Here is a 129,987-nt window from a genome sequence, read left to right on the forward strand (position 1 = left end):
TTGTCGAAGATTAGTTGACCATAGAGTTGAGGGTCTATTTCTGGGCTCTCTATTCTGTTCCATTGATCTATGTGTCTATTTTTGTGAGAGTGCCATGCTATCTTCATGATGACAGCTTTGTAATAGAGCTTGAAGTCCGGAATTGTGATGCCACCAACTTTGGCTTTCTTTTTCAATATTCCTTTGGCTATTTGAGGTCTTTTCTGGTTCCATATAAATTTTAGGATTATTTGTTTCATTTCTTTGAAAAAAATGGGTGGGATTTTGATAGGTATTGCATTAAATGTGTAGATTGCTTTAGGTAGCATAGACATTTTCACAATATTTGTTCTTCCAATCCAGGAACATGGAACATTTTTCCATTTCTTTGTGTCTTCCTCAATTTCTTTCATGAGTACTTTATAGTTTTCTGAGTATAGATTCTAAGCTTCTTTGGTTAGGTTTGTTCCTAGGTATCTTATAGTTTGGGGTGCAATTGTAAATGGGATTGACTCCTTAATTTCTCTTTCTTCTATCTTGTTGTTCATGTAGAGAAATGCAACTGATTTCTGTGCATTGATTTTACATACTGACACTTTACTGAATACCTGTACAAGTTCTAGCAGTTTTGGAGTGGATTCTTTTGGGTTTTCCACATATAGTATCATATCGTCTGCGAAGAGTGATAATTTGACTTCTACTTTGCCGATTTGGATGCCTTTAATTTCCTTTTGTTGTCTGATTGCTGAGGCTAGGACTTCTAATACTATGTTGAATAGCAATGGTGATAATGGACATCCCTGCCATGTTCCTGACCTTAGCGGAAAAGCTTTCAGTTTTTCTCCTTTGAGAATGATATTTGCGGTGGGTTTTTCATAGATGGCTTTGATAATATTGAGGTATGTGCCCTCTATCCCTACACTTTGAAGAGTTTTAATCAGGAAAAGATGTGTACAGCAACCTTTCTTGATCAAAACTCTTCAAAGTGTAGGAATAGAGGGCACATACCTCAATATCATCAAAGCCATCTATGAAAAACCCACAGCGAATATCATTCTCAATGGGGAAAAACTGAAAGCTCTTCCCCTAAGGTCAGGAACATGGCAGGGCTGCTCACTATCACCACAGCTATTTAGCAAGGTACTAGAAGTCCTAGCCTCAGCAATTAGACAACAAAAAGAAGTAAAAGGCATCCAAATCAGCAAAGAAGAAGTCAAACTATCACTCTTTGTAGATGATATGATACTTAACGTGGAAGACCCAAAAGACTCCACTCCAAAATTGCTAGAACTCATACAGGAATTCAGTAAAGTGTCAGGATATAAAATCAATGCACAGAAATCAATTACATTTCTATACACCAATAACGAGACAGAAAAAAGAGAAATTAGGGAGTCCATCCCATTTACAATTACACCCCAAACCATATGATGCCAAGGAATAAATCTAACCAAAGAGACAAAGAATCTGTACTCAGAAAATAGAGTACTAATGAAAGAAATTGAGGAAGACACAAAGAAATGGAAAAACATTCTATGCTCATGGATTGGAAGAACAAATATTGTGAAAATGTCTATGGTACCTAGGGTGATCTACACATTTAATGCAATTCCTATCAAAATACCATCAACTTTTTTCAAAGAAATGGAACAAATAATCCTAAAATTTATATGGAACTGTAAAAGACCCTGAATAACCAAAGAAATGTTGAAAAAGAAAGCCTAGGTTGGTGGCATCACAATACTAGACTTCAAGCTCTATTACAAAGCTGTCATCATCAAGACAATATGGTACTGGCACAAAAACAGACACATAGATCAATGGAACAAAATAGAGAGCCCAGAAATGGACCCTCAACTCTATGGCCAACTATCTTTGACAAAGCAGGAAAGAATGTCCCATGGAAAAAAGACATTCAACAAATGGTGTTGGAAAATTGGACAGTCACATGCAGAAGAATGAAACTGGACCATTTCCTTACAACATACACAAAATAGACTTCAAACTGATGAAATGCCTCCATATGGGAAAGGAATCCATCAAAATCCTTGAGGAGAACACTGGCAGCAACCTCTTCAACCTCAGCCATAGCAACTTCTTCCTAGAAACATTGCCAAAAACAAGGGAAACAAGGGCAAAATGAACTATTGGGACTTCATCAAGATAAAAAGCTTTTGCACAGGGGCGTCTGGGTGGCTCAGTGGGTTAAAGCCTCTGCCTTTGGCTTGGGTCATGATCCCAGGTCGTGGAATCGAGCCCCACATTGGGCTCTCTGCTCGGCAGGGAGCCTGCTTCCTCCTCTCTCTCTCTGCCTGCCTCTCTGCCTAATGTGATCTCTGTCTGTCAAATAAATAAATAAAATCTTTAAAAAAAAAAAGTTAAAAAAAAAAAAAGCTTTTGCACAGCAAAGGAAACAGTCTACAAAACCAAAAGACAACTGACAGAATCGGAGAAGATATTTGCAAATGACATATCACATAAAGGGCTAGTATCCAAAATCTATAAAGAACTTATCAAACTCAACACCCAAGGAACAAATAATCCATCAAGAAATGGGCAGAAGACATGAACAGACATTTCTGCAAAGAAGACATCCAGATGGCCAACAGACACATGAAAAAGTGCTCCACATCAGTCAGCATCAGGCAAATACAAATCAAAACCACATTAAGATACCCCCTCACACTAGACAGAATGGCTAAAATTAACAAGTCAGGAAACGACAAGTGTTGGCAAGGATGCAGAGAAAGGGAATCCCTCCTACACAGCTGGTGGGAATGCAAGCTGGAGCAGTCACTCTGGAAAACAGCATGGAGGTTCCTCAGAAAGTTGAAAATAGAGCTACCCTATGACCCAGCAATTGCACTACTGTGTATTTACCCCAGAGATACAAATGTAGTGATCCGAAGGGACATGTGCACCTGAATGTTTATAGCAGCAATGTCCACAATAGCCAAACTATGGAAAGAGTCTAGATGTCGATCAACAGATGAATGAATAAAGAAGATATTTTATATATAAGATATTTTAAATATATTTTACATATATAAAATATATAATATAAATAAAATATAATAAATGTGTAAAATATAGATAGCATATATAATATATAAATACAATATATAAAGAATATATAATATATAAAGTAATTATATATAGGTAATATAATATATATAATATTTCCCACTATATATAATGGAATAGTATGCAGCCATCAAAACCCCCAAATCTTGGCATTTACAACAATGCGGATGCAACTAGTGGGTATCACGCTAAGTGAAATAAGTCAATCAGAAAAAGACAATTATCATATGATCTCACTGATATGAGGAATTTGAGAAACAAGACAGAGGATCGTATGGGAACAGAGGGAAAAATGAAACAAGATGAAACCAGAGAGGGAGACAAACCATAAGAGACTCTTAACCTCAGGAAACAAACTGAGGGTTGCTGGTGGGGGGTGGGGTGGGAGGGATGGGGTGGCGGGGTGATGGACATTGGGGAGGGTATGTGCTATGATGAATGTTGTTAATTGTGTAAGACACAGATCTGTGCCCCCGAAACAAATAATACATTATATGTTAATAAAAAAAATGAAGCCATAAGATGTTGCAAAGAGATAGACACATATGTCAAAAAGTACAAAGAAATGTATGGGCGTGATAAATACTTTCTGGGTAGGAGTTAATCTACCAATGATTGTTGTAATAAGAAAAGCACTGAAGCAGAGTTCAACTACACTGGTAAAGTTTTATTTCTTAAACAGAGTTGTAAGACTATGACTATTCATTGTTTTTCTTTTTGCCTTTTTGTGCAAAGTAAATATTCACAGATAAATAGAATGAATGTTGCATGTCATTTTCACAAGATTTTTTAAAAAAGTAATCTCTGCACCAACATGGGGCTTGAACTCACAACCCCAAGATCAAGCCAGATGTTCTAATGACTGAGCCAGCCAGGTACTCTTTTCACAAGAATTTTAAAAGAAATAATATTACAAGATTATGTAAATAGGTATGTTTTACAATTATCCTGGAGTAGGGAAAGTGTTGGGGAGATCATGGAAAAGAAGTAACAGCTGTTTGGAGAGCCTGGGTGACTCAGTCATTAAGCATCAGCCTGGGTCATTAAGCATCAGCTTGGGTCATTATCCCAGGGTCCTGGGATGGAGCTCCATACAGGGCTCCCTGCTCAGTGGGGAGCCTGCTTCTCCCTCTCCAGCTCCCCTTTGCTTGTCTTACCTCTCTCCCTGTCTCTCTCTATCATAAATAAATAAAATCTTTAAAAAAGAGAGAAAAAAAAAACAATTGCTGGTTGACCCATGTGCTGGACCCAGGCCCTGAGGTGGGGGCCTCCTCACCACCCATCTGCCCCCCTTGAAATGTGGGTTCCATTTACTATTTTTGCTCCCAGAGACTGATCCAAGGACCCAGGCTTGACATAATGATGTGGTGTTAAGAACACCTGACAGGGGGCTCCTGGGTGGCTCAGTGGGTTAAAGCCTCTGCCTTCAGCTTGGGTCATGATCCCAGGGTCCTGGGATCGAGCTCTGCATCGGGCTGTCTGCTCCGTGGAGAGCCTGCTTCCTCCTCTCTCTCTCTGCCTGCCTCTCTGCCTACTTGTGATCTCTGTCTGTCAAATAAATAAATAAAATCTTAAAAAAAAAAAAAAAAAAAAAAAAAGGACACCTGACAGTATATGTTACTGAACCTGGTTAAAACTTCTTTTTATAAACTTTTATGATTTGGTGGGCTGATGTGGGGATTCATTCCTCTTGTTGCCACCCAAGGAAGACTTTCATGTGTGTTCCCTTTGTTTATCAAACTGCTGCCTACCAGCGGTCAATGCCTCAAGCTTTAAGGTAATTAGTGTGTCACAAAACTTGGTGTGGAAGTAAGATGGGCTAATGGGAGAAAGCTCCATGTCTTCTAAAACTGTTTATAATACCAAAGGCTCAACACAGGATGGTATGAATACTCGAAAAAAAAATTATTAAAATCAAAAAAGATGATAAAACCCTCAGTGTGTATTTCAATTAAGCCTAAAAAAAACCATTAAAAATTTAAGAATATAATACTTTGATATTGTATATCCCAATTATTTGTTTACCTGAGTTAAGATTTATTAAACATTCTGATTATACAATTAATAAATTTTAGATAGTGGACTTTCTTGATTATTGATCTTTGGTTTTATGTTCTGTAACTCTGAAATAGTGGATTTATTCTCCTTGCATTTTCATGGCCAACACACACAGAGTAAAAATCATACTAAGTAAATTTTTAAAAAAATATGTTATGTATTTATTTGGCAGAGAGAGAGCACAATCAGGGGGAGCAGCAGGCAGAGAGAAAATCAGGGTCCCTGCTGAGCAAGGATCCTGATGCTGGGCTTGACTCCAGGACCCTGAGATCATGACCCAAGCTGAAGGCAGATGTCTAACTGGCTGAGTCCCCCAGGCACCCAGGCATCTTCTATTTTTGTACTCACTTGGCTATTCCTTTAAAAAATAAAGCTTATTTTTTCTATTATTCTACCAAAAATACATCATCATTCTTTAACAGAAAGTTGTTGAAAATGTATTCCAAATTACCATAATATGTCTTAAAAAGGCATCAAGGAAATATGACTACCTCCCTGAAGCAACAAAAATCCAAGTTTTGACATCAAAAGGCAAATAGTCAAAAAGAGTAGAGTATTAAGTTGCACAATAAATACATTTCCACCAAAGATGACTCCCTTTAGTTTTGCCACTCAGTGGACAAATTTTAAGTGTACACCTAGACTCATAATTCTAGGAGAGAGAAAATCATTTTTAGTTCCAGGACACAGCATCCAATCAGTCCAAAACACAGAAGTTGGGAAGTCAGCTTGGTCCATGGATGGGTAAGTGACCTAAGTTGGCAAACTGGACTGACCAGAAGGACCTTTATAAAATGTTACGAGAAAAGGATTTCTTCTTTTCCTTCTACAGAATAATAAGGACTCTGGGGATATTTCAACTCTAAGAGGAAACAGCTTAAGGCTAAGGCTAAAAAACATCTTATTTCAAAGACATCTTTATTTGCCCTCCAGTGATGCTTGTAAAAAGAAACAAAACAAACAAAAACCACATGTCACCTAGTTTCCTGGAGTGGTATGCCTCTTCTTTCTCTCCCTGCACTCCCAGTGGATGGGGGAGGTGTGGCCTCTCAGATTATAGCTGGGAAACTCCCACGGTTTTTTTTTTTTTTTTTTTTTTTTTTTTTTTTTTTTTTTTTACCAACAGAAAGGTGATACTCCAAAAAAAGAAAACTATTGATGGATCTAAATACATTAAATTAAAATGTTTTTTCCCTCTATGTCAGAAAGTCTGCAACATTAACTAGGGGCTAATATGCTTGCTGTTAAAAAGAATGCTTACAAATAAATATCTTAAGATATTTAAGAGTATTAAGTTGCACAATAAATACATTTATTGTGCAACAATAAATACATTATTTAAGATATCTTAAATATCTTAAGACTGCCCATTTAAGTAAAAATAAGTAAAGCATAAATAGGCATTTACCACAAAGGAAATATGATTGACCCACACTAAAAGTCAAATGAAGATAACATAAAATGTAGATTTTTCATCTAAAAAAATAACAAAATAATAATGATGATGATAAAAATCTAGAGAAAAGGAATTTTCAGAAGAATTGCAATTTTCATTTCTTAACTCTTCGTAAGGGCAATTTGACAAGAGACATCCAGGGTGTTAAGAGTCAATTTCCACTTTTGGAAATCTAACATGAAGACGTAAAGGTTGCTCATAATAGCTTTGTTGATTGCAAAACAAAAACAAAAACAGAATGAAACAAAAACCAAAAAGGTTATGATCTCAGTGATTAGGGAGCAAAAGGCAAGCTAAAGGCAAAGCACACGACTGCAGCACAAAAATTGCAAACCCCTCTGGGGGTGCGGGGTCAGAGAGAGTGGCCATATGTGTGACGTTCCTCAGGCACTCCTGGCTGCCTAAGAACAAAGGAAAGGAAAAAGCAAGTGGTTAACTGATAGAGATCACAGTCTCCATCAGTTTGCAACTGTCTTAATGATTTACCAAAAAAAAAAAAGCAATCTCCAGAAACCTATCGACTCAATTTTCTGGAGTCCTAACATCAACCTCCTCTCCATAGGACAGAAAAATCTTATATAATGAGTCACTCCTCACAACCCCAGTGCCGGTCTTTCTGCCCAGGAGTCCTGTCTCTGTGTTTTAATAAAGCCACCATTTTGTACAAAGTTGTCTTAAGAAAACTGTCTTGACCATGGGCTCCGAACTCTACCACTCCAAACCACATCATTCTGGCAGCCAACGTGGGGCTGAAACTTCTCATCTAGACTCTTAATTGCAGTGCAAACTTGGTGAGTAATTTTGCCTTTACTTTCATTTGAACCCTCATTTCAACCTGTCTTTTCATGTGTCCAAGTGGATGAGTTTTAAGTTCTGCTTTGGTGCTCAGCAGAGTCTGCTTCTGTTTCTCCCTCTGCCCCTCCCTCTGCTCATATACTTTCTCTCGTGCTCTCTCTCTCAAAAAAAAAAAAAAAAAGTTTGTACAGGAATTACTTTTACAAATAAAAGTGGACATATGGCCAATGTTTCCTGCCCACACTCTTGTTTTCTAATAATCCTTTTAACTTTTTTTTTTAAAAGATCTTATTTATTTATTTGACAGACAGAGATCACAAGTAGGCAGAGAAGCAGGCAGAAAGAGAGGAGGAAGCAGGCTCCCTGCTGAGCAGAGAGTCTGATTTGGGGCTCAATCCCAGGACCCTGGGATCATGACCTGAGCCGAAGGCAGAGGCTTTAGCCCACTGAACCACTCAGGTACCCCTAATCCTTTTAACTTTTAACCATAGTCTGATTTGGGACTAATAGCTTGTTTTCAGAATTTATCATTATTTCTTTGTAGATGATTCCTGTTCAAGATATGTATCAAATTAAGACACTGACAGATTGTCATTGTGGAATAAATGTACGTGCAATCAGATTGGTCAATTTTACCCAATAGGAATGTTTATATATCAAATACGTAATCGTATCAAATATGTAATCATTCTTAATAATCTCAAAAAGCTATGTGTCCTAACATTTAACTACAGTTTTTTTTTTAAAATATTATATTTATTTGCAAGAGTGAGAGAGAGGGAGGAGAGAGCACGTGCTGGGGAGTAGGAAGGGGCAGAGGCAAAGGAAGAGGCAGACTCCCCACTGAGGAGGGAGCCCAATGTGGGGCCTGACCCCAGGACCCTGGGGTCATGACCTGATCTGAAGGCAGATGATTAACCAACTGAGCCACCCAGGAACCCTTAACCACAATTTCTTGTAGCTTTTTTTTTTTTTTTTTTTTAAGATTTATTTATTTGAGAGAAAGGAAATCCCAAGCAGATTCGCTTCAGAACTCAGAGCCCAACTCTGACCCAATCCTACCACTATGAAACCACGACCTGAGCCACAACCAAGGGTTGGATGCTTAACCAACTGAGCCACTCAGGCATTCAGGTACCCCTCTTACAGCTTTTATTGTCTTTTTCAAAGTATATAGTACAGGCAGGACCATCTAACTTGCTCTTCTCTCTTTTGATATCTTTTACTTAAATCCATTTTTATTTTTAGAATTTATTTATTTAGTAAAGATTTTATTTATTCGTTTGAGAGAGAGATTGAAAAAGAGCACACAAGCAGGGGGAGGGGCAGAGAGAAGCAGGCTTCCTGCTGAGTGGCATGCCAGATCCCAGAAACTGGAGATCATGGCCTGAGTCAAAGTCAGATGCTTCACCGACTCAGCCACCTGGATGCCCCAAATTACTTCTTCTTTCAAGAAAGACTGGGGCAAAAAATCAAAAGGCCAACAGTGACAAAAACTTTCACTATTCCTCTGCCAGTCATTGTCCTTCCACACCAAAGAACATCTGGAAAACATCCGCACATCCTTTGGTGTTTAAAAACTGATACAGCTGACCAAAGTCCATGTGGTTTCCTCTGGCTCCATTAACACTGAACACTTTTTCTTCAAAACTTGAAAATTTTCTTTGTCTTTCTATTTTGTCATTTGTACCATCAAAAGGAATGTCTTCTCGATGGCGAATTAAAATTCTCTTCCAGTTTAATTTTCTGAGTCTGAAAAGAAATTTTCAAAGTAGTCACACTGAAAATATGTTCTGTCTTCTAGTGCATTGAGAATAGAAGTTATAAAACAGACTTAGCAATGCCTTTTCCCAGAAGTAAAGATATTTACTTTTATGTCAAATTAATTTTAATCAAATATGATGCTGGTCAGGATCCTATCCCTAAACTTATTCATTGCTACTGCCTCAAATCAGCATTTTACAAATGTGAAAACTGCTTTATCTCAAACTCCCAAAGGGACTTCTTAGAAACTCATTTAGGATGTCAGTACAGAAATGAGAAGATGAGAAACCCCTTTGTTTCACAAGGTATGTACAGCTTATCACATCACTAAGAATCCAATCCATGGAAATGAAGGGGATCGTAACATCTTGGACAAGGGCCCAAATAAACAGCTATTTACAGGACATCTCCTGTGTGCACCATGTCAGGGAAGGGGGTGATGCTGATCATATGTGAATTCTATTTTATCCATCGACTTGAGACTGAATCCCCCATAAGGTACAACACGAGGGACATACTAATTGCCAAATCTCTAGTATCTTGTTTACTAATAAAATTATTGACACAGCATACAACATTTGTGAAAGCAAACCTTGACCAGAATTCTTCACAGGCACTTTGTGGACCTTCCACACAAACAACACCAGGTTTCCCAGGCATGCTAAATCCTGATAGGGAAAGCTCCTTTGCCCACTCTAGAATATTCTTTCTTTTACACTTGTTGTAGATATGATGGCTATAGATCCACAGTCTTGTGAAAATCAGATCAACTGGATGGAATGTACTTCCTGGAGCAGGGGAAGGCATGGGGTCTCTGCTCATATAGCCAGAAGCATGTTCTCTAACCCACTCTGTGGCATTCAATATACAGACATCTCCAAGACAATTCTTTTGCAGGTATGCAGTCAGATCTGCGTTCAGCTGAGTCTGCTGGGATCTACTTAGTGATACTGATCTGATGGAAGAGATAAGGAATAAAAAATGAAGTCAATTTTCTCAGAACAGAGAACAGACTCAAGCCTTGCTTTTATTCTCAGGTTAATTTTAACGTCGATGTTGGCCAATTTCTGTCACATACCTGACAGTAATTTCAGGCAGAACTTCGGGGTATTGAAAGGGAAGAATACAGGCCAGAGAAAACATCACCTGATTAAAAAAAGAGAGAGAGAAGAAGAAAATGCCCTACGTGGTGTTTTAAGTCGACAGGCTTTCAGTTCTCCAAAAAGCAAAGTGAATTACCGTTGTTTCCTCAGATACATCTAGTTTCACATTGATAGTAAAGTAAACTTTCGAAGATCGTCCCTCAGTCGTCCTCTTTTCAATACAATCTTTCAGTTCCGCTAAAGCCAGCTGGTCATTCACTATGAGCTCGTTCTCACCAGGGAACATACTGGCTAGCAGGTCTAACTCAGAGAGCTGAGCCTCTGCCTGTTCAATCTCAATCATTTTTGGATATCCGTAAATTTCTAAGGAGGTAAGCATAAGAGAGATAATTTGCAAATAGAACCTAGGGAGAACTCAATAGATCAATATAGGTCTTTATTGAAAGTGGGTTTGATTTCTTCATAAAATGTGAAATTTAAATGAGTGTTAATATACTAAGGATCCAAACTATGGATCATAAAGTGAAAGTCATAAAACTATAATATTAACCAGGCATCAAATTCCTCTGTATCTGGATAGTTGACCTGGAATCTTGAGCTATCACAATGAACAATTTCACTGAAGTAAACTAATTATATAGTCAAAAGCCATATCAGTGATATAGCCAGGAGAGAGGCTATGACTGGTTACTTTGAAAACCTAGAATGAACAGAATAAGTAAGAGAATTTTGTGGATGGCTAATATTTTTCTCTTAATGTTAGTGTTTATTTGTTTTTAAAAAGCAGAAGAATGTGAAGAAGAGAAAATATGCTAACAATCTCACAGCTCAAGTAACCTGTGTTGTATTAAAAGTACTAGGTTATAAAATTCAAGTGGTAGAAGGTTAAAAAATGAAGATATAGGGGCCCCTGGGTGGCTCAGTGGGCTAAAGCCTCTGCCTTCGGCTCAGGTCGTGATCCCAGGGTCCTGGGATTGAGCCCCGCATCGGGCTCTCTGCTCAGCAGGGAGCCTGCTTCCCCCCACCCTCTGCCTACTTGTCATCTCTATCTGTCAAATAAATAAATAAAATCTTTAAAAAAAAAATGAAGATATAGTTTCAGCTGGTGATCTCTTCCCCTACTTTCCTAAGCTTCCCATCCAAGTTGAAGAGTTTAGGTATTACAGTAATGTAAAATATTTTAGGCATTATACACATGCATAAATGGAAAATATATGGTGGTATAGTGTTTATGTATATGTCAAGAGTGAGATATATAATCAAAATGTATCTGCAGAGATCATATAAACATATCTTTTTTCCCTACTTCTTCCCTTCCAAATATATATCAAAGAACTATTCATTGTCAGTACATAGTGATTTATCTCATTCTTTCTAGTGGTTGACTGTCATACTGAATCATGTCAATAGGTCATAATTTACTGCATTCTTTGCCTACTGATGGGCACCTGGGTTATTTACACACATTTGATATTATAAACATTTATTTAATAGATGTTCTTAATAAAAGCTCACTGAAATTTTTTAAAGATAGGTTTTTTTTTTAAAGTTTTTTAAGTTTTATTTACTTTTTTTAAAAAAAAGATTTTATTTATTTATTTGACAAGTAGGCAGAGGGTGGGGGGAAGCAGGCTCCCTGCTGAGCAGAGAGCTTGATGCAGGGCTAGATCCTAGGACCCTGAGATCATGACCTGAGTTGAAGGCAGAGGCTTAACCCACTAAGCCACCCACGCACCCCTATGATACATGTTTTAAAATCTTTGTCGGGGGCCCCTGGCTGGCTCAGTAAGAAGAGCATGCAATTCCTGATCACAGGGTCACGAGTTCAAGCCCCACATTGGCTGTAGTGATTACTTTAAAAAAATAAAATAAAATAAAATCTTTTGTCAGATAATCTTGCCATCTCTGTCATCCTGGCATTGGCATCTATGTCTTTTTCATTTAGTTTAAGACTTTCTTTCTTTTTGGTATGATGATGATTTTTTAAATTTATTTAATCTGGACATTTTAGGTATTATAAGACTCTGAAAAATATTCAAATCTTCCATTTTAGCATACTTCTTCTGAAACCCTGCTTCAGAAGGGAGAAAAAGGGGAGCTTCTGCCTTGGAGGGGTGGAAGTGCCTCCTTATTGTTACGCATGTGGCCTCCACTAACAGTACATTGATGCATCACTTTGTTAATGTTAGGTGTTGGTGAAAGTTGGACTCCCCACTAGACTTTTTGGACATCACTCCAGAAGGGTGAAGGTGGGATGTCTTGTTACTGCTGCATCAGAGGGGAAATACGGGCTCCCCAAGTGGTCTGACATGGATCTGACATGGGTTTGACACTAAACCCTGGTAAGGTCCTCATTCTCACCCAGCAGAGAGGAAAGTCCTAGATCCCTAATCACATTTTTTTTATATACCATCCTGACAAGGAGTGGGCACTGAAGTGGTTATTACAGCTCAGAGAAAGTGGAATCTAGGTGCACTTTGCTGGTGTCGTAGGGAAGAGGCCACAGTGTTTTCTTTGGTATTTACCCGATGTAGCACGTTTATTATTTAAGTGATTTCCATCTTGCTCAGCTGCACATTTCTTGGTACTTTAGCTAGAGAGAGCAGGGTTTTTTTTAAGGCTTTTCAATTTGTTTGGTCTGTACCCTTGATATTTCTTGGTTGCTGCTTCTTTAATCAAGTCTCAGGTATTTGAGGCAAAAAAGAATAACCAAGGATGTCACCATTGTGTCCTTCCTTGGCTCCCAAGGTCCCCTGGTTTTTCTGCTTTCCTCTTCACTTTTCAGAGTCTTTTGTGTTTGTTTTATAGTGTCCAGGATCCTTAGTTGTACTTAGCTGGAAAATCAGGAAAAATACATCTACTCTGTTCCAAAAGTGGAAGTCCCTCCTACACAATATTTTTAACTTACTAAATTAGTATGTATGTGCAAACGCACACATACACACACAGATATACATATACACACAAAGATGGTTAACATCTAATAATTGTTATAGAAGAAAAACTTGGTATAAGGAAAGCTGATCTAATTCTGTGAAACTGATCTAAAGAAAAAATCAGACAGTATATAAAAAAGGTGTTTATAAGGATATTCATTGCTCATTATCTACAATAAAAAAATCAGACATGACCTAAACATTCAACAATAGATGAGTTAAATAAATATATATCTAAACAGAATATTATGAGATCATTAAAAAGTACATATTAACATGGATATTCATGATACAATAGTTACCTTAAAAAAGTAGATTGTAAAAGAATATAAATAGGTATGATCATATTATTCATTGTTATATCATTATACACACATGAAAAAAGTCAGAAAGGGAATTCACCAAATTAGTTTGTTAAATGTGGGTAGAAGGAAGAAAGGAAGGACTGACTAATTTATACGCTTCTTTATTGTATGAAGTTTTAGGATTACTATATAGTGTTTCTGAAATTAGAAAAAAAGGAGTTACACATCTGAAAAGAAAAACAGAGCTCAGTCCCATTGCTCCAAAGGAAACATGTCTTACCTTCTCAAAGAGAATTTACTCTGTGAAATCAAACACTATTATCTTGGTTAATGGCGTCTTCATAGAATTCCTTCTCATCTTTGGGCAAATGTTTATTGAGTAAATACTGTATGTAGAGCTTCATGCTTCATTCCTTCGCGGAGCTTTCTAATTAGTTTGAGGATCAGGATTTATTACCTAGTAAGATATAGAACAATGCAGATAAAAAAGGCTAAATGTGTTAAATGGCTAGTGTTAAATGACTAGTATAGGCATTATTGTGGGGATTAAGAGAAGTACATGTCAATGAAATGGGCTATCAGGAAAGAGTTAAGGAAGGAGACAGGATCTGAGTTGGATCTTTCTCCAAAAAAATTTTTTTTAAAGTTTTATTTAAGTAATCTCTACACCCAATGTGGGTCTCAAACTCATGACCCTAAGATCAACAGTTACATGCTTTCCCAATTGAGCCAGCCAGGTGACCCTGAGTTGAGCCCTAAATATAGGCTAAGACTTAGACAAGTGGAGAAGGAAGCATAGTGGGGACAGAAGAAAGGTCTGTAAGGCAGGAAAGCACCTGAAAAATAGTGTAGACCTGAACCTGTCCCTTCCTCACAATCCTGAATACAAAGGCCTAATTCAGGGGCTCATTATTTGGACCATTTTCTTTTCTGCTAGTTACTTATTTGTCCCCTAAACACATTCTTTTTTTTTTTTTTTTAAAGATTTTATTTATTTATTTGACAGACAGAGATCACAAGTAGGCAGAGAGGCAGGCAGAGAGAGAGGAGGAAGCAGGCTCCCTGCTGAGCAGAGAGCCCGATGCAGGACTCGATCCCAGGACCCTGAGATCATGACCTGAGCCGAAGGCAGCGGCTTAACCCACTGAGCCACCCAGGCGCCCCCCCTAAACACATTCTTGGTCCTTCTTTTCCTTGCTCTAGACTCTAAAAAACTGACCTCTGCAGCCTATACCACCCCACTCTTTTTTCTTGTGGTTAGTTTCAGCTAATACTCTGGCAGGAAAGGAGAGGATGGGAGGAGAAAGAAGCCAGGGTATTTCTTCACTACATCTTTCCTGTTTTGGTGGGATTCTGACAATGGTCATGACTCCTGAAGACCATAGCTTTTGTGGGCCGCCCTTCTTCCTCAGCTCCAGCAAATCTTCCAGGCCTAGGGGCAATAATGCACCTCTGTCAACAGTCCCTTCATTATGCAATCTCTTCAAAATTTCAGAGTTGAGTGCATATCTATTTCCTTCTAGAACCGTGACTCCTCTTACCTGGACATTGCCTCCATCAACTCATGCTCCATATTGTCATTACACATACTGTATGCAGTGTCTAAAAGAGGTCTATAAAGACATGCAAGAGGGCACCAACTATTTATTAGGAATATGTTCTCATAATCCGTGATTGGGTAAGAATGTTGCAGTCTGAAAGGAGTTTGGGTGTGTTAGGTTTCCCTTAGTTGAAGGCAAACTAGCTGAAGACCCTGGCACAGCTACTTAGTGGAGTGAATTTATCCCAGTTCATGATCTGGCTGCTAGTTTCACAGATTGGTAGCCCAAAATGCCAACATATTTAGAGTGGACCCAGTTCACAAAGGCTGCCTTGGATGATTCATTATCAAGCCTTCTGAGAACATGTCCTCCCTTTATTACATCTTCTTTACTCCATCCAAATACAGTTGGATCATTTCTTTAATATTAGAAAATGGTATTTGGTCAACAATTTAGCAAGTTCACTGTATGGTAGTTTTAAAGAATAACAATTCTACTTAAATGGAAATGTATGTTAGTCACAAGTGACAGATCAATAACTGTATTAGGTCCTATCAAGAACACATTAAGGAGATGGGATCAGGAGGGAGGCAAACCATAAGAGTCTTAATTTCACAAAACAAACTGAGAGTTGCTGGGGAGAGGGGGTCAGGAGAAGGTGGTGGGGTTATGGACATTGGGGAGAGTATGTGCTATGGTGAGTGCTGTGAAATGTGTAAACCTGGCGATTCACAGACCTGTACCCCTGGGGAAAAAAATACATTAGATGTATATAAAAAATTAAAAAATTAATTAAAAAATAATTTTTAAAAAAGAACACATTAAGGACTATGAGAATGACTAAATGTGGTGGGGGTGTTGAGTTCATTACAATTAACTGGATAAGCAATCAGGAAAATAGGAAGCACTCTTACATGCATTGGCTGTCTCCACAGACCGGAGTATAAATCAATGCCAACACACCATTCCTAATCCCAGTGCTTTTTCAACTGAAGTCATTAAAACATTGTTTATCAAGGCATCAGTGCCATGCTGGGGAAAAAAAAAATTACACAGAGCACTTGTGTGCTCAAATAAGTTCTTGAATGCTGAATGACACAAAGTTTAACAGGTTTCTTCAGGGTAACAGCTGGCCATCCCATTGTCCTGACTAGTATTTATCTTAAACAAAAATAACCCCATCTAGACAGTAAATTATATGGGCACACTTTTAGCATGTGGCTTCTCAAAGTCTTTATTGTTACATACCAATAGGGACTGTGAATTTCTAGGAAGTTTTAGTATGCTGAGTATCCCAAACCTATTTGACCCCAGATTTCTTCCCCCCAACTGAAGATTAGCTCTCTTCTACACAGAACAGATCAGGAATCCCTGCTTTGTCATCTAGTCATCCTAAGATAAATAGTTTAAATATTACCAATGCTACCCATCATCTCTGAGTTTTTTTAAAAAAACTGCTAGAGCTGCAAACACTTCTCCCTTCCTTAAACACAATGTTTTCTTTACTAGCCAGTCACTTCATGTAATTTTATATCCTATTTTCATTTGACATCCTTAACATATATTTGCTCTGTTATTAAAAAGAAAATTCGGGGTGCCTGGGTGGCTCAGTTGGTTAAGCAACTGCCTTTGGCTCAGGTCATGATCCCAGAGTTCTGGAATGAAGTTCCACATTGGGCTACCAGCTCCACAGGGAGTCTGCTTCCTCCTCTGACCTTCTCCCCTCTCATGCTCTCTCTTTCTCTCAAATAAATAAATGAAATCTTTAAAAAAAAAATCCATGTAAGTATTCAAAATCCCTGAACTCATTGGAGTTCCATGAATATCTTTTCTAGTCTTTTATTTTTATTTTTTTTAAGATTTTATTTCTTTACTTGAGAGAGAGCATGAATGAGGAGAAGGTCAGAGAGAGAAGCAGACTCCCCATGGAGCTGGGAGTCCGATGCGGGACTCGATCCTGGGACTCCAGGATCATGACCTGAGCCGAAGGCAGTCGTCCAACCAACTGAGCCACCCAGGCGTCCTCTTTTCTAGTCTTTTAAAGTTGAGGTTAGTTATTAGAGGTTATTAGATGGCGAGATGGTTATTAGAGAAAGTGAATTTATTTTGTATTTTTATCCTAGTGGTTTAAGTATGTACTCTGCTACTTAGACTGCCAACATGCACTTAACAACTGTGTGACCTTAGGCAGGTGGCTTAATTTCTCTGTGCCTCAGTCTCCCCATCTTTAAAATGGGGAGGATAGGGTCGCTGTGAGGACTAAATGATGGTGTGTGCTTGGCAACAGAGTACTGTAAAAGTGGTTGCTGTTCTTATATTCATCCACAAATATGTCTTGAGCACCTATTGTGTATCAAGCATTGTCCTTCACACTAAGACTCTAACAATGATCAAAAATCATAAAAAAAAAAATCTCAAAAATCACACACATAAAATGCCTTTTCCAAGCAAGAAGAACAGCAAGTTCAAAGGCCTTGTGGCAGGGAAGTGCTAGACCAGGTGCTGGAGCCGACTAAGCATGGGGCAAAATTTTAGGAGGCAAGGTTAGAGAGGAAATGTGGGGCAGTTTAAGTTAGGACTCAGAGAGCACGGCCAGGCTTTGGATTTTATTCTGTCCGATATGGAAGACCACCGCAGTGGTCTTACTTACCAGTAAGTTTCATCCAGAGATTTGACTTACTTATGAGACCAGTAAGTCTCATCCAGAGAATGAATCCAAGGCATTAAGAGACTGGAAGGATGGGTTTGGCATTTAGGTAGGGAAGATGGTGGACACCTGAAGCCTGATTTTAGAAATACTACGTAATGAAGTGTTATTAAGACATCTATCTCCTCAATAGAGATGTTCAGTAGACAGATGGATGTACAATTATGCAATTTATGAGGTATATGGCTGGAGATGTAATTTTGGGAGTAACCAACATATATTTAAAGGCATGTTTGTTTTGTCACTTACTGAGTGAGTGAAGCTGGGAGAAAGTCCCACTGAATTTGGAGGTCTGGAAGATGAAACAGTGCCAGCAAACAAGTCTGGGGCCAAGCAACCTGGATGCGAACAACTGCGGGAACGATGCTACAGGTGTATCATTTACTTGTCCAACTTTTTTCCTAGATAAGATTTCAATGCAAAAACCAAACCAAAACAAAAACCCCGGAAGAGAATCTTCGGACTCAAGATTTCAGGGTAAGCTGTACGAATGTAGAATGGAAACTGAGTTTCCTAAGTGGAATCATTCTTTTCTCCTCGCAGATTCTTACTTGACAGAGCACAGCGGCTTCAGGCGGCACAAGCCCTGACACTGTGCAAGTCGCAGACCACTGCCGGAACCTTACGCACCGGCGCCGTCGCCCCTAACAACTGACTGGGGCGGGGGGTGGTGGTGAGCGCGCGAAGGGAAGGTCCCGACTGCGGGCGGGGTCAGGAGCAGCCGGAGCCGGCTCTATCCAATGAGCAGTGTAGCGCGTGGGGCCGCGACGTCGCCGAGCTCCCGGAGGGGGCCACGGGCCTGGACCACGCGGGAAATCCTCGGTTCGGCTGGGCAGCGGTAGGCTGAAGACTCACCTGGGCCATGGACCCCCTCAGTGCGAAACCCTGGATTTTCTGGCTGCACGGACAGCTCAGGTCTCATCCAGCGGGAGCCTGGATGAGCGTTCCTCTGCTAGGCAATCCGAAGCCTACGCGGCCCAAGGGAAGTGAGACAACGTCCTCTTGGCTTGGCGCATGCGCACGCGGGGCCCTATGCCCCGGAAGCCCATTGGTCCCGGCTGTTTGGTCCTGGCCGGTGCTCGGCGGCCGGAATTCCCGGCGATGCTATGTACCTCTCAGTCGCAGACTTCAAATTCCACTCTATTGGCATTTCTCAGCTGCTGCCACTGCCATGGAGAAGTATCAGACGGCACTGGTTCCCGGGTCAAGGAATGGTCCATTAAAGTAACGCTCCTCAAATACAAACATGGGTAGGAATCGTTCGGTTTTATGTAGCTTGGGATTAAGTATGTAAGAGTGGGGTTCCCTATTCTGCGTTTCTGCTATCTTCCCACACGACAGGGATTCTTCTGGCCCCTAAATAGCAAGGCGTTAGGGAGAGGTGAGCCTGGATGGTGGTGGTGGTGACTTTAGGAAATACTGTGTCATTGCATAGAAATATGTCTCTGATAATAAAAGGGCAGTTTGAAGGCGAATCCACCATGAAAGTAATTTAGATTTTTTTTCTTCACAAACTAAATATAGGGAATGCACTTTTTCTTTATGTTACATATTCATTTTAAAAATCTCAAGATTTTTTTGTGAACATATTTATTGGTATAAGGTATCAATAACTTGCACAACTTTTTTTTATGAAAATAAGATTAGTACATACATTTTCATAGCTGCATCTTTGAGATGCTGTTTTGTGGACATTTTTCAATGTTATTACTCTTTTTTCTTCAACTTTAAAAACAGATTTTATTTATTTATTTGAGAGAGAAAAAGAGAGCACAAGGTGGGGGAGTGGCAGGCAGAGGGAGAAGCAGGCTTCCCGCCAAGCAGGGAGCTGGATGTGGGACTCAAGCTCAAGACCCTGGCATCATGACCCTAGCTGAAGCAGACACTTAACCAACTGAGCCACCCAAGCGCCCCCTTTTTCCCCAATTTTTATGAGACATTTCAAGCATGCAGTAAAGTTGAGATAATTTTACAGTAAAGTAGTGAAGAGACTCTCAAGGGAGGTGATTTTGCTCCTCAGGGGACATTTGGTAATGTCTGAAGACATTTTCAATTGTCACAACTGGAACGGTGCTTCTGGCATCTAATGGATAGGGTCCAGGGAAGCTGCTTAACTTTCTTCAATGCTGAAGATATCCCCCTACAGCAAAGAATTTGCTGAGAAACTGATGTTGTCATGATTCTAGACACTATCGTAACCTTTTATTCTACCAGTTCTGTTTTATATTAATCCATTCATCCTAAACAGTCCATCTGTTTTGATGCATTTCAAAGCAATTGCACACATTGGCATACTTCTCCTTAAGTACTTCATCCTGAATAACATTAAGATTCAAATGTTTGATTTTTAATTTTGAGGTAAAAATGAAATGCACATCTTTAATGTATATTTGCTGAGTTTTGACAAATGCATACACCCGTGTGGCTTAAATCCTATTAAGATATAGAACATTACTACCATCCTAGAAGTTCCTTCATGCTCCTTCTCAGTCAGTCCCCACCCAAATCCCCAAGAGGCAACCACTTTTGATTTTTTCCTGCCATAATTAGTTGTGCCTGTTCATATCCATGGAATTACATAGTATGTACTTTTGTGTAAGTCTTCTTCCACTATAGTATTTTTTTTTTTTTTTAGATTTTGTTTATTTGACAGACAGAGAACACAAGTAGGCAGACAGGCAGGCCGAGAGAGGGGGAAGCAGGCTCCCTGCGGGGCTCTATCCCAGGACCCTGGGATCATGACCTAAGCTGAAGGCAGAGGTTTTAAGCCACTGAGCCACCAGGCGCCCCTATGATATTTTACAGATGCATCCCTGTTCTTATGCCTTACAGTTTCTTTTTATTGCTTAGAATCCCATTTTATGAGTATACCACAGTTTTCCTATTATTTTGTTAAAAATGTGGGCTGTTTCTAGTTTCTGGCCATTATGAGTAAGGCTACTCTTGCAAACTTTTTCATTTCTAATGACTGTCCTTTAATAAGTATGTGGTAAGCATTTACTATGTTCCAGATATTTCTGAGTACTAGAGATAGCCATAACCAAGATAAACGAGATGTCCCATTTACATTTGTATGTTTCTGTGTATGTATGGGTGTGTGTGTGGGGGGGGGGGGATATATAGGTAAATTTGAAAGAAAAATACTAGATAGTGGTAATTGCTGGGTAGTGACATAAAATAAAGTGATGGGAGTGATCAGGTGGTTCTATAACCTAGATTGCCCAATTTCTCAATGAGAAAGCGACTCTTAAGTTGTAAACAGAATTACAATAAAATAGCAACCACAGAAGATAGTGGCAGCAGCATTCTAGGCAGAGGAAGCAAGTGGTACAGTGTCCCTAAGGCTGCGTTTGAGAATAGAAGAAGAAAAAAGCCTGTGTGCTGAGTGAAGAAAGTTAAAAAATTCTATCAGCGGTAAAGAGCAGAAGAGTCAAATGCAACTCTTGTTACTCTGGCCAGTTTGATAGGTCAGGATGCCACTTTCTTAATCTACTTTTCTCTGATTACTAATAAGATGAACATTTCTTCCTGTCTCTTATGACCAGTTGTCCTTTTATTGTGAATTACTTGTTCATATCCCCTATTTTTCTGCTGGCGCTTGCATACCCCCCTCCCCCCGCCCCCGCACCAAGCGATTGTTGTGTCTTCTGTAAAAGACTAAACTCCAGGGTAGCGAGCCGGTGTTCATTTAATTCACTGCACAGGAGGCGCGGCACTTACGTATTTTTAACAAACGCGTAGCAAATGCTTGAAAATTTTACCTTCCGTTGGCAAGGTTAAATTCAAGACAATTACGTACTGAGCATTTAGAAGGCGATTGGGCAGAATAAGGGGAACTGCGTGAAATGTAAATGTTACCGTCCTAGCCTGCCTTCAGATGTAACGTGAATAAGGAAACCCATCAAGGAGACTCCAATACTCTGACCATCACCAGGTGCTCATGCTTCCGAAGCATTTAAACCACTCCATAATTACACCAGAGTGAGGAAAACAGCCAGCCAGGTTCTTCCAGATGGCTGTCCGAACTTCCGGAAGGAATTGCGCGCAAGCGCCGATGCAATAGCGTCAGCGCCGAAGGCTCCTGGGACTAAGCCGCCTCCCATCATGCCACGTACCGGAAGTTGTTGCTTTCTAGGGGTCAGTCTGGCTTGAGCTCTGTCGCTCTCTCTCCGTCACCGGGAGGAAGACAGAGCTGGCTGGCCAGCCCACAGGCTCATTAGGGGATGCAGTCATGGGCGCTGTCGCCGTGGGTGAGTTCTGTTCCCGCTGACTCGGAGTCACCGCTCGCATCACTTCCTGCGTTTTGAGAGCCCGAATTTCCTGCCTTGACCTGGTTCTCTTCTCGAAGGGTCCTCTTCCTTAAGCACGTTACCCGGCCTCGGCCCGGTACCGCGTTCTCATTGGCTTCATGTCCTGTCAGTTCCAGGAGCTGGCCAATGAGTTGTCGGTGCTGGCGCCCCGATCGACCCCGGGACCCGAAAGCTCCCCCGTGGGTGCCGAGCAGTTGGAAGGGAAGGGGAGGTGTGGCGGGCGCCGCGCGGCCAGGAGCACCCTACAGGTGGGGTTTGCTGCCGCATCCGTGTGGTGGTTCGCAGGAAAGGCAGGATTTGTCATCTCAACGATTCGGTGACCCTAGGGTAGGTCCGATGTACGGCAAACTTGAAAGCCATATTTAAGATCTGCTGACAAAGTTTTATAAACGCTTCCATTTTTAATGGAATCGGGCAGGCATGGGAGGACTGGGAGGGGGAGGGAGCTGTATTACTATGCGAACCGGCAAGACCAGCTTGGATTTAAATTTTGTGTGGAGTCCTGTAAAGGGTAATTTGGTTGAGAAGCTGACTCTCATGTGAACTCACCTGAAAAACTTAATAGGTTTATTGATGTTTTATAGCTGATGGTACTTGACACTCTTTTTTCTAGGTTTATTTGATGGCCTTTATAGCGGCTAATGATTTATGGTAACGCTTTCCAAAGCTTTGAAGTTTCCTCTCACCGGAGTAGTTTACAGTTGTCAAGTTGGTCTTTGGTGTCGGGGCTACCGCAGTCCTCAAACCAGATTTGCTAATGCTGTCTTCACTACTGGAGACGTCTAAATTCTTTACCTTTTTGTTTTTCACCGGAACCTGTTTGCTTCATTCTTAGGTGTACCTACCTATGCACCTTATAATCGTCTTTTATATCTCAGGTACTATGCTCTTTTTCTGTTTCAGTGCAAGCAGTATTTCTTGGGAAGTATTATTATATGTACTAACACTGTATTGGATGCTTTAGGCAATTCAGAAGCGATGCCTAAAACCATTTCTTTCTCCTAGAACTTTAGATTCCAGATAGAGAAATAACACGTGTCCAGGTCAAAGATTTAAGAAGCAGCCCATGGGATTAGGGGACAAAAGCAAAAGCGCACGTTATAAAGGTTGGGAAACTTAAGTTGAGAGGTTTATTTATAGTAGAATGGTTGCCTAAGGCTTCATTGAAATGAATATCTTGGAGAAATGGTAAGATTTTGCTAGAGGAGAGAACATCCTAGCTAGAAATCAAAGTCTTAGAGGTGGGGCCACAGTGTTTTGGAGAGACTGGTTTGACGGGAAGGCAGAGAGTGGTGGTCTTGGAACTGAAAAATCTGTGTTTTAATTCCATCTCAGCCACTCTGTGATCTTTGGTCATTTTGTTTCTGAGTTTTTTCCTTTAGCAAAACGCTCCATTTAAAGGGTTGTGTAAAATCAAATAAGATAATGTTTATGAAATGGCTTTGGAGATTAAAAAAAAAAAAACGTGGTATAAGTAAACTTTACTGGTTCTTTGCTGAGAAGTAATGAGAATCAGGATTACCAGAGTACTGAGGACAATTTTTAAGGGACTGTAAGTGCACAGGTCAGAAGCATAGATATGATGAAAATGGTATTATTAGATGTATCTGGTACTGGAATGCAGCACAGATTACAGGGAGTTGGATTGAGGCAAGAGCTTGGGTACTGTTTCCTCCCCCCCTTAAAATCTCTAATTCTAGAGAAGATAAATTATTTAACATGTTATTTTAAGGGGATGAAATGTATGTAAAAAGTACCCTAGTTTTATATATGCCTGTATACTTTGTGTTGTTTTTGTTGTTAGTTAATTCGTTTATTTTGTAAACATGGAACCGTGTTAAATTTTAGATGATCCTTGGAAAGTTTACCTATTACTAGATGTGGCACTTCATATAAACCTTTTTGAATTAACTAACTAAACAAGTAAGAGCTAAAAGAGGAATATTTCTAAGACCTTAGCCACGACAGGATAACAGCTAAGTATCAGAATTAATTGGGAAGTGTTTTCAAAACCTGTCTCCCAGGTCCTGCTTTCCACTTAATGTAATCAGAATTTTAATAAACATCCCAGGTAAAATAATTACTATAGTCATTCAGGTGATTTTGACACCAAGTTATTTGATGTGAAGTACAGATTTTCAGAATCATTATTATTTAAAGTTAGGTAGATCTGTATGTACCTTCAGCACTTTTAATATATTCAAATTTTGAATTGTTAACTAAGGAGATGAAGGTTTGATGTGCAGCTAGATTTGTTATAGTCTTCCAAACTGATTTTGGCAGTAATATAATAATGTGAACAGTTGAGAATGCAGTTGTTATAAATTCTCAGTTAGCTAATACCCAGAGGGAATCCTGGTATGGAAAATGTGGAACAGTGGATCACTTTTTATATTTGGCTTTGAAATTTGTAAATTTTCTAACTCCCTTTAGTAGATTATCTTCAGAATTATTTCATATTTTTCTTGGAGAAATTATCAATTTGATTTGCATAGACTGCAAAGTTAAGAAAGATAGCTTAGGGGAACGTGATATTATTCTGTTTCAAAATGCCACCACCACTCCACATTCATGTAATGAAAAGCTGAATTCCTGGTAGTATAAAGTGCTGAGACTTTTAAAGATCTGTATAAGAAGACACAGATTCTTTCCTGACTCTTACACTTATTGCAAAACTCTTAATCTTACTAAGAATCAGTTTTCTAAGCTATGAAAAACAGGAGTAACACTTTCCTGTCTACTTCAGAATTCTTACTGAAAACTGGATGATATTTGTGAATGGTCTTTGTAAATTATAAAGTGTGATAGACGTAAAATATGTGGCTTAGTTACTATCGCCTAGAAAAATATAAAACATACTCTTTTTTTTTTTTGTCAAGCTAACTTTATCTTGTTTTCTAGATTGTTATTTTGTGTCAGTAAGTAATCCATAAAGTGCCAACATGGGAAAGAAACGGACAAAGGGAAAAACTGTTCCAATTGATGATTCTTCTGAATCTTTAGGTATATTTTACCAATTGAATCTTTAAAGTTATGTTTATATCCCTAAATGGACATATTTTAATATGTACAAATGGGATCAAAGTGTACATTATTGTTCTTTAATTTGCATTTTAACTTAATGTTTTTATTTACATGTCATTTAATCGTCTTGATGTTCTTAATGACATGATACTCCATTGATATAAAGGACCATGGGAACATATTTCATAATTTGGTAATTCCCCACTGTTAACACAAATTTAGGTAATCTTTAACTTTTCAGTGATATGAATGGAATGATAGTAAACATTTTTGTAGCTAAATCTCTTTGCACATCCAACTATCTTTTTAGTACAGATTTTACAAGTAGAATTGCAGAAATAAATGGCATAAATATTTTCAAGGCTCTTTTGCTTCCATAAAAATGCCCTTCAAATTTTTTTTACTAACAGGCCCCCTACCAGTGAAATAAAGAGCCCATTTCCCTTAACATTATCAACACTGGCTGGTATCATTTGTAAACATCTGCTGATTGTGTAGTTGAAAAAGAGTATTTTCTTTTTTTAGTTTGTGTTTCTTTAACTACCTGTTGAGATTTAGTAGTTTTTTATATGATCTCATTAGTTTTTATTTTCTCTGGGTGCAGGTTGAGTTCATTGTACAAAAGCTAAATGTGCCACTTGACTGGTTTCTGAACCTCTTGGGTCCCTGAAACAACTGAGGTGTTTTAGAGTGACTTGCAAAGCCCTTTACTGATCTGGTCCCAACAGGGTTTTCGGGCTCAGGTCCTGCTGTTCGTTTTTACACACGTGTGAGATGACAGTCTGAGGAGACAGTATGCACTTTGATATTTTATACCCTCATACTTTTGTTCATGGGATACGGCCTTTTCAGTTGTTCAGTCCCTGAGTTTATAGTTTATTAAGTGTGAGCTTTGAGGTCAGGAAGACCTGAGTCCAAATTCTGGCATAGCCATTCTGTAGTTATGTGATCTTGTGCACTAAATCTTAGTTTTCGCATCTGTCAGTGGGGATAGTAGTGTCTTTCTTTTAGGGGGATGTGAGAATTAAATGAGATCATGTATGCAAAAACATTTAGCACAGTGTCAAATTCATAGTAAGTGCTTAATATCAGAAAGCTTTCTCACTATAAATAAGGCTGTACAGATGTTACCTAGTCTAGGTAACCTTCATTGATTTTAGCCCTTTGTGTACTGCTATAGCACATTTTGGAGATACTGTTTTTGTTTGTTTTAACATTTTGGAGATTCTTATACATTTATTTATTTATTTATCTGCTTCTGCCAGAATACTACTCAAAGAGAGGAACTGTGGCTTGGTCTTTTTTAGGTTTTCTGACCCCATCACAGTGCTGGGTTTGCAATGGTTGTATTGTTGACTTAACAAAAGACCTCTTCATGAACCTTTTAAGATAAAGAGAATAATAATATGATAAAGGCCTTAATTGAAAGGAAACAGATAAATGAATTGAAGTGAATTTGGGAAGGTGATGTTTATACCTGGGACTTCAAAAAGCCAAAATTTAAAATTTGTATAGAATCTCTTTCTCACATCATCATAATATTCAAGTGTCAAACAGAAATTTAAACTTTCAGATTATCTAACAGTTTGTTTATAAATTCATTTTTGAAGTTCAGATGAAGGGTAGGTTTTGAGTTTAACTTCAGAAAGCCATTTTTATCTCACATACTCCTTTATTATTTGTTTTAATAGAACCTATGTGCAGACACATTAGAAAAGGATTGGAACAAGGTAATTTGAAAAGGGCTTTATTGAATGTGGAATGGAATATTTGCCAAGATTGTAAGACGGACAATAAAATAAAAGATAAATCTGAAGAAGAAACGGAAGAAAACCCTTCAATTTGGCTATGTCTTAAATGTGGGCATCAGGTATGCTTCGGTTTTGATCAATATGGGATTTTATAAAACTCTTTGAATTTATTTAGAAGGTGTTAGTAAAACCACAGTTTGGGTGAGTAGGCTGCCAGCTGGTTTAGGTCCTTTTTCCTGGAGAACAGATTGGGGACTGAGGTCTGTGTATATATGGTTTATTGGATAGTGTTCTCAAGTACCACAACCAGGAAGAGAGTTAGGGAGGCAAGATTAAGCAGAGGGAGAAGTTGAAGTAAGAGCCAGTACTATGGGGCCTCAGCTGATCCCATAATGAATTCTGGCCTTCAGAGGTGTCCTGAACTGAGTGAAGGGGCCAGGCCTTTGTACTTGTGCATGGACTAAACACTGGCTGTAGGATGCTGCTGGGGAGGGGAACTGACCTTGGGCAAGGCAGCTTCGTTACACTGAGGATAATTCCTGGGGATGGATAGATTGAGCTGTGAGCTGTCAGTAGGCCACGTTCGTGGCAGCTGGGGGAGTGAGTACCTGGGTTTTGGCATGGATGGTATCTAGGGGCAGAACAGCTCACAGTATTGCCATGGTACCAAAGGTCAGGTCTCTTTGTTATTGGTGGCAAGTTAAGTTCCTATGTTAGGCTACTGGGCTGGTCGGCATTCCTGTCATGAAGCTTCAAGATGAGGCAGAGGACTTTTTTTTTCTTTTTAATGGAATTTTTTTTTGAGATAATTATAGATTCATATACAGTATAAGAAGTAATATAGAGATATCCCTATATACATTGCCCCATTTCCTCCAGTGGAACTTTTTTTTTTTTTTTTTAAAGATTTTATTTATTCGAGAGAGAGCAAGTGAGAGAGAAAGAGCATAAGCTGGTGGGAGCTGGGAGGAGCAGTGGGAGATGGAGAAGCAGACTCTGCTGTGCCAGGAGCTCGATGGGGGCTCAATCCCAGGACCCGATCATGCCCTGAGCCGAAGGCAGACCATCTGAGCCACCCAGGCACCCTCAAAGTGGAATATTTTATGAAACTATAGTATAATATCACAACCAGGATGTTAATATTGATACAGTCCATTCACTTTTAAGCAGTTCTTCCTAGTTTTACTTCTCATTTGTGTGTATGTATGTTGTGCATGTGCGATTGTGTGTATTAAGTTCTGTGTAGTTTTGTCACCTGTCTAGATTCATGTTTCCACCAGCACAGTCAAGATACCAAATACTGTCAAATTACACAGATCTCTTGTGTTGCCCATGCTCCTGCCCCCTTTTTAAAGTAGGCTAATGCAGGGCTTGAACTCCCAACCCTGAGACCAAGACATGAGCTGAGATGAAGAGGCGGACGCTCAACCAGCTGAGCCATCCAGGCACCCCATATGTTGCCCTTTTAAAATTACACCCACGTCCCTACTGCCATCTCTCCCTCAAGCACCCCACAGCCACTCATCTGTTCCTTATTTCTAAAATTCTGTCATTTCAAAAATTTTATGTAAATGGAATCATACAGTATACAACATTTTTGGATTGGCTTTTTCACTTAGCATAATTGCCTTAAAAGTTACTAAATTGTGTTTAGTTCTTTTTTATTACTGCGTAGTATTCCATGCTATAGATGTACCACAGTTTATTTATTCTTCTGTTGAAGGACATCTGGTCTGCTCTCATACCAAATTTGGTGATTACAAATAAAGCTGCTATGAACATTTGTAAACAAATTTTTATAATTTCATTTTTTTGGAAAAATGTCTAAGAGTGCAATTACTGTTATGTACTAGTTGAATATCTAGTTTTTAAGAAACTGCCGAACTGTTTTCCAGAGTGTCCATTAATGTTTTATACTTCTACCTGCTCTGTATGAGTGATCAACTGTCTCTGCATTCTTGCTAGCATTCAGTATTGTCGCAGTTTATTTTTAACAGTTCTGATAGCAGAATAGTGCTATCTCATTGCAGTCAGACAATTTAAAAGTATTTGAATGTTGGGGCTTCCTGGGTGGCTCAGTTGGTTAAGCACCCAGCTCTTAATCTCAGCTCAGGTCTTGATTTCAGGGTCATGAGTTCAAGCACCCTGTACTAGGCTCCATGCTGAACGTGGAGCCTATTTAAAAAATAAAATTGAATGTTAGCAAAGAACACATTTATTATTTGTATTTGAAAGGTTTTCACTGAAGCTCTTAAATTTATAAAGTGAGAATGAATATATTTTCCTTTACCTTTTCCAGAATACATTTCCTATTATAAATTTTATTTTGCTATCTATTTAGTTCCTAAAGTTAAGATAATATCACTCTTAATTGTTAACTTTCGTCCTGCTATAGTCACCTTTTGCACTATTAGCAAGAGATTCTCAAAGGCTATCTTTTTTTTTTTTTTTTTTTTTTAAAGATTTTATTTATTTGACAGAGATGACAACCTCTCTTGGCAGAGAAGCAGGCAGAGAGAGAGGGAAGCAGGCTCCCTGTTGAGCAGAGAGCCCGATGTGGGGCTCGATCCCAGGACCCTGACATCATGACCTGAGCCAAAGGCAGAGGCTTAACCCACTGAGCCACCCAGGTGCCCTTTCAGCTGCTATCTTAAGACAAGTCATCTCATTCTAAGTTTCAAATAATCTCAAATGGTGTTAAGAAAACTTTTTTTCAAAATTAATAATCATTTATTTAGCATTGAATATTGAATGGGATAAATTAAATCAGTGGTATTGATACCATAGAAGATTAGAAGCCATTGATAAACAGTTCCCCTTCAAGGTATATTTTTAGCTTTATAGAAACAGGACCACTTCTGTAGTGCAATCTAAGAGAGTTTGTGGCCTAATTCAGATAGATACATAGTGAAGATATATTTCATAACAGTGACTTAACCAGCAAAAGACAGAAAATCTGGTCGTATTCTTTTATGACTAAGTCTATACATCTTGTAGGTGAAAAATCTCCCATTTGCTTGTTCAGTTAATGCGTATTGACCTCCTTCCATTTGCTAATTTTTTTTTGTTTTTTTTTTTGGTAGTAGAAGATTAATTCTGTTTTTGTATCTTCAGGATTTATAGTTCAGGGGAAGAAGGATATAAACATTAACAACTTTACTATGAAGTAGAACATAAGGAATGCCACCAGGAATTTACACCATGTTTTGTAGGAGTTTGTTTACAGCAAGCATACAGTGTTTTCTTATCCGGGAGGATAAACATAGGCTTCTGAGAGGAGGTGGTCTTTGAGCTAGACCTTGACAACTGGGTGGGATTTGATATAGGACAATATGAAAGTTAACTCCAGAAAGTAGGGTCAGATGGTATTAGGTTTGTTAATTAAAAGTTTGAAAGCAGGGGTGCCTGGGTGGCTCAATTGGTTATAACCGTCTGCCTGTGGCTCCGGTCATGATCCTGGGGTCCTGGGATTGAGTCCCACATGGGGTTCCTTGCTTGGCAGGGAGCCTGCTTCTCCCTCTGCCTACCTCTCTCTTTCTCTCTCTCACTCTGACAAATAAATAAAATCTTTAAAAAAAAGTAATAAAAAGTTTGAAAGCAATTCATAATTTTTGAATTGAGTATATGAACAGAAATTTGTTTCAGATACCATTAAGCTGAAAAAATATGTACGTGAAGAAAAAGTCAAAGTCAGGAAAATACCTAGGAAGCTGTTAAGTGGCTCACACTAGACCTAGTGAATGGCTCCTTAACGTGGTTTAGTTGGGACTAGAAAGGATAAGTTGGAGAGGAAGAATCCTTTGAGTGCACTGTTCCTAAATACCTTCTTGTTGAGATGTTTTCAGTTGCCTGTTCGTACTTAGCTTTTCACAAAATTGGTACTCTCTCTAGAGTCTAACATGTTATTTTAGAATTGTAAGAGTGAGAATTTTTCAAGCCATTTTCTTTTGCATTATGAATTATGAATTCTCTTTTTGTGAACTTTTGTGGCTGCGAGGTTTATGATTATGATTCTCTAGGGCTGTGGCAGAGATTCTCAGGAGCAACATGCCTTGAAGCACTATATGACACCAAGATCTGAACCTCATTGTCTGGTTCTCAGTTTGGACAACTGGAGTGTCTGGTAAGTTTCAACTCTATGCCTATCATTTGACTGGTAATTATTTGAAATGGGGGGATGGAGGTGTTTAAGGAGCAAGAAATTGGGGAATGGAGGTGTTTAAGGAGCAAGAAAGTTTAAATTTTTGTGGAATTTGTTTAAATACTGTCACTTTCAAAAGGCTTGAGAATGTGATATTTGAGAACCTTTTGCTTAGTATTGTACACACTTAGAAATTGTAGCATGTAGAAGACATGTGAATCTTCACCCGTTTGTTTTTCTTCTTGCTTGTGATATTATAAATGGCATGTGGTGGGTTATTATTTAAAATTTGGAACACTGAGAACAAATTTCAGATGAACTGAGAATATAGTAAAATTTTGGCAATGAATTTGCGTGAAAATAAATGTCAGACTGGTACATGTATTTCTTGTAACATCAAAACCAGTTTTCACATCTTTAAAAAACATTTACACAGCCGTGTTCACAGAACATCATCTGTCAATTTTAAAACTTGTGAATTTTAATGATGTAGGTCTGTATTTTGAAATATGTGTAGAAAAAACTTTTGACTCTAATATTGTAACTAGCCATTTCAGCAAAATGTTTGGAATTTTCCTATAGTATTTGTATGTAGCCACAGTTCTGGCTAATTTTACTAATAGTAAACCAGAGTTAACATGGGTAATCTTCTTCAAGAAACCACAGAGTTTTTATTTTCATTTTCTTTAATAGAATAATTTGGTGTTTACACATTTTTGGGTTCCAAGCATTATAATTTGTCCCCTTTTTTGGTTGTGTTTGTCACTTTTCTTCTCTGTGTTCTTTTGGGACACAGGTGTTACCTATGTGATGATGAGGTCCAGTATTGTAGTTCAAACAGATTGGGTCAGGTGGTTGATTATGTTAGAAAACAAGCTGGTACTACAACTCCAAAATCAGGTAAAATCATTTGTTTCTTAATGTACGCTGTAATGTTAACTTAATGTATCTATTTAATGTTAACTTAATGTTAATTTAGCTTAATTATTGAATGTATAATGTTAACTAATGTATCTTTATGTATCCATTAATGTATCTGTACTGCTCAGCATTACATATACCTTAATAAAATGAATTATGGTTGATTTCAAACAAACGAACTATTTTTGGTTAAGAATGTAAAACATTGGGAATATAAATTATTATCCTGTGTTGGAAGGGAATCTAAGAAATCATCTAGTCAGAGTCTGTGATGAGTCTGAAGTAATGGGCAGTGATGCCCTTTCTGTAGAGGGGGACTTGAGAGAGGCCTGCCTCATACTGACTTCATTTTGTTACATTTGTGTTTGGATAATACAAAAGTGAAGGCCAGCTATTTCTCAGTTTTTTTTCATGCATAATTAAGTTGATTGGGTTGGCATACATCATCTGCTTTAAACTTGTTTTGATTTTTACAGTCACAGAAGTATCTTTGTCCAGCCAGAATTATTTGTTCTTAACTTCAGGGTTCGTTTTTGACCTGTTCATTTAAAAATATATTTCATGTCCACATTCTTTACTTGATTGCTTTATACTCTAATTTCATAAGGTAGGATGTGCTCATTTATTAAAAAACGCCTTGCAGTAGAAAGGGGGAGGGTTTATACCAAACATACAGTGTTTGGTTTCATTTGTCAAACTAATGCTTCCATCACTTTCACATATTTTTTAGTGGTTTTTCTCTTGTGATGGTAATTTACTTACATTTATTAGAAAACATTTAAAATCAAACAGATGGGAATAATGATGTTAGGTAAAATTTCACAAATTCTAGTACTCTGTCCCAAGTATAACTTTGCATTTGGTATAGTTGTATCATACATTTTGCTGAATCGCTTTTTCTTTCCTTTTTCTTCCCCTTAAAGCAGCAAAAGATGGTAACATTGAACTCGAAAATAAAAAATTAGAAAAAGAGAGTAAAAATGAACAAGAGCGAGAAAAAAAGGAAAATATGACTAAAGAAAATCCTTCCACTAATTCTGCTACCCAAATAACTGTGAAAGGACTCAGTAATTTAGGAAATACATGTTTCTTCAATGCAGTTATGCAGGTGCCAACGTTAATTTTTTTTCCCCTCTATAAAACTTTTTTCCCTCACATTATAGGATGTTCTTGCATACTTCTTATTATAGTATTAATTTTTTTCCCCAAGTAATTTATTTCTGGGTTTTCGAAGAATACTTCAGGAACTGTTGACTTTATATGACAGTAAAACACTGTGCTAAGCATTGCATGCATTAGAATTCAAAATAAACATTGACCCTGGCTTCAAGGAACTCGTACTCAAACGTTGGGGAAGCACAGGATAACCTAGTACCGAAACAAATACCTACTTACAGATGGTGGTAATGGTAATGTAACTACTTCATGTTAGATAGTAGGCAGTGCCCTTTTGGGGGTGATGACTAAGCTCTGAACTGAAGAACTTATGAGCCAAATAAAGTGGGGGGAAAAGAGCATGCTGCTACTTTTTGTTTCCTGAGCTCGATACAATAAAGACTGCAGTGTTGATAGTAGTTTTCTGTTTTGATAGAATAGACAGTTAAACTGTTTAAATATTTTAGTGATAAATTAAATATTTGATTTGCTTTGAAATAAATTTCCTTTTGTTTCCATTCCATATTCCAGAATTTGTCACAAACACCAGTGCTGAGAGAACTACTAAAAGAAGTAAAAATGTCCGGAACAATTGTAAAAATTGAACCTCCTGATTTGGCACTAACTGTATGTACTTAAAGATTTTCTTTTACAATCAGTAATTCTCCTCTCTGAATATCTGCATTCTAAATTATTTTAAAGAATTTATGCTCATTTTCACCTTTTTTTACTTGTTTTGTTTGCTTTTACTTTAGACTACTGAGTGAAACATTTTCAGGCTAATAGATTAAGCCTTTAGATTTATTTGCTACATGTATGCAATGTTGTGCTGTGCTCTGGTGTTTGGTGTAATTCTTGGGAAAGCTGTTGATAGGCATGAAGCCCTAGGCATGCATTATTATTTTCAACAGCTTTTCAGGTGGCTCAAATTGTGTGTAGTAAAATGAATTTTATCCTGTCCGTTTTTATTATTCACATTTTGCTCTGGCTCTTTCGATTCTTAGGTGGTCTACTCCTGATATTCTAAAACTAAAACAGTAGAACTGATTTTTTCATAAGTAGTCAATGAACAGAAACTTTCTACATCTTTTGATGTACGTTTTTTGAAGTTTTAAATGTGACCGCTCTATCAGGAACATTGGCAATAGCAGTTGATTAGCTACATTTTGGTAACATAAATGATTCCAAACTTTGACTGAAGAAAGTAATTTTTATTCCCATATTCAGGAACCCTTAGAAATAAACCTTGAGCCTCCAGGCCCTCTTACTTTAGCCATGAGCCAGTTTCTTAATGAGATGCAAGAGACCAAAAAGGGAATCGTGACACCTAAAGAACTCTTTTCTCAGGTCTGTAAAAAGTGAGTATCTGCTTTGATTTTGTTTTCAGTGCATCAGTAAGATGCTGAGAAATAATATGAAAAACTCAATAGCATTAAAGTCAATCCAGTATATATATTACAGCATGGTTTATTTCATTTGGATTAAAAAACATGAACTTCATGTGAAAATTAAATCTACTAAGGGTGTTGTCAAAACTGAATGGAAATTTTGAGAAAGTACATTACTCTTGAGATTTGGAATGTGATCCTAAGATTTTGTAAAAATAGTTTCATATTTTAGTAGACTCATCATTGTTTTTCTGTCTTTTCTTCTTTTTTTTTTTTCTGTAGAGCAGTACGGTTTAAAGGCTATCAGCAACAAGACAGCCAGGAGCTGCTTCGGTATTTATTGGATGGAATGAGAGCAGAAGAACAACAAGTTAGCATATTTTGACCAGTATAATTTATAATCCCATCTTCATTAACTTGTCCGGAATTTAACATCTGAAGGCTTATTAATTAAAGCAATGAAAACTAGTTATTGAGGCCATTGTATTTAAAATTTTTTTTCCACACCAGTGTTTTCAACTGGTATATTTTAATCAGTAAAATGAATGTAGAGAGTTAGAAATGATTCTCCTTTTCATGTTGCTCTGTTTTCCTTGGTGGCTAGGGCATTAATATTCTTTAGGAGCTGTTCTATAGTACTAGCCTATGCCAGGAGTGCTCCAGAGTATTGGAAAATGTTTCTCCCAAAACAGTTCCCAGTTGCAGCGCATTCTTACTCTTGCTCTGAGTGTGATTTAACACCGCTTTTTGAGTCTAGGAAGTATGCTCACTTTTAAGAGTCAGGGAATGTAGTTACGTTTTTAAATGTTTGTAAATTGCCAGATGTAAAGTAATGTATTTGGGGATGTTGAGTATGATTAATAATAGTAATATGAGTAAAAACAAGGGATAACTAGTGATGACATTTATTTTGCTCTTATTTTATATCAAGCATTGTTTTTAGAATTTTGTGTGAGTTATCTTACTTGGTCCTCCCAACCTTTCTCTGAGGTGGATGCTGTTAATCATTTTCTCATTCCATAGACTGTGAAGCTAGGGTGTAAATAAGATTCAGGACCTGGTTCAAGGTCACCCTGTAATGGTGGCTCTCGGCTTTGAATGCTGGATTCCCCTATAGCTCTCATTTAAACAGTCTGCTTCTAGGACATAATATTTCAGTGGTCTTTCCAAAGGAGGTGGGCATGGGCTCAAATGCTTTGGTTTGAATAGATTAAAATCTTAAAGTAAGACAGTGCCTTTGTGTAGGGGTTAGTGATTGTTTTGTAATTTTTTTAGCTCCTTGAATTAATTTAAAAAATGTGACCTTAGAAATAACTAATTTTTATTCAGTAAGTTTGGGGAGCTAATTCTTGATCACTTTCTTGACTTGATTACATATTTTCTAGGGAAAATAACTATAAAACTTTAAAAATTTAATAGTATATATATATCCATTTTATTACTTTTAGAGAGTGAGTAAAGGAATTCTTAAAGCATTTGGTAATTCTACTGAAAAATTGGATGAAGAACTAAAAAATAAAGTTAAAGGTAATGTCTGACTTTTTGAACTAACACACTATAGTTGAATTCTTCTGTAACTTAGGACAAGATTGCTGGCACTTTTATTTCAAATTCAGTTATTAACATAATTTTTCTTTATCACCATTGATTTAGAAAAATAATTTATACTCCAAAGGGGAATATTTTTGAAAAATTTAACTTTGGTGTATTTTTATGCAGTATTATAGTGAAATTTAAAAAGATAGAGCTAAAATGAGATCAGTTTTGTTTTTCAAAAGCTTACACAGTTGACACTTGAACAATGCAGAGGTTAAGGACACCAGTTTCTTCTCATCCCCATTCCTGCACAGTTGAAAATCTATTTATGACTTTTGACTCTCCAAAAACATCACTATTAATGGTTTACTGTTGACCAGAAGCCTTACTGATAACCTAAGTGGAAAAGTAACATGTATTTTTTTTGTAATATGTATTATGTATGGCATTCTTACATAAAGTTAATTAGAGGAAAGAAAATGTTATTGAGAAAACCATAAGGAAGTGAAAATACATTTTTAGTACTGTGCTGTATTTATTGAAAAGATTCGCATATAGGTGGACCCACAAAGTTCAGACCCACACAGTTCAACACAGTGTTGTTCAAAGGTCAACTATATTTCTAATGAGCAGTGATATGTGAGTTACACTTGTCTGTGTGAATTGTCAGTAACTGGTTTGTTAATCATGGAGCCAACTTCATTATTATTGTGTGGCATTTAAAGATTTAAAACAGACCAGTCCGATAGAACTTTCTGTGATAATGGAACTCTTCCGTATTTATGCTGATAGAGTAGCCACTAGACATATGTGGCCATTTAGCTCCTGAAATGTCACTGGGGTGGTTGAGGGGCTAAACTTTTACTTTTATTTAATTTTAATTTAAATCATCACAAGTGACTAGTGGTTACTATATTGTAAAACACGATTTTTTGTTTTGTTTTGTTTTGGTTTTGTGAGGCTTGAATGCAGGGCCCTAAGATCAAAAGTCAGGTGCTCTACTGATGGAGCCAGCCAGGCACCCCTTTGAAGCACAGTTTAGAATCAACACATAGCACCTGTTTGCCTCCTTAGTGTCCTTTAGGGCCGGGCCAGTAGCAGAGAGAATCCTGCCCTGCTGGCGCTGTTGTCATCAAGTGTGTTTCTGTATAAATGGACACACTTACCATTGGAATAAGGCTTATATATTTCACGTATTTAGAAAATTGGGTGACCAGGTGGTAAAATTGTCTTATTCTAAACTTCTGAAGATTATTTCTGGGAACATAGAAAAAATAAAAAGAAGATTTTGTCTGAAACATTTTCCTAGTGTTTTTGTTTGTTTGTTTTTTGATTTGATTTTGAATGGAGTTCAGTCTTAGAGTTTAAAAGTTTATGGGCATTCTCTCCTCAGTTTGCTGCTGAATATCATGAGAGTGGCAGAGCTAGAAGTGGTCTAGAGTATCGTCCAGCTTGGCCCCATCTGTTCATTTTACTAGTGGGATATTGACATGTAGAAGGTCTCACTGACTTGCACGGTTTATTTTCCACTGACCCGATCTAGGATAAGAACTTTTTCTTTTTCATGAGACATGATTGTGTTAAATTGTGTTATGCTCAAAAGCAGAGTATTTGCTGCTGACTACGGCATAAAATAAAATGGTAATTATGAACAGAGAAAACCTGTGGGATAGGAAATTAAAAATAAAATTTTAAGGTTAGATAGGTAAGTAAATAGTTTTAACTTATTCTGTTAATTACGTAAGGGTAATTGATAAACCTTTTTTCCCCTTCTAGATTATGAAAAGAAAAAATCTGTACCAAGTTTTGTGGACCGCATCTTTGGTGGTGAACTAACTAGTACAATCATGTGTGATGAATGCAGAACTGTAAGTTGATGTAATGTGGACTGGATTTATTCATTAATATTAATAGATTGTATTTCATCGGTTGTATCTTTCAAAAACAGAAGTATCTAGTTTCATAAGGTTTTCTCTTTTGGGCTGTGCAAATCTTCATAGTTCTTTCCTGGGACTGTGAGCACTCCTTATGTCTGAAAGAAGTTAGTTTAACATTTCAAGTTATTTCTCCTAACCCAAAGCCCTCAACATTGTAATTTTTTATTTTGTTAAGAATTTATTTTAAAATGTAACCCCCCACTGTAATCTTACTATATAATGTCTAAAATGAATCTTTTCCTTCCTTTTTACATTTATCTGTTTTGGTTGATTAAGGTCTCCTTGGTTCATGAATCTTTCCTTGATTTGTCTCTACCAGTTTTAGATGATCAGGTAAGACCTACTGAGTGTATTTTGTTTAAGTAGATTTTTTTCCTCCCTGTGTTAGATTTTATGAGGGAAGCCTTGTCACTCTTTTCCAAGTTTGTACATTAACCCTTGGAGGAATTTTTTGAAATGTATTTGAGACAGAAGAATTTTAAAGATTTGAATGGAAATTGGGGTAAATATTATTTTATTTTAAAAAAGTATAGATAGTGTGTCTAGAATTCTTTATGGATTATTAGCTTGATTGGTAGACCTATAGGGAAAGTGTTTTCTTTATACTAAAAATTAAATTTTTTCGTTATTTAAGACTAAACATAAATCCCTTAAAGTCTTCATTCAGTTCATGCATGTTAATAGATAGTATCTCAGTTTTAAGCCATATCAATTCGGCTTCATCAACTAGTGGTTGGAAAAAAGAAAGCCTGTTATGAATATTGGATAAATTGTTATTCAGCTTCATATGAATTCAGGGTCTGTTTAATCTGTGTTACTTAGTGATTAAAGTCTTACCAAATTTACTTTATTTTCCCTTTTTCTAAAATTCTCATTTACATGGGAAGAAGGAAAAGGATAAAAAGGAATGCCTGTAGTGGGACAAGTAAATAAACCACTGATAAACAGAGAGCGCAGTTAGAAAGTGGCATAATTACTGTAGGAGGCAGCACATATCTTAATAAAATGCATGATATTCCTTTCAATTTTACTGGCATGAGAAGCTGCCTTTTTTACTGTTTTGTTTGTTGGCTTGTTTTCTCAGTATGTAAGATTGTCCTAGTATTTGAGATGAATGAGTTTGTCCTAGATATAGTTTCAAACATTGTAGAAAGTAAAACCAATATGAAATAGGAGTAGAAAAATACTTAGGTAACATGAAATCTCTTCACCAAATAGTTGTAAAATTTTATTTTTGGCTCATATTTTAAGAGTGGTAAGAAAAGTATAAATGATAAAAATTTGAAAAAGACCATGGAAGATGAAGATAAAGAGAGTGAGGAGGAGAAAGACAATGATAGTTACATCAAAGAAAGGAGTGACATTCCATCGGGAACAAGTAAGCACTTACAGAAGAAAGCAAAGAAGCAAGCCAAAAAGCAAGCCAAGGTGGGTAACTGGGAAGAAAACTATGCTTTTCTAATTTTATATTTGCAACTATTGAGTCTGAAGTCTGAATGACCAAAAGAAAATGTTGTGCTTTTGTGTTTTTAAAATCTTGTGTTGCTTGTGAGACCTTTCCTTTTTTTAGAAGGAGAGAGCAGAAGCTGGGGGGGGGTGGGCGGGGGGGGGGGGACATAGTAGGGGGTGGAGAAAGAGAATCCCAAGCAAGCTCCATGCCAGCCCAGCATGGAGACCCTGTGGGGCTCTATCTCATGACCCTGAGATCATGACCTGAACCAAAATCAAGAGACAGGTATCAAACTGACTGAGCCACCTGCACACCCGTATTTGTGAAAACTTTTAGGAGTTGTAGTTCATTTTTAATAATTTTTTGAGTTCTTAATACATTGACTTTCAAAAATTTAAAAATATATAAAGATGCACAAAGTACCCCTCCAGCTCTGTCCTTTCATGACATAGATAACCACTTGCATTAGTTTCGTATGTGTCCTTCTGGAGTTTCTTTTGAAAAATATGGTCAAATACAAATATGTAGTCTTTTTTCCTCCTAATTTTTTTTTTTTTAAGATTTTTTTTATTTATTTGATAGAGATCACAAGTAGGCAGAGAGGCAGGCAGAGAGAGGGGGGAAGCAGGCTCCCTGCTGAGCAGAGAGCCCGATATGGGGCTCGATCCCAGGACAGCGGGATCATGACCTGAGCCGAAGGCAGAGGCTTTAACCCACTGCCCAGGCGCCCCCCCCCCCCCAATTTTTAAAGAAATTATACACACTGTTCTGGATCCTTTGTTTTAGTTGGGTTGTGCTTAGTTGGGTTCTTGGAGATTTTTCCACTTCAGGACACAAAGATTCTGTTGTTTTAAACAGCAGTACAGTATTCTCCTTTATAGATGTCCTGTAGCTCATTTCACTGTTTCTCTATTGATTTAGGCTGTCTGTAGTCTTTGCTCTCTAATAACCAGTGCTGCAGTGAATAATCCTGTACGCCTGTCATCAGTACGGCACATTTTGAGAAGAGGGATGGCGTTTGTAATTTTGATAGATGTACCTAATTGCCCTCCACAAAGGCTGTACCAATTTATATTTCCACCAGCAACAATGAGATTTGCTGTTTCTCCTTAACCTTGACAGAAGTGTGTTATCAAACTTCTGGATTTCTGCTGGTTTCATAGATGGAAAATAATTTCTCAATGCAGTTTATTTTCCATTTATTTTAATATAAGTATGTTTTTATGTTTGAGCCTTTTGGGTTCCCTTTTCTTTGCAGTATTTGCTTATATCCTTTCTCCATTTTTCTTTCATGTTCTAACTGTTTGTAGCTGAGGCACACGGGAAAATGTTTGTGTCCTGTGTGTGTCCTTCAGCCTTCTGCTATTACAGATTAGCCGCACGGGACTGTCATCTTACCTGGAGTCTGTAGGCATTCCAGTGACAGTAGTGGTGATGAAATGCCTTTCTCCCCACTCTGCTTGTAAATAGGCTGCAAATGGCAGATCAGAATGCTTTTAGGAGGGAAGTCCTTTATTGTCCTCTGTTCGTGAGGCTTCCTTGCTTCCTCTCTAATTTGGGGCCATTTATTTCCTGGGATGTTTTCCTCCATCCTGCCCAAAACAGTCCTGTACTTGTGCATCCTGGAGTTTTCAGTTTGTATTTTCTTCCCTCAGTACAACCTTGGACACACGTGGATACATTGCTTCCTGCTCTCTTTGTAGTCCTCTCCCCACGTGGTTTCCTACTTGGCTGCTTCGATTTGGCAGTTTCTGTCTAGTCTACTACCCTGTCTTGGTCACTTCCCTTAGAACACAGACTGTGTCTTGCATGTTTTTATCCCCCCCACCGTGTCACAATATGTTGATGACTGGTGATAGTTTATTCCTGGTTCCAGTGAACGAGCTTTCTTCAAAATTTATTTGATCCCTGATAGTAAAGGAGCTTTTAGGATCAGAATTCTGTGAGTGCACACTCTTCCTTATAAGCTTTTTGGTAAACAAGAAGATCTGATGTGGTACATGTATGCTTTTTCTTCTTCTATTATTTTTTCTTCTTCCTTTTTTTTTTTAGTTTTATTTTTTAATGTTTCATGCTTTTTGCACAGAACCAACGAAGGCAACAAAAAATTCAAGGAAAAGTTCTTCATTTAAATGATATCTGTACCATTGACCATCCTGAAGATAATGAATGTGAGGTTGAAATGTCACTTCAGGGAGAAGTGGATGTTAAATCCAACCATATTTCAGAAGAGGAAATTATACATAAAGAATATTGTGTTAATCAGAAAGATGTGAATGGCCAAGAAAAAATGGTAGAAAGTGTAACTGACAATCAGAAATCCACAGAAGAAGTAGATATGAACAGTGTCCACATGGATAACGATCTGGATGTCCTGGCATCTTCTCCCGGTGACTGTACTAGGAATGTAAATGGTGCCTATCTGACAGAAGGGAGTGGTGATGTGGACATTTCCAGTGGTTTCAAAAACCTTAACTTGAATACTGTTCTTCAACCTGATGAAATAAATATAGAGATTCTGAATGAGAGTCATTCTCCTGGGACCAAGGTATATGAAGTCGTAAACGAAGATCCAGAAACTGCTTTCTGTACTCTTGCGAACAGGGAAGCTTTCCATACTGATGAGTGTTCGATCCAACATTGTTTATATCAGTTCACCCGAAATGAGAAACTTCGAGATGCAAATAAGCTGCTTTGTGAAGTATGCACCCGGAGACAGTTTAGTGGACCAAAGGCAAACATAAAAGGTAATTTAGATTCTCTCATTGAAAGGGAAAATAATGTTCAGGGGCACATTTTGCATGAACAGGTAGAATACTGCTATCTTAATTGTATCGGGATTTGCACGGCATCAGTAAGTTCCCTCCCCTGTGTAATATTTTAACAGAAGATTGAACAAACAGACCAAAGTGGCTGATACTCTGTGGCAGCCGAACAGTAGATACGAGTGGGACAGTTTGCTCTCCAGCACCTCTCTCTGGGGGTGAATCATCCTACTGAGTTGTTATTGCAACAGGCTCCTCACAGATAGTGGCTCTCTCTTAGTCTGCTCAGTTTCCCATCAGCATTTGTGTTGGCCCTCCTCTCCCTCCATGCCGGGAGCTGCACTTCCTCTGGGCGCTCCTGGGACATGCCCAGTGCAAGGTACCGGGAGGACAGTGCTTTCTTCTAGTCGCCCTCAAATACAGAACAGAAAAATAGTGATAATTCTCTTTCTCCCCACCCCCATTTTTTGAGCTTGGGTAAGTGGGATAAGGAGGGATCGTGGAGTCCCAAGGATTCTTACTAGAATTATCGAAACTTTAAAAAAAAAAAATGGTCTAGGTTTTTATTTATTTGCATGTCAATATAGAAAGTAAATTATGCTGACTTTATAGCATTTCAGTTTGCTTTAGAGCAGACATTTGCCAACTGTTGTTCACAGTCAGGTTTTTGTATGGTGTCTAGAAATATTTTTTACTGATGAACATTTGAAAACGATTTGGTGGTAGAAAATACTAACTTTGAGCCCCAACTGATTCAGTGGTATCTCTTCAGTACCGTTCTCCTTGGTAGATCGTACTTGTATTCAGTTATTGCTATATTTTGAATTACAGCAATAAAAATGTGGGAATTTGTGGAAATTTTTACTGATACTTACAAAATGTCCTTGGTTATGCCTCTTGGTCCACAGAACCCAAAATATTTACTATCTGGTCCTTTCCAGAAAGTTTAAAAGATAAATCGATTGTGTTAGATGCTTAAAATGATACTATAGCAAATGTGAATGCTCTAGAAATCTAAAATGATTTTCACACTGTTAAAATTTCTTTCTTTAGGAGAAAGGAAACATGTTTATACCAATGCGAAAAAGCAGATGCTAATTTCTCTTGCTCCTCCTGTTCTCACTCTTCATTTAAAGAGATTTCAGCAGGTACCCCTTTTTAGCTCAAATTTGTTTTAAATAGGTAACACTTGCTTTGTTATTATCTTACCACATGACTGTGTTTCTTTGGTTTTCTGTTGTTTTGTAATTCTAACTTTAAAAAAAATTAAGAAATATACCTGGGCATGACAAAAGCTTAGATGAAGATGCCTCTCAAGGTGGAGACATGTAGGCACAGTCCTTCCTCAATTTTATTAGAACGCGTGTTGTCTTTTCTTAGTAAAATTAGCATCTTCCTCTAAACTTTTTTCTCAGGTTAAGACAAAAAAAAGTCCAGTTTACTAGCTGTATCTCACAGTTAAGAAAATTAGTGATACTATTTTTTTGGGGGTGTGGTACCTTATTTTTACTGACCCTTCATAAAAAGACATTGATACGTTGGATTTTCATCATTTTGGCGACCCTGTCTTTTCTAGAAGACTTCTGTAAGCAGTACAAGTTTTAAATTAAGTTCCAAATTCCCAAAGTACCTTTACAACATTTTCCCTGCAGTGGGTGGTGTACGGGTTTGCCTAGCTGGGTGGGTCTCCATGAGCCAAGCACTAAGCTTGGTTAGAAAGGAGGCTGAGAGTATGTGGCTCCACAGAAAAGTATTCTGCTATTGCTGAGTTTTAAGCACTCAGAACTCTGAGCTAATCTGGCTTTTCTGGATGGCTAGAGCAGAAACACTGAGAATTTTCTCAGGGGAGCAGCTTTCTTTTTTTTCCTCTTTTTTCCTTTTTTTTTTCTCTCTCTCTTCTTTCTTCCTTCCTTCCTTTCTTTGTCTTTCTCCCCCCGCACCTCTCTCTTTCTTTTTAAGTCAGTTCCATGAGCCTTGTGTGAAGCCCACTGTGGGGGGTTTGAACTCACACCCCTGAGATCAGGACCTGAGGTGAGATCAAGTCTGTGGCCATACCACCCTGAACATGCCGGATCATGTCTGGCTTGAGATTGAATCAGGCACTTAACCAGCCACACCACCAGGCGCCCCGTGGGAGCACATTTCTTAGTGCGTTGGGGTGTGTGTGTGGTGGGCACCTAGCAGAAATCATTTAATGGTCAGAAAGAAAAGAAAAGAGTCTCCTGAGAAGACTGAACTCTAGGGTTGGGTGTTGGTGGTGTTTTGTGCATCAGAGTAAGACTACAGTTTATTTAATGTGTACAGATTTTCCAGGAAAAGAAATCTATTATCTCTCCTTTTTTTAGGCTGGTTTTAACCTACGCAAAGTTAACAAACACGTAAAATTTCCGGAAATCTTAGATTTGGCTCCTTTTTGTACCCTTAAATGTAAGGTAAGTGAAAGTGGTCTTTTTGGGATGATCCTTTGAAGGGAAATCATAGCTTATTTATCAGATACTCCAATAGTAACTCACTTAAGTATGAAGTTGATAAGAATGACTGAGTAGAATGGGTCTTTGATCTTTGTACCATTATAATTTCAAGATCTGTGATGAATCATTTTGAATATTAGGTTGTTAAATTTAGTTCAACATTTTTTGAATCTCTGTTACGGTGGCAGACATTGTCTTGGGAGCTGAGGGCACAAGACTAAAGATCAGCAGGTAATTAATTTCAGTTTAATATGGTTGAGTGTTAAGACTGGTATACACAGAGCGGGGTGGTATGCACTTAACCCAGTTGTTGGTGGGTCAGGGAAGTCTGCTCTGTGAAATAGACCACACCTCCACCGCTACTTAAAGAGTAAGAGTTACTGTGATGAATCAAGAGGAAGCAAGTTTTTCAGGCCGAGGGAACAGAACAGCTGGTGCACAGATGTGTAAACTGATGTGGTGGGGACCAGGGACTGGCAGTATGAGCAGCTGTAGAGCTTGCAAAGCCGAGAGAGCACCGGGATGTGAAACCAGAGAAGTGAGGTGGGAATGAGGCCTGGAGGATTATCATGGTGAGGAACTTGGGCTTTCTTAAGAGTGTAGTAGGGTGCCACTGAAGGTGACATAGCCAGATGCGTGTATTACACAGGTGACTTGCTGCAGCATGGAGGAGGTTGGATTTTAAGAGGGAAAGACCAGAGAGGCAGGGTCTCCATATTAGAGGAGGTGAAGATGTTGAATTTAGTCAATGGTGAGGACTTCAGCTAGGTTAAGAGAAGGCAAGATTGCGAAAGTATTTTGGGAGGTAAAATTAACCAGACTTATGATGGGATTGGTTTGGAAGATGAGGAAGAGGCCTTGAGATGGATGGTGAGGGTAGCACAAGAGGCATTGAGCATGATTCCTGAGGCCTGGATGAGTGACAAGGCAGCTGGGCCATGGGAGTAGCATTAGCTGAGGTAGGAAACACAGGAAGAGGAGAGGTTGGGAGGTGGAGAAAGGAGAATGAGTTTGGTTTGGGTACATTTTCATGTATTTTTTAATACTCATGGGGCTTTGTTAAGAAAACATTTGGATGTACATATGTGAAGCCTGAGCCCTGAGGCAGGGAGGTGAGATTTGGAGATAAAGATTTGGAAATCAGTACATTGGTGGTTAAAACAGGATAGGATCTCCTGTGTGGAGCACGGAGAAAGAGAAGAGATGGTTAATGACAACTCTGGTGAGCATCAGAGCCCAAGAGGCATGTGAAGAAGAGGATGACACTACCAACGGTCTCAGCAAATATCCGTGTTGAAGAATTTGGATAGAGAAACTATAGTATTTATTTTTTTAAAGATTTTTTATTTACTTGACAGACGGAGATCGCAAGTAGGCAGAGAAGCAGGCAGAAAGAGGAGGAAGCAGGCTCCCTGCTGAGCAGAGAGCCTGATGCAGGGCTGGATCCCAGGACCCTGGGATCATGACATGAGCCAAAGGCAGATGCTTTAACCACTGAGCCACCCAGGCGCCCCGAGAAACTATCCTATTAAAGCTGTAGATTCCAAATACCTCAGTATCAACATTACTAAGTTCTTATTGGCAAAATTTGAAATGATAGAGATTCTCTTTTCCTGCCTCCCAATTTAGAATTCTTCAAGAAAGGTATTTCCGAGCTGGTGGGTAAAGGGAATTGTTATTATCTTCATTGTATCACCATGGGGCAGGGCCACTTTTGCTGGTAAACAGAAATACCTGTAGTTGGATTAGTTCAAACACAGGGTCATTAGGAATCTATTATTTGCCTAAAATGTCATTGGCCATGTTCAAGTTTCAAGGAAAGGGTGAGGGGGCCTCAGTGTCAGAATATCAGAGAAAAAGAAAAGTATTTGTGGATTAGATGGTATAGGGGTCATGGTAAATTTTTAAAGAATTGTTGGTGACTTGAATGAGAATATTGGAAATAAAGCCTGTAGATACATCAGAGGCTTTACTGAAAAGGAAGATGGTGGACCAGTGATTTTGTTAAGCCTGGGAGACTTAAGTAGGTTGGTAAGCCAAGAGGAAAATTTACTCCTTGAAGATACAGAAAAGAGAGAGAACTGATTAAGCAGGACCCTGGAGGAGAGGAGAAGAGCTTAGTAACACTAAGTTGGGAGCATAGTCTCTGAACAAAAGGAAGAGGTACTTCATGTTCCTGAGAATGGGCAGCTTAGAGTTGAATAGCTTGTTATCTTGGTTTTCCTGAAGTGGGAGGTGAGGTCAGCTGCAGAGATTAGTCAAGGGTTGGGGGACAAGGAGAGGCTAAAGGAGTGGTGAAGTGCGGGCCGGTTGCTGTGCAGGCCGTCTGTGGAACGAGAGAGCTCAGGAACGAGTTACAAGATCGTAGTCGCACGGAAGATCCCAGTTAGTCCTCAGTCAATTTACCAATCCACAGGGTGTGTAATTTTGCCTCCTAGCAATAGCAGCTGTCTGTGTGTGGGGCTGGAAAGGGTTTGCTGTAGGATTCAGAGTAGAATTTTCTGGTCAATGTGCTCGCAAAGCTGTGGTGTGTGTAAGATGATTTCTAAGACTGATGCATGTGGTCTAAGTTCTCCAGCTTTAATGTGCATATGTCACTTGGGCCTCAGTAGGTCTCAGGTGGTGGTCTGTGCTGACACTGCTGTTCCATTGCCACTTGGAGTAGTGAAGACACAGATCTGATTGGGGAATGAGGCCAGGAGAGGCTTCATCAGCCAGGAGAAAAGGACTGGAACATTCAGTTAGGTTGGAGAGGGGGAGACAGGTGAGATGAAAACTGGAAGAATGGAAGGAGTTGTGGGCTGAGACTAGAAAAATAGGAAGACTTGAAGTGGAACAGTTCCAAGGGAGGACGCATTGTAGAATTTAGTCCTGGGTGTGGCAGCTAAGTCAGAAACCCTGGGAAGGGGAGCAACTCTTTGAAGAGCAGACAGGATTTGGGGCAAAGTATGAAGTTTTCTAGTGAATAGGGGGCCATGGATGTAAAGAGATGATAGTTTGGAAGGACAGGGATGCACATTCAGGACTTTTTACAAGAGAACCTAAGTTGGAAGTTGTCTGAAAGTGGCCCCCAACTCAGAGAACGCCTTTCCCCGTCCCCAGTCTGCCCTACTGCATGTGTAGTATCTTAGAATAAGCAGGCTCCATGGTCTCGGTGGTGAAAGTGAACATGTGAGAAGTTGAATCTCTAAGGGACATATATAAATTTAAGGGGGAGTTTTTTAAACGTGAGCCTCTTGATCTTAAAAGAGGACTTAGTCTGGGCGGGCGGGGTGGGGGGGCGGGGAGCTATACTCATAGAGCTATTATTTTGCAATTATCAGAGCCCAGGCAAGTTCAATTATTTAAGTATCTGGGCCAGGAAACTGCAATTTCAGGTGGCCTCAGGTTTATGATTCTAGCAGAGAAACAGCAATGGTAACTTTCTAATAAAAGCAATAAAAACATCTAGCCATGGTGTGACACTCCTCAGTAGGCTGGGTAGAGGTAGGGAAAAAGTAGTCAAGGTTAGACTTAGGATTTCTTCATTCTCAAAGTAAAGGTTAGAAACCCTTTGCATAAACTGATCCTGCCCCTGGCGTCTGTAAATGGGACTAGAATTAACTTTTGAATTCTGTTCACTTTGAAAGAACGTGGCTGAAGAAAATACTAGAGTACTGTATTCCTTATATGGAGTCGTTGAACACAGCGGTACCATGAGGTCAGGGCATTATACTGCCTATGCCAAGGCCAGAGCTGCGAATAGTCATCTCTCGAATCTTGTTCTTCACGGGGATATTCCACAAGGTAAGAGATCTTGGAAAATTCTGGCATTCAGATTATGGCAAAACCAAAAAAATAATGAACTTGAATCTCCCCATTTATATTTAATTTTACTTCTCTCGACAGATGTTGAAATGCAGTCAACCAAAGGGCAGTGGTTTCACATCAGTGATACGCATGTGCAAGCTGTGCCTACAACTAAAGTACTGAACTCGCAAGCGTACCTCCTGTTTTATGAGAGAGTATTGTAATAGTTTCAAAGAGTGCTTCCTCCAGAAACAAGCTTATGGCTTTTAAAATGGCTGTAATTAATAATAATAAAGAAGTAAAGCCTAACTATAAAATCATGTTCACTTAAAATTAAACACATGCCAGAAGAAATCATGTTTATTAAAATACTGAAGGGAAGACACCTAAAAATTTACAGTGGTTTTGTATTGTCATAGTGGTTTTTATTCTTGCTGCCAGTTTCTGGAAAGGATTCTGAATTCCTTAAGTCCTCTGTGCTTAAATATGTCTGGGTGGTGGGTTATAACATCAATAAACTGACTTACCCCAAAACTTGTTTTATTACTTGGAGGATTTTAAGTTGCGTTTTTACCCTAGCAGATAACATTTTAAAAAATGTTTCAGGCTGGCTAATGAAATTTCAAGTGAATTTTTAAAGTGTTGGTTATTGAAGCATAGACATTAGATATTGGCAGTAGTATATACTTGGAAGAAAGAAATCCTGTTATCTGCAATTCTGATGGCATATAGTGTGTGCAAGCTGGTGTGGGTTCTGTGCAGTTGTTAATGGATCCAAGGTAGATACTCTTAAGTAATATACCAGGCCCTCCTTAATGCTAGCATGCCAGAGAAAATGTCATTTTCCCAAGCCAGCCAGCATTGCCACATTGCTTATAATCCTAAGAGTTAAGGATACCAAGCTTGACTAAACTTCCATTACTCTTAACACTTGCTAACTTTATCTAAAATCCAGTGAGTCCTGCTGCTTCCAAAATTCTTTTTAAATACCAAAATATAAATTTTAATTTTTCTTTTTTTTTTAGATTTTACTTATTTATTTGACAGACAGAGATCACAAGCAGGCAGAGAGGCAGGCAGAGAGAGAGAGGGAGAAGCAGGCTTCCCGCCGAGCAGAGAGCCCGATGCGGGGCTCGATCCCAGGACCCTGGGACCAGACCTGAGCTGAAGGCAGAGGCTTTAACCCACTGAGCCACCCAGGTGCCCCAAATTTTAATTTTCTTAAAATATAAAATTTCACTGTTACCAGGAGACCTTACATAACCAATACACATAATAACACATGTCCCATAAAAGTCAGTTAACCTTTCATGTTATTTTTTTCAAAACTCCATACTGATCTTAAGGAAAAATATCTACTTCATAAAAACTAACTTGCTTAATTTAACTGTATTAGCAGATAGATTTTCAGTTGCATTACAAATATCTTTATATTCTACTACTGGACTGTATTTTAAGTTAGGCATTACTAAAACAAAGTTCTCTCAAGTCTAATTCCCAGAGCGGAGCTGTGAAAAAATTGAAATCCAGCAGTCTGTGGGACGACAGACTTCCTGTAAGGGGACAGAGAGTAAATCTGGCTTTGTAGGCCATTTAGTCTTTATCACTGCTTCTTTACTCTGCCATTTCCTTATAGAAAGCAGCCACAGACCATATGCAATTACACGAGCATGGCTGTAGTTCCAGACGGGCGGCAGGCCAGATGTATATTGGAACTGGCCCCTAAGTACTTAAGTGGCTTGCCTGAGGTTCCACAGCTAATTTCATTACCAAGGTTGAGACAAACAGGTCATTTACATCCAAGAACAGTACTCATCAGACGGTGAGGCTTTGATACCAACAACATGTTTATTGTATCATCCAGCTGAGGATATAAACACAAAACACTTCTTAATTTAAGGAAAATATGAAAACATCAGGCAATTCTTAGACTACTACTACAAATGTAGTCTTCAACTATAGTAAAAACTAAGCCAGTCAATCATTTTGGTCATCATCCCAGTCTTTCTTCCCGCTTGGAGGTTTGGGCCCACCGGCTGGTTTTGCCATGATGATCTAAGAAAACAAAAACCACAAGCACATACTCATAAACTCTACCTTTAAAACGAAAAGAAAGATTTTATACTAGACTGATTCAAGATGAAGCAATCCTCTCAATATAAGCAATCTGTTACACACTGCATACAGGACACTATCACAGAGTTGTTAGCTTCCAGCAATGCTCTTGTGGACATTAAGAGCAACAAATCCACCCGTTAGTGAAGGGCATTCTAAGACATGCACTTCAGTAACTCAATAACCCTATGAACCAAATGTGAAAAATAACTGCATGCATTACTGTATAAATCTGTTTGGCACCTGATTTGCTATTTATATATGAAGTTCATCTTGCCAGTCATCTTTATCCCAATTTCCTTGTGGTTTAGGAGCTTTAGGTCCACCTGCCAGTTTTGCCATTATAATCTAAATGGTTGGTACATAAATATAAATATATATAAAAGTTCAACACTGAAATTTCATAGTACCTGTAAAATCCATTCAAATGGCAGGAAGTGTATATTCATAATTATCCAAATACGTAGAGTTTTCTGCTAACTTAAAACCAAGAAGCCCCTTATTTGTCTAGAATGCACTAATCAAGTATGTTCCAAGTATAACCATCTTGCATTTTTAAAGGATTAATTTGGGAGAAAAGAGTTAGTGGCAGCTTTAGCTCAAATTTGGAGAAGCCAAATTAAATTAGATGGCTTTCCTCAAAGTAGAACTCTCAAACTCTTAATGTAAATTCTGAATGTCTAAACTAAAAAGAGTATTCATTGCTTCCCAAATTTATAGGACTGAGAGACCTCTTATGGTAGAACATCAAGGGGTATGGCTGGTGTCTCAAGCAGCACAAACCCTAAAACATCTTCACAACCACTTCCAACAGATCAGCATCCCTTTTCAGAAGCTTCTACGGGAAATCTAAACTTTAAAATTCTTCATACAACATTTTATTAACTGAGGTTAAATTCAGACTGAATTAAAGGCATTATTGGGTACAGTTTAGAACCAGAGTAGAGCTTGATAAAACCAAACAACCCAGAACAGTTCTCAAACTACTAGTAGGCATCAGTCACTGAAGAGCTTATTTAAAACGCTGCTGGGCCTCCTCCCAGAGTTTCTGATTCAGTGGGCCTGTTAGGGCCTCTGGAATTTTTGTACTTTTAGCAAATTCTTAGGTGATCTTGATGCTGTTGGTTTAGGGACTATAATTTCAGAACTAGTGAAATACACACTGAACAACGATGAATCTAGCCCTATGTTCTTCAGCACTTAAAATTCCGATTCCCGAATATATACTACGTGCATATTATTTACAACAATCTTAAAGAATGTAAGTTCATTACAGTAACAAACTGGTTACTGATAGATGGGTTCTTCAGGTACGTATTTGAAAAAAGTTCACAGATACCCAATGAACATCCCCCTTTACTAGAAAACAAACAAAACCCAGGCTTCCCAGTTTAAAACCAAAATTGTGAAGTATCTTTGTGATCAAGGTACTTGCATTATTGTATTACTGTCTCACTTGGGAAACTGACATTCAGGAAGTTCCTTGTTAAAGAACTTCCACTATTAGAATTCCCGTTTACTTCATGCTTCCAATGTACTTAGCTTCTCCAGTCCCTGCTATTTTTAATGTAACTTTTAGAGCAACCATTTTCTTCGGCTTGCATTATAACTATTTGAGAACTCCAAAAGCATATTATGCTGGAAACTACTTGATACAGATATAAACACACCCTATTAATAAAATCCAGGGCATGAACATTCAATCTGTTTATTTCCAATGAGCTGAAACTAGATATCCAGTTCCCTTTTTTGGTCATCTCACAGACCACAAGTAGGGAAAAAGCTCTTATTTTTACTGCGGCAGAATATTTTAATCTCCTTTCCATTAATTTCTACTTATAACTTGCTTCTCCCCAGGTTCATTTGGCATGATTTTCACCTAATGGATTTTTATAACAATGCCCCTTCACAATTACAATTTTCTATTAAGTACTTGAAAAATAACTCATTGCTTAACAATCAGTTTAGAACTCTCTAGGAAAATGGATTTCACTGGGTACCAGAAAACACCTTTTGAAAAACCTCCTCTGAATTCAGGCTTGTATCTGAACCTAGAATAGTCTTGATTGTTTTCCTCTTTGCCACAATATCCTTCCCACCACCCCCTACAAAAAAAAAAAAAAAAAAAGCAGAAATACTATAATTTTTAACATTTTTCTTTTAGATCTTCAAAACTTAATTTGTCATAGCAAAAAATTCTATGCACCTAAGTCCTATCATTTCCACGGACAACCAGAAGTTCCATTTTCCTTAAAGTTGGTGGCACATGTGCTTCAGGGCTTCATGGAACCTTCCACGTTATGAAACTGAACTCCCCTCCCTTCCCCTTATTTGTAGAAATGGGTTTCTAGGCTAAAAAATATCTGAAAACGATGAACTTAAGCTTGTTTTATCCATTCCAGTTTAAGAATGGCAAAAATTTCTTTCAGTGAAAGGATACTCACTGCAGCTGAAATATACTAAAAACAATTTAAAACTGTAACAGAAAAAAACCCAAACTTTTTGAGGGGGCACTTTTAAATAAAGGAACAGACCTTTGGCTAGAATAACCAGGTCTATCAAAATACACTACTGAACCATATGAAAATGAATATTTTTTTTTTTTTAATTTATTCGATAGATCACAAGTAGGCAGAGAGGCAGGCAGAGAGAGAGGAGGAAGCAGGCTCCCCGCTGAGCAGAGAACCCGATGCGGGGCTCGATCCCAGGACCCCGAGACCATGACCCGAGCCGAAGGCAGCGGCCCAACCCACTGAGCCACCCAGGCGCCCCTGAAAATGAATATTTTTTAAGATCAGAATTTGTCACTCACCTGGTCTACTCTGAGTACAGTGACGGCAGCATTCGTAGCCAGTTTGATAGCCCAGTATTTTCCCAAATAAGTGTCTAGAATACCAGCTTCCAACATGTCCTTTACAGCAGGAACTTCAGCCTGTCAACACAAAAACAATTTTCATTTTTTCACTTTAAATTGCTGAAAGTGAAAATGTGTTTAGGGCAGTAATAAAAACACACAGCTCCTTATGTAGGAAGCTGCCAGGTCAAAGTACTCCCCTACGCACACTATAAAACAAAGGTTATTTAAGGAAAACAATCAGACAAACTGTCAAAGCTTTTGTTAAAATCATTTGCTTACAAATCAGAACATTTTCCAAATAACTTTACCTTTTAAACTTACTACTTCCATTTTTATGTTTTACATTTACAAAATAAGTTCATAGTGTTTGTTTTTTCAAATACCTCAATATCTAATCCAACATTCTTATTTCCTTCTTGATGTACTGCATAAAGTTTGGAGATGACTTCATTGGCCTTAACTCCAGAATTTTCTGCCAGTGCCCGGGGAATAGCTTCAAATGCCTCAGCAAACTTCTTAATGGCATACTGTTCAAGTCCAGGACATGTCTAAAACAAAAATGTGTTTAGCACTGTATTCTATTCAAGGACCACAAAAAAGTCAATTTATCCAGAGAAAGCTATACCTCTCCATATGATGTGATCTGTTTGGCTAACTCGATTTCTGTTGCTCCACCTCCAGGAACAAGGCGTTTATCCTAGAATACATAGTTTAAAAAAAAAAAAATTACTAAGAAGCAATTCATAATTTTCTAATCCTCTCAGATTAGAAGATTAGATTCTAAAATAGAGCTTTTAATCAAGCACTGTTACACAAATTCTAACTACAAATTTTATACAATGGAGTGATTTGGGCAAGTTACTTTACAGTACATAGTGACTGTATATGAAAAGGGAGAGGGGCACCTGGGTGGCTCAGTGGGTTAAAGCCTCTGCCTTCAGCTCGGGTCATGATCCCAGGGTCCTGGGATCGAGCCCCACGTCGGGCTCTCTGCTTAGCAGGGAGCATGCTTCTCCCTTTCTCTCTGCCTGCCTCTCTGTCTACTTGTGATCTCTGTCAAATAAATAAATAAAATCTTAAAAAAAAAAAAGGGGGGGGGGAGAACCAAAGTTAAGAATTGAACAGCATACAAAACCTCACACCTGCATTTCAAAGGACACAGTACTAAGAATAATGCCTTAAGCAACTAAAGGTACATTTAAAATAAAAAACCATAAGCTAACTTTTTCTAACAGTTAAAAGTTACTTTGCTGTTTCTTTGCATAATCATTTCAGAAAACTATTATACTCATCAGCAATGAACACTTCAATCTTAAGTAAAAAGGGTACTTTGCTTTTACATAAGCCATTCATTTTGAAATTCTCTGCCAACTATGTTTGAAGCTTTACAAAGTACTAAATTAAAGATTATTGCGAATACTGACCCTTGTGAGAACTTTGAAAGTATTAACACCATCATCTACTGCCCTTTCTATATCATCCATCAGATTGTCTGTGGAGCCTCGAAGCACTATGGTAGAAATGGCACCATCTTCCTTTTCTGTCAAGAAATTTAAATAGATTAATAGAAGCAAATGAACACCCTGCACTTACATAAACATACTTGACCATTTCTACATACCATGCTTAAAAACCACCACCTGTGTGTCTCCAACTTCTGAGAGGTAAACACTGTCACAATGTCCCATTTCTTCAAGGACAGGAGGAGTCTAAAAGAAAGTGACTGTTGTAATAAAAGTAATTCAAATAGGTTCAACTACATTTTATAATGTTGTCCAAAATACATACCAATCTAGGAAGAGCTGTAGCACCGACTGTTTTACATAGCCTTCTGAGATCCCATTTTGAATTCAACCTTAAAAAAACCCCAAAGACCTTAAGAGAAGTTTTAATTCCATCAGATAACATAACAAAATGCAGAGATGAATGAGGGAAACTACCCTGGTCCCCTAGTCACATTCTTGATTCTGAATTGAAGTTCAATAGGTCTGGACGACACAGTGTAATCCACACATAGGTGTATGTAGATGGCATTATTCTAGAATTGGGAGAGCTCAAGTCTCACTAGAATGTCAGGATTTATAGTCCTAAAACACTAAGGCAGGCCTGGTATATAGAGAACTTCTCCCTTACTCTGGCAATCGCTCATGGTGTCCCAAGGAAGAGAAGAGACTTACACTGCATATTCGGTCAGGTGTGCTGGGAGGGGTCGGAATGGGTAGGTACATTGTCTACTGTCCCCATAAATGGGTTTATGGGTTACAAGTTATATTTCAGATCCCATATCTAGACTGTGTGCCCCTGGCTTGAGTCTGGTCTCTCAAATTGAGGCTTTTGCCTGGAATGCTTTTTCTGCTCTCTCCTCAAATAGTAGCTGTTGATTGGTTCTTCAGCTCTCAGTATAAATACCAGTTTTCTCACAGGTGTTTCTTGTCCCTCTAGATCAAGTTAAATCCTATTATTTGATCCAATGTCTTCAACTTGCCCTTTTTTTAACAGTCATGAATTCATGGTGTACTGAAGCTCTTTGGTGTTTCACCATCAAAAGGCTATTTACAATACACGTTAATAGAATGCAGCTCTCACCTCACCAACATGATATTGTACTTGTTTGCATAATGAAGAGCCATGTCTGCCACTTTACCACCTGTTACGATGACATTTGCTCCAGTATCAGCTATTGCTTTAACTTGTACATCCATGAGATTTTCTTCTCCCTTGCTAAAATTCATCAATTCTTCAGCCGTCTTTATCAATACCGTTCCCTAGCAAAACAAACAAGCATGCTCCTTAGAACCATTTTACTACGTTGGTGTTTGAAGTCACAGAGTAATATTGTACGAAATAAAGATGTGGAAAAAAATATGAAAATAATTATACATGAGTTATGAAACAATACATAGTGTGTATGAAACTCATTGAAACTCAGCTTATTACTAGAGCCCCCCCACTCCTAAAACTGATGCATTTTGCTGTTCGACAGGCGCTTTGTTGGTAAAGTTGGAGAAACACTGTTATTCTAGATATGTTGGGCATGTGATCTTGGCATTACTTTTGACAAACGTCAATTAGTGTACCCAAAGCACTGTATTGTGGTTCTTCAAGTTTTTCTCAACTTTTTTAAAATGACTACACCTGGCCCATCTATAACCTGTGACACTTTAAAAACCATCAAATCAGATTTTAAGAATTCTAGGGACAAAGATGGAAGTGACTTACAAACAAGAACTTCAAAACTTCCTAAGGTTTTTTTTTTTTTTTTTAAAAAACAAACCTATCATTTTCATATATTAGCATGTTTTTGTTTCAGGATGCTACAGGATCTCAACCTCTAGATATATTAATGAAGAGCACACAGTACTCCCATTCCATGAGCATTTCACTTGCAAGAACCACAAGGAGTCAAGAGCTGTATATGAGAACATAAACTATACTGCTACCATTTCATATTTCAAACTTAGTATGCGAATTAAGTATCCAAAAAAGAAAAGGAGTCTGATTCTAAGAAACACATACAATCCTGGTCTTCAATAATTATGCAGTAGAGCAATCTCTTCCTGAAAGCTTAAGAATCATAAAACATTAATCTGAAAAGGCAATGTCAAATTTTTACCTTTAAGGCTTTGAAGTCTACATACCTTAGTTTCAGTTATCATGCCATCAAAAGGACAAGAGTACACTGCTATTTTGGCATTTTTGACAGATGTTACATCACCTTCGGTTTCCTTCTTAAAAACCATGCCATGTAATACTGAAGATGAATAGATGCCAGAGCCCTAAGATTGAATATAAAAATCATCAGTGATCTCATCAAAATAACATTAGGGCTCAGCTGTTGATTTTACATGTACCCAAAAGACCTGTTTCTAAATAAAGTAAGGTATTAAGGCAGTGACTCTTGAGACTAAGGAATGGGGTGGTGGATAGAAAGCACATGGGTCTGCTGAAGGTAGAAATCACTGAAAATGAGCCACTGTTAAGAAGGGGGTGGAGGCTGGGGCGCCTGGGTGGCTCAGTGGGTTAAAGCCTCTGCTTTTGGCTCAGTTCATGATCCCAGGGTCCTGGGATCGAGCATCGAGCTCTCTGCTCAGCAGGGAGCCTGCTTCCCTTCCTCTCTCTCTGCCTGCCTTTCTGCCTATTTGTGATCTCTGTCAAATAAATAAAAAAAATATCTTTAAAAAAAAAAAAAAAAGAAGGGGGCGGAGGGCCTTCAGTGCACTAAGAGCAACCAAAGACAGAGAACAACTGCTCTGAACCCTTCATTCTCTCACTCACCTAATACATGGTGCCAATGTAGCTGGCACAGCTGTTAGTACCAGGGATAGAAAAGGGAACAAAGCAAAGTTTCTGATCTTACAGGCTTACAATTCAGTGGGGGAGGAGAAGGTAGTGCATGGAGTCAGAAAATGCACAGCATCTATATAAATACACAACAGGTATATTTATATAAGCTAAACTCAAATAAAATTCTAAATTTTCCTATGGGAAACACAATTTTTTAAATAAACAAATACTCTTAGTATTGCATTAAGATGTGAATTCTAATATTGTATTGAACTTCATCTCATTTGAAATTAGCTTCTAAGTTTATTAGTTTAATTCAGCACATATGAAGAACATAAGACATATTAATATTTTGTTTATACACTGTTCTCAATCTTCAACTTGTCGTGAAAAGATAACTTTACAAGGAGATAATACATCAACACCCTTAAAAAATTTAACCTACGAATATAAAAAATTACAAATGATAGCTCAAAAGACACAAAGTCCTAAATGCTCAAAACCTGGGATAAAATTTAGATTTGGATCAAGATATCTTTTTCTTTCTGCAAAATGTAACTGACCTTTGTCGACAACACTGATAGATTTTCTAAACTTACCAGAATCTTACAAACTCTGATGTTATCAACATTGAAATGGCCAGAATCCGGAAAAATAGACACTGTTAAAAAAATGAGACATATCAAAAGATATTTTGGAACAACAGATAAAATATCTTACTTTCATTAAGATATTTTTATTTTGGAGCTTTTCATTGACCAATATACTCACCACATGCTTGAGCAATAAGCTTGGCCAGAAATACTTCATTACCGTATTGTTTACTCATTATGGAGGTATGAAGCAGAGAGGATACTTCATCAACATCCCAAAGATTTTTTGCAGAACAACATACTAAATCAGGAAGAATCTCATGGGCTTTTCTGCAGGCTATTTCATAACCTTCTATGACCTTAAAGAGCAAAAACATTTCCTTAAAAGACGTAATTTTGACATGACTTTATAAAACATAGATTATTTTGGTAACCCAAGAAATATGGGTATTGGTTTTCCAAATAAAATGGCAAAGTATACTTTCAGAATAAGCATTCATGGCACAGCCTACTCATCAAGAGTTTAGGCTTTTGTGATGACCCAAATTTGAATGCTAACTGCCACTTACAGATTTTTCTAAGTTAAATTTCCCTTTCCTCATCTAAAATAAAATAGAACTTTAACAGGCCATACTCACAGGTTTCTTGTAAGAAGAGGATAAGATACTACACGTAAGGCACGTGTGCTCCAAGTGGCGCAAGTTAAACTGTTACTACAATGATGATTCTTACAGTGTGTGTATACATGGTCACAAATTAAACAGGAGTACGTTATAAAATGAACACTTGCCTCTGAAACTGACAGGCCAATTCTCAGAAGCTCTTCAGCTAGTTCCAGAAGGGCTCCAGCAAATACCAGAACAAAGTTCGTGCCATCTCCAACCTCTTGTTCTTGCATGTGAGAGGCCATTACAATCATTTTTGCAGCAGGATGCTGCACCTGGTAGAAATTTGAATTTAAACATCGAAATATTTGATCCTTAAGCAACACACAGTTTTTCAGTTCCATTCCCTCTTAAATTAAGACTCCAATCTCCCCATGGGCTAGGTAGCTCCACTCAATCATACTGCTACATATTACTTATAGTGTAGTGCACCTTCCTTTGATGGTCAGCAATCCAGTACAGATGTCTCTGCACGTAAGATTCAGGAAATTACACGCATATTTGAGAGAGAGCATGAGCATGTGTGCACGTACAAGTGGGGGAGGGACAGAAGAAGAGGGAAAGAATCCCCAAAAGACTCCCTGATGAGCTGAGAGCCCTATGCGGGGCTCAATCCCTAGACTGAGATCAAGACTTGAGTCGAAATCAACAGTTGTACACTTAACTGACTGAGCCACCCATGCTCCCCATCATTACAGTTTTTTTTTTTTTATTATTATTTTTATATTTGACAGAGATCACAAGCAGACAGAGAGGCAGGCAGAGAGAGAGAGAGGGAAGCAGGCTCCTGGCTGAGCAGAGAGCCTGATGCGGGGCTCGATCCCAGGACCCTGGGATCATGACCTGAGCTGAAGGCAGAGGCTTTAACCCACTGAGCCACCCAGGTGCCCCCATCATTACAGTTTTATTAAGGCAATGTTCCCATCATCCCTGAATAACTCCTGAGACCATCTTACTGTCCAACATTAACAATCACAATGACTAGTCCTTCCGTAAACATCTTACGGAATGAAGTTTGTTTGTTCACCATATTATTTTAAAAATGCACTGTTATTTAAACAAGTAGAGAAATGTTAACATACTTACAGTTTCATCTGAAAAGATTAAGCTCTAATGCTCTAAGAACGAAGTTCAAGAAAATTCCTTGAAGTTGAAAATATCTTTCAGCTACAAAGCAGCTAGCTGAGGAATGGCTCTCTAATGTTCAGGTGCCAGACCTTTCTCACAACCCTGCCAGCAGTTACCTATTCTACAGACTCTAACATCAAAACTGTAGGTGAACAAAGCAAAATGCCACCAACTTTTATTTTCACAAAGCCAAAGAAATAGTTTGTGTTTTTTTAAAAATCACTGTTTTAAGTACTAGTGATTTCTGCATTATGGAATAATTCACTTCAGTGTCCTACTCTATACAGAATGAGACAACATACTCAATTTGATATGATTATTAGCAAATATACTTTTATCACAACCAATTCTCCATAAATTAATAACTTGTGAGGTTTTTAAATCAAGTGGTGAGATGTTAAAACTAAAGAAGACTCCATAATGAAGAAAATCAATATAATAAACTTTGAAGTTGGGGCAAAAAGTTCCTTATTACCTTAAGAGATTTTTTCCTATGTCAATCTATACTTAATTTTTGACATCATCAAAATATTTCTTGGCTTCAAAGAAGTAACTTACTTCTAGCTCTCTTAAAATAGTGGCTGCATCATTTGTCACAAACAACTTCTCCAGGTGGTTGATAACCATTTTGTTCATTCCTGAAATTAAAGAAAAAAAAAAAAAAAAAAAAAAGAAAAAGGGAAGAAAAAAGTTAGAAAAAGAAATTCATTATCACTCAAATCTTTCTCCAAATACCCCAAAAAACCTAGTTAAGAAATATAAGCTTGTATCTATTTCTTAAAATAACTATAAAAATTTGACATGTATTAATTACTCTTTTTTTAAAATTATTATTTACTCTTTAAAACTACCTTAGCCTAAGGGCACATGGGTGGCTTGGTCATTAAGTGTCTGCCTTTGTCTTAAGTCATGTTCCCAGGGTCTTGCGATCAAGCTCCGCACTGGGCTCCCTGCTCTCTTTTCCCTCTCCCACTCCCCATGCTTGTGTTCCCTCTTGCTGTCTCTGTCAATTAAATAAATAAATAAAATCTTAAAAACAAAACCAAAAAAAACTATGAGCCTAAACGTACTCCCATATTATTCCTGTCCTTTCTAACCTCCGACTGTTTATTAGGGAAACTATCTTCTCATATTTTTGTTTAATAAATGTAAATTACATTAACATGTAGAAAGACCAAAATAATCTACTTTAAAATACAGTTTTATTGCTTTCCATACATGTGTATCAATTAAATTCAGTTGATGGTAGGAGGCAAAAGAGAACTTTCTCCCTTACATTAGGTATCACCTCAATAGTGAAGGCACCATAATTTTTCTATCATCTTAATGACAAAAAGTAACACTTTGATTTCTTTTTTTTTTTAAGATTTTTATTTATTTATCAGAGAGAGAGGGGGAGAGAGTGAGCACAGGCAGACCGAATGGTAGGCAGAGGCAGAGGGAGAAGCAGGCTCCCTGCTGAGCAAGGAGCCCGATGTGGGACTCGATCCCAGGACGCTGGGATTATGACCTGAGCCGAAGGCAGCCGCTTAACCAACTGAGCTACCCAGGTGTCCCTGATTCCTATTTTTCTAAAGAGATCTGAGTTGCTGGTTAAAAACTGTGAACACTACACTGGTGGCAATGAACTACGAAATTACTTCTGTATGGCGGCTAGAACTCAGTTTATGTATAATATATTTTTTTAATGTATAATATTCTTAGAGTAAATTTGAAGAAGTACGCAAAATTCGATTACTGCATCTTTTAAAACATGAATTTGGAAATTACCATTTGGTCCATATGCTGTACGAGTTGTTTGGGCAAGCTCTTTGCAAGCCTGAATGTTCCTGTACACAGCCTCTTCTAATCCAGAAAAATGCTGTAGAACAAAAACAAAAACAAAACCTCCTTCTAATTAAAGAGTAAAAGACAAGGTTTTTCTTCATCTTATAATGGGGATAATTATAATAGTACCTACATATAGGACTGCTTAAAGAATAATCAAGCAAGACTTATGTAAGGAAAGCATAGTGTTTGGTATTCATAAATGGTTCATAAATTTGCTCACTGGGGGAATAAACTGACATTTTTAAGGACCACAGGTATCCACTTACACATCAAAACATAAAACGTATGATTTCTTTTTTAAAATATAGTGAAAAGTGCAGGAAAGAATGTTGTGACTGATTAGTAAATGCAGATGAGGTATTTCAGGTAAAGTTTATCATTACTTTTGGACTAAATGTGAAAACATGGTATGAATACTTTTCTGATTGTGTTAGGAATCTGAGCATTATAAAACCAGCAGTTTTCTGTTTGTTGGGAATTTCCACTTAACATACCTGTCCCCAAATGCTTATATGGACTTCTGAGCGCTTCTGTAAACTGGAACACAATTCTAATGCATCCATGTTGAAAAACTGCTGAATTGCTCACGTGAAAATTCTCAAACTTTACACTGGATTTTGATTAGAGCTGGGATTTACTTATGGCCTCAGATGGGTTTCATGAGCCCCCCGTTTGTTCAGTGAGCATTTTTCTAGAGTTGCTATGCTCAACTTAGTAGTCATTAACCACATGCAGTTTAAATAATTAACATTAAAAATTCAGTTTCTCAATCCGGTTCAGGTGTTCAGCAGACACATGTGGCTAGTGGATACTGTATTAGACAGAACTGATACACTGCTTCTCACCTTTTGGCTAAGATCAAGTAGACAACTGACACAGAACATTTCCCTCATCACGGGTAGTTCTATGAGAGTTCTGCTCTGGAGCATAAGGTGTAGCTTTTATAATATTCATAAAAGGAACTGTGATCTGCACAAGGTTAATAACCATTGCTTTAGAGACCATGTCTTCAGAGTCAAGAGCTGAACTCTTACAAGAGCATTTAGTCTGATCTGGCTTAACTGCTGGCTTTTCCCCCTCACCCATTCTGAGGAACAGCCATGTGATCATAAATCCGATTCCATCAATGGTCTCCCATCACTCCTAGGATAAAATGTAAATCCTTCCTCCGGGCTAAAAGGTCCTACATGTTCTGGTCCTGAATTACAGGTTCTCTAAATTCATCTCACCATTCTTGCGTTCCCTTAATGAGGTTCAACCCCATCACGTTTCTTACCGTTTTCTCTAACAGGTCAAAACTCACTTCATCTTTAGGGCCTCTGTACCTACTGGTTTCTCAGCCTGGAACACTACCCTGTTCAATCTTGGCTGGTCCCTTCTGTCACTCGGTACCGAGCTAAGAGTTCTTCCTTGAACATCTTATTTAATTGTTCTATCTACCTATGACCCTTCATTTTTTGGGGGGGGGGGGGGGGAGAGACTTTATTTCCTGTCATTCCCTACTACAGTACTTTCTAAGGAATCTTTTGTCATTACTATTTTTTTTTTTTACAATACTTTCTTTTATCAGATGTATCTGAAACTATCCTTACTTGACTGTCTCAAAAGAATAAAAACTATGAAAAATCTTCAGTCTCATTTTTTAGAAGAGTCAATGTCATTACCAGCAAAGCTGTTTTACCAGTATTTACATCGGACCCTGATATTCGATATACTCATGTTATCCCACGTGTATTCCGCCATCCAGAACCTAGTTCCCTCACACTGTAACTGTAAACTGAACCACAAGGATCTGTTATTTCTTTAACCAGGTACAGGAAATCTGGCGGACAAAAAAAGGGAAGACTTTGAATACAAGAGTCAAACTTAATTGGTAGTATATGAAGATATTTTAAAGAACTTAGGCTCTTGAAATGATGTTCCTGAGCTGACCACAAAACAGAAAGTCTTAATTAATTAGTCCAGGGCGACCCTTATTCTTGCAGTTAAGCCAGACAGTGGCACCTCAAAGGTTCCCCCATCCTTTTCTTAACGGAGAGACGAAAGCAAGAGCTGCGGGTAGGTTGTACATCAAACCAGCTCATCGAAGTTGGGACCAGAACCCATCCGGATTGAGAGTAACGTTGTTCCTACCGCAACGCACTACTGCGGGCGAGCCGAGGAGCCCTCCCTCTATCCCTCGCTGAAGGACAACGGTCCAGAACTGGCCCGGGTCCCTCTCCTCTCCTCAGATCACCCACTCCCTGAACTGCTGTCAGTCGGCTTCGCGGTTCCCGAAGCATTTCACCTACGTTATTCGACTTCACCCTCAAAAAGGCGGAGAGCCGGAGGAGCCCCGTTTCAGGGACGGAAGAAAACGCATCAGCGGTTTCCCGCTTGCCCGCCTAGGAAGCACAGGACGCGAATCCTGCGGCCAGGCCTGCCTCTCGCCGCCTCCGCCCCTTCAGGGAAGGGAAGGAACGAAAATGCCCGTGGGTCTCGGCAGCCAAGCCTCCCCCTCCCCCCAGAACACCTCCCTTTCTGGAATCTTCCTTTCCTCCGACCGCTGTGCCCGGGGAGCACACCCAGACTGTGAGCAGGCCCCGCTCCTTCGCTCCGGCCGCCGCAGCGCTCCGGCAGCTCTCCTACCTCACTCCCTCTTCCGCCATGCCTTACCTTCGCCCCCTCCTTGAGCATCTGGGCAAAGCCCGGGGCCTTGGGGACGTGAAGCGCCATGGCCTCTGCAGGTAGCCGTTCACGCGCTCGCTCGGAAGATCCCAGAGGAAGCGAGGGGCACGCAAAGCCTCCTGGGGACGCAGCGTGCGGTGACCTCACGCTCCTCCTTTCTCTCCAACTGGACCCACCTCTTCTCTAGCAGCCCGATCTGAAGCCTCGCGAGAAAAAATCAGCATCTGCAGCCAGGCCTGAGTTGACGATCCTCGATCACGTCGATCGATTGGGCCGATCACAGAGCGCGCCCTCCGTGTGTCAGCTAGCGCGCTGGGTCTGGGGTGTTAAATCCCTTGCTGAGGGCGCCTGGGTGGCTCAGTGGGTTAAGCCGCTGCCTTCGGCTCAGGTCATGATCTCGGGGTCCTGGGATCGAGTCCCGCATCGGGCTCTCTGCTCAGCGGGGAGCCTGCTTCCCTCTCTCTCTCTCTCTCTGCCTGCCTCTCCATCTACTTGTGATTTCTCTCTGTCAAATAAATAAATAAAATCTTAAAAAAAAAAAAAGATTTAAAAAAAAGATTTAAATCCCTTGCTGAGACCCCAAGGTTGGGACGTTTGGTTTTTGCCAGATTTGACCTGGAACCCACTCCTTTTAAAATTAAGTTGCGCGAAATCTTCCAGACCCACCCCCAACGTCAGGACAGTTGTGCTTTTTTTTTTTTTTTTCTTTTTTTCTTTTTTCCCCTCCAGGTTTATTGAAGTATAACATACAAATTGCAAGACATACGCAATATACATTGTGGTGATTTGATTTTAAATATCCGTTGTGAGATTTTTCAGTATGATTTCCTCACTGTGAAAAGGATTAATGATGGTACTTTAATCTTTTTTTTTTTTTTCCAGTTGTGCCCCCCCCCCCCCCCCCGAGGCAGAGCACCTGCTCTCCTCCCCTTCGAAATACCTCGCTGGGCGTCGGCTCTGTCCTGGGCCTGTGGGAAGCGCTGGAGACTTGAGGGCCATAAATAAAATCTGTAGGAAAAGCTATACACCGTGTGCCAGCCTCGGCTGTTGACGTGCGGTGTATCAGCTAGTGGTCCATCTTAGGAGTTAGCTCTGACCATCTCCGTCTGATACAGGGAAACCGACGTTTGCAAATGGTAGTTTGTTCAATATCGCAGCGCTAGAAACGTTAAATTTAGGATTCCTAACCCTGATTACAAAATACGGGTTCTAAGCCATTAGCTGTATTCCTCTGTTCTGCTTCTTCTGGGTCCCAGAATCTTAAAACCCGATCTCTGTGCCTTCCCACATCACCATACGGCTGATTTCAAAAAGGTTGAATGGTAATAGAATATTTTTAGGAATAATTTCACTCTGTGAAAGTAACCCACTCTTATGGGAAATACAGAAAACGTGAAGCAGAACGTTTTGACGCGACTTTTGTCCTTTGACTCGGACACTACCAAATTGTATATTTTTAAAAATTGGAACAGATTTGCTGTGCCTTAAGGAATACTCAGAGGCATCAAGTGTATCATCAGTAATAACTTCTAATAATCACTTAAAATACATAATTATTGAAATAAAAACTTTTTTGCCATGTCAAATCTAATGATGTGTGAACCACTTGCTGGGAAACATTATAAGAGATCAGGGATTCTCAAAGTGTGGCCCAGGCACCTCTGAAGCTCGCCAAGACTTTAGGGTCCTCAGTAGAAAATGATTTTTATAAGACTAAGACATGTGCTTTTTTAATTGGGGAGTTTTCCAGAAATTCACTATGTGTGTGATTAAAATAGTTTGAATGTAAAGGGCATGAGAAGCCACTTTTAGTTTAGTTTTTTTAATTAATAAACATAAAAATAGGGGTGCCTGGGTGGCCCAGTGGGTTAAAGCCTCTCCCTTCAGCTCAGGCCATGATCCCAGGGACCTGGGATGGAGCCCCATATTGGGCTCTCTGCTCAGCAGGGAGCCTGCTTCCTTCTCTCTCTCTCTCTGCCTGCCTCTCTGCCTACTTGTGATCCCTGTCAAATAAATAAATAAAATCTTTAAAAAAATTATACAAAATAAATTTTGTTCAAGCCAGTTTTTAATTTATAATACAACAAATATTGGTAGCTTTAACTCACATAAACAAAAGCTCTTTGATAACCTCAATTTTTAAGAGTAAAGGGATCCTAAGACTGAAAGGTTAGAGAACTATTGCAATAGATCAGTCTGGAATAACAGAACAACTCGAAATTTTCTTTTCTTTTTTTAACTCGAGATTTTCTTATGGATTGGCTAAGAAATAAAAAATTTCATTCATCTGACTCAGAGCATTACTTATAAGCATAACCAACACAAAATAAAACTGAAAGGGGTTAAAAATGATACATGGTGACATTTTATTAAAAATGACTAAGGAATCAAGTTTGATAAGGACTATGGGAAATTAAACTTGAGGACAACTATTGATGAATCAAGTTTCCATGAGAAGTTTATAGTAAAAGATCAATCTCATTAATTTTAGTAAATTGAAAGGAAATGAAAAGAACTAAAATCAATTAAAATCTCCTGTATGGTAATTTACCAAAGGATTAAATTGATTTAATTGCTAAGGAAAATACTTTTTAGATGAAAAAATTAATTTTTTTTTATTATTTGGGTTAAATTGTGTATTCATCATTGTGGAATCAAAACCTCAAGGACAAAATTTCTGCTGGATCCTAATAGTAGGTCAAATATTCCTCACTTGGAATAGAAAATAACAAATTCTTAATATGGCTTCAAGCCCGAGGTACTTGTCCCTGCTTATCTCACATGTGTCTTTTTTTTTTTTTTTTAAGATTTTATTTATTTATTTGACAGAGAGAAATCACAAGTAGATGGAGAGGCAGGCAGAGAGAGAGGAAGGGAAGCAGGCTCCCTGCTGAGCAGAGAGCCCGATGGGGGACTCAATCCCAGGACCCTGAGATCATGACCTGAGCTGAAGGCAGCAGCTTAACCCACTGAGCCACCCAGGCACCCTCTCACATGTGTCTTATTCTTGGCTTTCTCTCTTGGCCACAATAGTAGTTCATCCTGTCTGCTTTACTCTTCTGCCTCAGGGTATTAGCTTCTATCTACTATTCTCTCTACCTAGAATGGTCTTCTACTCCCTTTGGCTGAGTTAATTCTACTTCAGTAAACAGATACTTTCCTTAGAGAGCCTTTGATGATTCTCAAGACAGTTCCCATTGGTTACTTTAATAGCTTCTGTGTTTCCCCTTCATACCATTTGCCACAATTGTAATGACAAAATTAGTTAAAATCTTTCCTAACCAATAGGTGGGTGCTGTGTCATCAGCACCTATTAATGGGCATGGAGTAGTCTTAATGGATGACCAAACGACTGTGCAGAATAGAAGACCGAAGAATTGGGAGATGAGGTCTCTGTTCTTCCCATCTAGACGTACATGCTGTAAAACCAGAGAACAAAACACAGCAGTCAAAAGGGTCTGCCTATGAGTTTGCAAAAGGCCAAGGAGACTAGGTTTCTGCTACTTTGATTAAAGAACTCAGGTCCCTCTTGTTAAGTGCCAACTGAAAACATAGCTTCCACTGTCTAAAGACCTGGAAGATCAGTGGTGCCTCCCCCTCAACTCCCCCCACAGGTCCGCTTCTGGCTGGAGATGTCTAAGCCAACCCAGAATTTTGACAAAGACTCAGGTTACCAGTTGTTTCCTGTGACTATTTCTATTTTTTTCTCTTTTGTTTGCCTAAAGCTTTTATTTCTGTGCTTCAGAATTGTCTTGGCATTTTTGCCTTGTCTGTATGTTTTAATTTTGGGGGGGGGTGTTCTTATTTAATTTTACTGGTTCGCATTAGATCTTTAATCTTTTGGCTTTTCTTCTACCCCTCCCACCTATTTGTATGATTTATTTCAGGTCCCTATATCTTACTCCTCACTATTTTCCATTAAAGTTTAATTCTTTTTATTTGGTCTGGATTTTTTAAAAAGACTTATTTATTTGAAAGAGAGACAGAGAGAGCAAGAGCAAGTGGGAGGGGCAGGAAGAGGGAGAGAGAGACTATCTCAAGCAGACTCTGCACTGAGCGGAGGGCCTGATGCAGGGCTCCATCTCAGGACACTGAGATCATGGTTTAAGCAGAAATCAAGAGTTGGACACTCAACTGACTGTACCACCCAGGTGTTCCTAGTTTTGGATTTTATAATTTATTTTGTTTGGACTTACTATTTTACTTCATTTTTTTGTTAAAATCTCTTAATTTCCCTCTATATATTTAAGTGTGTTTCTTTGTTTTCTGTTTTAATCAAATCTTGTTGGGCTTAGGGAACCTGTATTCCCTTTCCATGTTTGGAAACAATCCCAGGGAGTCAGGCAGCTGGGATTCAGAGTATCACTGGACTTTGGAGGCTATGGCTTAGTTTGAGTGCTCAGACATGCTTGTCCATGAATGGTGCTTTGCACTGAATCGCAGTGGATAAACAGAAAAAAGGGTAATAGATTTTAGTGGATTAATTCCATGTAATCAAGAAAGCTGGTTCCATGTCAGTCACCCAGCAAACTAGATCATTCCTTCCAATCAGGGAGAAAAAGGAGTGAAGCACCAGGCCAAAATGATTGGGGAAAACCAGGGGAGTGCAAAGAAGCACACACCTCCTGATAGGTGACTTTTATGTCTTTATTTCCCTCTAAACTTTCCATTCCTAGCCTGTTATCTATGGAGTAGGGGTGAGGCTGTGGGACATTGAGCCTCAGACTACCATGTCTGTTTCACAGTGTTACAAGTTTCTGTCAAGCATGCATGAGGTAAGGAAGTTCAAGACCAAGCCCTAACTGATTTGGATGGTGAAGATACAATGAGCCACTTTCAGAATCAGTTTATTACTGACATTGACAATGAAAGGAAAATTAGCCAAAGGTGTCAGCTCCCTGGGGTCATTGTCCTACATGCAAAAAGAATGACACTGTGGGCATCTGGGTGGCTCAGTCAGTTAAGCCTCTGCCTTCAGCTCAGGTCATGATCCCAGGGTCCAGGGATGGAGCCCCGCATTGGGCTCCCTGCTCAGCCAGGAGCCTGTTTCTCCCTCTCTGGCTCCCCCTGCTTGTGTTCCTTCTTTCGCTGTGTCTCTTTCTGTCAAATAAATAAATAAAAATAAAATTGTAAGGAAAAAAAAAAAAAAAGAATAGGATTAGCCGTAGCCATGCCTCATAAGAACCCTGGAGATGATGAGAAACTTCTTCATAACAGCTTCCCAGAGGGGATAGGGAGGTGTTGAACTTTTAGATCCAAGACAAGACTCTTGTCCAGGGTATCACATCAGCAAACTGAAACTTAAACAACTTTTGTGTTCCTAGAAACACTCTGCTGCCCAGAAGTGCAGTATATCCAGTCAGCCAATCCCCAAATACCAAGCCAACCCTGGGCCTTCTCAATCCAAACAAGTTTGACTGTGTGGCCCCAGACAATCAGAAATTTCCCATTTGTTTTTTTCTTATTCTTTTTTCTTTTTTTAGATTTTATTATTTGTTTGAGAGACAGTGAGAAAGAATGAGAGAGAGAGAGAGAGAGACCATGAGAGAGAGAGAGACCATGAGAGAGAGAGAGAGAGACCATGAGAAGGGGGAGGGACAGATGGAGAAGCAAACTCCCCGCCAAGCAGGGAGCCTGATGTGGGACTCGATCCTGGGACTCCAGGATCATGACCCATGCTAAAGGTAGTCACTTAACCAACTGAGCCACCCAGGTGCCCCATTATTCTTTATTATTTATCCTATTAGAACTTTTTGCCTTGCACTCCACTTTGTAGTTCTCCAAAAGGTGACTGCTTCATGAAGTTTGAATTAAAGTTTGTTTTTATCACCTACATTGTCTTCTTTAATATATATTTTTTTAGTGGAGGTGAGAGGGAAAGGGCCTTGGAGAAACTCTTTGCAGGTCTCCCATCCTCTTGTATTCCAGGAGAATCCTAAAACATTCTGCCAAGACCCAGCTTAGTTTAGGATTGCCTTTGCCTGTGTAGTCTACACGAATAGACGCAAAGTCTACATGGGTAGATGCAGACCCATTCTCCTAGTTTTTTGGCACAATTTTTCCTTGTGGCTATCTTCAGAGGGTTCACTCCAGCACTGATTCCTGGTCCTCAGAGAGGCACATCTTGCCCTTCCCTCATTTGAAAGCTTACCCTTCCTCCCCATTCTGCTGAAATAACACTTCTCTAGCCCCGTGTTGTTAGAGATCTTACAGCCTTTTGTTACCCTGGATTATTTCCTAATCTATAGAATATTGGCTTTCTAAAATATCACCAAGACAGCATGTTAATGAGACAAAGCTGAGTTTATTGTACTGCAAAGGGAATACTACTTTGATACACTCTTAGTAACGCCTTACTTTGAAGATGGCAAAGTTAGGACGTTTATGAGTTTCTGAAGTCCAGGTAATGAGGAGCGTGGGTCGGTTTGAATAAGGATCATGATATAGAATCGATGAACACAGCGAGATGAGGATTTGAGGCAAGGCGTTCAAAGAATCTTGAAACATAAACTGTCATTTGATCCTTTCTATTGAGGAGTTGGTGGATCTTTCAGGAACTTCCTTGAAAGTACAGTAAAGTTATTTGCAGCTTTGATGTTCCTGTGCCAGTGTTTTCTGGAATAGTTATGTTGATGATGACTTGCACTAGTAAAGTCATGCTTATGTGGACATCAAGCTGTGTAGGTGTAGATGGTTTCAGTTGTCACTCCTGACTACTTTCCCTAGTGACCATCAAAGGGGATCCTCTCCAGATGATTAAATGTCTCTTGAGCTTAGCATCAGGAAAGGTATCTTAGTCTGAGCGTTTCCATTGATCCAAATGCTGGTGATGGTGGTCATGTTTGGAATCAAAAGAGGGTGCTGGGTTGACCCTGAGCTGACAGAGGCAGATGCCCCTCTTGCTGACACCAATCCCCACACCATGATCAAATATGTATCTTCTCTATTTTTGGTTGTTCAGCTGGACCTTGTTTCCCTTCCAGGGAATAAAATTCCTCTATTAACATGTGGTGTAGTTGGGAACTTAAGACCTTATTTTAAAAATATCAAGTAAACCTGCCATATGTCTTCTGGCTATATTAATCGTTTTACTGAAGGAGGCTTTAAATCCCAGGTTTTGTTTCCTCTTTTCTTAGTTAGAGGGAAAAACTTCCATAGGAGGTGCTAGTTATGCCTTTGTTTTTCAAACTTACAGGAGGCAGAGATGATGGCTACCAAGGACTTTTAGTCAGTTCAGGCTGCCATAACAAAATATGCTGTTTTATTCTGAGGCCTCTTTCTTGGCTTGTAGGTGACTGCCATCCTGCTGTGTGCAAGACCTCTCATGTCACTTTCTTAGAAGGCACTGATTGTATTGTATCAGGACACCACCCTCAGGGCCTCATTTCACTTTAACTACCTCTTCATAGGCCAATCTCCGAATACAGTTACATTGGAGATGAGGGGTTCAACCTATGAATTTTGAGGCATTAATGTCAAAGCATTCTCCAGTCTTACAAGGACTTTTTTAGTCTTGATTAATTTTTCTGATAAATCAGCCGAGATTCACCTCAACGCACGTATTGCCTTTAGCAGACTTCCCACTGTCTTCCGGATGTTGGGCCCCATTTCTGTCATCTTTGGACTTAAATTTATTCCATGAGTCCCCTAGCAGGAAGAACCATTTAAGCACTTGGTCTGTTAAAGAACAGATGGAGACATTCATCTGGCCTCAAAATATCCAAAGACAGAATTAATTTCCCATGAGCCATTTCTCTGGGACCCCCCTCCCCCCAGGAGATGCTGAATGGTAAATTTCCCACCAACTTCATTTCCAAACAGAGGCTGCTCATTCTAAACAGTAAAACAAGGCACAAACCTTGAAAGGTCAGTTCTGTCTATTCTGGGAGCAGTATTACATGAGTTAGGCTCCTTGAGGTTGCATGGAAAAGAAATCATTTTAGAGGGTGTGGATTATTAAGGATTGCAAAAAAGTAAGAAATTGCATATCTATCCTAGGGTGAGATGACTTTTCATGTCTACTGCTACAGGTTGGTATCTCTGAGTTACTGTTTTTTTTAAAAATTTAATTTTATTATTTATTTGAGAGAGAGCAAGAGTGGCCGAGGGAGGAGAAGCAGGCTCCCCACTGGGCAGGAAGTCTGATGCAGGGCTGGATCCCAGGGCCCTGGGATCATGACTAGAGCTGAAGGCAGATGCTTAACCCACTCAACCACCCAGGGGCCCCTCTGAGTTATTATTTTTATACCCAAGTTTATCTCTGTTTCTATGGTTTCTGCTTCTCTTCACCTCTTTCAACTCTTGGCCTATTTTTCTTCTCTCTACATCTTAGCTTCAGCTTCTTTCCTTGTCTCTATGTGTCTCTTAGCTGCCCTGTCCCCTTCAGGTGGGTCTCTGTGTGTTTCATATTTAAACATCCCAAGACAGAACATCCGGTCAGTTCAATGAATTGCTATCTAACAAAAAGGCCCCAGGTTCTGCTGAATTCTCAAATCAAGGCTACTACAAGCCTTTGTGACTGCCTTGGCCTAAGCAAGAATTGCTGGCACGCTTAATGGTGACCATGGGCCAGGATCATCTGTAACTTTCATGTAAGGAATGCCTTATGGCTCTTTTGTTCCAACATGGGCTGTTTGTGTGACCCACCTTCAGATCGTGTAAGATAAGATAAGTAGTCCAGCCAGTCTGTCTAAGGCAATGCTTAGTGAACAGCTCCCCTGAAGTCTTTCTGGATCAAAGCAAAGTAAAAAGAAATGAAATGTGTTATCATTAATCACTCCCTGAGTATTAACCGTTCTGAGAATGGAGATTTTTATCTGTATGAACGGGATCATTTTCCTTACTTTAAATGTTGGCTTAATTGCCCCATGCTGATTTGTGCCTAGCCAGGACTGATCTGGTTAGGTTACCAGGATAAGAAAGGGGAAATGGAACAAGACATGTCTAGATTCCATAGGCAATGCCCCAGATCACTGGAGACGGATGACATCTCTGTCTCAGGGCCTGAGAGACAAGTTCCCCTTCTGTGTTTACTAAAGGATTGCTGATATGCTGAAACTGTGCTCATCAGTCCCTCTTATAGAAAAAAGAGGAGTTACCGCCATAGCTCCTCTGATGGACATGCGAGACTAGTGCCCTTGTGCCGACCTGTGTTGCAGAGGCCAGGAAGCCCAAACTGTACTTCCCAGGTTCCCTTGTGGTTATGGTCCTAGGTATCAATGAGTCTCCAGCAGTTATACACACTCATGTGAGAGGTGGAAGGTGATAAGCAGACCTAGCTGATTTTCGTGAGGACTTGTTGTGTCCTCCAGCAGATAGGGTCAAGACAGGATGCATTTTTGGCATCCCAATTCCATAGTTAGACTCCAAAAATGTGTGGCCAGGAGAAAGCTTCTGCATCCTGTCTTTGGACTCTCTGCATCAGAGCTGTGGTGGGGTACTCCTGATCTCTCACACTGTCTGGTGGTGTTTCTTGACTCTCAACTGTCCCATCATGTAGAAAGTATAGTTCCCAACGTGGGTCAGTTCTGTGACACCCGGGATTTATTCCTGGAAGCCATCTTAGAGCTTGCCACTCCTTCCTATCACGGATGTTTCAAGAATCTTGATTCCTTGTACTAAGGCCTTTCTGCTTATAATACTTGAGTGGTTTCTGTTTTTACATGGGATGTTGATTGAGAAGTTCCTGTGTGTATGATTTTTAGGAAGCTGAAAGCACTCATGGCCAGCCTTGTGAGCTAACATAGGAAATGAAATTTGGAACTCATTCAGGATCTTGCCAAATCCAATTTTTACTCGGATTTTTAAAAGTCTTGTTTTTAAACTTAATTTCTTGTGGCTGGCCCAGACCTGGCATATAGAGCTGAGAGGAACGATTTTGAGATGAATCTGGTAAGGATGTTTGACGACACCCCAATAGCAAACAGTATGAGACTCCCCTTTTCTCAAATTTGTAATTTGAGATAAATTGCTTTCTTTCTAGTGTATGCAGAGAACATTTTCTTTCATAGTCTTTCTGATTTAAAAGGTCAAATTAAATAAGTCCCTTCGTGAAGATTTTCTGTTACTAAAATGGTTTATGATCTGTTGGTGATTGGCCTTTCTAACTTTGTTCTGATGGACAAAGTATATAATGTATCCTGCTCTCCAACCTTTTAAAAAAAGATAAATCCTCTGCCCTTTTCTAATTATGGATTTATCAGATTACTGTTTCTTTAAAAAAAATATTTTAGCTACTTTCTTGTCGCAAATTGCAAGTCCAGGTTTCTCAGGCCAATATTCTATAGAAGGAACAGGCTTTTGGTAAAGCTATTCCACAGTAAAGTATTTTTCCTCTCTGTATATTTTATACAGAAATCTTTCTGTAGAAGATAAGATCATATGAGATAAATAAGGACTGTATGTAGTCTCTACTATAGGACTGTTTTCATGGATGTCAAACATTTCATTACTTTTCCTTTTTATGTGACTTGTCGGGAAAAGTCATCTCATCATTCCTCCATTATTTTTATTTTATGGGCTCTATGAATCTTACACCTTTCATGTTTCTTTCTTAAACTGCTGGAATTTTTGAGCCAAATGTATATATTAGAGTCCCCCAATAATGGGTCAGTGATCAAAGGAGCAAGACTGATGCAAAGCGAAGGTCAAGCAAAGCTTTATTTCATGCCAAGCATTGAGAATCAAACCGACCAGTAGGGGCCGTCTCTTACAAAGAGGCGATGACCCTTCCCAGCCTCACAGACTAACTTTTATAGAGGTGGTTGAGCCTGGCTTATACACAGGTGGCCTATGAGATTGCAATACACAGGGAAAACTGCATAGTCATGCTACGTTGGCAATACGGGTGGCCAACTGGATTTCAACTTACAATAGTAAATATATGCACGCCCTACTGATTGGATGTCTCCACCCGGCCTGGCCTGCCCTTGTATCAGGGCTTTGCAAGTAAGTTCCTGGGGGGGGGGGGGGGGCGGGTGGGCAGGGTCAATCTAAGTTTACAACCAAATGGCTCCCTCTGGCTAATCAGGCCCTTACAGTATAGGTCTTCTGTGTAAGATAAAATCTTCCATGTAAGATAAGAACAAGATAAGACGTTCCCATCTTTTTATTTATTTATTTTTTTTAAATCTTTACTCAGTATTTGGTTCTGTGGATAGCAACTAGTTATAGACTAACCAGTACAACATTGAACCCAATCTAGAATCCCATATAGAAGTTGTATCATAACACCTGTGTGAAGATCTGGGTTTGGAAGAACAGTTTTCTGATCAATTGAACAATTGTCTCAAAATGAATAAAACAAGAATGTTTGAAACCCTCCTTTCTTTTTACTCATTTCCTAATATTTAATATTAATTTTGGATGAGCTAATGGAATCCCTCCCTACTCCCATTCAGGGTAAAAGTAGTAAATATTATCTACTAATATCACCAAGCTCTAGAAATGACTTGACCAACTCTTGGTCTGATTTTCTAATATTACATAAAAGAATAGCTCAAATTCAGGCACAGTAGTAGTTAGTGATTGCTGTATCAGCTATCAGTTGTTGCCTCCATTATCAAAGGAATGAGACTGAGACAAAGTAAAAGTTATGCAAAGTCTTATTCTATGCCAAGCATTGGAAGTTAGACTGACCAGCCAGGGGAACGAGGCTGAGACAAAGTGAAAGTTATGTAAAGCTTTATTCTATGCCAAGCATTAGAAGTCAGACTAACCTGCCAGGGCCACCTCCAAAGAGAGCGACGACCCCTTGGTCTTACAGGCCAGTTTTATAGGGCACAACCGCAGACATCTACATATGTGGCTTTGGCTGATTGGATGTCTCCTCCCTGTGTGTTTTAGTAATGGTTACCCGAGACCGATACTACTTAGTAACTGCTGAGGTGTTTATTAAACAACAAAATGGCCTTGTTTTAGGTATGTGTTTTAGCAACAGTTACCTGGAACTGATATCAGTAACTGCTGAGGCATTTATTAAACAACAAAATGTCTACCTAGGCAACATGGAGTCACTATGGCTAAGTAGGCCCAGGCAGGCCGTAGGGGTTTAACAGGTTTTAATGTGGAATTGGCCCCAACATCAATAGCAAACCATTCCAAAGCTTAGTGGCTTGAAACAACAACTACTTATCATTTCTCACACATATAGGGCTGGTCGGGCACTTTGTTTGATTGGGACCAGGCTTTGTTGTATTAGGGCAAGGACAGTCAGCTGGTGGGCAGGCTGGGAATTAGCAGGTTAGGAGGCCTCAAATGGAACAATTTAGCTGTGTCTCACATGGCTTCATCCTCCAGCAGGCTACCTGTTCTGGTGCTCACTGAAATGGAGAGTTCCAAGAGAGCAAGACAAAATGAAGAAGCCCTTTTTCAAATTTGCTACTACCCCACTGGCTGAAGTAGGACACATGGCCCAGGCCAAAATCAGTGTGAGTGGGCAGTATCAGAGAGCATAGATGCAAGGATGTTTGACAATTGAGGACCCCAGTACAATCAGTCTACCACAGTCACTCAAACTTCAATCACCCTTTCTGGTCAGAGTTTTCTAACATTCGCTGGCTTTTTTTTAACAATTCCACTCAGCGGGTTATCTTGGGAAAATATCAGGATGAATGTGTCTTTTGTAAGGCTCACTAGAAAGCAGTATTACTTGAATTAAGATTTCCTCCAGTGTTTTTACTGAGGTTTTTTCTTTTTATTTTTCTTGAGCCACAGTGAATAGCTGGTAATATCTGTACAAAAAAGATGCAAGCAAAAAAATTAGTGTGGCTATTCTTTGTCGAGTTTTGGTAGCCTTTCCATTTATTTATATTTCTAAGTGAATTCAGAAATTTTTGCAGGGCATGCTGTCCATCCATTCTAAAGGTACTTGGGTGTTTACCTCGGTTAGTTCTTCAGGTTTCCCTGCTTATTTTGCTGCACAGAATATCTGTACCCTAGAATTCTAGTTTGAGAATATAACTTTTAATCATCCCTTATCCCTATTAGAGCCTAATTGCAAAAATTTATGTTTGTGAGAAACCCCCAAGTGCCATACAGTTCATTCCCCTTTAGATAACAAATTTGTTGTTGGATCAAGCCAGACCACCAAAATTCTAGTTATGTGGAGAATTGAGTTTGACATTGCATTTTGGTATCATGCCATTGTCTTATAATAAGGAATAGTAAAAGGCACAGCCAAATGTAATGGACTGTATATAGTCTCTACTCTAGGCCTGTTTTCGTAGATGTCAAACATTTCATTACTTTTCCTTTTTATGTGACCTGTCGGGAAAACTTATCTCATTATTCCACCATTGTTTTTATTTTATGGCCTCTATGAATCTTACACCTTTTGTGTTTCTTTCTTAAACGGCTGGAATTTTTGAGCCAAATGTATAGTGCAGCTCTGTCAACCATAGATGCCAACGGCGCACCATTTCTGTATACTACTCTTACTACTTGGATTTGTTATTTTCTTGCTTGTTCTTTCTTTCTTTCTTTTTTTTTTTTTTTTTTTTTGCTCAGACCATCTCAGCTTAAAAGAAATCTTTATTGACTTTATTTGTTTTTTTTTTAATAAGCCATATCAAATCCTTTATGAAATGTGATAGGATAAAACATATGTATTTAAAGTATAAGTTTATGGACTTACAGATGGTTTGAGGATGATTCAAGGGTTTAGAAACTTCACTTCAGAATAATTTTTTTTTTTTTTTTTTTACTAATTTAGGGAGAGGAATTTGTAGTTTTTGCTAGAAACACAACCAACTATGAGTACAACAATACCAAAGTTTAAAACAAACTTAAGAACTTACATTACTAAATGTAGATTCTATTAGAAATAATAAGGGGAAGGGTTAAGTGTCTGACTCTTGATTTAGGCTCAGGTCATGATCTCAAGGTCATGAGACTAAGCCAGGCATCGGGGTCCATTCTGGGGGTGGATCCTGCTTAGGATTCTCTCTCTGCCTCTTCCTCTGCCGCTCTCCTACCACCCCCGTGCTGTCATGTGCTCCCTCAATCTCTTTTTCTCTCTCTGAGAAAAAAAGGGGGAACTAAAGGATCATTCTAGAATTATTTTCCTTAAGGTATAGACACTAATTTATTCATATAAGATGGTCCCTGATTTCTTTTGGGTACTTAGCGCATGAGCCAGTACTTATTTTTGTGGTTGGATTAGAAAGGATGCTTGCTGGTTCAAATGCTTATCAGCCATCGTCATGCTTGCTTGTCCTATTCTTAATGTTTTGGCTATTTTTATTACAATGATTTCCACTAGGATTTTAATTAGGGGCAGTCTAAGGGAGATAAAAGTAAGAACAGATCCATGTGTCTATTTATGTAGTAGTTGGCTAGCAAAATTATTTTCTCATTGCTATTTGATTTAACTATTTTCTGTTCCTTCACAAATATTCACTGTTCTGACTGTGCCAAATCATACTACTGAGGTGAAAGTTAAGTCACAGCAGGAATCCTGGTCAAGAAGAAGGATATGGCTACCAAAAATCCCCTTCCAGAAGATCTTTTTATCCCGCTACATCATACAGGGATTTTGGACAACTTAGGCAAACAGGCTAGCAACACTTGGAAATTAACTTTGTGAGACGAGTAAGATAATTTATGCATAAATGAGAGACACAGAGAAGGAATATGTTCAGAAAATGCAGTATTACACAGTCAGTTGTCTCAAGATGACTCTCAAGCTTTGCCAAAAAATTACAAAAGAAAATGGAAAACATGTTAGTAAGGAAACTGCATCCTCAAGCCCACCACTTTCTTCTCATTTGAGGTACAAAATGACTCTTAGGCTCTTACCTGGGGCCTTTTGGACTGAGAATTATTGTCAAAAAATACCACTCATTCCCATAAGCTTTATACTGTGGTCTAGTTTCTCACACAGGGTAAATAAGAACAGGTGTGAGAATGCAAAAGCTAACTATCAGACCTACTGACAGTAGTAAGGATAGATAATAGCCAGGCAGACAAGAGCCTGATATTCTTTTTTTTTTTTTTTTTTTTTTTAAGATTTTATTTACTTATCAGAGAGAGAGGGAGAGCGAGCGAGCACAGGCAGACAGAATGGCAGGCAGAGGCAGAGGGAGAAGCAGGCTCCCCGCCCAGCAAGGAACCCGATGCGGGACTCGATCCTAGGACGCTGGGATCATGACCTGAGCTGAAGGCAGCTGCCTAACCAACTGAGCCACCCAGGCGTCCCAAGAGCCTGATATTCTTAAAGGATATGTAAAGGACTAGAGGAGCCAAAGTGGGGCTATTTGGTGAACTGACTGTATGCAGCAGTGAGTTACTCTTGAGGTGATCTTTGGATGACAAAAGACAAAACAAATAATGATACTTGCATCTTGTTTAAGTGGTGAGTGAAGATGTTAAATACATTTAAATTCTCTCAAAAATGATGAAAAAACATCTTTTGACCCTTGATGGGGGAAGCTTCACTTTTCTGGAAAATTCATTTATGGAGGAAACCTCATTCCCCCAATTAATACTGGGGGATACATGAGTTAAGTGTCTCTATGTTTAATAGTATTAAATGCTAATGACATAGTTAGTGTGTTGTTTGAAGAAAATATGTGATGGCTTTTATGTAGAACCCTAATTCTTTACCACACCTGTGAAAGACAAGAGGGGTAGTTCAATTATTTCTATGCAAAGAGGGGCTCCTGGGTGGCTCAGTTGGTGGAGCATCTGCCTTTGGCTTAGGTCATGATCTCGGGGTCCTGGGACTGAGCCCTGTACCAGACTCCCCTCTTAGTGCAGAATCTACTTCTCCATCTTCCTCCCTTCTCTCTACTTGTGCTCTCTCTCTGTCTTTCTCAAATAAATAAATAAATAAAATATTTAAAAACAATTATTTCCATGGAGAAACCAAGCAGTTCACATCATTGAAATTTCAGGAGTTAGATGGGATGTGGCAACAGATCTCACTGTATGCTAGCCCTCTCCCAATCTTTTCCGGTAAGATCCTCAGTCATAGCCCTGTTTTGATTAAAAATAGGGTAGGACAAATGTAAAAAAGCAACAGAAAGAAATGAACTCTGGAAATCTTACAGCCAACTATTACTGTTGGCAACCTCTGGGAAGTCTACGGGAGGTCAGTCGCCTGTTTATTGAAGTGCTGATTGAAACTCTGGGACACCGGTTCTTTCCCTTAATACAAAACCAGTTTCAAGCCAAGTCACTTAAGACCTTTTGAAAACCTTCTCCAAAATAGCATGTGATATCCTGAGGAAAAAATAAACCATGATTTAGTAAACGAAATGATCCACGTAGTAAGGATGGCTTTATATGGTGTTCTCACAGAAAGAGAAGGCACAGATGGTCAAGTGTGGCCGGGGCGGGGGGTGGTGGTGGGAATCTTTGGCGCACCCATGTGAGTTCCAACTTGAAATGGACTTCTCCATATTCCCAGCCCAGGAAGTTTTTGCTCCCCACCAGCTCTGGGAAATGGGTGGAAAGATTCATACTAACCCTGGGAAATAGAAAGTCCATTTACCTGGCAATGCTCCAGGAGAAATTAAGGAAGGTTTAAGGCTTTTCATAGTGACCATGGACTTAAGTCTTGCTCCTTCAGATTGATTTTGCCAGAGGCACATTGTTATTTCATTCCAGAGGGCAAAAATCAAGGCTGGTGAACAGTGCTGGCCCAAGATTCGACTTCAGTTTAACTGATGACAATCATCATGAGAAAGACCACAGAGCAAAAGAGGGGCCACAATGATGAGAATTTGGTGTTATGGTGCTTGATAACTGACTCCTATCCTCTATTCAGGCCTTGTTCTCAGGTAATATTACATTACTTTGACCCTGACTTTTTATTTTATTGCTTTAAGACTTTATTTGTGGGGTGCCTGGGTGGCTTAGTGGGTTAAGCCCCTGCCTTCGGCTCAGGTCATGATCTCAGGGTCCTGGGATCAAGCCCCACATCGGGCTCTCTGCTCAGTGGGGAGCCTGCTTCCTTCTCTCTCTGCCTGCCTCTCTGTCTACTTGTGATCTGTCGAATAAATAAATAAAAAAAAAATCTAAAAAAAAAAAAGACTTTATTTGTTTATTTATTTGAGAGAGAGAGAGAGAGCCTGCAAGCAGGGGAGGAGCCAAGGGACAGGGAGAAGCAGACACTGTGCTGAGCACGGAGCCCGATGAGGGGCTCGATCCTATAACCCTGAAATCGGACCGCAGCCGAAATAAAGAGTCAGACGCTCAGCTGACTGAGCCACCCAGGTGCTCCAACCCCGACTTTTACATGAATGAAGATCCTGGGCCTTACAGTATTATATGTCCGTGTTGTTCACGTGGCCACAATGACAACACATCTTGTTGAGTGTGAGCTGTGCACCATGCATTTGCTGTGTGGAACCCTTCATGGAGGTTTTCTCATTTAATCTTTAATAACCGCCCCGATGAAAATCCTCTAATGACTTCCAAGGGCACTTGTAATAAAACTTGACCCTCTAACAGGGCCCTAAGGCTCAGCGTGATGCCTCCTCTTTCTATCTCACATCCTGCTTCTTTCCCACTCGCTCTGCTTCCTTTTATTCTTAAAACACACCAAGCTCATTCCTTCCTTGGAGCTTTTCCACCAGAGGTTCTTTCTGTCCGGACAGTTCTTCTAGACCTTGGCGCAGACGGCTCCTGGTCACTGAGGTCCCGGATGAAGTCTCACCTTGCAGAGAAGGTTAGCTTGATCACCCTCTCCAGAGTACGTCCTGATACCCTTTCACATCGATCTGCTTTATTTTCATCGAAAACCTAACACTCCCTGAAAATGTTCCTGTCGAGTGATTTAAAAACTCTGTCTCCGCTCATTTGAATGTTCCTCAGCATTTGGATCCTACATATTCATTATTATTATGTTCCCAGCTCTCAAAACAGTGCTTGGCACATGATAGGTATTCAATACATGAACTCCAAGTTCCAGAGCAGGAAGCCAAAGCACTAAGGGGTTAAGATACCTGTCTTTGGCCACACGACTCCTAAGATGCATGAAGGATTTATCCAGGCTTAATTCCAAAGCTAATTTTCCTAACCACCATACTATGACACAGATTAATAGATCTCTTTCTATCAAACCTGGACTATTGGAAGGATTACGCTGAAAACAAAACTTCGATGCCCAAGAGCAGAGTTCTGGTTGTGTTTAAATCTACTAAGTTAACTGAGTGGGTTAAGAACTTCTCTACTGAACCACTGTGCACTTTTTTTCTAAGCCACAATTAAATAACACCCATATTTCTCCAAAGTGCTGAATTTCAAGACTGTGCCCTCAGTAGAGAGCAGAGCTGTGAAAATATGTGCACTTTTGTCCTAATAACTGTGATCAAGATAGATGCGTTCATTTTTTTTTTTTCAGGAGTTTATGTGAAGTGAAGCTTAAATAGATATGTAATGTAGGCCATTCTAAATATTCTTTTTTTTTTTTTAAAGATTTTATTTATTTATTTGTCAGAGAGAGCGAGCACAGGCAGACCGAGTGGCAAGGAGAGGCAGAGGGAGAAGCAGGCTCCCTGCAAGGAGCCCAATGTGGGACTCGATCCCAGGACTCCAGGATCATGACCTGAGCCGAAGGCAGCCACCTAACCAACTGAGCCACCCAGGCATCCCTAAATATTCTTGATTAAGAAATTTAAATATAAGCATAAGAAACAGCAATGAATAAACGCTATCCCCCTTTGTTGCATTTTCCTGCATTTGCTTATTTTAAGATATGTGATCTATATTTGATAAACAGTATGTAAGTTTGCAGCCTTGCACTACATTTTCATTATATTTTGAATTATGTGTAAGGACTAAATATAATTTCTGGGTTCTTCCATCTCCTTCTCTTAAGTTATTTAATATCCTGCAAAGTTTAATTTAACCATGCTAGTTTTATTTGATAGGTTAAGTGGAATTAAATTGGTTTTAAAATAAATTACACTGCAAATAATAAAAATGCTAATAGGAAATATATTCCTTAACACTAATGCTATATTTCTTGAGGTTCTTGAAGCCCAGTTATTATTATCATTACAGACAGTCTTAGCCTGCAATTGACCAATTTATGGATGAATTTTAGTAAGACAAGGAAAGGTGTTTGTGCATGGGTACGTGTGAGTGTGTGTGTGTTGAAGAAGGCAAGACAGTCTACCCTTTGTGGTTCTGCTTTCTCTGACGTCACAGAGACAAAGAATTTCCTTCATTTCTCTTCTTTAGTTTGGAAATCTTGGGTGTGATTGTCCCATTGAGTGAGCTTCTTTTTTTGGCAACATAAGAAGCTAACAAGCTCCTGGTGCTGGGCTATCTGCTATGGCTGTGTCAGAATTACCTTTCATTTCTGAATCCAGAAGCTGGGAAGGCTGCTCATACTGTTGGAGAAAAAGAGGATGGGCTCCTGAGATACCAAGTTGAGCCTTATATTTTTTTCTCATAAAAATACTGCTATATTATTGTTTGATGGGTTTATTAGTGTAATGTGTATTTATATTTTTGCAAACTTGCCCTGGAACAAATGAGAAAAAGAGTTTTAATTCTAAATGACCAGTGAATAAGCGGCCTTTGGGAAGATAACCCCTTCCTAAGTTGAAGGCTGCTTACTGTTATGCACTTCACTCTATTAAGTTTGTAGCTGGTGAATGTTTGTGATCTTACTGTGTCTTGATCTTGTCTGTGAAGTTGGGCTTTGAAACATATATGACATATTAACCTCATGAAGGCATCGTATAGAAACAAGCAGCATGCGTCTCTAAGTCGCATTTGACCTTATGGCTCTGTCTTTACATAGGTTTTATATAAAAGGTGTGTCTGAGGGGTTCAAAGAGTGAAAGAAAGAAAAAAAATGAAAGGAAAGAAGGAAGGAGAGAAAGAGGGCAGGACAGAAGAAAAGAAGAAAGGGTTGGCATGACCTAACACTAGTTTCTCATTATCAAACCTGTTTTCTTGCCTTTATTTTCATCATTATTGAATTCATGATAAAAACTGTAAAAGTAGTAACGTGACATGTAATTCATTCATTCATTATTTTTTACAGACTCCTTCACTGTGCCAATTTTTTCCCCTCTGGTACAGTATACTTACTGATTATACTGGACAAGATAGGGCTTCCCAAGCCCTTCCCCTTCTTCAGAGGGTCTGGCATGGAAACTGTGGAGGTTGGGAGATTCTCAGTGTGTTGGGGGATGAGTTAGGCAAGGACTCCCCAGCAGGTGGGGACTTCCATCTTCCTCTTGCTCTTGCTGGGACTTGTTGTCCAGGGAACTCTTAGTCTTTGGAGGCCATGTGGACCATAAGGTCCACCACGTGGTTGCTGTAGCCAAATTCATTGTCATACCAGGAAATGAGCTTGACAAAGTGATCATTGAGAGCAATGACTGGGGACGCGGGAGGTCATGCCAGAGATCTTCCCATTCAGCTTAGGGATGACCTTGCCTACAGCCCCTTGGCCATCATGTCACAGGTTCCCAGAGGGGCAGCTTCTGGGTGGCAGTGATGGTGTGGACTGTGGTCATGAGTCTCTTCACGATGCTGAAGTTGTTGGGAATGACCTTGGCCAGAGGGGTCAAGCATTTGGTGGTACAGGAGGCATTGCTGACAATCTTGATGGAGTTGTCACTCTTCTCATGGTTCATGTGCATCACAAACATGGAGGCATCAGCAGAAGGAGCAGAGATGATGACCCTCTTGGCCCCACCCTCCAAGTGAGCCCCAGCCTTCTCCAGGGTGGTGAAGACCCCAGTGCACTCTACAACATACACAGCACCAGCATCGCCCTATTTGAGGTTGGCAGGGTCTCAATCCTGGAAGATGGAGATGGGCTTTTCATTGATAACAAGTTTTCCGTTCTCATCCTTGATTGCAGAGAATTTGCTGTGGGTGGAATCATACTGGAACACGTAGACCATGAAGTGGAGGTCAATGAAGGGCTCACTGATGGCAACAATATCCACTTTGCCAGAGTTAAAAGCAGTCCTGGTGACCAGGCGCCCAAGATGGCCAAATCCCCAAATCTGTTCACTCGCACCTTCGCCATCATGTCTCAGGGGTCGGGGTCGAGGCTGACTCTGCACCAGAAGATGCGAAGATGCGGCTGTCTGTCCAACCAGGAGGAGCAGAGAGCCACTGGGCTGATTTTCTTTTAAAATTCTACTAAATAGCCTGCAGAGGGTGCACTTTCCTTAATTTAGGTCCTTCCAACCACTTACTGACCAAAAAAAGGACAAACTGTTTCATAAGATTAAAAACAGTTATCTTGTCATTCATGACAACGTAGAGGGACCTAGAGGGTATTATGCTATGTAGAACAAGTCAGACAGAGAAGAACAAGTACCATATGATTTCGCTTACATGCGGAACCTAAAAACAGGACGAATGAACAAAACCCAGCAACAGACTCATAAATACAGGGAACAAACTGGTGGCTGCCAGAGGGGAGCGGTGGGGGGAGCTGGGTGAAACAGGGAAAGGAGATTAAGAGATACAAATTTCCAGGTATAAAATGAATGAGTCACAGAGATGTAAAGCACCGCGTAGGGAATATAGTCAATAACATTATGATAACGTATGGTGACAGATGGTGACTACATCTGCACCGCTGAGCCTTATGTAATGTATAGAATTTCCAAATCCTCATGCTGCACACCTGAAACTCAGGTGTGTTGTATTGTATGTTAGCTAAGCTTCAATAACAGAAATTTAAAAATATATATATATAATAAAAAAGGTACAAGTTCTCTTTTCTTTCTGCTTTCTATCACACAAAATGGAGTATGTAAAATGGAATATGTAAAAAGCATAGGAAATAGTCTTTTTTACTTTTCTACTAATACAAAAATCAGTTGTAATGTCTTCCTTGCTTTATGTGGAGCTAGGATCATCAAGCCTGTGTCCTCCCTTACGTACTGACGTTTTTTTCTTTTTTTTAAAATTTGCTACATCCTTGGGGCTTCCTTTTTGCCTCACTCTTTTGTGTATGTGTGTGTGTGTATCCCTAACTAAAAACAAGCAGAACAGAGTGTACTACAAAATGGTGCTGTGTATGCAGGGACCCTGTATTTTTAATTAATCTACTAATTTGGAAGCATGAAACATGAGATCAGACGAGATCGGGCGCGTTCAGGGTGGTATGGCCGTAGACTGGAAGCATGAAACATGAGAAATGGCCTCTGTTCCTTCGAGAGACTTATCTACCAATTCTGAGAACTTTTTAATAGAATGTAAGTAACAGTTCCTAGTCAGTCAATTTTTAAATGGTTCTCTGTGTCACAATATGACGTACAGATTTTAATTAAAACCTTTAATTTTGGGGGCACCTGGGTGGCTCTGTCAGCTGCCTTTGGCTCAGGTCATGGTCTCAGGGTCCTGGGATCAGCCCCAAATGGGGCTCCCAGCTCAGCGGGAAGTCTGCTTCTCCCTGTGCTCATACTCTCTCTCTCTCTCTCACATGCTTTTTTTCAAATAAATAAATAAAATCTTTAAAAAAAAACCCTTCAATTTTATTTTCCGATTTGTTTACAAATGTATAATAACAACTACTATTTATTTCATTCTTCTTACATGCTAAGGACTGTGTGCTAATTTTTTATCTGGATGATTCCATTTAATAGTTATAATAGCTTTTTGGGTTGGGTACTATTACTATCACCTCTATTTTAAAGATGAGGTCACTGAGGATAGGAAGGGTTAGGGAGATATCTTGTGTGGCCCAACTAACACAGCAGAGCTGGGATTTCATGCTCACTCTGAATGACTCTAAAATCCTGTTTTTTAAAACATCATGCATGATATTTCCCAAGCCGTGGGTATATGAACTGCAAGTTACAGATGTTGATAAAGAGTGTTATACTCACAGAAGGAATCCTAGACTTTCTGTAGTTACACCTGTCTGCTTTATGGAAAAAACAAAAAACAAAACAAAACCAAAAAAACCCCCAAAAACCCAAACCTGAGGTCAGCGCAGGCCGAGTGGTTTCTCCATTGAACATCCAGGACCAGAACCCAGGCCTTCTGACTCTAGGCCCAGTGCTCTTTCCTCCGATTAGAAATATTTCCAAATTTAAACTCCAGTTTATAGGACCATTAATAATTGTACAGAAGAGGCAAGAGGTTTCAAATTCTCAGAGCAAAAAAGAACTGACATCAAAAGGTTTCTTTGGGGTCATTTGTCTCATGGTGACTTTGAGTTGGCCTTGATCTTTATTTAGAATTGCAGTTTTATGCTCTGCAACAAGTTTGGCCTTGTTGAAGGACCGTGCAAAGGTCAGTGAGTTGGCTGCTGGTGATTGGATGCACACTCAGAAGCCAAAGTCTATTACTGTGCTCCTGGAAATCCCCAGCTCGCCTCTGGATGGGTATCACTCTCTGGAAGCTGTGGGCCTTGTGGGTGGGCTTTTTGCACACTGCTCCCTAGGAGCCCAATGTTAGTTGAACAGCCCTTTATTCTGCAAGGATCCGGGTCACAGCAGGACAATAGCTCTCAGGCGTTTTGGGTTTTTCTCTTTCTCTCCTTCAGCCGATGATTCTGATTCTGTTTCACTTGCTCCAAAAAAGTGTGGTTTAGAAGACAAACAGTCCCCCTGACTTTGTTTAGCTATGCTATTTTGTTCTTCTCTGATTTGAGTACAAATTTCCCCCCATCTTGAAGGCTCACAGGAACTGTCACAAAGATTTTCTTTCCAAGGAACAGCCCACACTGTCTATGGATAGGTTTACCCAACTCCTGCATACACAGCACATTTCATATTGAACATTCTGTTTAAGAATTCCTACAACTATTATTTCTCAGCTAATACTGGATTTGTTCCAAAAGCAATGACTGATTGATTCTTTCCTTCCTTCCTTCCTCCCTCTCCCTCTTTCTTTTTCTCTCTTTCCTTTTTTCTTTCTTTTTTTAAATTTATTTTTAAAGATTTTATTTATTTATTTGACAGAGAGAGATCACAACTAGGCAGAGAGGCAGGCGGGGACGGGGTGGGGGGAAGCAGGCTCCCCACTGAGCAGAAAGCCCAGTGCGGGGCTCAATCCCAGATCATGACCCGAGCTGAAGGCAGAGGCTTAACCCACTGAGCCACCCAGACACTCCTTCCTTCCTTTCTTTTTAAAAAAGATATTGTTTATTTATTTGACAGCACAAGCAGAAGGAATGGCAGGGAGAGGGAGAAACAGGCTCTCTGCTGAGCAGGGAGCCCAATGTGGGGCTTGATTCCAGGACCCTGGGATCATAACCTGAGCTGAAGGCAGACTCTTAAGGACTGAGCCACCCAGACACCCCAGCAATGATATTTTTCAAGGATAGAAATACCCCCTCTATAACCCATCTAATAAGATACTCCTCTTTATCTAGAAAAAGAAAACATCTAGGTTTGAGTTCCAGCCTGGCTACTTAACAATCAGTGACCTGGGCACATCAAACTCTGAATGTCAGTTTCCTTAGCAGGAATACAAGAATGATGAAAATTATCTCCTGCATAGGATTAATGTGAGAACAAGTGACGTAAGTAGGAAAGTGCTTTGTAAACTATAAATGATTAAAATCTTAGCTTATGTCAAATTGTTACATACTTGTGAACCCTTGAATGCATAGATGTTATTGACGTGATTGTTTCTATGTCATGATTTAGGCTTGGACCTGTCCAGATCCATAGTTGTGACTTTAGGGCAGTGGTTCTCGACTTGGGACAATTGTGTCCTCCCAGGGGGATATTTAGCATTGGAGATTTAGTCTGGAGACATTTTGGGGTGTCCCATTAGGGGGATGGTGCTGGAATCTAGCAGGTAGATTCCAGAGACTCATTTAAATATTCTACGATACACAGGATACCTCCCTACAACAGAATGATCAGTCCTAAAATGCCAATAGTGTTGAATTTGAGAAACTCTAGAGCAGTGCCTCTCAAACTTTAGCATGCATCAGAATCACCTGGGGGTTTGTTAAAACACAAATTGCCAGGTCCCATCCCCACATTTTCTGATTCAGAAAGTCCAGGCTGGGTCCAAGAATTTGAATTTCCAAGAAGTTTCCTGGTGATACTGATGTTGCTGGTCCAGGGACCACACTTTAAGAACCGTTGCTGGAAACAATTCCATCAATAAGCATTGGTGGATTTGATAGGCTTCTTTGCTTAGTCAATACAGCAAAATAGTGTCTTGTTAAGTGGTGCAAATTTGTATTGGCTAGTCTGGCTCTGGGACTAAATGCTTTGTGTGATCTATGTGAGATTTTAGGCAGTGACAAGGCTTTGCCTGGCGAGCTTCATGGAGACAAACTGGCTAGGGAAAATAAGAAAAGAAAAGAAAGGAAGAAAATAGAGAAGGAAATTGGAAATATTACTATTATGCATAAAATAGGAGATAAAACAAAATTAAAACTTATTTTCAATTTTAACTATCACCATTACAATTTCCCATACGTCAAACTTGAGATGTCTGCTAGGTACCTATGGTGTGATGAACACTTCAGTTTTTAGGGGAGAGGACAGTGGATTTATTACCAGTTTGTTTAGGTCATAGCCATCATTCTGAATCCTCTTGAAATTATTAGTTATTCCTGTAAGCACTATGGCCAAGCAACATGATATATAGTTTCTATATATCTTCACATAACTTGGGCAAAAGACCAATATTCCAGTTTAATTACAACATGTAAAGATATCATTTTTATAATGATGTTTACAGTTGGTCAAAATGGGTTATCCCTTAATTTGATAATATTGGGGCAAACAGAAGTACAGAAGTCTTGATAATTTTTTCTTCAGGTTTTAGCTCAGTCAGTAGAAACTGGTCAAGTAGTTAAGACTGGACAAGGTCATAAAAGTGTACATAAGAGCAAATTGTAGGTAAATTGTGTCTGTATAATTAGAAGGAATATTAGTGGGAAACATCTAGAGGGCATATTCCCCAGGCTTGCACTGTCCACTATGGTATATATATAAAGCTGGCCATAGTGCCTATAGGGAAAATGATTAATTTCAAGGGGATTCAGAAGTGGGTGGGTCGTTAGATGAAATAGATAAAGGGGACTAAGAGTATACATCATTATGAGCATTGAGTAAGTATAGGACTGTTGAATCATAATATTTTACAGCTGAAATTAATATAACACTATATGTTAACTATACTGAAATTAAAATAAAAATATTAAATAAAATTAAAAAATCAATTCCTTAGTCATACTAGCCACACTGCAAGTCCTTAAAAGGCTTATGTGGCTAATGTTTACTATATTGGGCAGCACCTATATTGAACATTTCCATCGTCCCTGAAAGTTCTTTGGACAATGCTCATCTAGACACTATTGTGTCAAGCTCCCTTTCTTTGGGATGAAATAAGCTAAATATAAATTTTAACAGAGATTTTATTATTAACCTATAATGTATTATTTGCCCCAGGGGTATAGGCCTGTGAATCATTAGGCTTACACATTTCACAGTACTCACCATAACACATACTCTCCCCAATGTCCATAACACAGCCTCCCCCCCACACCCAGCAACCCTCAGTTTCTGAGGGTTTGTCTCCCTCCTGATCCCATCTTATTTCATTGTTCCCTCCCTACCCCCCAGGACACCCTGCCATGCTTCTCAAATTCCTCACATCAGAGAGATCATATGATAATTGTCTTTCTCTGATTGACTTATTTTGCTTAACATAATACCGTCTAGTTCCAACCACATTGTTGCAAATGGCAAGATTTTGCTTTTTTGATGGCTGCATAGAATTCCATTGTTTAGGGGCACCTGGGTAGCTCAGTGGGTTAAAGTCTCTGCCTTTGGCTCAGGTCATGATCCCAGGGTCCTGGGATGGAGCCCCGCATCAGGCTCTCTGCTCAGCGGGGAGCCTGTTTCCCCCTCTCTCTCTGCCTACTTGTGATCTCTCTCTCTCTCTCTCTCTGTCAAATAAATTAAAAAATCTTTAAAAAAATATAAAAAAAAAAGAATTCCATTGTATATCTTCTTTATCCATTCATCTGTTGATGGACATCTAGATTCTTCCCATAGTTTGGCTATTGTGGACATTGCTGCTATAAATGTTCGGGTGCACGTGCCCCCTTGGGTCCCTACATTTGTATCTTTAAGGTAAATACCCAGTAGTGCAATTGCTGGGTCATAGGGTCTTAGGGTAGCTCTATTTTCAACTTTTTGAGGAACCTCCATACTGTTTTCCAGAGTGGCTGCACCAGCTTGCATTAACAGTGTAGGAGGGTTCCCCTTTCTCTGCAATGTTGCCAACATCTTTTGTTTCCTGATTTAACAGGGACTTTTCTCTATCCTTGTGCCCTATAGTAAATCCTCTAAACTCTACCCTTAAAACCTCACGGTATGTGGGTAAGGTAGGTCAGCGAGGAGTGGAAAATAGTAAAGCTTGCCGCCATGTGGAGGAGTTGCTCAATGCTCAGATAGCTGTACAACTGAAAATGAAATGACTGCTGTGGGCAATTACTTAGTGCTCATCATGGTAAGCGTACTCTTAGTCCCATTTATTTCATCTACTCCCCCCACCCATTTCTGAATCCCCTTGAAATTATTCATTTTTCCTATAGGCATTAGGGCCAAGTTTATATATTTACCATAATGGACAGTGCAAGCCTGGGTAACATGTCCGCACGCAATAGGAAGGGGAGAAAGGAACATATTTAACAGTGGAAAGGGGCTTGTTCTGCTGTTGTTTCAATATAAATTTGAATTTCTAAGAAGAGCTACGGCTGAGAGGAGACCTAGAGAATGTTTCTGGAAGGAGAATGGAAGGACCCTCAAGGACATGAACAGACATTTCTGTAAAGAAGACATCCAGATGGCCAACAGACACATGAAAAGTGCTCCACATCACTCGGCATCAGGGAAATACAAATAAAAACCACAATGAGATACTCCCTCACACCAGTCAGAATGGCTAAAATCAACAAGTCAGGAAATGACAGATGCTGGCGAGGATGCAGAGAAAGGGGAACCCTCCTACACTGTTAATGGGAATGCAAGCTGGTGCAGCCACTCTGGAAAACAGCATGGAGGTTCCTCAAAAAGTTGAAAATAGAGCTACCTTATGACCCAGCAATTGCACTACTGGGTATTTACCCTAAAGATACAAATGTAGTGATCCGAAGGGGCACGTGCACCCGAATGTTTATAGCAGCAATGTCCACAATAGCCAAACTATGGAAAGAAGCTAGATGTCCATCAACAGATGAATGGATAAAGAAGATGTGGTGTACATACATACAATGGAATACTATGCAGCCATCAAAAGAAATGAAATCTTGCCATTTACAATGACATGGATGGAACTAGAGTCTATCATGCTTAACAAAATAAGTTAATCAGAGAAAGACAATTATCATATGATCTCCCTGATATGAGGAAGTGGAGATGCAATGTGGGGGGTTTAGGGCGCAGGAAAAGAATAAATGAAACACGATGGGATGGGGAGGGAGACAAACCATGAGACTCTTAATCTCACAAAAAACTGAGGTTTGCTGGGGGAGGGGGGTTGGGAGAAGAGGGGTGGGGTTATGGACATTGGGGAGGGTATGTGCTATGGTGAGTGCTGTGAAGTGTGTAAACCTGGTGATCCACAGACCTGTACCCCTGGGGCTAATAATACATTATATGTTTATAAAAAATAAAAAAGAAGGAACCTCAAGGGAAAATATTGTGTTGTTTATAAAGGATCATCTGAGGTGATGCTGATGTCACTGGTCCAAGGACCATCCTTTGAGGAGCAGAGCCTTGGGGGACACAAGTCCTAAGACTGAATGACAAGAAAATACGTACCCAAAAGAAAAAATGCAAACAGCATCATGGCTGGAGTTTGTGTTGGTGGGAACTCAACAAGGTGGTCCAGGGTTCTGGAAAACCATGAAGGATGAAAATAGGATGGTCCTTTTAAAGTACTTGCTACATCATAATAAGTACCTAGTACAAAGGAATTTGTCAAAACTTCTTAAGAGGGACACACAGAAATATCCTCTCTACCTTGATTCTGTCATCCAACCCCTAGAACTCAGTCAGTGACCAAGAAGAGTTGCCCTATGCGAGAGAAAGCATCATGGAGCTTCTTTGTGTCAAAAACCATCCAAGAAATGAAAAGAAGTACAAAATACAAAACCTTAAAAACACATCCCAGATCTACCCACCGCTCTCTTTTTCCACTGACGCCCTCTGAGTCCAAGCCACTAGGATCTCCTTTTTTGCAACTGCAATAGTCCCGACTCATCTCCCTGTTTGCATTCTTTCTATTTATATAGGGTCTCCCTAGAGCAGTCATGGTGATTTTTAAAAATGTAATTTTTTAAGAGAAAAAAGTATGCAAAAGAAGAAAATCAAGCATTTAATGATTCCCCACTATTTGCACTATTGTGCCCTGTTCTATTTTCTTTAACCTTCACAATAATAAATGAGGGAGGTATCGTAATTCTCTCCTTTTTGCAAAGGTTGAAATTAAGGCTTAGAGAAGGCAAATAACTTGTCTATGTTCACCTAGCCAGTAAGTGGCAGAGCTGTCGAAGAAACGAATGATCAGATAAGCTGCTACCTGGTCTGCCTTGCTAAAGGCTATTAAGCCCAAAGAGAGATTTGTTATTGGGCCTCTTTCCATTGAGGAAGAAAGGAGCTTATTGTTGTACCCTTATTTATGATTATCTACCTGTTTGTTTATTAGGACTTTGTGTCTTCAGTTATGAGGATACCAGTCTCCTCATTAGATTAAAGTGGAAACTCTCTGTTCCTTTAACTCCCAAAGATGCCATAGTGACAGGTGGAATTTTGACGTGGCCTCTGCTGAGAGGTCCTCTCCCTGATCAACTTGGGCCATTGTCCTAGTCTTTAGGGCAGTGGCTTCCACATTTTTGGGTTTGAGGCTTAGCTGAAAACACTGGTTTTTGAAGACACACTGGTACAGATTGAAAGAGTCAAAACAGAACACACAAAAGCCAGTGAAACTGATAGCAAAGCATGATAAAGTAAAATAGCACTTCAGAAGGTGGAAATTGGGGTGCCTGGGTGGCTCAGTCAGGTAAGCATCCAACTTTTGGTTTTAGCTCAGGTCCTGATATCAAGGCCCTGAGATCGACCCCTGAGTTGGGTTCCGTGCTGAGCATGGAGCGTGTTTAGGATTCCGTATACCCTTCTCTCTGTCCCTCCTCCCCATTCATGCTTTCTCTCTCTCTCTCTCTTTCTTTCCTTTTTTTTTTCTTTTTTTTTTAAAGATTATTTATTTATTTATTTGACAGAGATCACGTAGGCAGAGAGGCAGGCGGGTGGTGGGGAGAGCAGGCTCCCTGCTGAGCAGAGAGCCCGATGCGGGGCTCGATCCCAGGACTCTGGGATCATGACCTGAGCTGAGCTGAACGCAGAGGCTTAAACCCACTGAGCCACCCAGGTGCCCCCCTACCTTTCCTAAAAAAAAAAAAAAAAAAAGGATGTGTAAATACATCTGCAGTTATCATACTGTAGATCACGGTGTGCCTCTTTGCCACTAGTCTCTTTCTCTGCATTGCGCTGCAAAGTTCTTTCTGTCACGTCACTCTATTAAAGGGATGGATGTATGCTGAGTTGCAGCAGAAGTAAGTTATCATACTTTCGTTACATTGTTGCAGCTGGAAGATCTCTGTTAGAGTAGAAGCTTCTTCCTTTCCTCTTAAGAAATAGACCGCATCCCCTTTTTACCCTCTGAGTGGCAGCACTGGGACGTGTGGGACGCTGTTGGCACCAGCTGCAGAAAAAAATGGAGATTCCTAAGCCTCAGTGGTTTCTGACTTTAAGGTAAGTCAAGTGATCTTCAAAACCTCGCCTGTCACCCTTAACATTCTCTACTTCTCTAGTTTCTCAAGTTTAATGATAAAAGTCATTTAAAATAAAAACCATTTAAACTTGCTTCTTGGGGTGTGGCCAAAGCAGAGGACGGGGATGAAATTTTATAATATTAGAGATGAATAATTTGTTTCACTCCCCAATTTTACTGATGAGGAAACTAAGAGGTTGATGTTACCTGCTCAAGGTCATGGAGCTAGAGAAAGGAATATCTTATTGTAAGTGGAAAAGATTATGGATTTTAGAGCTGAATCCTGTCATTTGCTAGTTGTTTTAAAACCCGGGAAAGCCATTTAAATACTCTGAGCCTTTCTTTACTCACTTATAAAACGAGGATGATAGCATCTAGGTTGCATGGTTGCTTGTTGTTGTAAGTTTATAGATATCTATTATAAGTCACTTAGAAGAGTCTATTAGTTATCTATCACTGTGTCACAAATAATTCCTGGACTTAGCAACTTACGACAGCAAACATTTTTTTTATCTCAGTTTCTGCGGGTCAGGAATCTGGACGTGGCTTTGATGGACACCTCTAGCTCAACATTTTTTTTTTTTTTACAAAGAATCTTGACATGTATGCAAAATGTCATTTAAATGGGAATGAAAAGCAGGAGCTGGGATCACTGGGGACCATCTTAGATGCTGCCTAGCATGGAATATCTGTTACTTAACAGTGGATTTAGCTTAGATGCTGGGTCAAATTGTAGTGGTACCCAGACAGCCTGTTGGATCAGCATTGATCTTGAGATCAGGTTCTGTTTTCAGCCTGAACTCATTTAAAATTTTTATCAGCGACTTAGATGATGCTATAAAACAATACTGTTTAATCTTTCTTTCTTTCTTTCTTTTTTTTTTTTAAAGATTTTATTTATTTATTTGACAGGCAGAGATCACAAGCAGGCAGAGAGGCAGGCAGAGAGAGAGGAGGAAGCAGGCTCCCTGCTGAGCAGAGAGCCCGATGCGGGGCTCGATCCCAGGACCCTGGGATCATGACCTGAGCTGAAGGCAGAGGCTTAACCCACTGAGCCACCCAGGCGCCCCCTGTTTAATATTTCTTGATCACACATCTTTAAAAACTTCTGAGCATCCACCTCTCTCTCTCTCTCTCTATATATATATATATATATATATATATATATACTTATTTATAAATTATGAACAGCTGCCAACATTCATTTATAAACATCAACTAACATTAGTTAATTAACTAATAGATAGTAAGGCTTAATTTTTTTTTTTTTTTTTAAATTTTTTATTTTTTATAAACATATATTTTTTATATACATATATTTTTATCCCCAGGTCTGTGAATCACCAGGTTTACACACTTCACAGCACTCACCAAATCACATACCCTCCCCAATGTCCATAATCCCACCCCCTTCTCCCCAACCCCCTCCCCCCGGCAACCCTCAGTTTGTTTTGTGAGATTAAGAGTCACTTATGGTTTGTCTCCCTCCCAATCCCATCTTGTTTCATTTATTCTTCTACCCACTTAAGCCTCCATGTTGCATCACCACTTCCTCATATCAGGGAGATCATATGATAGTTGTCTTTCTCTGCTTGACTTATTTCGCTAAGCATGATACGCTCTAGTTCCATCCATGTTGTTGCAAATGGCAAGATTTCATTTCTTTTGATGGCTGCATAGTATTCCATTGTGTATATATACCACATCTTCTTGATCCATTCATCTGTTGATGGACATCTAGGTTCTTTCCATAGTTTGGCTATTGTGGACATTGCTGCTATAAACATTCGGGTGCATGTGTCCCTTTGGATCACTACATTTGTATCTTTAGGGTAAATACCCAATAGTGCAATTGCTGGGTCATAGGGCAGTTCTATTTTCAACATTTTGAGGAACCTCCATGCTGTTTTCCAGAGTGGCTGCACCAGCTTGCATTCCCACCAACAGTGTAGGAGGGTTCCCCTTTCTCCGCATCCTCGCCAGCATCTGTCATTTCCTGACTTGTTGATTTTAGCCATTCTGACTGGTGTGAGGTGATATCTCATTGTGGTTTTGATTTGTATTTCCCTGATGCCAAGTGATATGGAGCACTTTTTCATGTGTCTGTTGGCCATCTGGATGTCTTCTTTGCAGAAATGTCTGTTCATGTCTTCTGCCCATTTCTTGATTGGATTATTTGTTCTTTGGGTGTTGAGTTTGCTAAGTTCTTTATAGATTCTGGACACTAGTCCTTTATCTGATATGTCGTTTGCAAATATCTTCTCCCATTCTGTCAGTTGTCTTTTGATTTTGTTAACTGTTTCCTTTGCTGTGCAAAAGCTTTTGATCTTGATGAAATCCCAGTAGTTCATTTTTTCCCTTGCTTCCCTTGCCTTTTGCGTTGTTCCTAGGAAGATGTTGCTGCGGCAGAGGTCGAAGAGGTTGCTGCCCGTGTTCTCCTCAAGGATTTTGATGGATTCCTTTCGTACATTGAGGTCCTTCATCCATTTTGAGTCTATTTTTGTGTGTGGTGTAAGGAAATGGTCCAATTTCATTTTTCTGCATGTGGCTGTCCAATTTTCCCAGCACCATTTATTGAAAAGGCTGTCTTTTTTCCATTGGACATTCTTTCCTGCTTTGTCGAAGATTAGTTGACCATAGAGTTGAGGGTCTATTTCTGGGCTCTCTATTCTGTTCCATTGATCTATGTGTCTGTTTTTGTGCCAGTACCATGCTGTCTTGATGATGACAGCTTTGTAATAGAGCTTGAAGTCCGGAATTGTGATGCCACCAACGTTGGCTTTCTTTTTCAATATCCCTTTGGCTATTCGAGGTCTTTTCTGGTTCCATATAAATTTTAGAATTATTTGTTCCATTTCTTTGAAAAAGATGGATGGTACTTTGATAGGAATTGCATTAAATGTGTAGATTGCTTTAGGTAGCATAGACATTTTCACAATATTTATTCTTCCAATCCAGGAGCATGGAACATTTTTCCATTTCTTTGTGTCTTCCTCAATTTCTTTCATGAGTACTTTATAGTTTTCTGAGTATAGATTCTGTGTCTCTTTGGTTAGGTTTATTCCTAGGTATCTTATGGTTTTGGATGCAATTGTAAATGGGATTGACTCCTTAATATCTCTTTCTTCTGTCTTGCTGTTGGTGTAGAGAAATGCAACTGATTTCTGTGCATTGATTTTATATCCTGACACTTTACTGAATTCCTGTATAAGTTCTAGCAGTTTTGGAGTGGAGTCTTTTGGGTTTTCCACATATAGTATCATATCATCTGCGAAGAGTGATAATTTGACTTCTTCTTTGCCGATTTGGATGCCTTTAATTTCCTTTTGTTGTCTGATTGCTGAGGCTAGGACCTCTAGTACGATGTTGAATAGCAGTGGTGATAATGGACATCCCTGCCGTGTTCCTGACCTTAGCGGAAAAGCTTTCAGTTTTTCTCCATTGAGAATGATATTTGCGGTGGGTTTTTCATAGATGGCTTTGATGATATTGAGGTATGTGCCCTCTATCCCTACACTTTGAAGAGTTTTGATCAGGAAGGGATGTTGTACTTTGTCAAATGCTTTTTCAGCATCTATTGAGAGTATCATATGGTTCTTGTTCTTACTTTTATTGATGTGTTGTATCACATTGACTGATTTGCGGATGTTGAACCAACCTTGCAGCCCTGGAATAAATCCCACTTGGTCGTGGTGAATAATCTTTTTAATGTACTGTTGAATCCGATTGGCTAGTATTTTGTTGAGTATTTTCGCATCTGTGTTCATCAAGGATATCGGTCTATAGCTCTCTTTTTTGGTGGGATCCTTGTCTGGTTTTGGGATCAAGGTGATGCTGGCCTCATAAAATGAGTTTGGAAGTTTTCCTTCCATTTCTATTTTTTGGAACAGTTTCAGGAGAATAGGAATTAGTTCTTCTTTAAATGTTTGGTAGAATTCCCCCGGGAAGCCGTCTGGCCCTGGGCTTTTGTTTGTTTGGAGATTTTTAATGACTGTTTCAATCTCCTTACTGGTTATGGGTCTGTTCAGGCTTTCTATTTCTTCATGGTTCAGTTGTGGTAGTTTATATGTTTCTAGGAATGCATCCATTTCTTCCAGATTGTCAAATTTATTGCCGTAGAGTTGCTCATAGTATGTTCTTATAATAGTTTGTATTTCCTTGGTGTTAGTTGTGATCTCTCCTCTTTCATTCATTATTTTATTTATTTGGGTCCTTTCTCTTTTCTTTTTGATAAGTCGGGCCAGGGGTTTATCAATTTTATTAATTCTTTCAAAGAACCAGCTCCTAGTTTCGTTGATTTGTTCTATTGTTTTTTTGGTTTCTATTTCATTGATTTCTGCTCTGATCTTTATGATTTCTCTTCTCCTGCTGGGCTTAGGGTTTCTTTCTTGTTCCTTCTCCAGCTCCTTTAGGTGTAGGGTTAGGTTGTGTACCTGAGACCTTTCTTGTTTCTTGAGAAAGGCTTGTACCGCTATATATTTTCCTCTCAGGACTGCCTTTGTTGTGTCCCACAGATTTTGAACCGTTGTATTTTCATTATCATTTGTTTCCATGATTTTTTTCAATTCTTCTTTAATTTCCCGGTTGACCCATTCATTCTTTAGAAGGATACTGTTTAGTCTCCATGTATTTGGGTTCTTTCCAAACTTCCTTTTGTGGTTGAGTTCTAGCTTTAGAGCATTGTGGTCTGAAAATATGCAGGGAATGATCCCAATCTTTTGATACCGGTTGAGTCCTGATTTAGGACCGAGGATGTGATCTATTCTGGAGAATGTACCATGTGCACTAGAGAAGAATGTGTATTCTGTTGCTTTGGGATGAAATATTCTGAATATATCTGTGATGTCCATCTGGTCCAGTGTGTCATTTAAGGCCTTTATTTCCTTGCTGATCTTTTGCTTGGATGACCTGTCCATTTCAGTGAGGGGAATATTAAAGTCCCCTACTATTATTGTATTGTTGTTTATGTGTTTCTTTGATTTTGTTATTAATTGGTTTATATAGTTGGCTGCTCCCACGTTGGGGGCATAGATATTTAAAATTGTTAAATCTTCTTGTTGGACAGACCCTTTGAGTATGATATAGTGTCCTTCCTCATCTCTTATTACAGTCTTTGGCTTAAAATCTAATTGATCTGATATAAGGATTGCCACTCCTGCTTTCTTCTGATGTCCATTAGCATGGTAAATTCTTTTCCACCCCCTCACTTTAAATCTGGAGGTGTCTTCGGGCTTAAAATGTGTTTCTTGGAGGCAACATATAGATGGGTTTTGTTTTTTTATCCATTCTGATACCCTGTGTCTTTTGACAGGGGCATTTAGCCCATTCACATTCAGGGTAACTATTGAGAGATATGAATTTAGTGCCATTGTATTGCCTGTAAGGTGACTGTTACTGTATATGGTCTCTGTTCCTTTCTGATCTACCACTTGTAGGCTCTCTCTTTGCTTAGAGGACCCCTTTCAATATTTCCTGTAGAGCTGGTTTGGTATTTGCAAATTCTTTCAGTTGTTGTTTGTCCTGGAAGCTTTTAATCTCTCCTTCTATTTTCAATGATAGCCTAGCTGGATATAGTATTCTTGGCTGCATGTTTTTCTCGTTTAGTGCTCTGAAAATATCATGCCAGCTCTTTCTGGCCTGCCAGGTCTCTGTGGATAAGTCAGCTGCCAATCTAATATTTTTACCATTGTATGTTACAGACTTCTTTTCCCGGGCTGCTTTCAGGATTTTCTCTTTGTCATTGAGACTTGTAAATTTTACTATTATGTGACGGGGTGTGGGCCTATTCTTATTTATTTTGAGGGGCATTCTCTGAACCTCCTGAATTTTGATGCTTGTTCCCTTTGCCATATTGGGGAAATTCTCCCCAATAATTCTCTCCAGTATACCTTCTGCTCCCCTCTCACTTTCTTCTTCTTCTGGAATCCCAATTATTCTAATGTTGTTTCGTCTTATGGTGTCACTTATTTCTCGAATTCTCCCCTCGTGGTCCAGTAGCTGTTTGTCCCTCTTTTGATCAGCTTCTTTATTCTCTGTCATTTGGTCTTCTATATCACTAATTCTTTCTTCTGCCTCATTTATCCTAGCAGTGAGAGCCTCCATTTTTGATTGCACCTCATTAATAGCTTTTTTGATTTCAACTTGGTTAGATTTTAGTTCTTTTATTTCTCCAGAAAGGGCTTTTATATCTCTCGAGAGGGTTTCTCTAATATCTTCCATGCCTTTTTCGAGCCCGGCTAGAACCTTGAGAATTGTCATTCTGAACTCTAGATCTGACATATTACCGATGTCTGTATTGATTAGGTCCCTAGCCTTCGGTACTGCCTCTTGTTCTTTTTTTTGTGGTGAATTTTTACGTCTTGTCATTTTGTCCAGATAAGAGTAAATGAAGGGGCAAGTAAAATACTAAAAGGGTGGCAACAACCCCAGGAAAATATGCTTTAGCCAAATTAGAAGAGATCCAAAATCGTGAGTGGGGAGAAAGGGGATAAAAAGAGGTTCAAAAAGGAAGAAAGAAAAAAGAAAAAAAAAAAAAAAAAAAAAGAAAAGAATTTTTTTTTAAAAAAGAAAACACCTAAGAAAAATGTAAAAAAATATATATATATATTAGATAAACTAGTAAAAAATCGTTAAAAAAGAAAAAGGTAACAGTTAAAAAAAAAAAAAATTTTACCCGAAGGCGAGAAAAAAAAAAAAAATGAAAAAGAAAAAATTAAATTAACTGCAAGACTAAAAAAAATCACAGGAAAGAAGCCATGAGTTCCGTGCTTGGCTTTCTCCTCCTCTGGAATTCTGCTGCTCTCCTTGGTATTGAAACCGCACTCCTTGGTAGGTGAGCTTGGTCTCGGCTGGATTTCTTGTTGATCTTCTGGGGGAGGGGCCTGTTGTAGTGATTTTCAAGTGTCTTTGCCCCAGGCGGAATTACACCGCCCTTACCCGGGGCCGGGGTGAGTAATCCGCTCGGGTTTGCTTTCAGGAGCTTTTGTTCCCTGAGCGCTTTCCGTAGAGTTCCAGAGGACGGGAATACAAATGGCGGCCTCCTGGTCTCCGGCCCGGAGGAGCCGAGAGCCCAGGGCCCCACTCCTCAGTGCGCCCTCAGAGAACAGCGCCCAGTTACTCCCGTCTGCCTGACCTCCGGCCGCGCTCCGAGCTCACCGAGCCTGCGACCGGTTCAAGGTAACACGGAGCTGCGAGCTTACTGTCGGCTCTGTCTCTGTAGCCGGCTTTCCCGTTCCAATACCCGCAAGTTCTGCGACACTCAGACACCCCCGATCCTTCTGTGACCCTGCGGGACCTGAGGCCACGCTGACCCCGCGTGGGCTTCGCTCCGGTTTAGCCTCTGGAGCGATGTCCCTCCGCGGAGCAGACTTTTAAAAGTCCTGATTTTGTGCGCGGTTGCTCCGCCGCTTGCCGGGAGCCGGCCCCTCCCCCCGGGGTCTATCTTCCCGTCGCTTTGGATTCACTTCTCCGCCGGTCCTACCTTTCAGAAAGTGGTTGTTTTTCTGTTTCCAGAATTGCTGTTCTTCTTCTCTTCGATCTGCCGATGGATTTTCAGGTGTTTGCAATCTTTAGATAAGCTATCTAGCTGATCTCCGGCTAGCTGAAGCAGTCTCAGCTTGCTACTTCTCCGCCATCTTGACTCCTCCCAGTAAGGCTTAATTTTATTTCTTTCTTTAGATGAATAAAGCCCCCTAGAAATAGAAGTTTTTTTTTTTTTTTTTTTTTTAAATTTTTAACCTGCACCCAAAAGGATTATCTTATGTATTCTCTGGATGTATGTAACCCCCTAATATAGAAAGTGATGGAGACATAGGGAGTGTGGTGAGTATCAGAGTTAGAATCCAAGTAAGTTTCAATAGGCTGGAGTTACAAATAAACCAAGATTGGGGACAAATCATGCAAAAAATCAGCATCCCAGTTACATAAGTCAACTTCCATAGATCCTTGCAGAGGTGGTCCCTCCAGGCAAAAGAATGACAAAAATCGTTTCCTTCTTCAGGGAACAAGACTTAGTGAGCTGAACACAGGCTGGATTTCAGTCCCAATTTTTCATCTCATCTGGGCCCCTTACACAGTGTACACACTGTGCAACCACACCTGGCAGACTTGTGGCTTCACACTAGCACATGTGAAAAAGAGTCTTGGGGGAATGCCTGGGTGGCTCAGTTGGTTGAGTATCCAATCTTGGTTTCGGATTAGATAATGAATTTATGGTTCATAGGACTGAGCCCTGTGTCAGGCTTCACACTCAGGGGGAAGGGAGTCAGTTGAAAGATAAAGCCAACACGAGAATAACAGAGCTTAAAGATGCAAAAACCATAAGAGACTCCATAGTTAATAGAGAACGAACTGAGGGTTATTGGAGGCAGGTGATTGGGGGATGGCTTAAATGGGTGAGGGACATTAAGGAGAGCACTGGTGATGAGCACTGGGCATTGTATATAAGTGATGAATCACTAAATTCTATACCTGCAACCAATTTAATCATATATGTTAACTAACTAGAATTTAAACAAAAACTTGAAAAAAAAAAAAAAAGAAGCAAAACCTGGGTGTGATGTTAACTTTATGTGCCAACTTGACTGGTTTCAGGGATGGCTAGATGGTGGGTATAACATTATTTCTGCGTGAGTCTGTGCAAGTGTTTCCAGAACAGATTAGCACTTGAATCTGCAGACGAAGAAGATCACCCTCACCAAGGAAGGGAGGCATAATCCACTCTTCTGGGAGCCTTAATAGAACAAAAAGTTAGAGGCAGGGCAAATTCACTCTCTTGCATGAGCCGGGATATGAATCTTCTCCTGTCCTTGGCCATTGGTGCTCCTGGTTCTTGGGCTGTCCTGGTTCCCAAACTTTTGGGTTTGGAGTGGAGCTATACCACCAGCTTCCCTGGGCCTCTTATTTGCAGTTAGCAGGTTGTGGGACTTCTTAGCCTCCATAACTGCATAAACCAATCTCTTACAATAAGTCCTTTCTGTACACCTATATGAATCCTAGGGTTTCTTTTCCTTTGGAGAATCCTGATTAATACACTGGGTCTGTGATGAAGTCATCAAGTCACTGAATTAATCAACACTGAAACCAGACTACCGAAGCTCTGTCTTATACCCTACAGATTTTCTTATTGTTTTAGTTCTTTGAGTTGGGATTTTGGATACTTGCAGTTAAAATTATCTTAATTATATGACTATATATTTGAACAAAATGGCTCTGCAAGCAAACAGAGCTTAACTCCATTCAAAAGCATATTAATTTGTCTAGGCAACTGGAGAATGTGTTAGTGGAGCTTGGTGCATTGCAGGATCTTTGTAGCAAAACTCAAATTGCCTCTACCTTCCACTTTTCCAATGTTTCCTTCTTCCATCCAAATCTGTGCTGGTCTCCATTGGGAAGGGAGCCAGAATACATTGGGATTCCCTGGACTCCTGGTGCCTTGAAGGCCATTCACAATAAATTAACGATCTGGGAGAAGAATGCACCTAAAGAACACAGTTAATCGCTTGTGGCCTGCCCATTGCTTTCATGGTGGCCCTGACACTTGCCCCCCACACTGACCAGTGAGTGGCCTAGGGAGTGCATAGTGGGTCTGCTGGGTCAGAACTGTGTTGTGGGGACCCACTTCCACCTTTAGCCTGACACTGACCAGGTGGGGGTGGGCTTTGGTTTTGTACTTCCTCTTTTCATTTCTTGGGTTGGTTTTTGACACAAAGAAGCTCCATGATGTTTTCTCTCGCATAGGGCAACTCTTGCCTGCCTTCTTGGTCACTGACTGAGTTCTGTGGGTCGGATGACAGAATCAAGGTAAAGAGGATATTTCTGTGTGTCTCTCTTAAAAAGTTTTGACAAATTCCTTTGTACTAGGTACTTATTATGATGCAGCAAGTACTTAAAAAGGACCATCCTATTTTCATCCTTCATGGTTTTCCAGACCACTGGACCACCATGTTGAGTTCCCACCAACACAAACTCCAGCCATGATGCTGTTTGCATTTTTTTCTTTTTGGTACATATTTTCTTGTCATTCAGTCTTAGGGCTTGTGTCCCCCAAGGCTCTGCTCCTCAAAGGATGGTCCTTGGACCAGTGGCGTCAGCATCACCCCAGGTGATCCTTTAGAAACAACACATTAGGGGCGCCTGGGTGGCTCAGTGAGTTAACCCTCTGCCTTTGGTTTGGGTCATGATCCCAGGGTCCTGGGATCGAGTCCCACATTGGGCTCTCTGCTCAGCGGGGAGACTGCTTCCCCCCCTCTCTCTGCCTCCTGCTCTGCCTACTTGTGATCTCTCTCTGTCAAATAAATAAGTAAATAAAATCTTAAAAAAAATAAAAACAACACATTATTTTCCCTTGAGGTTCCTTCTGTTATCCTTCCAGAAACTTTCTCTAGGTCTCCTCTCAGCCAGAGCTATGTATTTTCATTTAAACTATTGTCCCAGCAGAATAAACCCCTTTCCACAGTTAAATGTGTATGGTCTGCATGGGGACGCCCCACAGTGGTCATTTCCTTTACAACCACACAGCGGCCTGAACATCAAGCAACTCCTCCACGTGGAGGCGAGCTTTACTGTTTTCCGCTCCTCACTGACCTGCCTTACCCACATACCATGAATTTGAGAAGCTTCTTTCCTCAGAGGGAAAGCTTGTCTGGATTAGAAAAGTCCTGCGTAGAAACTTGACACTATCCTGAGCCGGGAGTACTTGGAATCACACACAGGAAAGGGTTGCCTATTCGTTGACCTGCCTAAATGACAGAATGTGTGTGTGGCCAACTCTAATTACAGCACTCCCGGAAGCATCACCCCGAAAGTACGACTGCTATGAACCACGGCACGTCCTTCAGCTAATCCTCATTAACCGAGGTGGACATTCTCTTTCTGCAGGCACTGGCTTCTCAGCCGTGTCCTTCCTGCCGTCTTCATGCCGAGGAGACTCATGGATCAATCTTCTGGGGGCACACGAGCCCCCCTGACTAGATAAATTTAATAGTTATTTGTAAATAACCGGCTCTTCTCAGCCAAACTCTGGGTCCCATTGAAGGACTACCCACAGGGACCCGGAGACAGAACTTCTCACACTGAGAAGTCCGCTGTTTTCTGATGAGCAGGGAGGCAACTATCATTTACTGCCTCCTCTTGTGCCAAGAACCGTATAATTTCCACCCAGGTATCTGCCCCGGCTTAGGGGTAGGACGCAGTTGCGGATTAAGCCTCTGGACCAGTCCTGATCTTTGCTTTCTGTGTCTAGGATGCCAACATGGGAAGTAGAGCTTGCCCTGGGGGATTCTATATTTAAAGAAGACCTTTCTGTCTCATCTTCCTCAGCCTTCGTAGAGGCATTCATCCCTTCTCTTTCATGCATCTGCTGGGCATCCGTACGCCTTCTGCGGAAAGATCTCTTCAGAGCCTCTTCAGACTGTGCTTCACAAAGCGACAATTAAATGTAACAAATAATGCTCTCCCTTTTTTGAAAGTAAAACAATATTTTCCCCTATAAATTAAAAAAAAAAGACTTCATACATCTATGTATAAATGAACAAATGTGTTCAAATCTTGCTTCCTTATTTAGTCAATTTCTTTTCCTTTTGGCTTGGTTTCCCCTCCCCCATCCTTAGAGTGCCCACCCCACCCACCACTCCACCTCCTAGCCCATGTTCATAAAAGTGTCCTTTCATATTCCTCTCCATGCTCAAATAATCATATTCAAATAGAGCTATACATAAGCCCACTTATGACTATGTATATGTTTTATACAAAGAAACTGTATTATTCATGCTTTTCTGCATCTTGCTTTTCTCACTCATCAGGCTCTAGAATAATCCCTCCAAGCCAGCTTCAGGGGCTCTAATTCATTCTCTTGAATGCCTATATGACAGACAATCCTTTGTATAACAATATTGTGATTGAATCAGCTTTTTGCTGCCGATGGGCACTCTCTTTGTTTCCATTTTTGCTATTATGTAGCACGATCCAGTAAATGATCTTTTACTATACTGTCTGTACTGTAGCTTTCATTTTTTGTATCGTAGACTCCCAGGAGTGGGACCTCTGGGTGAAAGGGTATACAGAATCTTTAATTTTAGTTGATGTTGTCAGTTTGTTCTCCAAGAAGACATTAATCGAGCAATCCGAAACTGTGTATTTTCCCTACAGCCCTGCCAACAAGAGATGTTTTCTGTTTTTAAGAGGTTATCAGTCCAATGATGTATAAAGTGATACTATATTCCATATTTAATTTTTATCTTTGATGCAGCGAATTTGAGCACAGTTCCACTTTTCTTCAAAACTCCTATAACTTGTACCCATTCTAGTTTTTTCTTTTACTATCTTCAGTTACCCCTTGGGACCAGACATTTCACTTTAAACACAAAATTAATCTTTGTCCCTCATAAAACGTCACAGTCATTTTATGAACATACATTTATGTATCTCTGCCATTATGTACTTTAATCACCCATGATTAATTAGTTAAGGAGTCTTAACTAAAGCCATTAATTTTGAGGTACTTTTTCTACATTTTCACTTTCTGGAACTCCTCTATTCAAACGATGGTGGGACTAGTCCTCTGATTTTCTTACTCTTACTATGTTCCATTTTCCATCTCTGTGCCTTTTTTTGTTCCACTTGCTGGTAGGCCCTTAATTTTCTCTTCTATCCTTTCTATTGAGTTTTTCATTTCTACTCTCATGTTCTTAATTTTTTTTTTTTTTTATGAGAGGTTTACATGTCTCCCCCCACCCCCAACATGGGGCTTAAACTCATGACCCTGAAACCAAGAGTCACTTTCCGAACTGAGCCAGCCAGGTGCCCCTTGTGATTTTAATTTCAAAGAACTTTCCTTCTCTGAATGCTTCTTTGTTTTATACTATCCTATTTTTGTTTCATTTTCTTTGAAATCTGAATATAAACATATATATTCTGAATGTATATAGCAAATCTGAACATACATATATATATATATAGTGATTGAAGTATAATCAACATACAGTGTTAAATTAGTTATATTAGGTGTACAATATAATGATTCAGCTATTCTATACATTGCTCAGTGCTCATCACAATCAGCGTATGTTTAATCCCCTTCATCTCTTGCGCCCAACCCCCCACCCTCTAGCTACATGCATTGTAAGGCGTATTTTTTTCCTCTCTCCGTAGTCTCTGCATCTTCCAAATTGCTTTCTGGTTTTCTGTTTTGTTTTTTTTTCCCTTCCTTTATTTTCCATAGTAGAGGTGTCTGGTGAGCTCTGGTTGTCTGCTCTTGTTTAAAAAGAAGGAGGTAAGTGCTGGCCGGAAGCTCTGAAGGCACAGGTGGGCCTGTGCTCTAGAGGGTGATCTGGCTATTGTGTTTGTGGGAAGCTCCTCCTCCTCCTGGGATCAGGCTTCTTGGGCCTGTCAGATTTTCCTGAGAAGAATCTTCAGTCTCCTGGGTGCTTCACTGCGAAAGGGGAGGGCAGGAAGACCTGTGGTTTCACTTAATGCCACCTCCCCGCTCGGCCCCATTTCCAGGCAGCGATACCCACTCATCATCTTTTCTCCTTTCTCTGGAGAATAAAACGCCACTCTTCTTCTGGCAGTATGGAGTAGAATGGGAAATTTAAGGGTCTGACGATGCCTCAATCGATTTCAACCCATTCTCCTTATTTTCATTTCTTACTTTATCCACCCTTCCAGAGGTCCCGGGTACCACCGATTCCTAAAGCTTTGGAGAATTTTGTGATGTAAATCGAGTTGGTTTTTGACTTTCCCTGTTGATGGCTTATACCCTGTGGTGTGCTCAGCCCTCTGCCATTCTCAAATCTGTATATTTCCAGACTCAAGCTTTGTGTTGCCTCCTCTCCTGTGTCTCCTTAAGGTTCTGTGCTCATTCATTACAAAATATTTTGTTGTAGTTTTGGAAAGATTGAAATCAAATGTAATCCTCTAGCATTATGAAGGCAAATCTTTTTCTTTTTCTTTTTCTTTTTTAAGATTTTACTTATTTATTTGACACAGAGAGAGAGAGAGAGATTGGGAGCACAAGCAGGGGGAGCAGCAGGGGGTGAGGGAGAAGCAGTTTCCCTGCTGAACATGCGGGGCTCAATTCCAGAAGCCTGGGATCATGACCTAAGCAGAAGGCAGATGCTTAACCTACTGAGCCACCCAGATGCCCCAAAGGCAAACCTTTATCACTTGTTCCTGTGTCTTCCTTGTAATTAGTCCATACAGTTAGGATTTCTTTGCTAACTCAATCTAACATTCTCTGCTTTGTAGTTGAAGCATTGATGCATTAGGCTTTTTTTTTTTTTTTTTTTTTTAAGATTTTTATTTATTTATTTGACAGACAGATCACAGGTAGGCAGAGAGGCAGGCAGAGAGAGAGAGGAGGAAGCAGGCTTCCTCTTGAGCAGGGAGCCCGATGTGGGGCTCGATCCCAGGACCCTGGGATCATGACCTGCCGACCTGAGCTGAAGGCAGAGGCTTTAACCCACTGAGCCACCCAGGCGCCCCAATGCATGCAGTTTTATTCCTTATATCTGATTTTATTTTATTTATTTATTTTTAGATAGTTATTTTCTCTTTTCCTTTCTTTGGTAGGTCTGATCAAATTGTAATTCATTCCTTTTCCCCTGATAATTACTATGCTTTTCCAATCTATCTTCCATTTTTGGTTCTCATAATTATATACCTATTTCTCTACCACTGTTGAAAAGAAGGCATCAGTGATTTCCCTTATCAAGATGCTCTTTATACTTCACCATATGTCCCTCCCATCTTGATTAGCTTGACTCCGGAATATTATATTTTTACTCTTCCTTCCACCTTTTCTCCAAGCAAATGAGAACTTTGGAAGTTTTACTCTAAAATTTCCCTACCCCCCAGATTCAACTCTCAATGTCAATATTTTTTTCCATGAAAGAGTTAACTTTTGATTGTACGCTTTTGTTAGAATTTCTCCTTTTGGTATGTTTCTTCTTCAAGAATCCCTATTTGAGAACAATTCAGGACTACTATGTTTAAAAACTAAGGATCTGGCACTAGATTCCATTTTTTTTTTTTTAAGATTTTTATTTATTTATGACCGAGAGAATAGCGAGAGAGGGAACACAAGCATGGGGGAACTGGAGAGGGAGAAGCAGGCTCTCCACTGAGCAGGGAGTCTGATGAGGGGCTCAATCCCAGGACGCTGGGATCATGACCTGAGCCACCCAGGCACCCCTCCCTGGGTTTTAATCCTGCCTTTATCCCTTTCTTGTTTTGTGCCTATAGGTCAGTTGCTTAATCACTTTGTGCCTCACCCTCGTCCTTGGTGAAATGAGGTGAATACAAGTACCATCGTCCTGAAGGTTTTGTGAGGGTTAAGTTAGTTACTACATGACAAGTACTTGAAACACTGCCTCTTTCATAGTTTTTTTTTTTTTTTTAAAGATTTTATTTATTTACTTGAGAGAGAGAGAGCGCATGAGAAGGGAGAAAGTCAGAGGGAGAAGCAGACTCCCCATGGAGCTGGGAGTCCTGTGCAGGACCAGGACTCCATCCCGGGACTCCGGGAACACGACCTGAGCTGAAGGCATTTGCTTAACCAACTGAGCCACCCAAGCATCCTCTTTCATAATTTTTTTTTAAAGAAAGAGTTATTTAGTTATGAGAGAGAGTGGTGGGGGAGGGGCAGAGGTGGAGGGAGAGAAAGAATCTCAAGCAGGCTCCCCACTGAGCACAGCCCTACTCAGGGCTCAATCCCAGGGCCCTGAGATCACAACCTGAGCCAAAATCGAGTGGGACGCTTAACCCACTGAGCCATCCAGGTGCCTCTTTGCCTTTTTCATAGTTTAATAAATGTTAACTTATTAATACATCTATAAACATTCTTAGATATTATACCATTATTCATTTACATGCATATCAACAAGAGGTACATGAATGCATCCATAAATGTGTGTAAGTAAGTTTGAGTGTTTATATCTATCTGTATGAATGTAGGTATATATTCAAGGTTCATCGATGATTTCTTTTTTCTCTTTTCCCTCTGTGCCTTGGAACCTCTATTATGATTTGTACTGATAGGTGATTTAAATATAGGATTCTTGGATTATAACCATTTTCTCTCAAAATTCTTTGCTTTTCTTTCATGATTCTATTTCTATTTTTGCTTTGTGCAAAGACGATATTTATTCCTTTAGTTATTTTACACCACCATTTTGGATATCAACATGGCCTTCCTTTCCTCCAACTCATCTTGTGAAATGTTAGCTGGAAAATGATAATTTCAAGCTCCAACCTGCTTTTGGACATGAATTGGGGCTTCATTTTTCTCCCTTTGGCATTCTCCTACGCTTCTATTTCTCTTGGCCCGTGCTGAATTGGAACAATCTGATGGATTGCTCTCTCTCTCTGAGCCTCCTTTTATGTGTGTCTGTTTTCCATTGCCCATTCATTGTGGCATAGTTTTGCTCATTGGCATCTCCAAAAGGTGGCGGCCAAGTCTGCTGGGAAGGCCTGATGGACGCAGGTAGGCTGCTAACCCATTGCTGAGACCCCCGGAGAGAAAGTCTCTCTTCTTTTTCTCTTAGGCTTTCCCAGCTTCCAGGTCAGGGAGGGCTTAGCTCACCGCTCAGAAGGACAGGGAGACCATTTCTGGGAGGTCCATAAATTCCTGCAGGCTGAGGTGATTCTTAGGTCCCCGCCCAGCTGCCTGGGAAGAAAGCACGCAACCACTCCTCTGCTTTGCAACTCTTCACAGAGCTCGAGGCTTCCCTTGTATCCAGTTGTTGGTAATGTGGCATCTGTGCCCTCAGGGGAGACAAATAGGTGGGAGCTGGTTGTGAAGGGGAAGGGAGTAGTGAGTATTGACTCCCTGAATAGAGCCTGCAAGTATCAAATGTTGATAAAGCAAAGCAGAGTCAGTAGCTTCCTGGCAGTGAGAGGGTAAAGGGGGGATTTTTATGAAGCCTGGTTTAAGGGGAGTCTTTCAACTTGGTGGGAACTGATTGGGATTGGGCAATTTGTTATCTAGTGGTTTAGAATTAGTGGACAAACGGAGAACGCCACCTGTCAGGAAGCGTAAAGAATCATCTGATGACTGGGTTGAGGGATCTACCGTTCTGAGAGGTGGTTATTTACTCATCAAGGACCACTGGATAGTGTTTTTTAGGTGAATTTTTTAAAGTGAATTTTAGGGAAGTTCCTGAAACACTCCAATTATTTACAACTTCGTCTTCCAAGCTTCCTGGAACAGTGATGTGATGTTAACCTAAACCGTGACCTGGGTGGTTGCAGATGGTTTTTGTGTCCAGAGGTCCAGGTCAGTCACCATCCTTGCAAAATTCCCTGCTGCCAACTATGGCCTTCAGAGGTGCATCCTCAGATTTGCTCTTTCAGGGTCAGTGCTTCTGACTTTTGGTTGCACGTGGAACAATGATGTCATGGAAAGGAATTCGGGGGGAGGCGGGATATCTGACATCAGCCAAATGCAGAATGGACTTGGGGACAGGGAACCTCTTTGGGAATTCTTACTTGGTTTTTGGTGGTTCTTAGGAGGGAAACAGAGGTTGGAGGCCTCCTAAGAAGACTGATGCTGGCTAATTGACTAGATATTAGAATGTACAGAGACCCTCCTGACCGATCAAAAAATCACAATAGTCTGAGAATTATGGGACCCTATATTGGACTGACATACTCCAATCACAAAACATGCGGTTTTATCCCTGAATCGAAGATTCTTGAAAATCATTCACTTCATGTAAGACTCCACCATCAATTACTGGGTTTCTCTCTTCGGTGTAGCACACAGGGTTCTGGTCTGCCCGTCGCAAGGGCAGTTTGCGATAAGGAGTGTGCTGGGTTCCAAGGAGCAGCTTCCAGGGTTCTCTTTGGAGACAAAGTTTGTGCCCAAATCTGGTTGGTCTTTTTATTCACCTGTATTTGGAAGATAGTTTTGCAATTAATAAAACAAAAGAGTTTTATTCTGATGCTTACAAAACCAAATGTAGAGCGCAGACAGAAAATGAGACAACAGCCAATAATAATAATAATAAGAAGAAGAATAACAACTCTCAGAGTTTAGGTGGTCTGATAATTAATAATAATAATAATAATAATAATAATAATAGCAACAATAACAATTCTCAGAGTTTAAGTGGTCTGGACCAGGCCCGGGATTCCTGAGGAATGTCTGCAGTCCATCCACTTGAGCTCATAGGTTTTAGTCAAGGTAAAAACGCACAGTTATTTTGGATAGAAGATGGGGATGGAAGAGGGTTGGCAGGAAACTCAAGAGCCAAGGGAGGCCAGATGCTTTTCTCCCACCTGACCTTTGACTCTGAGTCCTAGGGATATCGTAATGCTTTTCTTTAGTATTTGATCCTCAGCTGATGCAAACCTTTTATTTATGCTCCCCTTTGGGCGGGGCGGGGATTGAGGGGATGCACAACAGGGCAGTTGGGCTGTTTTCACTTCTATAAAAGGCAGCCACGGGAGTGCTCCCTTTGATGTGTTCCGCCTCTGCTGGGGCATCGCCATTCCCAGCTAACTTGTTCTTTCCCATGTAGGGCTCTGGATCCCACTCCTAAAAGCTCTAATTTGGGGATCAGAGCCTGAAATAGCCCCAAAGGTATCCTGTTTGGCTTGTCATTTAAATAGCTAAGCCCCTGCCATGACCATTTCAAACACTCTCACCTTTCATTTAGCTAAGCAGTTCTTTTTTCAAATTCGGCTTGTTTGTGAATGCAACATATCTTTTTCTTTATCCACTGCGATTCTGTAGCTATAAAAAGCCTTGATTGAAGGAGGAAAGAGTGAAAACAACATTCCTCTCAGTAAAGGACTAAGCTAGGATTGCAGAACCAGCGAGGAACTGAGCACAAGGGCTTCGAGCGTCTCCCACCCGGGGCGGGACAGGGGTGGGGGTTGTTCAGAGGTGGGTAGGATTTGAATCCTGGTTCCAACAATGACCAACTTTGGGGACCTTGGGGAAGTTACTTAACCTCTCTTTGCCTCAGTTCCTGCATCTGTAAAATGGGAAGGATAATAGTTCTAACACTTCATAGGATTCGTTACCAAGTTCGCAGAGCCCTTTGTTCAAATTTCAGTGAAGTGAATGCTCGGCCCCTTGTTCCAATTTCAAGATGGCGACAGCAGAGCATTAAACCAAATGTGGAGCCCTTCTGGGGGAGGAAGGCCCTCTGTTGTTGCCCAGAAAGCTGGCCCTAATCATAGGATTGTTGTGAGGATTAAATGAATCATTGTATTTAAAAAAAAATTAAAAAAATTTTTTTTGTTTATTTGAGAAAGAGAAAGAGTGGTGAAGTGGGGGATGGGGGGCAGAGGATAGGAAGAGAGAGAATCCCAAGCTGCCTCCATATCCCGTGGAGCCCAAGGTGGGGCTCAGTCTCACATGAGACCATGAGATCATGACCTGAGCCGAAACCGAGTCAGAACCACCCAGGCACCCCTGTGTTTAAAGTTCTCAAAGCAGCATTTAGCATATATGCAATCTATGTAAATGTTAGTTAGATCTAAAAAATGACAATTCGGTATTCTGAGAACTGAAGAGGCTGTCACCACTTGAAGGAAACTGAGTGAGCTGGTGGTAAATGGAGGCTTAGGCTCTGTCCCATGGCTTCCTACGTGGTTTATTTACATATGTTCTATGCTTTTTTCAGCAAAGGTTATTCATTCATTCAGCATTTTTGGATGCATTTTCTGTTCCATCCACAGTGCTAGACCACGGAAATATGCAGTTTATGAGATTTGTTTTTTACTTACAATGCTTTAGTGCTCTAGAATAGATTTCAAGTCGTGCTAACTCTGTCCTTGGATAGACCTTGGTATTTTCACCTTATTAAGCTTCAGGAATTTAGAAGAGTCAGGTAAATGACACTGGGATCTTATCCTCAAAATATGAATGGAACTTATAGTTGTAAATTATTTTTAAAAGATAAATGTAAATATAAATGATGGATGAGTCTCTTCATGGGTTAAAGCCGGGAATGACTTAGGTGATTTAAAAGAAATCTAGTTCTAGCATTAGTAATGTAATCACATGTGCTCCAATTCTTTGTTAATGTTCATGGAGACAACGCTGGAAAGACCTAGTTAAAATTACTCTATTTTTTGCTCTTAATGTGTACTTAAAGAAAATTATTAAAAACAGCTCAGATGGATAGGAGATAAATTTTTTAAAAACCCTTGCTTAAAAAACCTAAATGGAATACAAAATACTATTCATTCTATATTCTCATTCATCTTCATTTACTCTTTTTCTTGGTAAAAGGGAACATAATGTATGTTCATGTGAATTGCAGAATCTAAATTTGGAAAGGGAATTCTAAAAGCATGCTAATAAGCCTCTTTAAAAATTCAACTACATCTACATGGTGAACACTGAGTAATATATAGAATTGTTGAATCACTATGTTATACACCTGAAACTAATATGACTTTGTATGTCAATTATACTTTAATAGTAAATAAAAATGATTGATTATACATATTTATATGTATTCATATATATAGAATTTTAACATTCATAAGATGAAGTAGTTACAGTTAAAAGTCCAGAGGACTTTTAAAAGCAATACATTTTTTTTTCATGTTCAGGAATGCTTTCCTTACAAACAACTTCCATTTTCATGGAACTCTGTCCATGAAGGACCTTATAGTACAGACTTGTCAAATTTAAATTATTAGGACTAGTCTGGCAACCTGTGAAATCTCACTTGGATTCTTACCTTGGTTATGCTAGTCTTGAGTAAGGCTTTTTGTTAATGAGGGATGCCCTCACCTCAGACAACAGAAGCATTTGTGAACTCTGTCCTCACTATTGATGGGTTTCTTATATTTATATTTAATAGAATATCTTTAATATTCTCAGATCTCAAAAGGAGATCATCTCCTGTCCTTCATTGGGAATTTTCTGTTCCAGGAAAATGTCTATTTGTAGCCTCTTCTAGGAAGTTTTCTTCATTCTCATTTAGCTGGACCAAGGATGGGAAGCTGTCCCTTCTCTGATGGACTTAACGATGCTATTTCTGTATCTCATTGGAGAGGCAAGGCAGCCATTCATTTGTGGTTAATACTGTAATTCTTAAAATGTATTTTTAAGAAGCGGATGGAAATATCTGAAACTCCATTTTCCTTTGAATGCTATCACTGCCTAAGCACACACAGAGCGGTCAGCAAAATGCTGTTAGTGTTGGGCAACTTCTATGAATTGAAAGTGGCCAAGCTAAAAAAAGGGAAATTGACAGGTGTCTTATTAGGCTCTAGCTATTAGTCATTTTTGTATCTGCACAAGTAATTGACACTCCACTTCTAAACAAAGATTATGCATTTGCATGCTTTCAGGAAGAAGTCCTGCTGGGTGATTCTAATCCACTATTTTAGGATGTGATGGCTTAATTTGAAAAATGTTTTGATGAACAAAACATGATCTCTTCCTTGTCACTTTCCTCCGGTTTCACAGTATAATCAGGGACTGAATGGATTTTGCTGGGGTATGAAATATCCGATGACTAAATGGGTTTGGCAGGAAAATTGGGGGTGGTGTTGGTAACTGGCTTCAACAGGAAAAAGAAGAGGGATTATCTTCATTCTGTTCTTGATGGTTGCTGTAAAATGTATTTTTGGTTTGTTACAAACCGGTTGCCCCTTTACTGAATCAAAACTACTGAAGGAATTCTGAGGATAATTTGTTTTTTTCATTTTTAGGGCTGTTCTACCTCCCCAAATGAAAGAATTTGGAATTATAGAAATTTCAGAGAGCCTCAATTTTATGGGGGTACCTGGGTGGCTCAGTGGGTCAATGTTAAATCTCTCACTTGCAGATCAGGGAAACTGTGGCCCTGGAATGGAAAGTAACAATGTCAATGAGGCTCAGTGAGTGAGAGACAGAACCAAGATGAAAAGGTGATTGAAACATTGTGTTGGGTCATTTTTCTTTTGCTCTCATGTTGGTGACTTTTTCCACGAAAAAGGTGAATTGCTAATGTGTATCTTCTTTACTGCCCTTCCAAGTCATTTTACCTTTCTCTTACCTCTGAAAACAGGGAGTCTATGTAAGCTGGTAATGAAATGGAAACGTTTGAGTTGTCAATTTAACTAATTAACTACCTCCACCATCAACAGCAACATTTTTCCGTAACAGCAGCTTCCCATTTAGATGAGTCTTGCAACTCTCTGTGTCATTGGCCTTTGTGACACTACTCAGGAGTATCAGGTGTCGTACTCCAAAGTGGCTGAGCCCTTTGGGTAACTTCTGTTGTCTCCCCATGAGTGACCTTGGGTTTAGACTCACGACTTTTTGCTTTTTATAGTTTATTTGTTTATTTGAGGGGGAGAGAGAGGAGCATGAGTGGTGGGGAGGGGCAGAGGGAGAGGAAGAAGCAGGGGCCCCGCTGAGCAAGAAGCCTGATGCAGGACTTGATCCCAGGACTCTGAGATCCTAACCTGAGCCGAAGGCAGACGCTTAACTGACTGAGCCATCCAGGCACTCCCAGATTCGCTACCTTTTTACCTCCTCAAAATACACATGTCCAAAAGCATTGGCGAACAAGGTGGATTTTACTGTATGTTTCCTAGGGAGACGGATTACATACCGCCCAGAAAAATGTAGACTATTCCTTTGGAATCTCATGTTTCTCTTCTTGGCATCCTGTTGTCTGGTCTCTTTTCTCACTTCCTCTTTCTCACACAGCGTTTTCAATTCCCTTTGTTTTCTGGAGCGACTCAGCTCTGGCCTGGAGAGTGTGTGGTAATCCCACCTTATCCGTGAAGGCTGGCTTCCAAGACCCTTGTGGGTGCCTGAAGCCGCGGGCAGTATCACACCCTCCGTATGCTGTATTTTTTCCTGTGCACGTGTACCTAGGATAAAGCTGAATTTATAATGTAAGCACAGTAAGAGATGAGTAAGAATAACTAAGAATAAGAACCATGATAATAATACACTGTAATGGAAGTTATGTGAATGTGGACTGTCTCTCAAAATGTTTTATTGTACTGTACTCACTCTTCTTATGATGACGTGAACTGATAAAGTACCCACATGACGAGATGAGTGAGGCATTGTGATGCAGCGCTGGGCTCCTATTGACCTTCTGATGATACGTCAAAATGAGGGTCATCGGCTTCTGGACCGTGGTTCCCTGGCAGGAACTGAAACCATGGAAAGCATGTTACCATGAAACCGGTAAGAGGGGGGACTACTGTATGCCACTCAGCAAAACCGAGGCCCACTGTCAACAATGACGTGGTATGTTCTTCAGGCGTGCCTTTTAGGGCAGGGATGCCTCAGTTCATTTGGCCATACCTGTGGCTTTTTGACTACTGATTCTTCACAAAAACAGATCTAGAGTTAAGATCAGTTCAGGCCTGGCAGTAGATAAAATTAGAAAAACCGGCAGAATAAACTGGTAACTCTTAACTTCTCTCCCGATATCCCTGCGTTCTCTGGGTGTCTTCCCAACTAGACACTTGGATCCCAGATTCGATTTAGTTCCCGTAATATTTTTTGAGCTTCTGCTATGGACCAGGCACCGTGCATGTGCCTTCGCTCTTGTAGTTTCATGGAGGAAAGGGGGCCAGCCTGTAAAGAGATGGAAGCAACACCAAGTGCTGCTGAGTGTTTTAGCGTGAGCGTGCACAAAGGGCTTTGGGAATAGTGAGTTCAAGTGGCTTTACAGAGGAGGTGACAGCAGAGATGGCCTTGATCGGCAAGAGCACAGAGTAGGCACAAAGGCTGTCGTGTTTGAAGGCACTGAGGGCTCAGTGGGGCCCCTCGTAGGGAGAGAAGGCCATGAGCTGAGACCAGAGGAGAAGAGGTCAGGGTGAGAAGGACTTGGAGTGGTGAATATTATCTTCTAGGCAAGACGCGGCCCCCAAATGGAGCCTTGGATATCTTAACTTTTCTCAAAGTTGGACGCACTCATACGCTGACGAGTTAAGTATTTCCGCAAGATTTGTTGAAAAATCCTAACAGCGCTCAGCGCTCCTTCCCAGTTCTCCCTTCCAGAGGGAACTGCCTTCTAGAATGATGTTGGTTTCTACCTCCCACCCCTGCACCACGCGTTTGCATTACCATTTCTTGCGTTTTGGGGTACGTGTCATTATCTGCTGGCGGGAGAATGGGGATTGGGTTCTTCCTCCCTGTACCCTGGTGCCATCACTCACACAGGCACCCTTCCTACACCACCTCTTTTCAACAGTGCGATTTTAGTTGGATCAGTATTTGGTATTTACATTCTTAAGGTCATATAAACGCTAGTCACAGCTGAGGCAACTAGTCAACTACTGTTCCTTCTGCTTTGCTACAGACGGCCCTTGAGTTCATCTTCTTGTTTGTTTCCTTTTTCAGTTCATGTATTGTCACTAATTCAATCCTGAATGTCTGCTCTTCTGCCAACAGTATAAATCCCTTCTCATGTGGTACCAACAAAGTCTAACCATTTCCTATTCCTAAGCAGTCGTTTCTATGGTCTTCGGACATGCCTCTGGAGGAACTGGCGATGGACTGCCCTCTGCTCCTTGTCCTAGGGTCACTCTTATCTTCTTTACTGTCATCCTCAAAGTATTTTCCCTTCTGATTTTGTCTCCGTGTCTGAGGCCTCCTCTTTTCTAGTTTACTCCAATAGCTTTCTGAGAAAAGTGTATGGGATATAAATTATTATTATTATTTTTTAAGATTTTGATTCTCACTCTTGATTGCTGGTTTGCTCAGATATGGAATTCTAGGTTGAAATAACTTTATCTTCAGGTGATTCAAGACTAGCTCCACTTCCTTGTGGTTTCCAGTATTGTGACTGAGAGCCCCAAAACATTGCCGACTACTGATTCTTCTATTTTTTTTGCCTCCTGTTATGAAGATTATAATCTACTTTGAATCTCAACTTACCTTGCTGAGGTTTGATTCAGATCTCAGCATCTACTCATCCCTTCTTAGTACCCTTCCACCTGCTTTCCAGCTTGTAAAACTTTGTTCTTGTTGTGTTTGTCCCTATTTTCTCCATCCTTATGGATTTATGCCTAAAAGCAGAAACAAAACCAATAAAAACAAAAGCCAATTACAAGAAAAAACTTTACTATCATTTTATTTATTTATTCTTTAAAAGATTTATTTATTTATTTGACAGACCGAGATCACAAGGAGGCAGAGAGGCAGGCAGAGAGAGAGAGGAGGAAGCAGGATCCCTGCTGAGCAGAGAACCCGATGCGGGGCTCGATCCCAGGACCCTGGGATCATGACCTGAGCCGAAGACAGAGGCTTTAACCCACTGAGCCACCCAGGTGCTCCCATTTACTGTCATTTTAGTAGGGCTTTAGAAATGAAAATGTTTGAGCTGCCATATTTACCTGTAAGTCTCTTTAGAAATGGACACATGGATCTTGGTTAGTAGCGTTTGAAGCTCATGGAATTTTATTGGAGAAGTCTAGAAAATGGTGCATGCCCTCTAAGGCACACTGGTATTATGAGATGACCAATGGCTCTGCACCTTGGTGTTGTCTTGCTGTGAGTTGGCACAGTGGGTGGTGGGGTTGTATTGGAAGCCATTCCTACACTGGCTCAGCTAGACATATATTCTGTACTGAGGCAGAGAACCACAGGTATATATGGATAGTACTTATATCCCCAGTTCAACTTCCCTTTAGTCCAATTCCTACTGCGAATCCATTTCTATTCAACACAAGAGGAAATGTGACAGAGGGGAAGTAGAATTGGTAAGAGATGAAAATCTTAACCAATGTTGCTAATCTATTTCAGTTTTGCAGATTTTATAAAGACATATGACCAAGTGAACCCATTGCAGGGGTCCCACCCAGGCTCCTGGAAGGGGTCTGTGGGAGTCAGTATCCCCGAAACCTGCCTCTGTCCAATGGATGCTTTTCATCCGTGTATGATAGTGATTCAGACCTTTCTTTTTAAAGGAAGGTAAACGATGATGTTGTTTTGGTGACGATATCACCACCTGGATGTTGTGAAACACATTTGGGAAGGAGTCACCCAATTTGGTGATCAGTTCTGCATGGAGAGGTGAGGGAAATGATGTTTTGTGTAAGAAGAATCAGTGAGATCAGGAATTTCTCCTACTTCACTTCTGCCTTTCTTTCAAAATTTAAATGGTATAAATCCATACCTTATAAGAGCCTTATTGTGCTTTCAAAAGTAATATTTGGTTGGTACAAATTTAAGCTTATAAAGAGGATGATGCTGTTGGAACAGGTGTGAACTTTTAATGCTTGTCTCCTTCCTTTTTGTTCTCCAGTCCGAGGGCATAACCTTCTTTTTCTGGGTCTCAGTTTCCCCAAGGAGTTGGATGAAGATCGTAGTCCGGTCTAATATTCTGTGTTTCTCAGACTGCTGATTATGGAGGCTTCATATTGATTTCCTGCACAAGAAATAACTCGTTTTTATTCATTGGATGAGGTGACAAAATTTGTATCTATTGGAATTTGATTATTAAAATAAATACACCCTGCATTTTTTGAGACTTTGCATTTCTTCTTTATAAAGAAATGACTTTTGAGACTCCCACTCTGGCAATGGGAAAAAGCATCTTCTACAAAGGCAACTTCAGCCATATGCCTTGAACAGGATTTTGGTTTGTAGATGAAGAAATTTATCTTGGAAAAAAAAATGGTCTAGTACTTTATTAGCTCTGCAACTTAGAGCAAATTACTAAAACTTTTGGAGTCTTTTTGTTCTATGAGACAGAAATGACTATAACCATCTTAAAGGTGTGTTTTGTGGTTAAGTGATGTCATGTATATGAAAAGAACTTAGCCGAGGTCTGGAAGTTATTGCCCCATCAGGTGAGGTGACCCACCAAGGTCATTTTCACCACCATCTTGAAATCTGAGTGCCTCATGGGACACTGATATATCCTACTTCCAAAGATAGTAGCATAGGATTTTTTTTTTTTTTTTTTAAAGATTTTATTTATTTGACAGAGAGAGATCACAAGTAGGCAGAGAGGCAGGCAGAGAGAGAGGAGGAAGCAGGCACCCTGCTGAGCAGAGAGCCCGATGTGGGACTCGATCCCAGGACCCTGAGATCATGACCTGAGCCGAAGGCAGCGGCTTAACCCACTGAGCCACCCAGGCGCCCCAGTAGCATAGGATTTTTAAGTGGCCTTTTCTTTCCTTCCTTTTTTTTTTTTTTTTTTTTTAAATATTTTACTTATTTGACAGAGATCACAAGTAGGCATTCAGGCAGGCAGAGAGAGGTAGGGAAACAGGGTCCCCGCTGAGCAGAGAGCCCAGTGCAGGGCTAGATCCCAGGACCCCGAAATCATGACCTGAGCTGAAGGCAGAGGCTTAACCCACTGAGCCACCCAGGTGCCCAAGATACTCTCTTTTTTGACCGGGCTTTTAAAGTTGATAGGATGTGAGTTTAGATAGCTTATGGCCCCCACATGGGGAGTCTCCATTTGAGAATGGGGTTAACTCTAGAGAAAGATGACCCAGGAGGTGAAAAGAGACATATTCCTGATGTCCCTGTGCCTTTGTATAAATCCACTTCTGAAATCAGAAGGCCCCTGGATTACCTAGTCATGAGAACCAATAAATATCTTTTGTTATTTATGCCAATGTTAAATTGGTTTTTGACTCTCATACCTGAACGAATTCTGATTCAAATCCTAATTTAAAGCTAAAGCTTGTTTTCACTCTCCCTCAATCACATGGGAGGTTTGACTGGCCATTTGGTCTGCTCTCACAGTTGGAGGCTTTCAAAGTAAAGACACACACCAAGAAGACAGACAACCACAATAATTAATGGACCATACAGCTCAGTGTCTGGGATTTTTAGCAGTAGTTCAATGCTTTTCTTTAGTAATTTCAATAAAGATGTAACCTTAAAACTGAAGCTCATTTGAGAAATGTCAGAAAAATATTCAGGTTATATCTACTTCCAATTTTAACAGGCTGTGCTCATGGGTTAATATGGTGCAAAAGAAGCAGTTGTGGTTAGAAAAAAGGACGCCAATATTTGCAGACACCAGGTGCTGAGCATTTTCTTGATCATGTGTGTTCGTGTGAAGGGCAAGGATGTCATGGACACCAATCAAGCATGAATTTCAAAGTAGGTCGCAGAAGAAAGTCCCATAAGCAACTAGTCATCATGCTTGTAGCAGTGTGGACAGAGGAAACCTAATGAATCATACCTTCCAAATGACTACTATATTCAAATTGCATATACTTGGTTATTTTCAGGGAAGCCTTCTGTCATCTTAAATTAATGGGGTTAAATGGTGCTTTAATTGTTAATTTATAAATTATTTATAAATTAAACACAATTAAATTATAAATTATACACAATTTATAAATTAAACACAATTAAAAGCTTTATCAATTTGGTTTTAATAAGTTTCGTGAGAAGCTTGCCCATAGTTTTATGCTTGTTCTTAGGTAACATTATCATCAAAATTATCTAAGTCAATATTGGAGAATACTTTTTCTTTAAAAGAATAGTATTTACTTCCTGTGAAGCAGTCCTGCTTCTCCCAGCCCCCCACCAAAAAAAAAAAAAAAAAATCAAACCTGAATCTGATCAAGTTTCTGTATCTAACTGTCAACTTACAGGGAGTCTAGAGGGAACCTCTATGTTTCTAAAATAAATAAATTACCAAAAAATGAATTGTAGATTTAAAAAATGTAAAAACAATAGCAACCAGTCATGTATGCAGTCTTTGTTTGGGTCTTGATTAAAAATAAAAAATAAACTGAAAAATTAATTTAAGACATTTGTGAGAAAACTGGAGATCTGAGCACTGTCTGGATGTTGATGATGTTGGGCAACTATGGGGGCTTTTATTTGGTATTATACCCTCTTCAGATGTGCTAAAGAAGGGACTATTCTTGCCCTATGGGGTACATACTGGGATATTTATAGGTGAGAAGAAATTCACATTTTCCTTAGGATAATATTAAAATGATAAAATAAATCTCTACTGTAGTAACAAGTTTTTTTTTTTTTGTCATAACAAGTTTTAAAAGTTGGTTTTATTAGTTCTAGTTTATATTCTTGGGAAAGAGGCAAACATTGAAATATAAGATAAATATAATTTCCCATAGACAAGAATATTAAAGAAAATCTCATTCTTCTCCATGAGCCTGATGTCTAAGTTATTACAGAAATTGGGACACATATGTAAAATCTAATCAACTATAAATGATAAACATATAGTATAAAACCATTAAAATTCTATATGAAAATGCTTCCCATACCGCCCCCCCTACATACACATTGTATTATTCTAGTTTGGGAAACCATGAGTTATCCTATACTTTCTTGTTGGGCTCATTCTGTATATTAAGGGTCCTAAAACTATAGACCTCAGGAAAAATCTGGCCCACTGCCTGTTTTGGTTTAGCTCATGAGCTAAGAGTGGATTTTATATGTTTAAGTAGTTGACAAATATGAAAGGGATATAAAGTTCCAGTTTTAAAATAAAGAAATCCTGGGGATGTAATGTACAGCATGGGAACTACAGTTAACAATACTGTACTATACGTTTGAAAGTTGCTAAGAGAGTAGATCTTACAAGTTCTCATCACAAGAAAAAGAATCAGTAACTATGTGTGGTGAGGATGTTAATCAGACTTATTGTGGTGATCACTTCACAGCATATACAAATATTGAGTCATTATGCTTTACACCTGAAACTAATATAGTGTCATATGTCAGTTATATCTCAAAGAAACCTTAAATACCAAAAGGGGAACAGTATTTGGTGACAATTGGAAATTGTATGAAAAACTAATTTCATTGTCTATAAGTACAGTTTTATTGGAACACAGCTGTGCTCATTTATTTACTGTTTCATAAATAAAGTTTTATTGGCATCCATCCATCCACTTACGTGTTGTCTATTGCTGCTTTTGACAGCAGAAATGGCAGAGGTGAGTCATTGCAGCAGAGCCGGTATGATATGCAAAGCCTAAAACATTTACCCTCTGGCCCTTTACAGAAGAAGTGTGTCAACCCCTGTTCCAAGTGACGATTGAGACTGGTATGTGAAGTGTTTAGTGTAAAGTTGCCCAGAATCACAATGCAAACCTAGGCCTTCTAACTCTAGATACCAGTTGCGTATGGTTTTCCCTATGTTTTTGCCCCTAAAATAATAATTTTTACTTACACAGTGCTTATTGTGTTCTTGGCATTATTGATCTTTAAATAATCAAAACAGCCTATGACAAATATACCATACTTGGGGAAACTGAGGCACAGATTAGTTAAGCAACGTTACCAAAGTCCCGTACCAACAAGAGACGGAGCCAGGCTGGGGACCCAGAAGAGTCTGTCCTTTGCAATGAGGGAGTCACAAACTCCCAGCAGGACCCATTGAGTGGTTTAATTGTTCTCATCTATTCAGCCTTAAGCTTAGTGGTATAAAGATGATTGTTCTGCTAGCCTGAATTCTCCTCTGCACAAAATACAGAGGACCCTTGGAAAACACAAGCTTGAACTATTCAAGTCCACTTATATGCAGATTTTTTTTTGATATAGTACAGTGCTATATTTCTTCTTCCTTATGATTTTCTTAACATTTTCTTTTTTCCTAGTTTACTTGGTCGTAAGATTAGAGTACATAGGGGCACCTGGGTGGCTCAGTACATTCAGCATCTGCCTTTGGCTCCCGTTGTGACATTAGGGTCCTGGGACGGAGACCCACATTGGGCTCCCTGCTCAGCAGAGAGCCTGCGTCTCCTTCTCCCTCTCCCTGCTCTCTCTCTCTCTCACTTCCTCAGATTAAAAAAAAAAAAAAAAAAAAAAAAAAAGAATAGGGTATATAATACATAAAACATACAAAATATGTGTTACTCAGCTACTTATATTAACAGTAAGGCTTCTGGGCAATAGTAGCCTATGAGTAATTAAGTTTTGGGGGGAATCAAAAGCTATGTGGGGATGATTGACTGCCAGCAGGGGGCTGTTGGCACCCTTAAGCCCCCACATAGTTCAAGGGTTGGTTATTTCATGACATGAAATAATCAGTCTTTCCTTAGAACCGTGGGTCAGGAATGTCTTTTAAACCATTCCCTAAACACTGTTAATAGGCATTAGTATTTCTTATTTAAATTTACAAAACCCTGGACCCATCCTAGCCCTACTGAGTCATTGCCATGGCAGAGCCTAGGAATAGGATTTTTAAAAGGCATGGGCCCAGTGATGAGTCAAGTTTGGGAAACACTAGCCTGGAGCGCACTAAATCTTTCTCAAATGAGTGGCACCTGGCTGGCTCAGTTGGAAGAGTGTGCAACTGTTGATCTGAGGATTGGGAGTTTGAGCCCCGTGTTGGGTGTAAAGATTACTATAAATAAGTAAGTAAATAAATCTTCCTCAAATGCTTATTGAATTGTATCGAGACATTCAGATCACATTAATTTTTTAAAAGATTTTATTTATTTATTTGACAGAGATCACAAATAGGCAGAGAGGCAGTCAGAGACAGAAAGAGGAGGAAGCAGACTCCCCGCTGAGCAGAGAGCCCGATGCGGGGCTTGATCCCAGGACCCTGGGATCATGACCTGAGCTGAAGGCAGAGGCTTTAACCCACTGAGCCACCCAGGCACCCCCAGGCCACATTAATTGCAATGATGACCTGTCCCATGGGCCTCTGTGCATATTACAGACCACAATTCAGAAGCAAGTTTGGATTTCATTTTCTGAAAAGCTCCTAGAATACTATTAAAAACTAACTTTCACCTCATAATAAAATACATTTATTGCTGAAGAGAAGAAAATAAAAATTATACACATTGCTTTTACTCAGAGACATACTGTTCATCTGTTACTATTTTGATGTATATTCACAATCCTTTTTTGATTGAATTAGTACAATTCTATTAAATTCTTAAAATACCATGTAGTTATTTTGGGTTACAGTTGTGGGAAGGAATTTCACTTGGGTTTCAGATTTGTTACTCTCTTGAAAGTGTTTAGATAAAGAGCCAAGAAATACATTGTTGCTCCTATGGGAACAGAAGAGCTAGTGAATATTAATTACTATTTAAAACCTTGAATTTATATCATAAGACTTGGACAGAGCACATTTAGATTATTTGGATGTGTTCTTTTTGTTCCTTTCTGGTTGCTGCCAAATTATCCTTTAATGAAATCTTTCTCTTTATAGTTCTTTATCAACTGGGCATCCACCATATCACTGTTGATGTCATCTTTGATGTGACAAGGGCGGAGCCATGGACACCGAGGCCCACAAACTGGGCAGTCCCCAGGATTGCTTTAATTAACGCTGAGGAATTGTCTGCCTAAAGATCAATGTTGCAACTGTCAGGTGCTTCTGACAATAACATAAAGAGTGATTGTTCTATTGTATTTAATGTGTAACTTTCCTTTTCTATCTCTGGGTGGTTCCTCCAGGGTTTTGATGATGGAGCAGTGGAGGAAGGTGCTACCTCATTCTGGGTCTTTCCATTCTGAAGGGTCAGCTTCACTGGAATCCAAATGCTTCCAGCTGCTAAATCGTTTGGCAATGTCAATGTCGCCGCCAGCGTTTCTGAAGGTGCACTGAGGGGTTGATTTGGGAGCGAGTGTGGACGTGGTACCCCCTTCGCCATCAGCACAGATAAGATGCCCAACTTTGATTTCCTTGGGGAGTCATGATAAACATGGCTGGCATTAAATGAACCTGGATGCCAGACCATTGAAGCAAGTTATACTTCTGTCTCCTCCAAGACAAAAGATAAGAGTCAGGCATCATTCATGAAAGAGTTCAGTTGGGTATTTAATACAGAGTGCATTCTGGTGTAGTGGAAATAGGATGAACCAAAAATTAGAAAACTTGGATCCTATCTGGGTTCTTTATTCTATACTGATCATTTATCCTTAAGACTGTTACTTGTATTGTCTGAATCTCAGTTTGCTCACCCGTAGGTAAGGATGGCAATATTGACCATGATTATGTTTAGGATTACAGGGAAGGTGAGGATGAGATAGTGGATAAGACTCCTTTGATAAATTATGATGCATTATGTCAGGTGATATTATTAACCATAAAACAACAAGAGTAATAATGATTCCTGTAAAGAATTGCCATTAGAAATGCAAATAGGTTTCTATGTGAAGGCTCTAATTATCTGAATCTGTGTAGCTTATTGCTGTGGATATCATAAGAAATTAGCACCCCCCCCCCCTTTTTTTAAGTAGGCTTCATGACCAGCATGGAGCCCAGTGAGGGGCTTGAACTCACCACCCTGAGATTACAACCTGGGCTGAGATCAACTGACTGAGCACAATCTGCTAAGTCCTTTTACTTATTTATTAAACTTCTTTTTCTGAGCAGTTTTAGGCTTACAGAAAAGAATAAATAAAAAGGAGGTTTCCCTTATACCTTCCCGATGCTTTTTCCCATTTATATTCACATCGGGCATTAGTATGGTACATTTGTTACTAATGATGAGCCAGGATAGAGACAGTATTATTAACTAAAGTCCACAGTTTGGGTTAGGGTTCACTCTTGGTGTTGTATATTTTGTGGGTTTTGACAAAAGTCTAATGACATGTATTCACCATTATAGTATCACTGTACAGTATAGTATAGTATAGTACAGCATCACTGGTATAGTTTCACTGCCCTAAAAGTCCCACCTGTTTAACCCATGCTGCTGCCTTTCCCCTGAACCTCTGGCAACTACTGATCTTTTTCTGTCTTCTTAATCTTGCCTTTCCCTGTGTTGCATAGTTGGAATCATGTAGTCTGTAGCCTTTTATTTTTCTTTCTTTTTTTTTTTTTTTAAGATTTTATTTATTCAACAGAGAGAGAGAGAAAGAGGGAATACAAGCAGGGGTGCTGGGAGAGGGAGAAGCAGGCTTCCCCCTGAGCAGGGAGCCCGATGTGAGGTTTGATACCAGGACTCTGGGTTCATAACCTGAGCCAAAGGCAGATGCTTTTTTTTTTTTTTTTTTTAGATTTTATTTATTTGACAGACAGAGATTACAGGTAGGCAGAGAGGGAGAAGCAGGCTCCACTCTGAGCAGAGCCTGATGCGGGACTCGATCCCAGGACCCTGAGATCATGACCTGAGCCGAAGGCAGAGGCTTAACCCACTGAGCCACCCAGGCGCCCCAAGGCCGATGCTTAAAGACTGAGCCACCCAGGTGCCCCCAGTCTCTGGCCTTTTCACATTGGGTTCCTTCAGTTAAAGATACACACTTAAGTTTCTTCCATGTCTTTTTGTGGCTTGAGTGCTCTTTTCTTTTTATCATGAATAAGATTCCCCTATCTGGATGGACCACAGCTGGTTTATCCATTCACCTTCCAAAGGACGTCTTGTCTGGCTTTGGGTTTTGGCAATTATGAGGAAAGTGGTCGTAAACATCGGGGTGTGAGTTTTTGTGTGGACAGTAGTTTTCAACTCCCTTGGGTAGATACCAAGGAGCAGGACTGCTGGGTCATAGGGTAGAACTAAGAGAACTAAGAGTTCTCTTAGTTTTGTGAGAAACTACCGAATTGTCTTCCAAGCTGGCCGTGCCATTATGTGTCCTCATCAGTATTGGATGCTGTCCTTGTTTTGGTTTTGACCATCCTGATATGTGTGTAGTGGTTACTTACGTTCGTAGTTCTCTAACGACCTGTGGTGTTCAGCAGTTTTTTGCATGCTTATTTGCCATCGTGTATCTTTGGTGAGGCGTCTGTTCAGATCTCTTGCGTATTTTAAAAAATTGGTTTGTTTGCTTTCCTACCCTTTAAAGAGTTCTTTTCGGATTTTGGACACTGGCTCTTTATCTGGTACTTTGCTTGCAAAGACAACTTTTTCT

At 39.7% G+C, this 129,987-nt stretch overlaps 3 protein-coding genes and 1 pseudogene across 18 annotated transcripts; 1 reads left to right on the top strand and 3 right to left on the bottom strand.

Moving 5' to 3' along the window:
• Positions 1 to 8,335: 8,335 nt before the first annotated feature.
• Positions 8,336 to 18,738, bottom strand: RWDD2B (RWD domain containing 2B). 4 transcript variants are annotated; one of them, XM_059164555.1, is made up of 8 exons: positions 18,584 to 18,737; positions 17,978 to 18,129; positions 13,761 to 13,937; positions 12,765 to 13,073; positions 10,376 to 10,602; positions 10,215 to 10,282; positions 9,729 to 10,091; positions 8,336 to 9,124 (listed from the first exon to the last, which is right to left on the bottom strand). In XM_059164555.1, the coding sequence occupies exons 5-8, from the start codon at positions 10,580 to 10,582 to the stop codon at positions 8,890 to 8,892; spliced, it is 873 nt and encodes a 290-aa protein (XP_059020538.1). In that variant the 5' UTR covers positions 10,583 to 10,602; positions 12,765 to 13,073; positions 13,761 to 13,937; positions 17,978 to 18,129; positions 18,584 to 18,737; the 3' UTR covers positions 8,336 to 8,889. The 4 variants fall into 4 exon arrangements, with proteins under 4 accessions (XP_059020538.1, XP_059020535.1, XP_059020537.1 ...); XM_059164552.1 differs by lacking the exon at positions 12,765 to 13,073 and having other exon boundaries at positions 18,584 to 18,735; XM_059164554.1 differs by lacking the exon at positions 12,765 to 13,073 and having other exon boundaries at positions 17,978 to 18,080; positions 18,584 to 18,731.
• A 70-nt stretch (positions 18,739 to 18,808) lies between these two features.
• USP16 (ubiquitin specific peptidase 16) lies at positions 18,809 to 48,900 on the top strand. Of its 13 annotated transcripts, none has more exons than XM_059164539.1 (19): positions 21,830 to 21,978; positions 22,874 to 22,916; positions 24,940 to 25,041; positions 26,754 to 26,932; positions 30,833 to 30,936; positions 31,751 to 31,854; positions 32,799 to 32,983; positions 33,562 to 33,657; positions 34,258 to 34,388; positions 34,701 to 34,788; positions 35,867 to 35,945; positions 37,731 to 37,822; positions 38,168 to 38,224; positions 39,143 to 39,319; positions 41,428 to 42,088; positions 43,160 to 43,254; positions 44,452 to 44,538; positions 48,207 to 48,363; positions 48,466 to 48,900. In XM_059164539.1, exons 3-19 carry the CDS (start codon positions 24,981 to 24,983, stop codon positions 48,588 to 48,590), a joined length of 2,478 nt encoding a protein of 825 aa, XP_059020522.1. In that variant the 5' UTR covers positions 21,830 to 21,978; positions 22,874 to 22,916; positions 24,940 to 24,980; the 3' UTR covers positions 48,591 to 48,900. The 13 variants fall into 13 exon arrangements, with proteins under 13 accessions (XP_059020533.1, XP_059020526.1, XP_059020530.1 ...); XM_059164540.1 differs by lacking the exon at positions 22,874 to 22,916 and adding an exon at positions 22,149 to 22,286 and having other exon boundaries at positions 21,836 to 21,978; XM_059164542.1 differs by lacking the exon at positions 21,830 to 21,978 and adding an exon at positions 22,175 to 22,286.
• Positions 48,901 to 50,195: 1,295 nt separating this feature from the next.
• CCT8 (chaperonin containing TCP1 subunit 8) lies at positions 50,196 to 64,664 on the bottom strand. Its single transcript, XM_059164551.1, has 15 exons — positions 64,494 to 64,664; positions 61,779 to 61,869; positions 60,567 to 60,646; positions 59,006 to 59,155; positions 58,394 to 58,574; positions 58,222 to 58,283; positions 56,977 to 57,114; positions 55,925 to 56,103; positions 55,127 to 55,193; positions 54,960 to 55,047; positions 54,763 to 54,878; positions 53,964 to 54,035; positions 53,722 to 53,886; positions 53,294 to 53,413; positions 50,196 to 50,421 (listed from the first exon to the last, which is right to left on the bottom strand). The coding sequence occupies exons 1-15, from the start codon at positions 64,551 to 64,553 to the stop codon at positions 50,344 to 50,346; spliced, it is 1,647 nt and encodes a 548-aa protein (XP_059020534.1). The 5' UTR covers positions 64,554 to 64,664; the 3' UTR covers positions 50,196 to 50,343.
• Positions 64,665 to 84,737: 20,073 nt separating this feature from the next.
• LOC131825979 (glyceraldehyde-3-phosphate dehydrogenase-like) lies at positions 84,738 to 85,393 on the bottom strand (annotated as a pseudogene).
• Positions 85,394 to 129,987: the final 44,594 nt, after the last annotated feature.

This window comes from Mustela lutreola, chromosome 2, assembly GCF_030435805.1.
Source record: "Mustela lutreola isolate mMusLut2 chromosome 2, mMusLut2.pri, whole genome shotgun sequence".
NCBI classification, from domain to species: domain Eukaryota; kingdom Metazoa; phylum Chordata; class Mammalia; order Carnivora; family Mustelidae; genus Mustela; species Mustela lutreola.

What these genes read in the sequence shown, in the direction of transcription:
- CCT8 (XM_059164551.1), bottom strand. Translation starts at nt 64,553, where the DNA reads ATGGCGCTTCACGTCCCCAAGGCCCCGGGCTTTGCCCAGATGCTCAAG. An exon ending in TACAGCATATGGACCAAATG is followed by an intron (nt 60,647 to 61,778) that starts GTAATTTCCAAA and finishes CTTTAATTTCAG; the next exon opens with GAATGAACAAAATGGTTATC. An exon ending in CTATTTTAAGAGAGCTAGAA is followed by an intron (nt 59,156 to 60,566) that starts GTAAGTTACTTC and finishes AATTTCTACCAG; the next exon opens with GTGCAGCATCCTGCTGCAAA.
- RWDD2B (XM_059164553.1), bottom strand. Translation starts at nt 10,582, where the DNA reads ATGATTGAGATTGAACAGGCAGAGGCTCAGCTCTCTGAGTTAGACCTG. An exon ending in ATGTATCTGAGGAAACAACG is followed by an intron (nt 10,283 to 10,375) that starts GTAATTCACTTT and finishes TTTTTTAATCAG; the next exon opens with GTGATGTTTTCTCTGGCCTG. An exon ending in TGTGAAGAATTCTGGTCAAG is followed by an intron (nt 9,125 to 9,728) that starts GTTTGCTTTCAC and finishes ATTTCTTTTCAG; the next exon opens with ACTCAGAAAATTAAACTGGA.
- USP16 (XM_059164543.1), top strand. Translation starts at nt 24,981, where the DNA reads ATGGGAAAGAAACGGACAAAGGGAAAAACTGTTCCAATTGATGATTCT. An exon ending in TTGGACAACTGGAGTGTCTG is followed by an intron (nt 30,937 to 31,750) that starts GTAAGTTTCAAC and finishes TTTGGGACACAG; the next exon opens with GTGTTACCTATGTGATGATG. An exon ending in TGAGAGCAGAAGAACAACAA is followed by an intron (nt 34,789 to 35,866) that starts GTTAGCATATTT and finishes TATTACTTTTAG; the next exon opens with AGAGTGAGTAAAGGAATTCT.